The 144179-nt window shown below is 41.0% G+C and overlaps 7 protein-coding genes across 10 annotated transcripts in view; 4 read left to right on the top strand and 3 right to left on the bottom strand.

Moving 5' to 3' along the window:
- safb (scaffold attachment factor B) overlaps positions 1-7389 on the bottom strand; it is a 14176-nt gene extending 6787 nt beyond the window's left edge. Inside the window, exons 1-8 of the mRNA XM_080723549.1 lie at positions 7116-7389; positions 6458-6551; positions 6257-6321; positions 4801-5013; positions 3300-3353; positions 2260-2302; positions 1031-1454; positions 191-234 (exon numbers count right to left, since the gene is read on the bottom strand). Of these exons, the coding sequence (XP_080579675.1) occupies positions 191-234; positions 1031-1454; positions 2260-2302; positions 3300-3353; positions 4801-5013; positions 6257-6321; positions 6458-6551; positions 7116-7274 (1096 nt within the window). The 5' untranslated portion in view covers positions 7275-7389. The remainder of the gene's footprint in view (positions 1-190; positions 235-1030; positions 1455-2259; positions 2303-3299; positions 3354-4800; positions 5014-6256; positions 6322-6457; positions 6552-7115) is intronic.
- A 33971-nt stretch (positions 7390-41360) lies between these two features.
- malt2 (MALT paracaspase 2) lies at positions 41361-49944 on the bottom strand (the record flags this gene model as incomplete). The annotated part of the gene is made up of 17 exons (XM_080727728.1): positions 49893-49944; positions 49163-49348; positions 48385-48551; positions 47871-48001; positions 46762-46918; positions 46493-46680; positions 45875-45971; positions 45632-45682; positions 45381-45428; positions 45076-45279; positions 44615-44792; positions 44430-44504; positions 43941-44068; positions 43539-43688; positions 43206-43363; positions 42199-42336; positions 41361-41834 (listed from the first exon to the last, which is right to left on the bottom strand). Exons 2-17 carry the CDS (start codon positions 49297-49299, stop codon positions 41361-41363), a joined length of 2481 nt encoding a protein of 826 aa, XP_080583854.1. The 5' UTR covers positions 49300-49348; positions 49893-49944.
- Positions 49945-50496: 552 nt separating this feature from the next.
- On the bottom strand, positions 50497-53259 carry mrpl54 (mitochondrial ribosomal protein L54). The gene is made up of 3 exons (XM_080724019.1): positions 53087-53259; positions 51774-51927; positions 50497-50805 (listed from the first exon to the last, which is right to left on the bottom strand). The coding sequence occupies exons 1-3, from the start codon at positions 53184-53186 to the stop codon at positions 50673-50675; spliced, it is 387 nt and encodes a 128-aa protein (XP_080580145.1). The 5' UTR covers positions 53187-53259; the 3' UTR covers positions 50497-50672.
- A 623-nt stretch (positions 53260-53882) lies between these two features.
- fam32a (family with sequence similarity 32 member A) lies at positions 53883-58512 on the top strand. Its single transcript, XM_080724456.1, has 4 exons — positions 53883-53986; positions 54922-55075; positions 57481-57534; positions 58275-58512. Exons 1-4 carry the CDS (start codon positions 53913-53915, stop codon positions 58341-58343), a joined length of 351 nt encoding a protein of 116 aa, XP_080580582.1. The 5' UTR covers positions 53883-53912; the 3' UTR covers positions 58344-58512.
- An 838-nt stretch (positions 58513-59350) lies between these two features.
- hdgfl2 (HDGF like 2) lies at positions 59351-71569 on the top strand. 2 transcript variants are annotated; one of them, XM_080721950.1, is made up of 16 exons: positions 59351-59580; positions 60728-60804; positions 61868-62006; positions 62182-62379; positions 64348-64470; positions 64575-64646; positions 64790-64991; positions 65298-65382; positions 65625-65919; positions 66017-66150; positions 66256-66323; positions 67344-67414; positions 67533-67634; positions 68718-68874; positions 68991-69105; positions 70300-71569. In XM_080721950.1, the coding sequence occupies exons 1-16, from the start codon at positions 59509-59511 to the stop codon at positions 70394-70396; spliced, it is 2007 nt and encodes a 668-aa protein (XP_080578076.1). In that variant the 5' UTR covers positions 59351-59508; the 3' UTR covers positions 70397-71569. The 2 variants fall into 2 exon arrangements, with proteins under 2 accessions (XP_080578076.1, XP_080578075.1); XM_080721949.1 differs by having other exon boundaries at positions 61868-62009.
- Positions 71570-72188: 619 nt separating this feature from the next.
- On the top strand, positions 72189-116778 carry ap3d1 (adaptor related protein complex 3 subunit delta 1). 3 transcript variants are annotated; one of them, XM_080737799.1, is made up of 33 exons: positions 72189-72485; positions 77439-77534; positions 78316-78396; positions 78705-78785; positions 78893-79000; positions 79167-79296; positions 80803-80942; positions 82158-82231; positions 82738-82787; positions 83362-83411; positions 83760-83808; positions 85435-85580; positions 86667-86815; positions 87183-87413; positions 89368-89599; positions 90243-90388; positions 91294-91435; positions 92054-92125; positions 92498-92573; positions 93391-93587; positions 94111-94184; positions 96938-97115; positions 97752-97895; positions 100793-100846; positions 104464-104562; positions 105392-105553; positions 107690-107737; positions 109937-110126; positions 110590-110678; positions 110784-110869; positions 112386-112507; positions 113111-113190; positions 113650-116778. In XM_080737799.1, the coding sequence occupies exons 1-33, from the start codon at positions 72390-72392 to the stop codon at positions 113743-113745; spliced, it is 3768 nt and encodes a 1255-aa protein (XP_080593925.1). In that variant the 5' UTR covers positions 72189-72389; the 3' UTR covers positions 113746-116778. The 3 variants fall into 3 exon arrangements, with proteins under 3 accessions (XP_080593925.1, XP_080593924.1, XP_080593926.1); XM_080737798.1 differs by having other exon boundaries at positions 105389-105553; XM_080737800.1 differs by lacking the exon at positions 100793-100846 and having other exon boundaries at positions 105389-105553.
- Positions 116779-117463: 685 nt separating this feature from the next.
- Positions 117464-140837, top strand: cdc34a (cell division cycle 34 homolog a). The gene is made up of 5 exons (XM_080723524.1): positions 117464-118181; positions 132313-132399; positions 133254-133351; positions 136527-136661; positions 137415-140837. Exons 1-5 carry the CDS (start codon positions 117999-118001, stop codon positions 137635-137637), a joined length of 726 nt encoding a protein of 241 aa, XP_080579650.1. The 5' UTR covers positions 117464-117998; the 3' UTR covers positions 137638-140837.
- Positions 140838-144179: the final 3342 nt, after the last annotated feature.

The following is a 144179-nucleotide window of genomic DNA, read 5'->3' as shown; positions in this document are numbered from 1 at the left end:
ACATGTCCAAGGCTGCCAAAGATGAACACAAATAGATTGCACGTATAGCCTAGCTCTGTGATGGTTCATAGGAGCGGCTGTTATTTAATGACTTTGGTCATAAAGGCATGTGTGTGCGCACACACAGTGAGAAATAGTCTACCAAGCTGTTGGGAATAAAAAGGATAAGTCCACCATCCCCTACACTTACCTTTTTCTTCTTTTGAGTCGTCCTTGCCATCCTTCTCCTCAGAGCTAGAGAGAAACAAAAAACAAACAAATAAGTATGCAGCATTGAGGACAGCTCGGCTCTCTTCTCATCCAGGGACGTATACTTACCACGGCTTTTATAGTTCAAAACTAGGGCTGTCACAATTATTATCTTAATCGTCTAATCACAATTATTTGACATAATCGAGATTACTTTTCATAATTGCCATAATCGTTTCCATGTTGAAAAATGTTCATATATATTTTTTAAAGTAAAAAATAGTGGAAATGGCAGATCTACAAGCGATGTGACGCGTTGTGAGCTTGTAAATCGGCCATTTCCGCTATCAATATTATTTTTTAAGTATAAAGTTGTCCAATATTTCTTTGTATATTTGTGTCATATCTACCATGTACAACTTAAAAGCATAAAAGCCTAACAGAAATGTAATTGTCAATGATAAAAACATAATTAAATCGTTAATCGCAATTATTGGAGTGCAAATTAATAGTCATGTAAAATGTCATAATCGTGACAGCCCTAATCAAAAACTTTTTTTATGGCTTTTAGAGTACAAAGTGACAGAGCGATAAATCCATCATGTATCTTTGTAGAGTAATTTAACAGTGAATGGATGGACCTAAGCCCAAAGAGTATTCCATTGCATTACTCATTAAAGGGTGATATAGGGGGTTAGGGGGTGCGTAAACAATGACAAACTTTTCAGACAAAAGCACAGACCTTTTTTTGCCTCCAAAAGAGCAACCAAATTTTGCTAGTGCAAGGGAGCCAATGCAACAGATAACCATTTTGGTTTCTAGTAGACAGAAAACAACAAACCTCTTTTTCTGATCATCACCCTCAACAGAAGAGGACTCTTTCGCAGCCGAGGATGTATCTGCATCAGCTATGTCTTCTGTCTTCTTCTCTTCTTCCTCTGCCTTCTTAGAGTCATTTTCTGATTCGACCGTTTCGCCCGCGGGGCCCTGTTCGCTTACACTAACGGCTTGAATGCTCTCGCTTTCAACTGTCTCTTCTGGGACGTTTTGCGTGTCCCCAGACTCTTTCGTATCAGACTCCAGAGCGTCCTTATCAACCGCAATATCAGTGGCGGCATCGCCATCGCCTTTGTTGCCAATGTCACTCACAGTGTCTTCCCCTCCATCGGTGGTGGCAGCTTGATCTTCAACAGCCGTCTCCTGGATCTGCTGGCGATCTTCGTAAAGCGGCTCAGATATACAAGACCCGGCTACTTTGTCATTTTCTACGGATTTAACAGGAATAGAATGGCACAGTTTAATCACTTCTGAAACACAGCAATGGTTAACGAGGAACTTGGCAAGCCTGGATTAGGGAGGTCACAGACCCCTGGCCTGTGCTCTTAGCGCTAGCATCATAGGGATTGGGGCACATCCTAACGGGAGACTGGAAATGGAACCCAAAGGCTGAGATGGGGGTGGGGGCAAACAACCATGGGGATTAAGACATCCACTCACGTTTAAACACTCGACTCGACATTTCACCTGAAGAGAGTTTAGACAGACTGAAGAGTTCAGTCCAGAAGAGACCCACAAGATCAGCAGTGGAGGCGGCACATTGATGTAGTCTTGTCTTCTTTCAATCTTACTTGATTAGTGTCCACTCATGTTGAGAACATGAAAGTTTGATATCAAGTCCATCGTATCAAGTCCATAAGTTTCATTTCCAGTGTATTCAAAATTCAGTCTTTAAAAACGCTATTGTTCTTTGATGAGGCTTGACAGTTGTTCTTCATCTTGGTCTTCGTGGGGCAACCTGGAAACACTGCAATCACCTTCAACAACTAAAAACCTCCCTGACCTTGACAATTGATTGCTGCCCATGTGCATCAAATTGTTCACCACCATTTGATTATAGCAAATTATCTTTTTCAATAAAACATTTCTTACGTGTGGTTAACCAACTTTCAACACATGGCCAGCAATTCCCTTTGGGTTTCCAGTCTCCCTTCCTGGTTGAATTTATACTCAAGGATTGCATTTCAAGCACACCACTGTAAAAAGATAGGTCCAACCCGTTTTCAGTAGTACCTGTTTCTTCTTTGTCCTCGACATCTGGATCATTTTCTTGTACCTAAAACAAAAATAAAATGTTGTCATGTTATGGCTATGTTATGATTGCCAAGAGTTGTTCCGATACCTAGTACCACTATCGTAAAAGCTGTCGATACTCCCTAAAAGGCAGCTTTTTTCTTCCATGCAACAAAATTATGGAATACACACTCTCGGGAAATTAGAGACGCAAACTCCACAGAGAGCTTTAAACATCAATCTCCAGCATCTTTTAGGCTAGCCCCCTCCTAGCACCTTCAGCACTTTAAAACCCATTTAGGCCTAACCTATAGGCCTAAATCAGAAATTAACCTACAAAAACAAATATGTTGCTACATACTGTACATGTACTAAAAGCCCCTCCCATACACTAAAATGAATGGGTTAAATAACACGTTTCTTATCTATGGTCATAAGTTACTGAATGCCATTTCCAGTTTGGACACTGCTCCTACAGATTTGGCCCTAAAATCACGCAAAGCGGTACACATTACCTCTATTTATTTATTTTTTCTGTCCCATCTAGCGCCACCATCTGCCAGATTTTTTAAAAACACATTTTTGGACACTGCTCCTACAGATTTTGCCCCGAAATCACACAAAGTGTTACACAGTATCTCTAAAGTCATGTCAACAACATGGATCTGTCCCATTTCCCATATTCCCTCCTGATTGGCTACCTTTGCCTTCTAAATATTTTTTTTTACTCATTGTGTGGACTATTTTATTCCAGTCCTATTATGAGCAGGATGCCTACTTTATTAACATTTTATGTCTCAGTTATCTACTGTGAAGTATCTGAATTAAATCGCATGACTGTGTTTTTCTGGAGGGTCTAACAAACAAAGTATATTATTATTATTATTCAACTTTGAAAATCACTGTCATAGATTTGTTTTTAGTTACACACTGGTATCGGATAGCAAACGACACACAAGTTATTCATACTGGTATCAGGAAGGAGAAGAATGTATCGGTAAATCTCTACGCTTTACACGTAACATTTGTGAAAATTGTACCTCTTTGGTTGATAAACATGTCTGGCCTTCATCTTCGTCTATGGACTTGGTCATCTGTTTTAACATAAATCAAGAGGAATAATCAATTATACAACACTAATTATACAACAAGCGCAACAGGCACATACTGTAAGTGTAAAGTTTATGCTACTGAATTACTACCGCAAGTAAGCAAATAAATACAGTTCAGTTAGCCTGCAGAGTTCGAACCTCAGTTTTTGGGTCACGGTTACGAAGAATTTACCTTATGTCACTATGCCTCACACGTGTGCGGGTGTCGCTCTCCATTACAACATGTCGCCACTCCGAAATTGATTTCTTATTGTCTATTCTCTCTAGCTCTAGTGGCGACACTTCCATAGGGGTTACGTTTAGGGTAAGGGTTAGAGATAGGGTTAGTGTCGGAATGGAGACATGTCGGAAAGGAGACATGTCGGAGTGGCGGGGTGTAACCCACGTGTGCGGTGGAAGAGGGGGCGTAGTCGCAAAGAAAAAAGTTTAATTTACAGCAATTAATCAGCTTTTAACCTATACATAAAGATTCAAGAATGTTATGCATATAACGATTACAAGAACAGTCCCTATTTGCAGTCATGAATACTTTGTTGGAACTGGTCTGAAGGAAATAACCTTTAATGAGCTTCTACTACGAGTGGAGAGGCTATCACGTAGGCTAATCATTATGCTGCAGCTCATTTATTAATATGATGGTGTCACCCCATATACAATCTACGGACTCACATGCACAACAAATCTTGATGCTTGTGGATCAGCTGTTTTTGGTGAGCAAATTAGAGCAATACCATTCACTCTCAGGGATCTCAGCTGATTTTAATTACAGGGCTACTCTGTTTTGAGTATTCATTCAAGATGACGTCCAGAGACTTGGGGCTCTATTATGATCCAGGTCTTATGCCTTATGCCTTAACTTCTTTGCCTTTTTTTTACTATTTTGAAGAAAAAAAAATTAATACTTCAAATGCTGATCTACATCTGCACGTTGTGAGCTTGCAGATCAGCTATTTGAAATATATATATTTTTTGTATATATAGTAAAAAAAGGCAAAGAAGTTAAGGCATAAGGCATAAGACCTGGATCATAATAGAGCCCTTAATGTTTGATTTAATCAGTACACTAAAATATGTAGACTTTGATAAAAAAAAAATATGCAACGTAGTAACAACCATGCTTCACATGCATGAGCGAGAGGCTACAAACACTTAACAGAACCTTCTGATTGTTTGAAACAGTTTCTAAATAACTAAATTAAAATGACCAAAACAGCCTTGCACACATCGTAGCTGCTCAAGTTACATTATCTCATAGCACGAGGAAACAGGGCGGTCAGCTGAGACTGACCGGTTGGGGCACAACATGCCTCTGTTTCAGAGGTAATCTTCAAAATAAAGTGTGCAAAAAGCCATTTTGTGACTTCTTTAAAGAATAGTATAAACCAGTGTTGTATACGAGGCTAGGGCCTCATGTGGGCCAGTCTCTCACCTCTTCAACTTTGGATTCAGGCTCTGACTCCATGGTGCCATCCTGTACGGCCGCGTTTTCGCTTTCTTCGTTGCCATCAATGGTGAGCAACTTCTCCTCCTCTTCCTCATCTTTGACCGAAGGCGTTCCGTCATCATTCTCTGCGTCGTCGACAACGCTCATGTCAAGGATGTCCATCTCCTGTATGTTAGTCTGCTCATCTAGATGCTCTTCCTGTTGGGGGTGACATGTAGAGCTCAGGAGAAACAAAGGGAAGGTGTCTCAGGCGACATTCACACAGGCACGTTTTATGACGATTAAAACGAATCCTATAACGTATTGTTGGAAAATACACAACGGTTGGGCATGTGTGAAGACGCATCCGTATTCTTTTTCGAATAAAAGAAACGAATGCAAATCCACAAAAAAACGGTGGTTTCGATGCGCTACCGCAAACGCTTCCCTGTTGGTGTGAATCCATCCGTCTCAAATACATGCAATGGAACATTGTGGTAGGCTATATAGAGCCATGTGCGGGTTAAATCCATAGCTATTTATAAAAGGTTAAATCCCCCCGTCTGTTCTCATTAGATTTCTGACGATTCTGGCCGCCTCCTCCCCTCAGTTGATTTCTGATCACCGCTCCCTCGATCGCACATGGTGTATTATTTGTGAGGAGTTGTTGCTCACAGTTAAATAAAAGGAAAGTGCCACAGGAGTCACTTGTAGCTGTATATCATATAATATAGGCCGATGTGTGGGTCTTGCTCGCGCGCGCGGCTCTCTGTGCCAAATCGTGTCCAGATGGAGACGGCGAGACGCTTCATGCGCGGAGCGCAAAGAGGGAGCCAGCGGAGGGAAAGACGAGGGTCAGAGAGAGAGAGAGAGAGAGACTGAGAGAGAGACAGAGAGAGAGAGAGAGAGAGAGAGAGAGACGTTGACGCTCTACTCTTCATATCTTGCTAAAGTATTTTCTGTCTGGTTTATTGCTGGTAGATTTTGCGAGTCCCTCCCGCCGCCGCTGGTTTTATTTTGTGATCGCCCGTTTACGACCGTCGACCGCAGATAAATAGGCTAATGCGGCGCTTGCGGGGGTCCTGCGGTTACATTGTGAGTTGAACTTGAAGAATTAATAAACACAGGGAGATGGAGGAGGCATTATTATGCAGCTTGGATACATACATGTCCCTGGACAGACGTGGACGATTCCTTGTTTCGGATGACAAAGTGCTGTGCGAGCGCAAACGTATCAATTAAATATGCAAGAATGTGGCAACTTCACCCCTCCCATTCGCACGACTAAACCGAATTATATTATGAGAATGTGGCCTCAAGCTAAAAACGTGTGGTAGCCCCTAATCTAGTGTCCTACAATAGCTTCAAGGGAGCCAGCCAGGACGAGCTCAGTTCTTCTTGCACAAATATTGCAAATATATTATGTATTGCAATATTTATGTGAAAGATTTAATTAACTCACCTGTCCATCACCAGCATCCTCCTCAGCAGGGCTGTCTTCTGTTCCATCAGTGTCTGGCCTTGCATCTATAAGACATTTGAGTCTTTCATTGCGGTCTTGAAAAAGGCAAGGCATGCTTATAATACACATATTTCAATAAGCCAATGCAAAATAGTCTCCACACAGAATATGCCTCAGAAGTAACAATCTGTATGTATTTACCTTCTTTGGCTACCCGTTTCGGTGTGGCTTTCTTCGGAGTCTGCTCCTGAGCGATGACAACCTCATCCGGATTTCCACCCTCTTCCTCGATTGCCTGCACAGAGACATCCACAGGGTCAGCTATGGCAGCTTAAGACCGCAGCTATACGCATACACATCTAAAATAATAAGTACAATTATGAGGTATTTGTACTTCAATACTTAGGTATTTCCGGTTTTCAGTACTTTTACTTCTACTCCACTACATCTCGGATCCAAATAAAGATTATTTGAAAGATTTCAAATAATTGTAGGGGAGTAAAACTCCACTACATTTATTTGAAATCTTTAGTAACTAGTTACTTTGCAGATATAAAACATGTGTGTACTTTTTCCATCACTGATTGATTACATGTTGATGACATGTTCATAACCTATCTATTTTCATTCCAGGAACATCATGCATTTTTCTGAGCGGCCTCTTGCAACATTATTAGCTTAGCCTTAGCTTGTTATAAGGATGTATGGGCCTTGAGCTATAGCTAGTTAGCCTAGTTCACTTGTAATGGGTTCAGTAAGGAAACTGTCCAGTTCGAGCTTCAGTTGGACGGTCACGGGACCACATAGACAGAGCTCTAGGAACAGAACATGAACAGTGATGTTAATGCACTAATTAAACCTTTTTGAGTCGCTCTAGCAGCACGTTCTTGATGCCCGTCCCGTCCAGGTTGCGTTTCTTCAGCTCGGCCTTCAGATCGATGACTCTCAGCTCGGATAACTTGCGGACCTCCACGGCCTGTCCCTCTGGGACGTCTAGTTCTGCGCTAGAGTCGGCCATGCTTTTGACAGGATGCTTATATTTCTGACACTCAAATAAATAATAACCACAGTACACGTAGGGATGGGATTCGAAGCACGAAAGCGACCAGTTTAGCTTCTCTCTCTCTGCATACCACCAGTTTCTGCTGCAAAATGGCGATGGCGGTGTTCCGCGGTCCGGAGATAGCACTGCGCATGCGCACAATAGCCGCCCGGCAAAGTAACTAAGTACATTGACTTACTGTAAGTACTGTACTTGAGTACAATTTTGAGGTATTTGTATTTTACTGGAGTATTTCCAATTTCCAATACATCTCGGATCCTAATATTGTAGCCTACTCCTAGTAGTCCAGACCTGCTACATTTATTTGAAAACTTTAGAGCCTAGCCCTAGTTACTTTGATTGATTGATTGATTGATTGATTGATTGATTGATTGATTGATTGATTGAAGAATTTATTACAAGTTTGCAATAGAAAAAGGTTTCATGACAGTACAAATCACTGGTACAAGGTCAACTAAAAGGAGATCCTTAGAAAGCTCTACGGCTTATTTCCACATGAACCACACTTTAAGTATCTCATATAACATTGAAAGACAGAAAGATTATAGAACATAGTACTTTATCTAGGATAATATCAATTTCAAAAGCAGAAAAAGCATAACATCAAATACAAAGGCAGAAAAAAAGGGGGGGTGGGAGCATGGGGGCTTAGTCTTAATAGTCTATTTACAAGTCACGGGTAGCCTGAAGGTGACTTTTCATACCAATTTTGAAGGAGGCTAGGGATTTGCTCTCCTTTAAAAATTGCAGAAGGGCATTCCACATGTTGGTGGTATAGCAGGAGAACGAATTAGAGACTTTTTTTAGTGTTAAATCTACGCTGATGATGATTAGTGGAGCTGCCTCTGGTGTTCGTGAACATCCTTGACCTTAAGTAGTTTGTCAGGTACATGGGTATCTTGGAGGTGTAGTGTATCTTGTACACCAGGCCCCATTGCAAGATGCTGTACTCTGTCAGCTATTTTGAGCCACCCCACGCTTTTGTGGTGATGATCGGTAAGGTGGGCCCGAGGAGGAAGACCAAGCACGACCCTAATTAGTTTGTTCTGGGCTGTTTAGAGCTTTAACTTTGCAGCTGCATGGGGCATCGCGATACCAGACAAGGATTCCGTAATCAATGAGGGGCCCAATAAGAGCACCTCCTAGGGTCTTTCGAGATTTAATATTGATCAGCGGGATGTAAATTATATATTATATATTGCAGATGTAAATTATAATATTAAGTAATTTCTTGCTTTAATAAAACACAGATCAAGAGCAGACATCCTCAGATCTTTTATCATAAACTTTCTATATCATGCCAAAGTTAGTTGGAAAATAACACTCCAGAACTTTATCTCGTTATATCCACTTCAAAATGGCAAATGTTTTATTTTGTGCTAATATGCAGCCAATATGCTATGTCCGCCTAATTTAACTCAAAGCTACATTTCATACTGATCAAATATTTTGCATTTATTGCTGAATATAAGTAGTGTAACGACCCTGCAAGAGATCGGGCAGTAACTCGCCATGCCAAGCGAGCTAGCTCTCTTTGCTTGCCTTGTCTGCTGTGTGGGGGGTTAGGGTTCGCCTTCCGTAGGAGTCGAGCTGCCTCACTCAAGTCTGCTAAACGTTACAGTACTGTAGGCCTATACGAAGATGTTTTATTTAACAAAAAACTGCCTTCAGAAAACAAAATGTATAATCTATAAAAGTAAAGAATCAATTAAGTTGCAGGAAAACTGGATAAACTGCCACTGGCGTACAAGATACACTGCCCCCCCCCCCCACCACCACCAACTGGAGTGTTGTTCAAACTCTGACAGATGGATGCTCACAGGTAGACATTTATGCTAGTTTTACTGTTAAAGCTCAATGTGGGTCCACTAACTCTGACCATAATTACAAATCCCTATAGAGAAAAACTCTATAGCTAAACCTTTCCTTTTTTTTCCCCTGAGTCAGCCTGGAAGAAAAGTAAACGCTTTAGATGATAATAATTATAATAAACTTTATTTATATAGCACTTTTCAAAAGCAAGTTAACAAAGTGCTTCACATCACACACATCACAAACCCCGACAACAGATTGCAAAAACAAAAAACATCAATGAAAAACACAGGCAATTAGATTAAGACAATTCCTACAGAGAAAAATAAAGGCAATTAAAAAGAACAGCAAGAAAGATAAACACATAAGCAAAGAGTACCGTTGACCAGGACTAGTTAAAAGCCATTCTATAAAATGGATTTTTAGAAGAGTTTTAAAAGTAGTCAATGAGGTAGCCTGTCTGACTACCAGAGGAAGATTGTTCCACAGATGAGAGGAGACTTCCTGTTCTTGGTGGTGTACCTGAAATGAAACTACCGTGAGACATCACTCTCACACGCAGATATAGGCCTATGTCTGTGACTCTCACTGACATGATTTGAAACCAGAGGCGAGGTTTAGCTTTTGTGTTACAGGAAGCTGTGTCTTGTATGAATTGGGTACAAAGTGACCACAATGCAAACAACATCACTCTCATGCACAGATATATGTATGTGACTCTCACTGGCATGATTTGAAACCAGAGGCGAGGTTTAGAGTTTGTGCTACAGGAAGCTGTATCTTAAGCTTTTTCCTTGACAACTGAAAAAGATAAAGTGAATTATGATGATGACACAAAGAATAATGACATAATGCTAAAATAGCCTGTGTACTTTGTTTTTGAGCGGTGGTCACACCGTCTCCATAGCGTGGCCGTGTGTGTAGGTATGTATGTTTGTTTGTGGGTGGGTGGGTCTGTCTGTATGTAGCCTCAAGCCTGTGGTGTAGTACCTTTTATGACCACACATGTTAAGGGAGGGGCGCTGTTTTCAGGCCAGGACGGGCCAGGCACACACACACACGCACACACACACACACACACACACAGGGGGGGGGGGGGGGGGGTAAACCACCGCTCAGTTCACACGGGTGTGATTTTACATGCAGAGCAAGACACAGTATTATTGGGCTTTTCCAGTATCCGAGTATAGATGATCATGACGTTGGAGAACTCTGCAGCAAAACCCAGCTGAACCTTCACTCCACAGTCAAACTGTAGATTACGGCTCTCGGGTAGAACTAGTATGACTATGAAAACAAGGTGCATTTATTCAGTGCGGGCATTTCTGCCTAATAGACCCCATGGACAGTCATTTGGGATTATTAAAGTAGGAAAATTAGCCCAGATGTTATTTAGTGTGCAGTTGTCCTTTAAGGATAAATTCAGGAGAAATGACCATTCTTTTGTGCAGAGTTGTCCTTTAAGGAGAAATCCAGGTGAAATTACAATCCAGGAGTCCTCCAGGAGTCCTCCATCGGGCTGGAGAGGTTGACATATAGTTAGAGGTAGACAGAGTGATTTTGAGCAACTTTGGGGAACGTATCTGGGTGCCATGGAAACAGATGCCTAAGTGTGATGACAATGTGGATGGGAAGGGGAAGAAAGAAATGGAAGAAACATCTTTGTATTTAATTATTTACTTTTTTATTATCTTTGTTATTGTTTTCAACAGCGCAGGTGCAGGTGGTGTATGTGTGTGTGAATGTGAGTGAATGTATGTGATTATATGTACTGTATTGTATGTTTATTGTATGTGAAAAAATATATATATATTAAAATATATATATATATATATATATATATATATATATATATATATATATATATATATATATATATAAGGAGTCCTCCAGGAGATGTGGTCAAAATCCAGGAGACTCCTGCAGGATCCAGGAGGGTTGGCAGCCTGTAAGTTAACCCACAGTATGAAGTGTCGGTGCGCCATGCAAAGAGCAGAGGAAAGATTGCGTGCATCAGGATGTAGCATTTCACGAACACATGGGTGTGTTGCTTGCAATGCATTTTTATCTCATCTCCTGTGCTCAAAGCTGTGACTTAACTGAGATGGAGGTGAAAGGTGAGGTTTAGAGTTACATGGTACAGGAAGCTGTGTCGACCAACAAGGCCAGACAGGAAACGTTTGTAGCTTTAAAACCAAATGTAAAGTTTATACTCCATTTAGACTTACCGAGACTTCTCTCTTGGAGCTTTGTATCGTACCAAAAATATATACAGGTTTTGGATTGGTGGGTGACTGTCCCCTGTCGAACCCCACTTGCACGCATGGTGTCTTGGCGGTACAAATCCTAACTCCTGGACATGGCGGGACTCTACGGACTGAAGATCCTGCTGCTCCTGGCCGGGTTGATTAGTGAGTAACCAATTGGGTTGTTTTGGGTTTATCTACTCTAGAAGTACAGTACAGGGGACAGTGGAGCAGTCCCCATCATGTTAATTTAACTCTGCGAGTGTATAAATTGAACAAACTAGAATCGCAAGGATCGATTAAAAACTGAGGCTTTAACTGAGTTTAGTTAAAAATGTAGGTAACATTTTAAAAATTGTGAAGTGTTGAATTGATGAAGGTTGAAGAAAACCATAGGCTACCAAAAAGACAATGAGGCACTTTCTTTCAAAACAAAGATATTCACTATTCACTTGTTAAAATAGATCACAACATACATCTGACATATAGATTTAGATTTTTCTTTCTTTAAATTGATTGATTGAGTTTATTTGACAAATTAAAATACAAAAGAATTCTGCATGTATTTATTCCCTCGGGATTATGCAAAAGATGTGTGTCATGACCTAAAGGATACATGTTTTAGATTATAATTAGAGAACAGAAAAGAGTGTTAAAATGTTTTAATGTATTGCTTGCTATTATTTTAGCGATTTTAACAATTTTGGGTGGTGGCCTGCTTACAAGTGGCTAAATATGTCTTTTTAGAAACAATAAGCCCATTATCAAGATGCACCGCAATTTTAATGGGTAGATGTGACTTATGGGTAACACTCATCCTTTCTTTTCCCTAATTAATTACAATCTAAAATATGAACCCTTTTTGTAAAGTAAATATAAATAAATAAATAAGTTGTCCTTTAATTTCATTGTGGTGCCTTTTAATTTAGCTCCAGGTCAAAGTCACATGGAAATATTGCAAAAGTGGCATCTTTCGTCATGACAAGATGCACTATCGTGCGTGTGTATGTGTGCATGCATGTGTATGTGTGCGTATGTGTGTGTGAGTATGTGTTTGTGTGTGGCTGGTGCTAATATGTCGGTCTAGGAACAGGTCTTTCAGGGTGTGTCCTCACTATTTTCAAAATTAGAGTTTCGGGCCGCTATGCGTCCTTCACACCTATGTTGCACCGCCGATCATAGTCATAGTGTTGGGGGTTGTGTGTCAGAGTACCTGTTGTACCCGTCTGCCTGTGTCCCTTTTATGCTCATATGGAGATCACAGATGTCTTATGCCCAAATATTGGTATGGCCATATATGGGCATATCGATTGCCATATCGTCGCCCATTCTGGACAACCACATAGGCGAATGACCTCGCGGTGGGCACCGCACTTTCTCCATGCCGATGCGCTCGCCGAGTTTGAATTAGGTGGGTCCCGTCTACAGTACGTATGCACATGGCCATATATGGGCATACTTTAGCAGTCGGTTCTGTGGCTCTGGACAACCGGATCTCTCCATATTTGCCTATATATGGCCGTATCAGGTTGTTTACGGTTATGACTGAGTCATAGTGATGTGGCTGTGGTCCTGCCTATATAAGGGCATATCGGGTTTCTTTATGGTTTTCTTTATGGTTATGTCTGAGTCATAGTGACGTGGACAAGGTCCGCTCGACAGGTCTCCCATTAGACAATGTTAGGATAACACTGAGGATTTATCCTTGAGACTGGGAAGATGGGAAATCAAGCAACAGTAAAATTGTAGGAAAAACATTTCAGCAACACTAGAAAAAAACATGCTTATTTTGAAAACAAACTCGTTTCGGACTGTTGCGAAACGTGTCAGATTTCAAAATAAAAGCTACAGTGTGGCCTTCATCGAGTGCCGCGCTATTAGTCCGACCAGACCATTGGTCCAACGGCGCTCATTTATTATAAATGGATGTAGCCTGCGGAATGGGTTCAGCCAGCATAACCTTGAGTGGGTCAATGCGGTTGCATTCAGTTTGATACAATGCTACTACGCCAGTCTTGCGTCACAGGTGACGTGGCAGTCAGCTGATCATTGCCAACCTACTTAAAGCTGCTCAGTTGTCTCTTCCTCCTGCCTTGCTGATTGGCAGCTGGCACTTGCTTGCTGCTCTTGCCCGGACTGTTGCTTGTGTTTGCCATTCTTCATGTTCAGCTGTCAAAGCAGGTTGTGTGCGTTCGGTGTTGGAACAAATGGTTTTGGAGGTCAATGGTAATGTCTTTGCTTTAAGTTTTTAAGTTGACTGATATCCTCAAGCTGTGGTTGTTCTGCAAAGTTGCAGCATAGTCATTCAATGGAGTCTGATAGTCTCCAGGAATTAGCCTGCACCATCTTCTGTAGTGGGGAAGCTTTCATGTCTGCTCTTCCCTCTTCTGTGCATGATACAAGTATGGTTATGTAGGTCTTGCTCATGTGATTACTTTGTGGCTTTATAAACGTAGGCACCAGTAAACTTTTCTATGTGGTGGAAAGTTTGATAATGGAGGCTTCTTTGTAATCAGGAAGTCAAGTTAAATGGCCAAATGCATCATGGGTAGTGTAGTCTATGTACTGCTTCTATTATACACACATCCACTCTGTTCTCAGTCTGGCAGTGTTGCCAGGTCTGCTTATTAAAAGCAACTTTGGATTGTTTTCCTGTTAAGTTTCTAGTTGTGGGTTTCTTCTGTTTGGGCTTGTTCTGAAATGTAGTTATCTATATGGCCTTGCTTTCATCATTTTTTAAGAAAATGCTGCTATCATATTTAGAGCTCAAATGGTGAAACCTGTGGGCTTGTTTCATAGACCTGGTCCCTTTTTCACTCACAGGATCTGGCAACCGGAGAGTTTTCCTCTTGGTGTGGTGCAGTGTTTTTCTCTCCTCTGCACTATTACTAGCTTGCTTTGGAATCAATTAGTATAGGAATCGAGTCGAGATTGAGGATATGATATTTAGTTAAAATGTGTGATGGGGAAAATGTTAAGAGCTGCCTTAAGGGGTTACCAGGTTGAGGCCTGTTTGGCCAAAAGCCTAGTTTGAGTGTTTGGACCTTGTGGCATGATGTGTACAGCCCAGTAGCCTACTTGGTAAGAACTTTTGAACATATTTGAACAATTTCATCAGTGGCCATATGAGCATATATCCGATTGATCATCAGAGTTTTGTGAATTGTAGCATGTGGTATCGTGATTTCATCATTTCAATTGTTTGGTGGTGAGCTAATGCTAGCATCCAGGGTGTTTGTTCATGCTAAGCTAAAGTTAGCTTTCTTTTATTTCTGTGCTTGACATGTGATAGCTTCATTGCTTGGTTAGCATTAACTGTATGCCGCTCTAAGCATTCTAGCATTGTATAATTTGGCATTGTATCATTTCATTTATGAAGCAATTCATAGCTTGGATGCATTCATAACTTGGCAAGCATATGGTTGTTGGTTAATGTCTTGTCTACTATTGATCAGCATTTAAGGTGGCCCGGCCGGAGGCCTGTTTAGCCAAAGCTCACTTGAGTTTTGTTGTGCCTGGATATGAGGATGGCCTATCTTAATTCAAGAATCTGAGTTGTGCATTTTGTAGCCATGCACTTTATCATGATTTCCCCATCTCAATTGAGGTGGGGAACTTATAGTAGCATCGGATAGTCGGTTCATGCTAAGTTCATACTAAGCTAAAGCTAACTTGCATTCATCATGTGCATGGTCATGTGATAGCTTAACTGTCCTTTGGTTAGCTCTGTCTGATATTGATTCATTGATTGAAGAGTAGATGATGTTGCATAGGAAGGTTCAGGTTTATGATAGTTCACTTCACTATGTTGTCTGTGGCTTCATGTGCAGTTAATGTATGTTTGCAAGCAACATAGCCTACTGTGTTGCAGAGGACTCAGCAACAGGCAGTTGCCAGGTCTGATAAAGTAAGCCACGTTGGGCTAGGTTGGTGGATGACATGCAGCGTTGCCATGTCTGTCTATTATAAGCCATGTTGGACTGGCTTCTAAGTTTGGGTAGCTTATAATGCAGTACATTTATCTAAATAATATAATTAAATAACAATTGTAATAATCTGTTACTTAAATTAAAGAATCAATACATTTATTAATGGCTGTGGGCAGCAGATCATAGTTTCATTAATTGTGGCTTGAAGTTTCATGAAATGGTGTATGATTTATTTTCTCTAGTTGGTACTTGTTCCCTAGGAGTGTCATTTTTTGGCATAAAAGTTAGCTTATTCTCATTCTCATCTTATTGTCTCAGCCGATTCAACACTGTTCTATACTCGCACGGAAGCTAAACTCAGTCATGCACTAGGTTTATCCATGTCATTTTAAGGGATGTTCATTCAGCTTTATTGGCTTTTTATTGTTTTAATATGTAAAAGCCCTAAGTGTTAAATAAAGGCTTTTTAACTGCGTTCCTTGGCTCTGAGCGTGCGAGAAGAACTTCCCGATGGGATCCCTTGCTGATTTAATCCGATATTAACTTCTAGCACCTCAAACACGACAAGACTGGAGATGCCACACATGCTAAACTCTGAAGCACTCGGCTCATCTTGTTTAAATGTTCATTCATTGCTTGAACTCGTACTGCTGTTTCTCTCTCATGAGCCATGTCCCAGGGAGATCAACGCTGTCGGATGACCTAATGTTCATCATGGAGGCTGGAAGTTCCAGGAGTGCATGGGTGCTGCAGGTTCATCTCTATTCACAGCTGCAGTATGGTCATTGTCAAGAAGTAAACAAGCTCACCTGGTGTTTTGGGATCTTCTCCGGAAGCCATAAAAGGCACGTCATTTGTTAATCAAACTATATGTTAATCTAAATTCTTTCTGGTTCAAGTCTTATGTATGCCATGGTGGCCGCTATTGCTTGAAATGCGTATCCATTTACTCATGCATTTACATAAAACCACACTCTTTGAATCTTACGAACTGAAACCGTCAATCACACTGTCATGCAGCATTCATTCTCTTATCATAGTCTCTCTGTTTATATGCGCACTCACACATAGTCTTACACATAAACATACTCACACTCACTTACCTACTTGTTTTTGTCAGATATGTAGGAGTTTTTTACAAACGTATGACTGTCTGTGCCATTTATAAGTAGACTGACAAGTTAATTTGCTCCATTTGTGAGGTTGAAATATCAGATCATGCTATTCAGGTTTTGTTTTCGGAAAGCCATGGTTGGTGGCTCATGCTTCATCAAAAATCATTTATTGTTAAGAGCTGATGCCGCCTGTTTTCTGTCCATTCCTCTATGTCTCGCTACCTGCATGGTGTCTAATTCCGGGAGGGATGATCCTCATCTCCACGGAGCCGGGGAAGGCCATGTCAAGGGCTGTGTTTGGTGTGACGGAGACGTGGACTCCCATGCTGCACACTTAATCCTTTGGATCGGTGCTGCAAATCGCCAGCATCCCTGGTTCATCATCTTCTAAATCTGGGACGTTGACCCTCGACAAGATTCTGGTTCGCCGAAAGCAAAACACTTGCCAGTACTGCAAACTGCCTTCTGAACTCTACTGCTCATTCCCTACGCATTGGAGCATCCTTAATTTTATTCTTTTATCCAAACTGTCAGCGGAACTGATATGTTAACTATTATCTCAACTTATCAGAATGTAATGACTTCAAGTGTGTAATTTAGCTTGAGTGGTTCAAGCATTATTTCTTAAAGCTATGGTGGTAGCTGGGGGTAATCTGTGTGCATCAGAGTTTACGTTCACTTGAGTTTTAATGCTCCTCTATACTGGCATTAGAGGATGGCTGTTGGTGTGGGCAACTAAAGTTATGTCTTAGCAATCCCAGATGGTGTCGCTGTGTTGGGGGAGAAGTTGGGATCGGCTTAGTATTAGAGGGGAGCTTCACCCCACATTGAAGGCTCACATAAGCTTGCATTCGTCACTGTGTCTCCTAAGGAGCGGTGGGACGTCACTGTCTTCTTGGGAGCAGTGCCTGGCTTACATAGATTTCCTCATAATGTTAGTATATCCTAGCAGGATCCAGAAATGCTAGCGGCATTTCGGCACTGTGTCTCCACGCGGAGCAGTGGGATATCAGCTAGGGTGCCAAACGGCGTGGTGTGCCTGGCTCACATAGTTTTTCCACATATATGTTAGAATATCCTAGCAGGATCTAGAAATGCTAGCTGCATTTCGGCACTGTCTCCACGCGGAGCAGTGGGATATCAGCTAGGGTGCCAAACGGCGTGGTGTGCCTGGCTCACATAGTTTTTCCACATAATGTTAGTATATCCTAGCAGGATCCAGAAATGCTAGCTGCATTTCGGCACTGTGTCTCCACGCGGAGCAGTGGGATATCAGCTAGGGTGCCAAACGGCGTGGTGTGTCTGGCTCACCTAGTTTTTCCACATAATGTTAGAATATCCTAGCAGGATCTAGAAATGCTAGCTGCATTTTGGCACTGTCTCCACGCGGAGCAGTGGGATATCAGCTAGGGTGCCAAACGGCGTGGTGTGCCTGGCTCACATAGATTTCCACATTATGTTAGTATGTCCTAGCAGGATCCAGAAATGCTAGCTGCATTTCGTCACTGTGTCTCCGTCAAGGAGCAGTGGGACATCTGCTAGGATGAATCGGTAGAGTAATTTCCCGTAGGGCGTTCTTGGTTCTGCGTGTTGGGGGTGTTTATATATATTTATATCTCCCTGCTCCTAATGGTTATTGATGTTCTTCTGTGCTGCGCTGAGCAGGGAGAGCAGAGCCTGACGCCAAAATAAATGTGACATATACACACTTGCATTACTCATTCATAATAATAAACATTGTATCAATCCTTATCGTAAGTTATCTGACTGAAATGGATGTAGCCTGCGGAATGGGTTCAGCCAGCATAACCTTGAGTGGGTCAATGCGGTTGCATTCAGTTTGATACAATGCTACTACGCCAGTCTTGCGTCACAGGTGACGTGGCAGTCAGCTGATCATTGCCAACCTACTTAAAGCTGCTCAGTTGTCTCTTCCTCCTGCCTTGCTGATTGGCAGCTGGCACTTGCTTGCCCCCACCGCCTCCCCAGCACCACCAGTAGGCTCTGCTGCTAATTCTGTTCCCCATGGGGGGTGTTTATATATATTTATATCTCCCTGCTCCTAATGGTTATTGATGTTCTTCTGTGCTGCGCTGAGCAGGGAGAGCAGAGCCTGACGCCAAAATAAATGTGACATATACACACTTGCATTACTCATTCATAATAATAAACATTGTATCAATCCTTATCGTAAGTTATCTGACTGAACTAAGCTTAACCACACAAAAACGGCACCTAAAACTGACTACAACGCTAACCTTAGACTAAGATGACTTTTTCAATTATGACTTTTTGTGCATCTTGCTAGTGAACCACAATCCCTCTCACCCTCTCTCAATCAAGGGGCAGTAAATGTGTCGGCTGTCACTTTAAAATAAACATGGTCAGTACAGTAGCTGTTTCTCTGTCTGCAAGAAGGTGTAATCATCATGGCACAATGCCACACAAGAGAAACGCTGTCTCAATATTGTCCCGATGTTATCACTCTTCCATTATTTTTACATTAACTCTCCATAGTTGATTTATTTGTGTAAGTAACAGATGTTCTACATATTACAATGGAATATACTTATATTAGCATTTGATGGTGCTATAATACTACTGTCCAAACATACTGTATTTTTCCTGCACAAATCCCAAACTGAACATAGTCGAATCTAATATTTTCCATACATACCCTGAGTCTGTTTGAAAAACAAACCATTAAATAAATTACAAATGAGAATGACTGTATTAACAAAAGCTTGACTACGGTGTATGTTTAGAATAAGCAATAAATAAAGGCGTTTAAGAATGGGGGGGACAAAACGTTCTGAGTTCAGATGTCTGCATTCCTTGAAATAAGGCCTGTGAGATAATGTACTGTCTGACATATGTACATACTTTATACACTTCACATTCAGAGGCTGGAGGAAGCTATAAGCAGTGTAGTCACACATCTCTTTGACCACTTCCGTGTTCCGTGTGTGATTGTCTCCACCAGCCGAAGGCAGGGGGAGAGTATGTTTTCGCCCCTGTCCGTGCGTGCGTGCGTCCGTCCGTGCGTCCATCCTCCAAGTTTGTTACCAGCTAATCTCCGGCACCGTTGGCCCGGTCGCTGCCAAAATGAGCACACACACTCCTTGGATGCCAATTCAGAACCTCTGCCCCACATTTTTCTAATGGCCCTGTTCTAGCGCCACCTTGAGGCCGATGTTTGCAAAACACATTTCTGTACACTTCTACAGATTTTGACCAAAAATCATGCAACTCGGTAGACAATGTCTCTACAGTCATGTGATCGACACGGATCTGTCTGATTGTCCATATTCCATCCTGATTGGCTGAGACTGTCTTTCAAAGTTTGCAGGATTGATCCGTTTCGAACAAAATGCCTCAAATCAAACACAGCGTGCAATTGTAATGAAATTGTGCACGCACATTCACAAAAGGCCAAGGAAGAAATTACACTACAAAATGTTCAAATCAGCCTCATGGTGGCGCCATGAAAGGTCTAAGATTGATGAAGAACACATGCCACCCTTTTTACATTGGCCTATTATAGCACCACCAGGACGCGTGGCTGGTGGAGACCTGTGCTCGGAAGAGCACTTTTTCTAGTTAAAATGTTGGTCGTTCCGACCTACACAGCACACAGATTTGGGTGTCACTGCTGTTGTATCCTACTGCCCCCACTGGGAGGATGTAGAGTTTCCATCCTACTCCTCCCTGCTGACAGCTGCCGCCATATCACTGCCGTAGGAATACGTACAGTGATATCACCCTTTCCAGCCGGCTTCCCTCCCCCAAACACCAGTCAATTGTGTTCTTACTAGAGGGTCGCGGCCCTTCGGGCCGCTGACATCTAGTTAAAAAAAAAGTTTAAAAAAAGTAAAAAAAAAAAAGATAAAAAAAAAAAAAAGTAAAAAAAAAAAAAAAAAGGGATTTTTTTTTTTTTTTTTTAAATGTTTTCATGTGGATGGCGGCCATTTTGGCAGGCATCTTGAAGAAGGTGTGCAGAAAGCTGATTACATGAATTAATTTTTTATAATTTTTTTCAGCATCACAGGCTGGCCAGAGAGCAGTGAACACATTGCTGTCTCATATATTAGTGAACAGTGCCCACATTGCTGTCTCATATATTAGTGAACAGTGCCCCCCAGTGGCGACAGGGGGCGAATCAGGCTTCATGTCCGAGGCTTCATGTCCGTTTTGTGGAGGCTTTATGTCCGTTGTGTGGAGTGTGGGAGTGGCTCTTAAAGGAATGTATATATAAGATACCTCTTCTTGGTGTGGCCAGCTCAGGGTATAGTGGGGGTGATGACGAGTATTGGGGGTGTGCCCCTGGCGTCAGCGCGAATTTCAGCGCAACCAGAGGACAGAAACACTTCCGTGAGAGAGACTGCAGCAAGCATTTCCCCGAGTGGGATACACACGCCGAGAGAGACGTTATGCGCAGGGTTGACAAAGAACCCTGGCAGCCCGAGCAGTGAAAGGGGGAGACAGCGTGTGAGCTGTAAAACACAGCGTGCCGTGGTCCAGGTTGGCGTGTCGCACGCCGGGTGTTAATTCATTCATTGAAATTACACAGCACATGAAGTGTGAAGCCACATTGAGTTTCGAGTGTGAGTCAGTCAGCTGTTGTGTGTCTCGGTGGTGATCATCCGTGGTCACTGCTTTAAGTTTTGCTATTTAGTTAGAAACGGGTTTGTTAGGGTGAAGTTTGACTTATTGTAAAGTTCCATCTGTCTCGAGTCTTATTGTTTGTATTGGGACTTGTGATGACTGCACTGTAGCTGAGATTCTTATTATTGAAATACCATTACTTCTATATTTTTATATTGTGATATCATTAATAAAGCTTATATATTTTAATATAAAGTCGTTGTATTGCCTGATACATGCCCGAAGCCTCTTGTCACATTGGCTCTGTCAAATGTAACCTTAATGCATATGTGACTGATCAAGCACCTACATTAATTTTGAGAACCTCATGTTTGTCTTACCCTTCCCTCCCTTCAGTTGTGAACCCTGCTTTCAGTCCACGGCCATTTTACCAACAGAAAGACCTTACTGTCTGGTATTCAGATCACCGAAAACGGATTGTCTTTATGGGAAGTAGTTTCCATTCACCTTTTGCTGAAATTGGTGTGTTGCATATTATAAACCCTTAACCATACAGAAAATAAAGATACAGTATGTTTTAAAATGTATGAAATAGAAACAAGACAATGTAAATGTAATACTGTTTAGGGGTAAGGTTTTATCGGTTCTTTGGAGCATTCATGAGATCAAGTGATACATCCCAACCTATGACTGGAATAATTCCTTCTGTCCCTCATAAACCTAAACAGCCATCTACAGTACAGCATAGAGGGTTAGGGTTGTATGTGACATCATCATACCCGGAAGTTATGCGAGAACGCCTACTGAGTGGCAAAAAACTACTTTCTGGCCTTGACAGCCCATACATCCAAACAGAAAAAGTCCTATTTCATTGCATTAAACAACATTAAACTCACTTTGCCACTCGATTTGCCATTCACTTGCTCTGTATGCTTGTGTAGGAGTGTAGGAGGGCAATGCAATTTGCAGAGCGCATCTATCTTCCTATATGCAAGTGTAGCCCCCACAGTTAGTACCAGCCATGAACCAGCGACAACAGCCCTGCTAATCGGGCTCAGCCCTATTAGCACGACTGGCTGTGCGTTTGTCTGGAGAGTGGGAGTCCCACGTTCAATCCCCGCTTCCGCGCATCACTACAATCTGGCGTTGTCGGCAGGGTGAGGAGCGTGATATCCACGCGAGGGACAGGTCCACGTTGTGTGCAGCTCTCTGACTGCTCTTTACTCACACAAAGGGATCAACCACTTAAAACTGGTCCATACCTTAACACGGTGAAAATAGCTGATCTAAGGGGCTATCTTGATCTATCTTGTAGAACTGCTATTTTCAACTAGCTAGCTGTGAGAGTATACATTTCATAGGCCTAATTTTCGTCTATAGGCCTAATTTTCTTGTATAAAGGTGTGAGAATAGGGACACAATAGCATTAATGTGGTTAATTAAAGTTGTAAAGGGTTTAAGGTTTCAGGGGCTGGTTGGGTGTGGTTAAATCGTCATGGGGCTTCGGTCAGAAAGCAGGATTCCAGATATGATTTATAAAGTTGTTATGGTTTATTCTAGAAAACAGCATAATACAATGAGCAATACAACAAGGTAAATATTCTGTGATTTCAAGTCATAAGGATTATACATTCACAATCACAAATCAATAAAGGGGAAACTTAGGCAATGTTAACTGCACATTACACATCCTCCTTTCATAAGTCAGTCATATAGATAAAGTTTACATTTAACAACAATTCAGGCATCTTAAAACATTAGCATTCTGGAGGGGGACATTTAAACATTGGAGCACTACCAAATTTCCAATAAAGTGCAACATGAACTCACGCCAATTACGCACAGCATAACCACAGGTTTGAGGTTAGCTCAGACCTCAGGACAACTCTCCAGCTCTCATGTCTTCTTCTGCTGCTGCTAACTGTATGACTGAGGCATAAGGCAGTTTATATGGGGCTTTCAAACCGTGACATCATTTTGTAGTCAGACCTCCAAGCAGATTTATAGTGTGTGCCAGCGGCTACGTCATTGTAGTCCTTAGCGGCCATTTCTTGTGACAAAACACAGGTGTTTCAATTGTTTGATTGCATAGAACTAATGCTATAGTCTAATCAGAACACCTGTGTAAGGCTGTGTTGTCACAAGAAATGGCCGCTCTTAGAACTACATTTGGCACACCCTATTGTCAATATGTGTCCCTCGCTATCTCAACAGATCCGAGACAAAAATAATGACTAAAGTATAATTCTACCACTTTCCTGTCAACAAGAAAGAGAAGACAAATTAGTAAATAGTAAAAATAGTAAAAAAGATTCATGGGCGCTGGGGCCTTTTGGCCTCAAAAGTTCTCCTCTGCCTACAAAATGATGTCAGACTTAAGAGCCCCATAGAGACACACGGGCTCCTACAAATATGGCCGTCCTATTGTGATAGCGACCCGACTTCGGGTAAGGATGAGCGGTGAACTGCAGCTGCCAATGCAATCCCAATGAGAGGCATCGTGAAATATCATAATTTCAGTGGTTGACTACTGAGGCATTAGCGATTTTTTTTGTGTTCTAATAAAGTGTCCCATGAGTTTAATTTTGCCTTTTTAAAGTGGCATATCTGTCATCTTGATACACTACCTACAATATACTTTAATATACTTCATCTGTGAGTCAAAAGTGCTAGCATTGGAAATCTTAAATTTAGGTGGTCGCATGGTACACACGTCATGGACGCATCCCTTGAGGTTTTCTATACCCAGATACGCTCGTCTCTCATGTATAATTAGGCTGTTTATTTTTGGGAAATGATCGCATCTCGCCTTTTCCAAACGGAGTCTTGCAGGTTATTTTTGGATTAATACTAACCTGGAGAATCCACTCTGTAGTTGAAAAGGTCGGGATCTTCAAAGTCGGCGCTCATAAACGCACAGCAGTAAAGACAGTGATGTCACTGAAAAGCGACAGGTTCTGTGTCTGCCGTTTCCCCTCTTCTCTGTTAACATTATGGGTAATCCATTCAAGTGGCAAATTAAATGTGACACACATCATGTATTTAGAAAACAAGAAGATATGTTGTCAGGGTCAGGCCATACATCTGGAAACATATTTTTATTCAAATCAAGATAGTCTGCAGTTCGTGTAGGATTATTTTAATATTAGGCTAACCACAGCTGAATTGCAATGACTTTCTATGGGCTGGCTTGCAGTGCACCGTTCTCCCTTACCCGAAGTGGGGTCGCTATCACAATAGGACGGCCATATTTGTAGGCGCCCGTGTGTCTCGCAGGACTGATTGGGGTGAGTGAGAACAGGTGCAGGGTTGAGTGGAGCAGGTGAGGGGTGGAGCCAGACCATGGGGAGGGTTAGTGGCTTTTCTACAATAAATAAATACATAAAATCTTAGGTAATGTTTAACAGAATTGACGTGTGTTTTTCTCTTATAATTCTAGGTGTGGACGCCAATACGACGCCTGGTAAGTTACAGTTCTTTGTATAAAAAACAACCTACCTGTATAATATCACTGTACTGTAATTTTGTACACAGACCAGGAAGGGATATGCCTGGTCTGTCTGTGTTCCACATGCACCATGAAACTGAAAGGCTCTTTCTGCACTTACTTCCAACAACCTTTGTGAAATGACTATCCGTAGCGGCTGCGCTGCCGTTTGTACTGGTTTGCAAACATGCAATGAAATTGAGCCATTTAGACAGACGTAAGAGTCATGATACGTTAAAGCCAGATTTTTTAGCGTGTCACCAGTTGAGCCACTCAACGCATCACAGCCTGACACGTTGTGCACTTTTAGATCTGCTTTTTTTTACACTGTGCGCAATGAAGTATAACAAGCTCAAGTATCCGTCAGTCCCCTCACCACAAATGGCTTTTATTACATTTCTGAGAATGAGCATTACACTGTTTTTGTGTTCTAATTTTTTATCTTTACTCTATTTACTATATTATAGGTCCATCCCTGTGTGAGTATCAATTTCATTTTTCAATGTTTTAATTCACTTCTTTTCATGATGAGCCTATGAGCTTTGATGTTTCATACTGGTGGTATTATTATTATTACTGTGCACACTCCAAGTTCATATCACAAACTGCACATAATTCGGAGCACATATGTTTGGACGGGCAAGGACTAATTATTATTATTATATCCTATCATAATTCATGAATACAGAATCATTCTACACTAATCATTCTCACTGCTATGTATGCACTATTTTGTTGGCAGGTTCATACACACTTCGAGCAGAGACGTTTGGCTTTAGGATCAACATCAGTAGCAACATCTCTGGTGACTTCACTGTAACTGTGACTGAAGCTGCTGGCTCTAAGATCAGTCGTGACTACACCGTGACACTGACTGGAGCCACACTGACTGGAGCTGTCCCTACCCCTGCCAACAGTAATACCATCGCCACACCTGACCCCACACCACAGCCCCAATCTGACCGCCCGTTCAGTAACGATGCAAGTTTAAAATCCCTGAAGCCTTGCACTCTCTATAGTTCTAATGTGACCATTGTTCATGAAAACAGTACAGTCACGTGTGAGAACAAAGGAATCAATCCTGCAGCGACAAGTGATATGAGTAAGTTGAAAACACGCATGCATGCACGCACACACGCACACATACAAACACACGCACACACACACGCATGCACAGACACACAGTGTATATTGTATATATATATATATATATATATATATATATATATATATATATACAAAATGCAGTATATATATATACCGGTATCTCCATATTGTAACTTTTTAGTAATAGACCCTATTCACGGCCCACCCACACACGCACACAATTTTAAAGCAACTTCCTGGTGCTGACGTCAGCTTTGAAGGGTAAATTAATACAGAAATTGCTGGACTTAAAGCCAACAAATCATTATTTCGAATGGTAAAGTAAATTATAACGCTCTGTGCCTTTTACTATCTTGTGTTCTTGATCATGCTAGCCGTATTTTATACTGTACTATTCGGAAATTGCATTAAATTTGCGATTTCTGTGTTAACTGTGGCTTATAGTAGGGTTTTCCCCTTCAACCGTGACGTCAGCACCAGGAAGTTGCGTAACGTGAATTCGGTCTTGTGTGTGTGTGTGTGTGTGTGTGTGTGTGTGTGTGTGTGTGTGTGTGTGTGTGTGTGTGTGTAAGAAGAATGACATTTTATGTTTTTATTTTCAAGAATATTCCTCCAACATCTTTGTATTTCAGAACAAGTCGACATTGAACAAGTCAAATGCAGTGCCTCTGGACGTGTTTGCTATTGGAGTGATTGGGATTTGAGCAGCAGTGTGAAATACACAAATGATACTCCAGACCCACTCCCCCCGTCATGCACCGGAAGAAAGGGTTTTCAGGAAGTGCTCTGTATCAAGCCCAGTTTCAAAGATGACATTTGCTCAAATTTGTCTACAACCTTTAATTGTCCAAGATCTACCTTCAGCCTAATCCAAAATATCACTGCAGGTACAGTATTTATGCTTTAGTCAGTTTCTTATAATTATATGTGTGTGTGTGGGGGGGGGGGGGGATTTTCAATACATCTCCTTCCCAAATATCATCACATACGATAAAGTGTTCTAATCTTTTCAACAGAGTTCTTAGAGTCTCTTAAGGGAGAAATCAAACTGCCAACTCCAGATGAACTTCCTGCCAAAATAGAATGGACAAATAAACCACCAAAATGTACTGATAATCACACCATTGATTTCAATTGTCAGGGTAAGTGGTAGACTAGTTTTTTATTGTTCCATGTGTAGAATGTGACTGAAGGGAAACGTCTTTGAAGTGACTGAATGAGTACAGTATTGTCCTTGATCTTCCCGAATTGAAGTCGTTGTTCATATTTACACGTATTAAGTGGAGAACTTCTAAGTTATAACTGTGACATATGTCTTGTCCCTCAGATCAAGACAATGAAATCAAGACATTGCCCAAGCTGGAGCCCTACACAGATTACAATTGTAATGCTACAATCAAGTACAGCAACATTATCATCGTTAAGCCAGTTAAAATTGGCCCCATTGATTGCAGTGAGTTGATAAACATTATTTCCTTGTATAGTGAGTGATCGTATCCTCTCTTACCATGATGTCCCATTAATGAATAATAATGATTGTCAGCTCAGCTTGACATAATGTGTGATAATATTGTCTTCAACAGAGGTTGACGTGACAAGTAAGGAGGTGAAGACAACAAATGTCTCCATTGAGATCCGCTCCACAGCCATCAGCAAGAAATGTGGAAACTTCTCTGATAAGAATCTCACGTACAACTACCATCTCACTGTACTACTAGTACCACCAAGCAATGTACCAAGCAAACAAGCATGCACGCCCAGTATGTTAAAACTGTTGTTTTTCTTTTTCTTTTCTCCCACTCCTTGCCAATGATGTAATATTAAATGTAATATTTCATATATATATTATTTTTTTCTATTATGAAGTGAAAGACACAGATGGGGAGACATGTGAGTTTCTGAAATTGGATCCATACACTCTTTATAAGTGGGAAGTAAACGCAGACTACAAGAAAAAAAAGTTCTTTGATACCAAGACTGGCAAAACCAAAACACTTGAAGGAAGTAAGTAACCCCATTATTTATTTCCAAAAGAAAACGGTCCAAAGCAAATGTTTAAAACTTAAAGCCTTAACCTGGTGTCCCTAGGTTGGGACCCTGAAATTATTATTTTTGTATAAAACTATAAAATAGTGAATAAGTGGTTAAGATGAGTATTTCAATTCTTAAATATATAGACATTACTCTGCTGTCTGTTAAAACAGAACTTGTGCACACATTTTTAACTGTAAACAATTAACAAATATATTATTACTTGGTTTATAAAGCAACTATATTATTAATTATTATTATTATTATTATGTAGCACTACTAGTAGAATTAAATGGAATTTGTTAAAAGTGTTTGTTAAAAGTATACAATATTGAAAGCAAATATGTACAGTTGCAGCAGATACCCATGACAAATATATAGTATTATCTGTTAAAGCTGTTATTGTTACATTATAATCAAATGTGGTTATACACAGAGTAGCTATATAAAAAGGGAAAATCAAATGTGAAGAAACTTGTGGCTGACATTTTTTCATTTCTCATATCTCACAGTCCCCTCTGCTCCATATCCAGTGAATCTGATTTGTCAAGATAATAATAGAATTAAAGTAAGGTGTAATACTCCACAAAACATGAGTTGGAAAGGACCTGTAGGGACATTTACAGCAGAACTTTACATGGGAGGTGAGCTGTCGGCAAGTGCTAAAGAGAAAAAAACCATATGTGAATTCGATTTCAAGGATTTGAGCTACTCAACCGAATACAAAGTGAAGGTACACACTATTCCTGTTTTGTTTCACAATCTTTGATCAGCTTTAAAGGGCGATGAAACCCTAGGTTGATTTTGTAGTTTGTTTTCCAGTTCAGGTTAAAAGCTAGAACAGGGTCAAAACATGTGCATCATGATGACCTACAGCAGTACACCATGATCTAAGTCACATAATGATGACCTACAGTAGTACACCATGATGTAAGAAACATAATGATGACCTACAGTAGTACACCATGATGTAAGCAACATAATGATGACTTACAGTAGTACACCATGATGTAAGAAACATAATGATGACCTACAGTAGTACACCATGATGTAAGCAACATAATGATGACCTACAGTAGTACACCATGATGTAAGAAACATAATGATGACCTACAGTAGTACACCATGATGTAAGCAACATAATGATGACCTACAGTAGTACACCATGATGTAAGAAACATAATGATGACCTACAGTAGTACACCATGATGTAAGCAACATAATGATGACCTACAGTAGTACACCATGATGTAAGAAACATAATGATGACCTACAGTAGTACACCATGATGTAAGAAACATAATGATGACCTACAGCAGTACACCATGATCTAAGTCACATAATGATGACCTACAGTAGTACACCATGATGTAAGAAACATAATGATGACCTACAGTAGTACACCATGATGTAAGCAACATAATGATGACTTACAGTAGTACACCATGATGTAAGAAACATAATGATGACCTACAGTAGTACACCATGATGTAAGCAACATAATGATGACCTACAGTAGTACACCATGATGTAAGCAACATAATGATGACCTACAGTAGTACACCATGATGTAAGAAACATAATGATGACCTACAGTAGTACACCATGATGTAAGCAACATAATGATGACCTACAGTAGTACACCATGATGTAAGAAACATAATGATGACCTACAGTAGTACACCATGATGTAAGCAACATAATGATGACCTACAGTAGTACACCATGATGTAAGAAACATAATGATGACCTACAGTAGTACACCATGATGTAAGCAACATAATGATGACCTACAGTAGTACACCATGATGTAAGCAACATAATGATGACCTACAGTAGTACACCATGATGTAAGCAACATAATGATGACCTACAGTAGTACACCATGATGTAATTAACACAGCTGCAGCTACATTACAATTCATAAAAGGTGTGCTAGTGTGTCAACGTGCATTGACAATAATGTTGACTGCTGTCTGTAGACAATGGGTCTGGGCAAGCCTGAACTTGAAAACAAACTACAAAACCAACTGTTCCCATCTTACCTTTAAAGAAGAGGTGTGATGACTCCAGATAAATGATTTTGTCTTTTTCCAGGTGTTTGCTCAGAATAACAAATTTCCAAGCGATATCATAAGCAGCCCTATTTCCACTCGATGTAAGTGCTTTCACGTTCCAAATCCAAATATATTTCATATGCAATAATGGGCATTTTTTACAACATAATTCTGACTTAAGTGAGCCATAATTCTACATGCTTATAACTGTTCTTGTCTATTCCTTTGCCATGTTGTGTGAATTTATAGATAATGACAAAGCTTTGATTGGATTCCTGGTGTTACCATTCCTGGGTGTGACCTGCTGTATGATCCTGTTGCGTAGGTACACAACTTGTTTAGGTGAGAAACATTACATTGTGTGTGTGTGTGTGTGTGTGTGTGTGTGTGTGTGTGTGTGTGTGTGTGTGTGTGTGTGTGTGTGTGTGTGTGTGTGTGTGTGTGTGTGTGTGCGTGCGTGCGTGCGTGCGTGCGTGCGTGCGTGCGTGCGTGCGTGCGTGCGTGCGTGCGTGCGTGCGTGCGTGCGTGCATTTTCTGAAAAAAAGGTTGATTTTTGACGCAAATAAAATCACCACACATTTTCATATTGTTCATTTGTGTCGCTCCTGGTGTCAAAGTACATTTTGGGTGCGTTCGGAAATACAGCACTGACCGCACTGGCCAATGCAAAGTAATATATGAGTGCGCTCAGGGTGTGCCTTAGACTACCTTTAAAATCACTCAGCAACTCGCCTCGAAATACTAAATATTATGACACAGAAATTTAAAGGCTTAAATATTTATGGTACAACTTTCTTTCTTTTTTTTTACAGATCCATGTTGTGTCAGGTAAGTTTTACTCTGTCTATTCATCAATGTCATAGCAGTAGATTACATCTTGTTAAAGGGGAATATACTGTACCACTCATTTTCAACATTGAACTATGTCATTAATATACCTGTTTTCTTCATTTATGATATATTTTCTTTAATAACAGACCTCAGGGAACCAATCCAGGCCCAGCTGTAGCCCAGAGTGGGGATCAGGATAATATTTACTGCCCGCTGCAGCACGGTCAGTCTTTGAACCAATCAGATTGAAGTTTTTCTTCTTCTTTTTTCTTAATATATTTTTATTTGAATCTAAATTAATTAATAATTTCAAATTAAACAAATAAGCTCCTCCATTGATGATCAATCAATGAATGTTATTTTTGGAAGTGCTTGTTGTTCTTAATTAGCAGAATAATTACCTACATTGAAACCATGATTGAAATAAAGATTATAAGCATCACATTAATGCTTTGTTTATCTTTAGGCGACACACACCTGTATGGAGTCATAGGTCACCGTGATGACTATGAAAATGGTACAGTATATGCCTATTAAAAATCCAATCAAATGAAATTTTAATCTAGTTTCGGTGACGGGTCACCGGTCTTTATGGACAATTCGGTAACACTTTATATTAAGGATGCCTTTATAATGCATTATAATGCATTATAAGCTCATTTATAATGCATTATAACACGCTTATAAGGCATTATAACACTCGTTATAAATGTTTATAATCATGTATAACAGCTTATAACAGTTTATAATCACGTTTATAACGCATTATTAAGTGCTGGTTATAATGCGAAGTGTAACAGCACATTATAACTACCATAACTTACTTAGTTATAAAGGCACATAGTGAAGTGCTATAATGTGTCATAATGCATTATAACCAATGTGTTTATTAAATATAATAATCACCTATAATATGCTATAGCATGACTTTGAGACCTTTAAGTAAAGTGACGACATTTATTAACGGTTATTAGCAATTGTATCATACTATAATACCTTATAGCACAACATAGTGACCTTTAAGTAAAGTGACAACATTAATGAATGGTTATTAGCAATTGTATCCTACTATAATACCTTATAGCACAACATAGTGACCTTTAAGTAAAGTGACAACATGAATTAAAGGTTATTAGCAATTGTATCATACTATAATACCTTATAGCACAACATAGTGACCTTTAAGTAAAGTGACAGAATTATTTAATGGTTATTAGCAGTTGTATATAGTATAATACCCTATAGCATTACTTTTACTTTAAGTTAAGTGACAATAAATATTAAGACAAAGAAATTATCAAAGACATCTTTATTTCACGCATTGGCATATCTCAAATATGGCATGTGAGGTAAACAAAACTGTCCAAACTACACAACAAAGTGTGTATACTGGAAATAGAGGTAAACAGTTGCTTTTCCTAGCTTTACTCTGGAAAGTCTGCAACTCTAAAATTACAAAATGACAGAAACTCATGACATACATTATACAACATTAAAATAAAATGAAAATGATATGTTGTATCACTACACAATAACATACAAAAATAGTATGAGGCCTACAAAACATTTAACCAACACAAACATAAGAGGCCTAATTAGCTGTTATATACAAAGTCTAAAACTTCACATAAAAGACCATAAGTGTGACTACATGTCAGCATTACAACCGCTTTTAAACAACAAAATAAAAACAAACTCTAACTTAAATTAGCTTATGCCTAGTTAGCATGGCTAGTTGGCTACATAGCAGCTAGCATACAGTATTAACCAAACATACTGTACAGTTCACACTTGAGAATTATACACCTATGAACTATGAAACAAATGCACACTTCTATGCTAAAAAGCAGCTTACAGACAATGCCATGTGTAAACAAACCATGTGTAAACCATGAAGGACATCATATGAAGGACAACAGTAACATGCAGCAATATCTTGAGAATGAATGAGATCGCTTCCTGTTTGCGAGGTTATCAAAATAAGATACAAGTTTGCAAGTACACAGAAAAAAGGGGTGTCAAATATAATTAAAAAAAACAAGTTGGAAGGTTACATTAGACCTTTTTCAAGAGCTCAAACATTATGAATACACAAGTTTCATTGAAATGCCAGTTTCAAAATAAATGTGCACAAACTTGTTGAGACAATAAAAAAAATCTTCAATCTTACAATCTAATAACAATCTAAATAAAATAATACCACTAAAATGATCATTTAGTATGAAACTTTTGTCAATACATTACGCTTTTATTGACAAAAGCATTCTCTTTCCGAATTGTGTACGGTCAGTTTCATATTAAATGTGCATTTGAGTGGTATTTGTTTATTTAAGGTGTCATTAAAATGTAAGATTTAATTAATGAATACTCATAGATTAGATTTATTGTTTATTGTAACTTCCTGCCCATACAATTTGAAACTGCCATTTAAATCAAACTTGTGTATTCATAATGTTTGAGCACTTGAAAAACCTTCCGACTTGGTTTTAAAGCAGTAAGCATGAGGCGGTTCTAGGCCACATCTGTTTCTACAAGACAGATCAGTGTTAACTCATGTATACCTTAAAATTTGTACTATACGTTTACGTTTGACACCCCCTGGTGGTTGTTCTGTGTATTTGCACACGCATCTTATTTTGATAACCTCGCAAACAGCAAGTGCTTCTCATTCATTCTGAAGATATTGCTAGAGACAGCTGCATGTAGCTACTGTCCTTCATATGCTGTCCTTCATGGTTTACACATGGCATTGTCTGTAAGCTGCTTTTTAGCATAGAAGTGTGCAATTGTTTGATAGTTCATAGGTGCATAATTCTCATGTGTGAACTGTACAGTATGTTTGGTTAATATGCTAACTGCTATGTAGCCATGCTGCTATGTACTGTAGTAGCCATAAGGTATGTTAATTCATTTTACAATTCGTTTTTATTTTAGTTGTTTAGCATTTTTAAAAGCGGTTGTAATGCTGACATGTAGACACACTTATGGTCTTTTATGTGAAGTTTTAGACTTTGTATATAACAGCTAATTAGGCCTCTTATGTTTGTGTTGGTTAAATGTTTTGTGGGCCTCATACTATTTTTGTATGTTATTGTGTAGTGATACAACATGCATGGTATAATTTTCATTTGCATATTGTTGTATATCATTCTCATTTCTGAATTTCTGTCATTTTTTAATTTTTGAGTTTCACACTTTCCTGAGTAAAGCTAGTAAAAGCAAATATTTACATCTATTTCTAGTATTCACACTTTCTTGTGTAGTTTAGAAAGTGTTGTTTACCTCACATGCCATATTTGAGATATGCCAATCTCTGAATGAAATGAAATAAAGATGTCTTTGAGAATTTCTTTGTCTTATTTTAGTGTCAATATATGATAATATGATACAACTGCTAATAACCATTAAATCATGTTGTCACTTTACTTAAAGGTCACTATGTTGTGCTACAAGGTATTATAGTATGATACAATTGCTAATAACCGTTAATAAATGTTGTCACTTTACTTAAAGGTCACTATGTTGTGCTATATGGTATTATAGTAGGATACAATTGCTAATAACCATTCATTAATGTTGTAACTTTACTTAAAGGTCACTATGTTGTGCTCTAAGGTATTATAGTATGATACAATTGCTAATAACCTTTAATTCATGTTGTCACTTTACTTAAAGGTCACTATGTTGTGCTATAAGGTATTATAGTATGATACAATTGCTAATAACCGTTAATAAATGTCGTCACTTTACTTAAAGGTCTCAAAGTCATGCTATAGCATATTATAGGTGATTATTATATTTAATAAACACATTGGTTATAATGCATTATGACACATTATAGCACTTCACTATGTGCATTTATAACTAAGTAAGTTATGGTAGTTATAATGTGCTGTTCCACTTTGCATTATAACGCATTATAACCAGCACTTAATAATGCGTTATAAACGTGGTTATAAACTGTTATAAGCTGTTATACATGATTATAAACATTTATAACGAGTGTTATAATGCCTTATAAACGTGTTATAATGCATTATAAATGAGCTTATAATGCATTATAATGCATTATAAAGGCATCCTTAATATAAAGTGTTACCGAAAATTCCACCGTCACATAATGGAGGTACCATAATCACCCGTCAAAATTGTCAGGTTTATTACACGGCTAATATGCCTAATAAGTACAATTACTCAAGTACTGTAAGTAAAATTTTGAGGTATTTGTACTTTACTTGAGTAGCCTATTTTCAATTTCCAATACTTTTACTTCTACTCCACTACATCTCGGATCCAAATATTGTACTTTTACTCCACTACAATTATTTGAAAACTTTTGTTGCTAGTTACTTTGTAGATTTTGATTATTGTAACAAAACATACATTAACCACTTCAGCCCTATATACAGTAGGCCTATATAGCCTACATTTTGACCATATGAAAACAGCTGGTCTACAAGCTCACAACGAGCTTGTAGATATGCTTTCAAAGGATTTTGTATACATTTGAAAACCTGACATGGGATATTCTACATAATGAATACTTTTACCTTTTGTACTTTAAGTACATTTTCATGTCAATACTTTAGTATTTTTACTTAATTATTAATTAGAATAAAATGAGTATTTCTATGTTGCAGTATTGATACTTTAGTAAAAATCAAACCAAGCCACTTGGTCACCAGCAGTATTGCACCTCAGTGTGTGTGTGACGGTGGGACTGTGTGCGTGTGACACAACAGCGCCACTTGGCACCAGCAGTATTGCAGCTCATGATACAGACATAGACAGTAACATAGATAGACGGGAACTGACAAAGTCACTCTTAGGAGCAGTTGACCACCACTCAAAAATGTTAGTACTTTTTCCACCATGCACTGTCAAAAAGACTCTTAAGCCGCGGGGTTTGTTTTGTTTACTGTGTTGACATCATGTCGTTCACACACTTGAACATGAAGGAGAAACTGATATAAAATTATACTTGCATGTTTTTATTTGGTTCAAATTTCCAAGTTATCACTTATTGTTTTTAATTTACAGATCCAGCTCATGTCATGTAAGTACAATATTGATTTCATCAACATGAAAGATTACATCTTGTTTATACTTCATTTCTGATAAATATTTGTCTTTTAAATACAGACCCATTGACCCTGATGAATATGAAAATGGTACCGTATATACTTTTTAAACATCCAATCAAATGATTTTAATCTAGTTTAACATGAAGAATAAACTGATCGGCTATAAAACATAAATAATAAACTGATATAAAACATGAAAAAGGAACTGATATAAAATGATACTCAAATATTGAAGTTACCAATTATTGTTTTTAATTTACAGATCCAGCTTATGTCACGTAAGTACAATATTGATCTCTGTCTATTCATCAACATGACAGCAGTAGAATACACCTTGTTTAAGCTTTTTCTACATTTCTGATCAATATTTGCATTTTAATTACAGACCCATTGACCCTGATGAATATGAAAATGGTACGTATATAGTTTTTAAACATCCAATCGAATGATTTTAATCTAGTTTAACATGTAGAAGAAACTGATACAAAACACGAAGAAGGAACTGATATAAAATGATACTCAAATATTTAAGTTATGACTTATTGTTTTCCATTTACAGATCCAGTCACGTAAGTACAATATTAATTTCTGTCTTTTCATCGACACAGCAGTAGATTACACCTTGTTTATACTTTTTCTACATTTCTGATCAATATTTGCATTTTAATTTCAGACCCATCGACACTGATGAATATGTAAATGGTAGCGTATATACTTTTTATAAATGCAAATTCAATGGTTCATCTAGTTTCATTTTGTGTTATTGTGGAATATTAATGCAATGGAAGATTTATGCAAAACTAACTTTTGCCAGTACTCCTAGAGATTTCGTCCAGAAATCACGCAAATCGTTACACATTATCTCTACAGTCATGTGATCGGCATGGATCTGTCCGATTTTCCATATTCCATCCTGATTGGCTTAAGGGTCCATTTGGTTTCATTTGTATACTGTTCCAAAGTTTGCAGGATTGGTCCGTTTTGAATAAAATGTCTGAAATCATTTTCGATTTTAGTGAAATTGTGCATGCACATTCCCAATAGGCAGAGGAATACATGCCACTTAAAAATTCCAAATCAGCCTCATGGTGGCGCTATAACAGGCCGATTCGTGTTTTTACCTGTAACTCCACTGATCAGTGTACAACTTCATGTGCACTCTAGAAGCCAAGGAAAAACCTTTTCCCTGCTTCTTTCATATCTGCCTTTCATAGCGCCACCAGGAGGCAGACTTAAGTAAAACACATTTTTCCTATTATTCCTTGAGATGTTATCCAGAAATCATGCAAATTAGTACACAGTATCTCTATAGCCTACTCATGTGATCAAGACGGATCTGTCCGATATTTTATATTCGATCCTAATTGGCTAACATTGGCTTCCAAAGTTTGCAGGATTGGTACATTTTGAACAAGATGACTTGGCCCATGACATGGCACCCTTTTCACATTAAGCGCCACCAGGAGGCCACAATAACTACAGTATACCTGACCTGGTGGAGACCTGTGCTCAGAAGAGCACTGCTTCTAGTTTATGTTCTAGTTTCATTTGAGGTTATTAGCCTGTATTATGTATTTTAATCGCCAGAATATTGTAAAATCAGAGAGGGTAATTTTCACTGACATAATACATTGTTGATCTGGACTGGAATGTAAATCCTGCTCTTCCCTTCGAACGGTCCTCCACTTCTTAATCTTAGTAATCTCATCTTTGATAGCAGATACTGTAGGCTATACTGTAGATAGAGATGGAGCATCCACTCAAAATCAATGTCAACACAACAAGTGACGTTATTAAAAGGAAATTGTTTATCTGAAACAGTTGAATTATGTTTACAACTAGGGGGTAGTTTCTCAAGGGGCATTTGTCATGTTTTCACAAATGTGTAAATATACTGTAGATTGGATGAGATTTTCATTAGACTGTATCACTCCATACTATTTGTACAAACATTACAACATGTATTAGTAGCATCAATAAGTGTTTGTTGAGTGAATTACAACTGAACAGAGATATTAGTAATGCATTGAGATAAAAATGTAACTTAATGAATGATAAAACTGAATAAGATGTGAATCCACAGTTCATGAAATATAGACTATGTTTTATACTGCATGATTAATGACACAGTATCCTATTATTTTCTGTAACTGTTTCATTTCCTTAGATACAGCTGTGTAGATAAACCCAACATCACCCAATGTGGACGAAGACAAATGGATCTTCATCAATAAATGTACATCACATTTATGTGTGTAGCCAACTAGCCACACACAGACAGACACACACACACACACACACACACACACACACACACACACACACACACACACACACACACACACACACACACACACACACACACACACACACACACACACGTACAAATATCATATTGCTCCAGTTTTAAACAACAATGTATTGTGAAAGTATCAATCTGTATCTTAGATGTGGTGTCTGGTTGTGACTGCATGGTGACAGAGCCCACCCAATTTATGCATCCTGCCCACCCAATCAAAAGTTATGTGTTTTGGGGGAATTATATGGTATGAATAGAACTTGTTCCAACCATTTACACTTTACAGTTAGTGTTATGCAGGAGCCTGATGCAGGTGTAAGACCTGTTGTGTTTGTATTGTGTGTTATAGGATATGCATAGTTTTCTATGCATTTCGGGGGTTTGACTCCCTAAAATGTTTTCGCCGGGCAGCGTTGCCATGCTATGCGGCCAGGAAGGTTGCCCACCTTATGCCCACCCCCCGTAGTAGGCCTACTACAGGCTCCGGCCCTGGTTCAGCGTATGGCACAAAATGGCATGACCATGGTGAACCGTTAAACCTCTGTGTTTCACCGTCAAACAGGAAATGTAAATAGACGATCTAAAAGGTCATGTGTTTCCTTTTTTCTTATGTAACTTTTATTTTGTAACTTTGTCTTTGTTTCACATGATCTCTACTTTTTTGTTTATACAATAACCATTTTACCATATTTTTGATAGAGATCTTCTCTTATTTTCAGCTTGAATGTTAAGTAGCCTATTCCATATCCTGAATATTGTCCAAGATAGTCCGGAATATCAGTCTTGAGAGAGTTCCTGGTGATTAGCCCTATTCACGACCCGCCAACTCAGCAAATTTCTCAGCATCCCCCGGGTGCTGACATCAATTTAGAAGGGGAAACTATAACAGAAATAGCTGGACTTAAAGCCAACAAATCATTATTTTGAACGGTAAAGTAAATTATAATGCTGTGCCTTTTACTATCTTGTGTTCTTGATCATGATAGCCGTATTTTATACTTTAGTATTCGGAAATTGCATTAAATTTGCGATTTCTGTGTTAACTCTATAGGCTTTAGTAGGATGTTCCCCTTCAAAACGTGACTTCAGCACCCGGGGGAAGGATCTTGGCTAAACTTTGGTCTCCTGGGTGTATGGATCCTTCCATATGTCCCATGTATAGAACAAGACATGAATGTTTTTTTTTATATCATATAACCTCACATATAACTGATATCCCAGAAAGGCTGAATTTTACTCCAGAATATGTTTATGATTGGGGTGAATTTGGTTGCTTGGTATGCTTGCTGAGTCTTCATTTGTTTACTTTTAATTTGGGGTGTGATAAAATGTCGAATTTGGTTCTTCCATGTAAATTCCCTCCATCCTCTTGAGTTGTGGGATGTCCTCTGGGATATCCACACCCAGCTCTTTTTGAGCGGTGGTCACACCGTCTCCTATACGTGGCCGTGTGTGTGGGTATGTATGCGTCCGTCCGGCCGTGTATGTAGCCTCAAGCCTGCAGTACCTTTTCTGACCACACATGTTAAGGGAGGGGCGCTGTTGTTCTCACACACACACACACACACACACACACACACACACACACACACACACACACACACACACACACACACACACACACACAGGGGGGAAGGGTGGGTCAGCATGTGTGGTCAAGTATTATTATTATTATTAACAAACTGAATGTTTTAGGGTCAAATAAATTAGAGTGTGTGAAGAAACGACAGCATTGTAAAGCACACTAACCCCGCTGCACCCACCCAGTAGTGCTGTTGCACAGCCTCCACGACCACCGCTCAGTTCACACGGGTGTGATTTTTCCCATGTATTCTTAACATAGGCCTATGTTGAATCCTTTTGTGAGTCCATCAAACAGGAGAACAGATTAGACACAGCTCTGGGTATAACTTCACCATATGCCTGTATGAAGAGCTTTATTATAGGATGCATTTCATCCACTGCTTTTTAAATGTCCTTAACGTTTATCTCTCATCTGTAAATCTCTAAATAAATCTTGATTTGAAGATTTGTATGCCTATGTGTTTTTTAATTCTTCAAAACTCCTCATTTCACCCTTTTGAATCAATAAGCATAAACATGCATGCACAGTACATCATTATCAGACCTACATTTGTCCTTCAACTTCTTGTTTATGCCCACAATGGAAATACATGCAGGTTTTGTAGCAATTTGTGGAAGGTTTAGACCTTATTGGCAAATGTTCAATCATGTATTACTTTAGACCATTTTCCAAATATATATATTAAAATATATATATGTAATCCCATATCTGTTTGTTTGTTTGATTGATTGAAGAGTTTATTAGCAGTTTGCAATAGAAAAAAAGTTTCATGACAGCACAAATCACTGGTACTAGGCCAACTAAAAGGAGATCCTAGAGATCCTAGAAAGCACTACGGCTTATTTCCACAGGAACCACACTTTTTGTATCTCATAAAGACAGACGGATAGAACATAGTACTTTATCTAGGATAACATCGATTTCAAAAGCAGAAAAAGCACAACATCAAATACAAAGGCAGAAAAAAGGGGGGGGGGGGTGGGAGCATGGGGGCTTAGTCTATTTACAAGTTACGAGTAGCAGCCGCCTGAAGGTGACTTTTCATACCTGTAATTCAATTTGTCCAAGTCAAAATTAACATTTCTGATATCCATAATGACTTTCTTTATGGTCATGGACATCTGAAATGACAATTGTAGATAGGTAGAACGTTTCTTCCCATCTACAATTGTCATTTCAGATATCCATGGGTCATTCAGCATGTCACTTTGGTCATTCAATTTCAGATATCTACAAACAATGTATATCAGGTTATGGCTGTTTCAGTTGCCCACTTAACAGATGAAGGATAGGATGTCAATAGAATACGCAGACATTTTTTAGGTGTACCAATACACATTTTATTAGTTGTCAATACTCAAAACTGTAGCAATAGGCTAACATACATAATAAATATTTCTACAAACAAATAAATGGTTAAGAATGACCTTCTCCTTTCTGAAACTCCACAGACCCATCTTGTAAAACTATAACAAACTTTCACAATTACATTTTGAAAGTAAGGCGCTCTTAAAATGAACTTTACAACAAATTAATGATGCACAGACAAAACCAACAGCCAAATGGTTTAAAAGGTGAACTGCATGCTCATATGACAAATACTATTGTGTCAATATTTTTCCCTTTATTTTTCCTCATTTTCTATTTCGAGTTTTGTTCTTTTGATTTATTGACAAATTAACATTGTCATTGTGTTTAATTGATTTAGGTGTTTCTGATTCTGAGCAAAAGTACAAAATTAACTGTGAAGGAGCTGCCCATGCTGGCACACATCAGCTGTGTTTACCTGTTGAAATGTCTGCTGTGAAATGGTTGTATTGAGCGATAGCCACATTGTAGCATGGCCCGGCCCTCTAACAAGAATTAAAATTCAAAGCATTAGTAAACTTGTAGTTATTGTCATCTCCTTGGCTATATGGCAAGCTTTTGCTGGCCATAAGAGGTTGAGGAGCATCGGAGTCAAACAACTCAGGACTATCAGACTCCTCTGGGACGTTGAATTTCCTGGATGAAGTTGCGGAGGCAGTGGAGTCAGATTCTCTCACAGCCTGTGGATAATATGACCAGGTAGTTGAAGCCGAGCCAATAGATGACGTTTCAGAATTGGGCAGGCCTGTTCCAAAGCCATCAGTGAAGGAAGACGACTCGGGAAGGTTGAAGGAGTTTAGGTCACAGGAAGAGGCAGAAGAGGAGCGGGGCAATCTGGGTTCATGGAGGTTGAGTTTGGAAACCAGGGGTTTACCGACTGAGATGGTTTGTTGTTCCTGGACTTCCTCGTCCATGTTTGTGTACCAGTAGTGAAGACAAACAGTGAACGTGAGCTCTGTCTATAAAGAGAATAGGAAGCAACATGTTTTCCTTAGCAACTGAAAAAGATAAGTGATGTATGATGATGACGACACAAAGTGTACTTTGCGCCTCACAAGCTGCAAGGCGCTGGTTTGTGGGATGATTAGGCCTGCTAACCTATTGCTGTTGTAGGTGAAAAGGTCCTGGTTTATTTCAGTAAACCTGTAGGATTTTACAGTGTATACTCTACAATATGTGTACCTTCTGACTCCAGGATTGGGGGAAATTGTCACACATCTCAAGGAAATGCTCAAGTTGGTAGGAATAGGTCTCAGTTTCTGTGCCTATCCTTGATAAATAACCTATGGACACAGACCAGAAGGTCAGACATGGCTGACTAACCTTGAGTCTCTGCAGGCTGTGGAGGCGAGTGTAGAGGCTGGGGACCTCTGGTAATGGCAGGTTGACCAAGGAAAACAGTAAACTGCCTGCTTCAGCCAAGCTCTCCTGGTTGCTCTTCTTCAGATCAACAGCTGGACCCTGCCAAAGCATTTCATGTTATTAATAATCTGCCCGGGGTCTATGGAGAGTGAGAGTCCAAGGCATCCAGGGGGAAGAAAAATATTGTATGAGCCATGGTTAAGAGTTAAGAGTTATTGGCCAAAACTTTAAAAGTGGGCTGTAGTGCCACCAAGAGGCAGAGGGTGGAGGTTCTTTCTTGGCCTACTCAACTATGAGTGTGACTACAGAGATGCCCAATTGTGTGAGGTTTGGACACAATCTGTAGGAGTAATATATAAAAAAATCACACCCGTGTGAACTGAGCGGTGGTTCCCCCCCCCCCCCCCCCCTTCCCCCCTGTGTGTGTGTGTGTGTGTGTGTGCGTGTGTGTGTGTGTGTGGGTGTGTGTGTGTGTGTGTGTGCCTGGTCTGGCCTGGCCTGAACAACAGCGCCCCTCCCTTAACATGTGTGGTCAGAAAAGGTTACTGCAGGCTACAGACAGACAGACACGGAGACAGACATACCCACACACGGCCACGTATAGGAGCGTTGTGACCACCGCTCAAAAATGGTTTTGCAATAATTGGCCTCAAGGTGACGCTATAATGGGAAGAAATTGGTCTCCAGGGAGTGTGAGTGCAAAGTATCAGGCTGATCAGTCTGATCAGTCCAAGAGATTAGCTGCTCACAGACAAAGACACACACAGATGGACGGACGGACAGGGACGAAAATAGGCCTTCGGCCTGGTGGAGACGACAAATAACAATTCAATTTTTTTATGTTACAAAATGTTATAGAGCATTATATATTACAGGGGATAAACCTGTTTATAAAGGTAGAAAGGTATACCATATTCTATCATGGATGATGTCTTAAATATGTTGACATATTCAGATAACCAACATACATCAGAAAAGTCTGTTAGCTGAGCAGAGCAGGACACGATATTCTTGGGCTTCTCCAGTATCCGAGTGTAGATGATCATGACGTTGGAGAACTCAGCAGCAAAACCCAGCTGAACCTTCACTCCACAGTCAAACTGTAGATTACGGCTCTCGGGTAGAACTAGTATGAAGAAGGGTGCATTTATTCAGTGCGGCATCATAGACCTTAAACTAAATTCAAAGGACATATAGATGTGCTCAAACAATGCATGCTTAACTCTATGCAAATGAAATGCAACAAAAGACCAAGACAATAAGGTTATAGTATCTGAATATTTTGCATTGGTAAACAGTACCATGTGAAATGGCCCACTGTAGGTTTCGTGTTGATGTGGCTTCGGGACAGTCAGAGCTCCTTATCCGGTCAGTGAGTGTACGTCGCTCAGACAGATTACTGCGTAGCTCCAGAGCCTGCCTTCCTCGCATGATTTCACAGTGACCCATGTCTTGTAAAAGAGAAAAACAATGTATCAGCATATCAGTTAAGTTGACCAGACAGGTTAGCCAATCAGGGACTTATACTGGCTTAGTGGCACAAACGTGATGTGACTTTGTCCATCTGAATTGCAATCTGCACACCTCGAGACACACATGCCAAGTTGAAACCAACCGGTTGGACATTGAAGACACACATTGAAGACGCACAAAGATTATGTGAATTATAGTATAATATAAAAGATAGACATTGTAGAACATACCTTCAGCCACCCTGTCTAACATGACAGTGACCTTTTCATCCTCTCTGAGACGCTTTTTGAGGAACTTTATGAAGATACCATTGGACAGGTCATCTCTTTTCTCCTCAAATGCTTCTGCATCCACACACCTACATATTGATAGAGTAAACAAGACATTTCAACTGTCCAGTTGTTGTTGTTTTTTTGTAATGTGTTTTAGAGAAGTACTCTGTGTAATATAATTCTTTGTGTATGGTAAATGAGATGCCTGAAGGTCTATTGACCAAAACGTTGCTTAAATAAAGTTGTCCCTATTGTGCAAGGGTAGACAGTGTGCGGGTAATTTTATTCTATACATCTGATCCCTGCCTACACACCTGTCTCTGAGCTGATCAGGTGTGTATAAGACGTTGTTTTCTGGTATGGTAAATGATAAAGTATTTCACTGGCTCCCTACCATGCAGCACAGTACTGTATGTGGATTAATGTCTCAGAGGATCAATAACTTACGTGGCATATCCAAACACTATGTTGGCTGTCACTTTCAGTGGCCGTGATTGAGTAATGACGTCATCGTTTAGGTTCCTAATATAGAGAAAATGAACAGAATGCACAATTTCTAGTTCAACAAAGCCTTATTCAGTTGGGAATATGTAACTTCATTCACAACTTGCGAACATCATCATTCTCAGTACCTTTTGCGACACATATCCAACAGGAACACATTGAGTCCAGTTTCTTTTTCCTGCATTTGCTGAAGTACACTCTGTACACAGAGGCAGTGTTTAGATGTATAGGAGGCAGGCGCATCAATAGGTACCATGAAGCTGTTGCCATAGTTCTCATAACCATGGCCACCAAAGTACAGCAAGCCTGACAGGGACACCAAAGAGGAAGGAACATAAGGTTAGTTTGAGAATCAAATGTTATCAGAGTTATTCTAATCTAGTGTTAAATACAGCTGAATGAAATAGTAAAAAAATGCTTGGTCTAACGCTTCTTTCCAGATTTTGTATTTCAGTAAAGGCAAATGTCTGAATAGTAAAGGATTGTAATGCAACTATATTCCAGCATCAACGAAAAAGTGATTTGATGTTGGAATAAAATATACATTTCAACGAGTTGAGGATTTAATCAAAATGGTTTGGAGACCAACCATAAACTCCTTTGTCTAGCAGTAAGAGGAACTCTGTCACTGCACTGTGCATCTCCTGACAGTTCAGGTCCAACAGGGACACCACCTTGAAGTCCAGCTGTCTGAGGAGGTTGGTCAGCTCATGGACATCAGCCATGGGTGCACAAAGCGGTGTGTGATAACGATAGTTCATGTTGCCTATCAAGAGAGCCACTTTGTCTGTGGCTGGGGAGGGGAAGTAAGGACAGACTGATCAAGCAAACTGCTCACTGAATACTTAAACTTTATTTTGTTCTTCTTTTCTTTCTTTGCTATTGAAAACTCACCATCAAAAGTAGTTTCATGCCTGGCAGGGCTAGGGCTGGCTTGCCTGGCTGGGGTGACAAACAAAAAGCACACAACATTTTTATCGTTACAAAACCATGATATATTGTCATTATATCACAGCTAAGTTGTTCGTACACAATATACATATAGAAAATAAACAAACAAACAAACAAACAAACAAACAGAAAGAGGTCATATGTTACTGTATAGAAAGAGGAATTGGAGTGGGGAACAATGGTTCCAGGAATACCTGTGCAATGATTAACATCTGACCAGGAGGAATCACTGATAGAGCTGGGGCCTGAAAAGAAAAAGAAAGAAAGAAAGAAAGAAAGAAAGAAAGAAAGAAAACGACAACAGTACAGGAGTTTAATACATACATTGTACACAAGTATGGTACTGGTATGGTAGGAGCAAACAGATGACTAAAGTTAAATTAAGAGCATCATGCTACTTATACAGATACATTCTGTATGTATTAAATATATATTACCAATGTGGACTTGGACGGTATCACTCCATGTCTCATGGTATAGGTTGAACACCCTGCAGCTATACTGTCCTCTGGATGCCGTGGTCACACAAGGGATCTACGAGACATGAATCACATAAAACATCAATGAAGCATGGGCTACAAAAACACCAATCAATTGCTAGCTATAAATGTGTTTTGTAGTTTTAATATGAGCAAAGACATTTATTCTTTACGGTATATATTGGCCAAGTTTTCAGTTTCTTTCACAATGACAATAAATACATAATAATAATAAAAAATAAAAAATACACAATGACTGTTTAATCAAGCACTCTCAAAAAAGGAGTATACATAAAAGAGAAGCGACTGACACCCCTATTCCCGATAGGGAAATGTGGGCAATCTGACAGGCGGAAGCGGCAAACAATTCTGTGAAACTGTCATTCACACGCCTGCCTGCTGCCAAAGTTTAAATGTGTTAACCCTTTTTCTACCTGAACCAGATTCACATGAGGATTCACACAGTTTGATCTCATGGATCTAAGCAAGTACGTAGTGTTGCTCCCCGTGTGAAAAGCCCTTAAGGCTGGCCGCATTTATGCTGAGTTACTGTAAATGAACACTCAGAAGACATACCCTGAGTGTGCCCTCTTTGTGCTGTGACATGGGCTCCATGTTGTGGTACCACTGATACTGGGCAGGGGGGTTGGCGTCTACAGAACACTTCAGAAACAAAGTGTCCCCCTCACACAGTGTCTGGCTCTGAGGCTGACAGGAAACATGCAGACCACTCACTGATCCAGGGAACAGACTGCTGCTGCAACCTGGAACGAGACACAGCACTGAGACACCAAGTAGATGAAGAAGAGAACACCTTCAATCCTTCCCTCTACACAGAACAGTACCTGGACTGGTGTTAGAGTTGTGGAGGAAGCGAACTTGGGCCCATTGTGAGAAGATGCAGTGCTCTCCATAGTTGACCCTACAGATGTAGTGGCCCACGTGCAAAGGGGACAATGGGCAGAGGACCAATTCTGAAGCACTTCCAGTGCCACCCAATATCTACAAAAAACAAACAAAAACCATCTTTACATCCATCCTAACATCAATATGCATACATATTGACACAATATGTGTTGTATGTATTCATATAGGCCAAGACAACTAGGTTAGTTTGTGGCAAATAAAAGGTAAAATAAAATAAAATGTTGCCCTTCAAAATATAGACCATAACATTATACAAATTATGAAGAAGAGGAAGAAGTGGAGAGGAAGCTAATTAATAAAGGTAATTGTATTCCCCATAGGTGGGGACTGGGGAACATGTCTATACTTCTCTTTATTTCAAACTCACACAAAGAAGAGATAACTGCAATTTGCAACATAAGATTACAATAGTTGTCAGGTACAGGTAATATAATTACAGCATATACAATGTGTGTACCATTCTCCTACAAGCTAATCTGTGTATTCTGGGTTGATAATATGACAATATTGGATGTATTCCAAGTGTATGGTTGGTTGACCATGCATACTATTGTAAGGGTTGTGTGCTGTACATATTTTTATTCTTGTCCACAACATGAGTGATGGCACCTTGTGCCTTTCATCTGCCTCATTACCAATGGCTACCACTGTCAGGCAGGTTGTCTATTTAAAGCCAAGATAGCAAACATGTAATTAGTGTGGATGATGGACTGAGGAACAACATATCCATTATTTGTCACTGTCATTTTCACTGTACATAAATAACATATTTCTGCATTCAAAGAGTCTTAATATATGTATATTTTCTTTGTCAATGTGTGGGCCTTCTCTGTTTATACTGGATAAATGTATTAATACATGTCAAAATTGTCATGTCATGATAAGTTAATTTGCTATTTGACAAAGTCAATTCCTGTGTGGTATAGAAATTAGACCCACTATTTATTTGTTAATTTTAAGCTGACCTGATATTTGTGTGTGCTTCATTTCATTATGTTACATTTCAGCTTCATAAAATGTAACTGACCTCCTCCTTGCCTCGGAACCACTGGTAACTCAGCCCAAGTGGACCGCAAGCCTTACATGTCAACAACACCCTGCCTCCCTCTGAAACCTGCTGGGATTGGGGCTGTACAGTGATACGAATCTGCTCTGTCACTGTACAACACGCATGCACGTACACACGCACGCACGCACACACACACGCACGCACGCACGCACGCACGCACGCACGCACGCACACACACACACACACACACACACACACACACACACACACACACACACACACACACACAGAAAACATGAAGTACTAAATTTCCAACAGACAAGAGAATCATTGCTATAACTTCTGCTGACTGGAGCCACATTACATTTCATGAAAACATTGGTGACTAGTGTTTGAGTGATAGGTTTTAGGGCCCATTAGCCTTCTTTGAAAGCTGATTGAATCTGATGTTTCAGAATGAACATCAATTTATGTTATCGGTGTGGCACCACAGTTGTGTATGGTGGTGCTTACTACATAGTTACCAACCAACCTGTGGTAGTCAGGTATTGCACAGCCCCCTGGTGGTCGATCTTCTTCAAACAGTGGAGTAAGAAGCCCACAGAGCAGGAGCGGTCAGCTAACCTGGCCAGAAGGTAACGTCCTGGACTGCCACTAGGATTCAACACCTGGAGAGAGCAGCTGGTCAGCTCATTCTCACTGCAGGGGAAATGATCAATGGAGAAAATGTGATCAACATTTACTTCTTTTCCTTGTCCTTTCCGAATCCAGTGGGATAAAAGTAACTAAGTACATTACTTAAGTACTGTACTTAAGTAGCCAACAATTCTGAGGTATTTGTACTTTACTTGAGTATTTCCAACTTTACTTCTACTCCACTACATCTCAGAGGCAAATATTGAAATTTACTCGACTACGATTACTTGAAAACTTAGCCTACTAGTTTTAGATTTTAATTCTTATTGCAAAACATACATTAACCACTTCAACCCTGTATTTCGGCAAATTCGGCCATTTGTTATAAATTTGAATTTTTATACCAATACATTTTTCCTTTATTCTAATACATTTAAATTCCGGACTTTTGCCTGTAACAGAGTATTTCTACATTGCAGTATTGATAGGCCTACTTTTAGTTTTAAAACATTTGAGTAGGCTACTTTTTCCACCACTGTCTGAATTCTAAGAAATAACTCAAAAATACATTTTAACAAGCCTTATTTCAAGTAGACTATTATTACAGTTAATGTCAGTTTACACAATATGAAATTGTATTGACCTATGTTGGTTAATGGCATTGTTGTTCCCACCTGCAACGGAATCGAGGTTGTTCGGTCACCACATTGGCCAGCTGTCTCCATCCGCAGGTGGAGTTGTCCAGCATCTCTGCCACTCTGCCTAAAGCCCTGTCACCAAAACTCCCAATGCTCTGGTTCCAGTCCCCCATTTTCACTACAGCCTACAGGGTCGCTGACTTGTCCTGTCTCCTGTGTAGGCTACAGAGATGCAATTAGGATTACATTGAAATGGTTCACAGTCACACAGGCAATCCACAATTCCTGTCACGTCTCGAGTGTGAGTTCATCATTACTCAGTTGCTCTCGTCTCGGGTGCCAGTCACGACCAATGATTGACAGCGATGACACTTGACACAAAACAGTGGACACATTGTTGCACCAGTCACTTGTTGACTACCGGGACTGTCTGGTACAATAATTTCGTTCTCCAAGGTTTTCATTAGTCAACGTGTAGTGTGGAAGAGTAGGGGAGTAAATAGTTGCTGACAATAACTAAAAAAAATAACATAATAAAATAATAATAATAATAATAATAATAATAATAATAAAAATAAAAGAAAATAACTAAACAAAACAGATAGCCTAAAACATTTACAGCTAAAACTTTTCCATAGCAGTAATTGGTCTAACATTGCGATAATAGCTAGCCTATATAAATATGCTGTTGTAACGTTCTAGCAGGTTGTCGAATATTCGTAGCCTACTGCTCGCTATTCACCGCTTCCGGTATGAATTTAATCACCTTTATGACAATACCGATGAAACTCACCAACTCTTCACTGATAACTGTTTGCAGAACGATTGCGATAGGCTATAGTTGATTAAGCGTTACTGTGAGCAAAGTAACTAGATACTTTAGACATGCACATCTCACTTCATTCTTCATTAGGCTGTCAATCCAACATTTGTCAGACGTCGTTTCATTTTGGTTCCTCATTTCTGGCATCGAGGTCATTTGCATATGTTGCCCAACCTACTGTGCGGTTGATATTTACCTGCACCAACAGAATCTCACCAAACTCCACGTGCTAATCTCTCTCTGATAAAGTTTTATACAACAAAAATGTCCAGTTAAAGCCAGAGGATATTTATTTACTACAATAATAAAGACAACTTTAAATGTGGCATACTTTTTTCTACTTTTTGGAGGAAGATCAACAGTACATGCCTTTCTTGAAAATGAAGGAGAACAGAAAAATACAAAAACATGTTTTAATAATGTATTCTACACAGCCAGTTCTTTAATAAAAGAAAGCACAATGCAGAGATGTAGATAATTTCAGACTCAGAGACAAAAGCTTCCTTTCAGCCTTCAGTAGCCCCCGACCTGTGACTAAATATCCAATGCATGGAGGTACCATTGTGTATTTTCATTGCTTTAATTTATTGACCCACTCTACGAACCCAAGGTGGTCAGAGTCTGTAAATCTGAAACTTCACAGTGATTTACTATATAAACCGAGTCCGGAAATTCAGTCTGTGAAGTCACTGAGAGGTGTTCATTTTCTGGTCCAGTGAAGGCCTATATCTTCTTTCCTTTATGTAGCTTGTTGAAGCGCCACATGTTCTCCTTCCTCAGAACCTTCCAATATTGCCTGTCGTCTGGCTCCAGCTCATGCAGTTTCTTAGGAGGTCCCAAATGTATTTGGAAAAGCCTGGGGAGGAAGACCAAGAAGGGGGAAATCAAATAACATACAGTAAAACTATTCAAACAGGGGTGTATTTAGCCGTGACTGTGTCTATTGAATAACTTTCAATACCTGACTCACAGGAATTGAACGTGAATAAAGAAGTGTTTGAGATCAGTTAAGGATATATAAAAAAATAAGAAAAAGAGGTTGCTCATTAACAATGGGGTTTTTCGGTACTAGACCCAAAATCATATCAATGGAGGACAAAGTACTCACATTTCCACTTTTTTTATTGGCACACACCAATAAACAGCACTCGTTTATTGGATGTGCTACCCTTTTTTAATATGTAATAAGGATATATATTAGTTTACTGTCTCCGCCAGGCCGAGACTACGTTTTGTGTTTTCCGTCTGTCTGTGAGCAGCTAATCTCCGGCACCGTTGGACCGATCGGTGTGAAACTGTGCACACACACTCCCCTGGAGTGTGACAGCGCTACCATGAGACAGATTTTTGCAAAACACATTTTTTGTTACTACTCCTGAAGATTTTGTACAAACCTCATCATGAGATCAAGTAATGTTTTGCAGTTACAAAATACAGTATAGTCATAAGAATAGAAAGAAAAGAAAAAAAGTCAGATAATCCATTTAAATGTATTTCTTTCAAAAATATTTATTCATCTTGAAAGGCATCAATAAAACAAAGACATGAGGCAGATATTGAATTAAACAAAGGAGGAGAGTAAAAGTAGAGACAGTTAGTTCTCTAGCTTCCAAAGTATAACCTGGTTCCAGACTGGACACACACACACACACACACACACACACACACACACACACACACACACACACACACACACACACACACACACACACACACACACACACACACACACACACACACACACACACACACACACACACACACACACACTCTCTCTCTCTACTTAGTCTAGCATATGATTTGACAAAGATACCATACTCTTACCACTCTGGGTATTCCTCAGGGGGCTTCAACTGAGGGTCTTCTCCCTGCTTAAATATATTTACTCCTACAGCATAAGACGTGAGCTTCACAGGGTCTTTACACACCTCCGGGCCTTTCAGTTCTTCTTTGACCATGCCTTTCCCCTTTTTGGCCACTAGGAGAGAGACAGAGAGAGTGATGAGTGATGAGTTGTGACAATGGCACACTTCACATCAAACAGTGTATATGGAAAATAAATTGTGTGTTTATACAATATGCATTACAGTCACACACAGACAGAAATCATGCAAGTAAGACACTCAGGAGTCCAGGATCGAACTGGGAACCTTCCTCGCCACCACCCCACCCCTCTAACCCCTGAGCGGCTGAGCCACTGTCACCCCTGTATATCAGGTTTTTGAGAGGGGCTGACCCAATTTTCAATGTGCCCTTCAATTCATGGAATATGATCTAGCTAGCCGCAAGCAAATCTTTGATGCTACTAGAAGAATGCCATTTTGCATCAAGAGTTGCAAATGCAATACCAACCCTTGACAGTCCACTCAAACAGAAAAGTCCTGTCTGATTCTATTAAACAACGTTAAACTCACCAAGATTGCAGCTGTACAGAAAGCTTGGATTATTCTTTGTATCAGTCAAGTTTTTGTTTCATAGAAATCCACCGTAGACAATATGCTATGAACTACTGGTTTCTGTGTAGGTGATTATTTGTATCAAGAGTTTAAAACTGCTTGTTGGAAATCACTCAATGGTCCTGCATAGTGCATACCACCTGTTCCAAAATGGCACATAATGCAGGAGGCAGCAGGACGTTTCGTTAATGAAAACGAATGCTTCCAAACTCAAATACTTGATAAAGAATCACCTGCACAGAATGTATTGGCAGAAAGTAGCTCATAACATGATTTTTTATGAAACAAAAACTTTACAGTGAAGATAACCCAAGCTTTCCGTACAACTGCAGTCTAGGTGAGTTTACATTGTTCAATATATCATATAGAACGTCGCTTCAGGCTATGATCTAGCTATATTGTTTGTGATATGTAGGATGTGCAGTTAGTTGTGTGCCTTCCCCATGTAAATAATAATAATAATAATAATAATAATAATAATAATAATAATCACCTCAAGCCTGCTCAACAAGATTTGGTCAATAACCAGATTTGATTTGCCACCTATATCCAAAATGACCATGGTTAGGCTAAATGCACACCTATATGCACAAATATTGTCTATAGACTATTGTGTTTAAGGCAATAGTTTGAGTAAGCCATTTCCAGCTGTGAATCCATGAAAGAGGACAATGTCCTTACCAACTTTCTTCGCGTATCCACATGCTGGAATTCTGCACAATCCAGTTGCTGTGTTGGTTGTTTGCAAAGCTGTCCGAAATAAACGGTTATACGCCGACATACTATAGTTACTTTAATAGGCTACCTAATAAAATACATAAATGCATAGCATGCGTTCGTTTGTTTGACATTCAATTCATGTGTTTCACTTCCTGCCTGGTCACTTCCTTGTTGTTGCATGGATGCCGCTTGCTTGTCTGATATTGTATGCTGCTGCCCCCTCTGGGTGGGGGGCACACTACAACTTGACTAGAACATACCGTGGTTTAATTAATTAAAGTAACAAAAAGTACATACAGTAGCCTACTCCACTATACATCTTGGATCCAAATATTGTACTTGTACTCCTTTATATTTATTTGACAACTTAGCTAGTTACCTTGTAGATTTAAATGTTATTACTACTAAACCCCCTTCAGCCCTATCCCTATAGCCCTATGTGTTTTGGCCATTTGAAAATAGCCGATCTTGTAGATCTGCTATTTCAAATGATTTTTGAAAACTTGTGAAACAAGAATGAGTAATTTCTACTTTTGGTACTTTAACTAGTACATTTTGATACCAACACGTTTGTGCTTTCACTCAAGTACATTTTTAATTCCAGACTTTTAATTAAGTTGTAACAGAGACAGAGTATTTCCCAGTAAAACATTTGAGTAGACTTTTTCCACCACTGCTTTGCGCTGTGTTTTGGACCGTTCAAGCCGCAGGGTGGCAGTAGAGCCTCAGGAGAAGACAACTACAATAATAACAAAGGAGAAGAAGTGCTCTCTCGACACCACTAAAAATGTCTGAATATGATTCTGTCCAGAAAGGAGCGTTAAAATTAAAAGGAGCCGGAGACCTTTCGTCTGGGAAAAAGTAAGTTTTGTCGTGTTGGTGACACTGTATTGAAGAAGTCAATTTGTGAAATGATTATTGTTGTTGTTGTTAGGCGGTCTGAGACACGCCGATAGGAGCTAACATTAGCCATCGTGCTAAGAAAACAACACTGTCTTAAGCCCTTGCCAAGGGCCCCTTGGGTTAACAATTCAATTCAAAGGAGCTTTTTTGGCGTGAGAAAACATACGTTTACATTGCCAAAGCAAGTGTCAAAATAAAAACTGTTGAAAATGGGGAACGTATATGCAGGAGGGGGTACAGCAGCACTGTGTAACAAGTAACAGTTACAGAGCTATGTCACTAGTGATTGATTGATTGAAGAATGTATTAGAAGTTTGCAATAGAAAAAAGTACAGTTTCATGACAGTACAATCACTGCAGCCAGGTCAACTAAAAGGAGATCCTAGAAAGCCGAGGCTTATTTCCACAGGAACCACATTGTATGTTAATCAGTATAATATACAGGGCAGGGTAGCCAACATTTGGACTGTATTTTTTCAACAGAGTAGATGTATTTTCCTGTGTTCTGGTGAATTATTTGAGTTTGATACCAAATCCAGGAGAAATTCAGGAGAAATAACAATTCAGGAGCACCGCAGGAGATGTGGTAAAAATTCAGGATACTCCTGCCAGATTCAGGAGTGTTGGCAACCCTGACAAGGTATACGTGTATCATTGAAACTAACAAATAACAATAATACAAAGGAAAGTAGAGTCTTGCCAGAAAATGGAAAGGTCCTAAGTTAGTGCATAGATCATTATGCTACTTGAGCCCCAACTGGCTGAACTACCCAGGCACCTACCAGGACCAGAACAAGTCTCTTGATTCTACCCACTTTAGTGCAATAAAAATGTATTAGAGTTGATGCTACTCTCATTACTCATGAAATCACAACATGTTATTTTTGTTATAGGAAGAAAAAGAAGGATAAAGAGAGAAAGCAGCGCTTGGAGCAACAGGTCTCGACCAGCCAAAATGATGAAGAGGATAAGACCAATAAAACGACCGCAATAAAAGACAAAAGGACACCTGCTCAAATAGCTTTTGACAAGACGCAAGAAAAGAGAGTAAGTCAAAGTTAATTGCAATCATTTTGTTCTCGTTCCTCAGACATAGTTGTAGCAGCAATAGTAATAAAGCAACATACAACAGGAAAACACAAATACAATATTAATAAGATGGATAGCAGTAGCCTCAACTCTAGATTATTTTTTGAATGTGTTGAATCGAGAGTTGCAACACCAACCATTGGTAGCCCATACATTAAACAACATTAAACTCACCAACATTGCAGCTTTACGAAAAGCTTGAATTATCCTTTCTCTCTGCAAAATGTTTTGTTTGATAAAAATCTACCGTAGGTAGACATATTATGAGCTATTTTCTGTCAAGACATTCCGTGCAGGTAATTAAGTGTTGGAGTTTACAAGCGCTCGTGGGAAATCACTCAACGGTCCTGTGTACCACCCCTTTCTAAATTGCACATGGATTGATTATTTTATTAAACAAAAATGTAGAGCAAGTAGTTTAAAAAAACAGCACAATTACAATCAAAACACTCAGTCTAAAAGGAACACCCAAAAAAGCCCTTGCGGTCTTGTTTCCCTTGGTATTCAATTCATCAACATATAAAGTAGCATCAAAAAACATTCAATATCATCGCAAAAAAAACACAATGTACAGAGTAGGGGGTAAAATAGGGGGTGGTGGGGTGACCACTTTTTGCCTGTCTAAAGGAGAAGCGCCTCTGGCCTCCTGAAAGGTGAATTTTCAGGTCGTCATAATGCAGGAAGCAGCAGTACAAGGAGTACGTCACTTTATTAATACGTTATAATCACCTCCATGGAATTTCTTGACAGGAAGTACGTAGCTCATAACACGTCTACGGTGGATTTTTATCAAACAAACAGAGGATAATTCAAGCTTTTTGTACAGCTTCAATGTTGGTGAGTTTAAAGGAGTAGTTCACCCCCAAAATGACTTTTTTTCCCCCTATTGATTACTCACGCCATGGAGACTTGAGTTCGATAATATTTTTTGTGTTTTGTCGCAAACCATTTTATTTGTTTGCTGCTGCTGGGGGGAAACCCTTCAATAAACATGAAGAATTCATTCTAAAGTGAGTGCTGGTGTCCTTGTTCTAAGTAAGCAACTCTAGATACAACATAGATATATTTTTTTAATCTAGAGTTGCAATTTGCAGCATTTGGAAAAAGAACAGTTTCACCAAGGAACATAATTGTAAAAAGAAGCGTGACCATATTACCCCAATCCTAGCTTCGCTCCACTGGCTTCCTGTCTGCTACCGAATTGATTTTAAAATTTTAATGTATGCCTTTAAAATTAGGAATGGGATGGCACCCCCTTCACTTGCTGATCTCATCTCTAACTACTCCCCAGCCAGAGCTTTAAGGTCGGCCGACAAGCTGCTGTTGTCGGAGTTACCTACAAATAGAGTAACAAGGGGCGATCGGGCCTTCGCAGCGGTAGCTCCTAGGCTCTGGAACAAATTGCCCATATATATCAGAGCCACCCAATCAATAGCCATTTTTAAATCCCTGTTAAAACGTATTTTTTCTCCCTGGCTTTTAGTGACACTTGATTTCCTTTATTGCTGCTAAATGTCTGTTTGATTATAATTGTTCTACTGTATGCTATTGTCTTGTATGCTACTGCAATGTTGCTTTCTGTTTTTAACCTGTACAGCACTTTGGTTGACTTGTCATGTAAATGTGCTATATAAATAAAGTTGAGTTGAGTTGAGTAGTGCTAATGTTCCAATCATGGCTGTCTACTTTGTGTCTGAAATGTTACAGAAGTGCTAAAATGTTTGCCCTCGTGCAAAAGTGCAAACCACAGTGGAAATTATTAATGCTGCTGTGGGCTGTATGCTTTAACCACACTCAACCTGGTGTCCCTATTTTAGGCAACAGATTATATGCAAAAACGATTGGCAGGAAACCAAACCTCTTCTACCAAAGTGTAATTTTGCTTTAAGGCTGTATATCAGGGGTATTCAACAAAATTGTGCAGGGGGCCACATTGTCAGAAACCCAAGGGCCCGGGGGCCGGACTAGCGGTCCGATTTGTGTGGAATATCATGCCTTATAATATGCTAAATGGTTCTGAGCCAGACATGATGCAGGAAGTTTTTTCAGGCTATTATCAACTATTCAAAAGATGAGCTCATCAAATCATAAATGTATGGACAATTGCACATAGTGTTTAGTGACTAGCTTTGTCACATGCCGAAAGTAGCCTACAAGCTTAGCTCACAACGCGTCTTATTATGACATTGAGTATAAATCAAGCATTACAGTATCCAGATGCCGGAGCTGGTGGCTGTCATGGTTATGCGTCAAATCATATTTATTGACTAAATATAACATCCCCTCCTTTAATTGATATTGGTATCATTCCTTCTTTCATTGTGTCCTTATGTTTAATTACTTTTCTCTTCTATATCTTTCAGAAAATGGAGAGGATTTTGAACAAAGCATCAAAAACACACAAACGCAGAGTTGAGGTAAGAAAGACAATGTAAAATCAGTGTTAACTCAAAAATCAGACTGAAATGGCTCTTTCGGTCATTTATATTTTGAAGTATCAGTCTGAAACGGAAGCCTGTGTGTTTCTGAACCAATCAGAAGGTCCCAGCCCTTCAGGTGATGGTAAAATCGTATTGTTGGCCTCACTAGCCTGAGAGAGACGGCCAGTCGGCCACTTGTGCAAAATATTTGTTACCAAGTTGCTTATTATCCTAACTTTTTCAGATACATATTTTAGTGTACTGATTAAGTTTACAATGAGTAGACTAATAGACAGTCTGGACGTCATCTTGAATGAGATTCAAAAAAGGAGTAGCTTAGTAAATAAAATCAGCTGTGTTTGGAGGAATGTGCAGCAATGGGAATCAAACCGATGAATGTAATCAAGGTTCCTGTATATTAAGTAGTCTTGTGATGTCATCACTCATCACACAGCCCGTTTTGTTTTCGTTCACAGGAAGTCATTTAAAATGGCTTTTTATGGACTTTTGATATAAAAATACACAAATGTTTTTTCTAGTGTTGGATATGCCCATATGATGACCATGAATATGCTCTAAGTGTGAAAAACGTATTTTTTATTTCATAAGGACTTTCATAAGGAAATATTAAATAGCCTATGTTCTCAAACTCTAATAGTATAATTATTATACAATATGATAGTGTTTCAGCAATGGAATATCAGTAATAAGTAGTATGTATTATGTTTGCGTTGCAGGATTTCAATCGCCACCTGGACACTCTGACCGAGCATTATGATATCCCCAAGGTCAGCTGGACCAAATAAAAAGGATCAATGGCTGTTTGCTTTTGTTTTGAATATTTTAATACTGGTATTGCAGATGTTCATGTAACACCAGATTTTCTTGCTTTTATAATGTGGTTATTTGTGAAGTGACACTTTAACAGTGATTTCCCCAGTTCTTGGTGTGTCATTAAAGATTGAATTAATAGTTTTTCTTGTCTGTCTGTGTGTGTGTGTGTCTTCTGTATCACCATTCACAACCTCAATGTACACAAAGCACATGTGAGTATATCATGACATTGTGTTAAATTTGTATGTGAGGGTTATTAATCTCAATCTGTACCTAGGTACTTTATACAAATGTATTAAAAAAAGCACAATATTCATTAGACTATAGTGGTAAATCACAAATTCAAATGATATCGGAAACATGCACATGATATTTGAATATTAATATCTGTTAACAAATGTGTTGTTTACACTTTGTGATGTGTCACTGGTTAAACTAGCAGATCGATGGATTCCTAGACCAATAAAAACGTCCAGTGGAACCTGGAACACATTTCCGCTCTGCTAATTAAGTCAAGTTTCCTGCAATAATACTCAATATCCGGGTTTGCTGCCGAAAGCCATTTACTTGTCAAAGTAAAGGTTCATACTATAAACCGTTTAACCTTCATCATATCCTATAAAGTTTATACTGCCACTACTTATAAGTGTCATGCGTGGCTGTAAGTCCTATAATTACCTAAAATGTGTAGATATTCAAATGTAAAAATCGCATTCTCAAATATTTTACATTGTAATTCACCCTATGAAAGGCACATGTATAGTTTGCTTTCGCACTACATGCGAGAATATTTTATAGTACTGGCATACACAATATTCAGTGTTATAACTTTCAACTGGTCTGATTGTTTTACTTTTGATTAAAAATAAATGAATTAACCATCGGTTTAAGTAGAACCTTTATTTTGAAGGTTGACCATTATCATGTCTACCGGAAGAGTGTCCGCTCAGTTCACTCCACTCACTCATTCACTGCCGCCTGTTCTCGCGGTACCGTTGGTGTACCATTAGCTTGCATGCTAACCTCATCGTTTACAGGTTTCGTGTCGACCCGAAAACAGCAAACGGGCGAGACACGGGGGGAGAAAAAAACACGCAATTAAAGAATCTGGAATAGGCTGCAAAGAGGAGCAGCAGGATGCCACACAATTTCCAGGCCGGAGACTTGGTGTTCGCCAAAATGAAGGGATACCCCCACTGGCCAGCCAGGGTAAGCATTAAGTACAGCAACGCAGAGGGGAAGAGGGGGTGGGCGGGCGACCTGCTCCTATGCATGGGACGCTGGAGAGATAGAGAAGCTTCTCTGTATGGGTTTCCTTGGCGATGTCTGTGGAGTGTGGAGAGCCAGTCTCTCAGTAAGCAGTCAACGCTGCCATAACATGTTGAGGATGAAACGGTTCCGATAGCATGGTTTGGGTGCGATGCTGAGGGCCCTGTTGTTCTGCACGTAAACGTAAAAGCCACGACCCAATGTTGCTTTAGAAATGACGTTTTGGTTATTTGTTCGGTGGTGGGAAAAGTAGCCTACTCACATGTTTTACTTAAACGTAGTACCAATGCTGCAATATGATAAACTCTGTCTCTGTGTTACAGGTAAAAGTCTGGAATGTACCTGAGTAAAAGTACAAAAGTATTGGTATCAAAATGTACTTAAAGTACCAAAAGTAGAAAGTAGTCAAGTAAAATAGATCTACAAGCTCACAATGCGAGCTTGTAGATTGGCTAATTTCAAATGTCCAAAACAAATAAAGGGCTGAAGTGGCGAATGTATGTTTAGCAAAACAAATCTACAAAGTAAGTAACTAGTAAGCTGCCAAATAATTGTAGTAGAGTAATACAATATTTGGATCCGAGATGTAGTGGAGTAGAAGTAAAAATATTGGAAATTGCAAATAATAAAGTAAAGTACATATACCTCAAAATTGTACTTAAGTACAGTTACTTTACACCACTGTATTTGTTTATAATTTTTCATTGACCCCTTTGTCTGTTGAAAACGTGAACCTCAACGAATGTTGATGTGCCATTAGATGGCATGTTGTGTTACATCACTGAACCAATAGACTTAAATAACCATTAAACTTGCATTATCTTACTTGCTAGATATACGTTTTATAACTTGCTGAAGTTCCTGACATGATGTCTGATCATGCCCCAACTAATGTTGGTTGGTAGAGTGTGTAGGGTAGACCTAAACCATACATTAGCTCCTTTCGGAACCCCTCCACTGCTACGCAGCTCCGTAGCAGTGGAGTGAGGGATTCCGAAAGGAGCTAACCATACGTTATGTACTATTATTTGTTTGTTTTGATCTCTCTCCCGATGTAATTATCAATAATTAATTGTTTCGTTACTAGATTGAAGATGTGGCGGATGGGGCAGTGAAACCACCTCCGAATAAAATACCAATTTTCTTCTTTGGGACACATGAAACGTGAGTAGACTCAGTAAAGCACTATGCCTTTCGCGACCCAGTTTTCTTCAAAATACAAGAGGTAATTTAAGGGTCTCGAGAGGGGCTAGCTTCTATGTTGTGTATGGTTTCATATGTTTGCAGGATGTGATCTCTTTGAATCTTGCATCACACACCATTTGTAAATCATGATGGGAGATTCAATTCAAAGGAGCTTCATTGCCATGAGAAGACATGTGTTTACATTGCCAAAACAACTGTCAAAACATAAAACTGTTTAAGAAAGAAAAAGTCCTATAGTTATAGGGGGTAAAGCATTGTGTAAACGGAGCTTTGTCACATTGCAACGTTATAGGTATAAAGCCTGTTGAAACAAATGGAAGTAATGTTTCAGGATTTTGCAGTCACTTTTGGGACAATTGGCATTTTTTTAAAGGTACAAAAAGCCTCAGATTTCAAATGTGTTTAAAGGTAGTAGCTCTGTTTATAATATATGTGCAGTCAGTAGGTCAGAGGTCCACTCGGTACAGAGGGTTAGTTAGGGTGGCAGGAAACACATCATGGTAATATTAAAGGAGTGGTTCACCCAAAGACTTTACTTTCTATCAATTACACACCCTACCATGAAGCCTTGAATTTGTGGAGATTTGTTTTGTTTTTGTCTTATTCCCAAGCCAATAATTTGATGACCGGTGGAGTCTTCGGTAGGAGACTGATGACATTGTGATCAGTCAATTGGAGACTCAAATTATTGGATCAGGAATGTGACAGGAAAAAAATCTCCATGAATTCAAGGCTTCATGGGGTGTGTATTTTTTTGTGGGGGCGAACTAGAACTACTCCTTTTTAAGGTGGTTGTTTTCCAGATGCACTGTTCTGTGTCATTCACTAGATGGCACAGTCTCTTCTCTCTCTTGCACAAGGGTAAATAATGTTAGCCATGAATGTAAGCAAACTTATGTGCTTGGCTGTCAATTATGAAAAATCAGTATTTACTGTCTTGATCAGGCAGGGCTTGCCATTTACTTGGAATGGAAATGTTATTACCACAATTGCCCATTTTCTTTTTCTCTATATTTCACAGTGCATTCCTTGCACCAAAGGACCTTTTTGCCTATGAGAAGTACAGCGACCGTTATGGGAAACCTAACAAAAGGAAGGGATTCAATGAAGGCTTATGGGAGATTCAGAACAGTCCACATGCCTCCTACAGCGCCCCACCTGTAGTAAGTATTGTCAGTATGGGGGGGGGGGGGGGGGGGGGGGGCACATGATACAATACAGATTATGCCAGTATTTACATACTGATAGAAGCTTACCACAGGGTTCTGCAACAAGGTAGATTCATTGGTTTTCAATTAAATATGAAAATCCATATTCATTTTGTGACATCCACAGCCAGCCAGCTCATCCGACAGTGAAGGCAATGATGCCGGAGGTGGTGGTGGAGGAGGAGGAGGAAGTGATGAGGAGGAGGATGAAGAAGAAGCCGTAGTGCCTAGGAAAGCAAGTTCTGGGAGCGAAATAGATTCCGATTCCGGGAGTGAAGAAAAAGCAGTTGCGGTGAAGCGGAAGCCGCCGGCGCCTACCGCTAAGGTATTGTGAAGTGCAGTCACAGATTGTTTTGCCAGTATCACAATCCACGTTAATGGATCACAACGTTTTTTTTATGTTGCATTTTGTAAGTTGTTGAACAGTAGAAACACGTAATTACTTAAAACTAGTCCTGTGCCCGGGGGTGTGCGATGAGGGATTGAATGTAGGAGTAATGTTGGAGAACCCAGACCGGTGCCCATTGGGCAGAATAGTCACCATCGATGTCATCGATGTCCAATTGTGCAATACTTGTTGTATCCGTCTGTCTGGCTGGCACTCTTTATGCCCATATATGGTGTTCCGTAAGGACTGAAGGATACAGAGATCTCCATATAAGGACATATCAGCATTTCCATATATGGGCATATACTGATTAGAGCTGCCAAAGAATATTCCATATTTGAGTATTCCTTTCGAATATTAAAAATAAAGGAACATTCGACTATAAAAAATGAAGGTTCGATTATAAAAAAATACAAATCTGACGCAGTTCTCGCGAGACTGGGCACCTGTTTAACAGCGGCTGGTCTCGCGAGGCAGAAATCAACTCAAGGCTTTGACGGTGCCGTGTGCAAACGTGAGTCCAGAATGTATACATATCTGTGTTATGAAATCCTTTTTTGTGTTCCAAATTCCAATTCTGTTCATGTTTTCACAGAGTGATGCCATTTGTTTATTGGTGTGTTTTATTAGTGATTGCAACAAGCTGGGAAAAAATGGGAATTTGATTCAAAGGTTGGCCTGGGCAATCTCAGACACTTACTGTATTATAAGAAAGCCAAGTTTGGAATTGTGTGAGTGCAGTCAGCACTGATAGAATAGACAGTAGTAGCCTGTGGCACAATACATTAGGGTTGGGGGCGGTAACCGCCGTACCGCGCTATACCGAGGTCTACCGCGGTGTCAGTGTGCTTACCGTGGTAAAAAGACAAAAAAAGGTCTATTTTTTATTGGAAAACAAGCGAGTTTTAAAACGGGGGAGAAGCGAGGACCGCATGTGCTCCATGCTGCTCTGCTCTGGGCCGTGTAGGACATGTTTGGAAGCCACATACACTCAGACACAGACCTGCACACAGTGCATAGGGCAGGAGAGTACGGAGCACAATTAACTCTATGACGGAGCAGCATAAACTTTCTCTGTAATCCACTCGACACAAGGATGTTAATACATACCTTGTGTTGTGGCATATCTTTTTTTATTCATACGGATTACTGGCGGAGCGCGGGCCGCGTGGACTAAAACCGAAAATGAAACTATTTTACTTTTTCCACCGCGTCGCGCATTGTGCCCCGTCCGGCGGCGTGTCGGCGATTTTATAACCTTTTCTGTCAAGTCTTGTAACTAAAACCTGTATATAGCAGCACTCAATCACTGCGATTTGAGAGTTGAGACGTGACGTGAGTTCACAGAATCACTGTACACGATCTGACTACCCTTCCTCTTCTGGTTTGTTCACACAGCTGTTTGTGTCTGAAAAGCCCAAGTAGCTAGCCTACGTTACTATGGTAACCCGACAGTGCAGATCTATAAGCTCAGAACGCGTCGCGGATGCGATGTGTTGTGAGCTTGTAGATCTGCTCCTTTCAAAGCCATACCCGCTGTGCTGTACGGAAAAGTATAACTCGGGCAGTCAGGCTGTGGAGAGGCGACTTTTGGGAAGATGATTGCAATATTTTGGCTTATCGCCGAACCTTAATTAATAGATACGGGGGTGCGGTAATTACCGCAGTACCGGCGGTAAATGGGAAGACGGTAATCGCGGTAACAAAATGTCGATACCGGCCCAGGCCTACAATACATTCAATCTATCTGTAAAGGCAGATTGTGGAGATTTATTTTGTTATATCACACATGCCCCTTAGGATTATAGACAGGAACAAGTTGTTGTGCTTCATTTCACTGTAAAACTGCATCTTATGTGCAGTTGTCAATGATAATAATTTCAGCCACTGTCTCTTCCCCCTTAGCGGCCCCCTCCAGCTAAAAAAGCCCGGGCCTCATCCAGTGACAGGGATGGAGAGGAGAGTGGATCCCCCTCTGAACCAGAGCCCTCCGCTTCGGAGTCGGACTCTGGCAAGAACAGTGACAAGGTGAAAACATGCAAAAGTACACTAACCTACCCTCATGCAAGGTGAACGCTCACTTGATGCCAACATTGTAGTGTGTAGGAAACTAAATTATATGTTTTATAAAGGACTTCACTCCAGAGAAGAAATCTGTGGGACGGGGTGCTAAAAAACCTGGAGGAAGAGGAGGAAAGAAGAAGGTAAGGCTATGTTATATCTTCACTGTCAACCAGCCTTTAAGGCATTGAATGTAGCGCTGATGTGCTAGCAAAGTAGTTTGGGTACTTTTTGTCGTCATGGAGGTTTTTCTTCTTTCCTGCTCCATTTCTCTGGGGTGTTGCAGAAAGCTACATCTGACTCGGACTCAGACTCTGCCTCTGAAGAGAAGAAAGAAGCAGACAGTGACTCCGAGGACGAGAAGCCACGGCCAGCCCTGTCGGGTTCAGAATCCCAGTCTGGCTCCAAGTCTGGCTCCAAGTCTGGCTCCAAGTCTGACTCGGACTCGGACCCACCTCCACGGAAAGGCCCTCAGGCCCGCAAAAAAGGTCTGGGTTTGGGCATCCTGGTGGCTAATCCAGTTAGTGCATGTATCATATAGACCTAATCATGAATTCTTGGGTTTGAATCCAGGTCATGAACCATATCACCTTCTTGCTCTCCATCCCCACTTTCTATACTGTCTAATGAAGCAGAGGTACCTAAATTAAAAGAAACATAATAAATAGTCGGTCCCATAATTAATTTAAAAAAAGAATTGGCCCCCAAGGCCATAGGGTGCTTGCTGAAGGAAATATTCCTGCATACTCATGTCAGTAACAGTGTTTTGTGTCTTTATTTTTGCCCTCTCATAGAAAAGCCCCCACCAAAGCCTAGAGCACGGAAACCAAAACCTGCTCCAGCTAAACGAGCACCTTCATCTTCATCTGATAGCGACAGGTTGGGTTGCTACAGCTTACTCCCGTGTTACTTTGTGAATTGTGTTGATTTACCTCTTTCTATCATGTAATTATGATGTAGTTATTATTTCAGATCAGTCTTGCTTTGTCATGTAGAGATTCTTTTTTACTTTTTTCAGTTAGCAGTCATTAGTTTCCTAATTTTGCCTTTGTGTTTTATCATTGTACAAATGATGCTGTTGAATGGCAGCATAATGGCAGCCTGCTTTTCTTTCTTTAAAGTGACAGTGAGCCTGACCGCATCAGTGAGTGGAAGAAACGAGACGAAGAACGCAGAAAGGAGCTCGAAGAGCGTAGGAAGAAGGAGGAGGCGGAGGAGATCCGCAGGTTACGTGAAAGGGAGAAGGAGGAAGATGAGCAGAGGAAAAAGGAGAAGGAGAAAGGTAAAAAAGGAAGTGACAGTGACAGCAACAACAGTTCAGATGAGGCCGTGGATAGCCCACTGAAGAAGTCCAAGAAACCCCCTCCACCTCCAATCCCTGCACCCTCTGATTCCGATTCTGGACCCCAAGCTGAGGTACAGGACCTAGATGGGAAAACAACACTCTTTGGGTAGGCAATGCTAACACTCCAATTTGTAATCACTGCGAATATTGGTTTTTCTCTCCACATAGTCGAAAAAATCTTCCAAACGACCGGACAACCAGAAGAAGGGGAGAGTGAAGAAAGAGAAGGAGAGGAAAGACAGAAAGGAGAGAGATCTGAAGGAGAAGAGAGGCCAGCGGTCAGAGGAGAAATCCAGGGGGAGGTGAGTTGCACCCTCCTGGACCTACGGCTACAGCATTTAAACCTCATTAGGTTTAACATCATTAAAAATGTATGCACACGGATCACTGAGCGCCTGCTTCCACAGGTCCAAGCCTGAAAAACCTAGACGTAAACCAGAGAGGCCTCCGGAAAAGAAAGTGGAGAAGAAAAAGGGTCTGTCTTCAATGGCGTCACGCTCGCTCACACAAAACCAAATTTTCTATTCAGAAAGCTATCATCATTTGCATTGGCTTATCCTGTGCAACTGATATTTTGCATAGTTTAAAACAGAATAACAGTTACGTCTCTAACTTGAGGGCAGTAAACGTAAATGTTCATCAGTGCAATTGATGGGTTCAGACGTTTGAAACACAGTAGAGGAGCTGATACAGCTGGCACTAAGGGAATACATAGGTGGGCCTACTGAAAAGGGGGACAGCCTACCACAAGAACACTGGCTTTTATTGCATTTTATTTCGAAATGTATGTGTGCTCTATTTCAGGGGTTTTCAAAGTGGGTGACGGGGCACCCTGGGGTGCCGTGACGGCAGTCCAGGGGTGCCACGAGATAATTTGATATTATTTCGAATTTAATTGGACACTTAAAAAAACATTTAGTATCATTTTAAACTAAGTTATTTTCAGTCAGTTCTAACCAAAATGACTATTATCTCAACCTTTTCCTTACAACATAATCGTTAAAATTTGCTATAAATATAAGGTGCTGGGAGTGAAAAATATGAATATAATGTAGGGGTGCCTTGGATGAAAACAATATTTACAGGGGTGCCCTGAGCCAAAAAGGTTTGGGAACCCCTGCTCTATGTGATCACATAGTTTTCCATATAAATGGGAAGAGGGGCGTTATTCATTTATTCTTGTATTTCTTGCCAGTAATATGTCTGTAATCAGTGGAATATTGCTCACACAGAAACATTGGCCACATCAGGAATGGCACATCCAAATTCACAGCACATTTGAAAGATAATTGTTAGCGACTGCATGGAACTCACAATATGCCAAATTGTGCCAGTTTACCACCCTCAAACTAGACTAGAGGCCTTGAAGAGATTCTCTGTAGGTAGTAAAACATCTGTGATATTCTTCCCATTTCCAGTCCATGTATAATAGATATTTTTGTGTCATTTAAGTGGAAAGTATGTATTGAATGACTTTTGTTTGGTCCATGTATAGAGCCGTCAATAGAGGAAAAGTTACAGAAACTCCACACAGATATCAAGTTTGCACTGAAGGTGGACAACCCAGTAAGTGACACAATTTCTTGCATAAAGAAAAGCATGTCTTTCCATTGGATGTGTATAAACAATTATTTGTGTACCATATGTTTTACATTTTTACTGTTCTGTCCCATCCTTTTCATAGGACATAGAGCGGTGTCTACAGGCCTTAGCAGAACTCGAAGCTATACCGGTCACCAGCCAAATCCTGCATAAGAACGCTGATGTTATTGCCACTCTTAAAAAGGTATATTGTCAATAGACGCATTTCCAGACAACCTGGCACTGATAAGAAGTGTAAAAATGCATCCCATCAAACTTTGAAAAGCTGTTTTCCTCCCAGTGTGGAGGAAAGGTTTAGGATGGATGTTTACTGAGATCTCTCCCTCTTGAAATATATACCTTTGTTTATGTTGTGTAAACAATTATAGCGATTCTCGAAGCATTTGTCTTCCAAACCCCACCTTCATGGCACCAGAGCCTGCTTGATCCCACAGCTGATTTATGCTCCACTGTGCAAAGGTGTTGCGCACAGAAAACGACCAAGAACAGCAGACCTCCAAGCTCACAGCAGTCACATCCATGACACAATATGAGCTTGTATGTCAGCTGTTCTCGGTGCGCAACGCCGTTGCAGGGTGAAGTATATACGTCTTGCTAGGAGTATCTCACTAGCCAACACAGAAAAGGAGGTAGAATTAACTGAAACCAGCGCTCCCCAAAACAACAGGTTTGGGGATCTGTTGGGAACTGATTACATGATACGGGCACCTGCGTGTGCAGTCTCAATGTTGGTAAACAAGAAATCTATCTATACTGAAATGAGTCCTAACGGTGAACAGAACAATGTTCAATCAAGTCTTTTTTACAGCATGGCACCTAAAGGTCCAGCCGTCTAGAACTGTTGGTCTGTATGTTTTATGTATGTATGTTTGTAGGTATATGTACAGCATGTCTATAAAGTAGACCAATCACAGTGAATTTCACAGCTCGGCTGACACTGCTACGCCAATCACAGCTCAATTCACGCCGCTATGCTCAAGTTAGCACAGTAGCACACCATTGGTGCTTCATTCACAAACTGCGTACCTAGCAACAACTGTGTTGTTAATACAGGAATCTTGACCAGTGCTCTTGCCAACCCAAAACCTCCCAACGTGCATTCCTTGCTAACTAAATTATAAAGTCCAAGTGACTGAAATGAACTGTTGTCTTCATCGAGCCAGATCTGGGTACACTAAAAATACTAGTTAGTGGTCATATATTTGGATCCTCTTGGAATTCTCCTCTTCATTGTTAATTAAACTTGTATTCATTCATTATTTTACAGATTCGGCGGTACAAAGCTAGCAATGCTGTCATGGAAAAGGCCAGTGACGTCTACAACAAGTTAAAACTCAGATTTGTCGGCAAGATGGAGCCTCCATCCAAACCTAAAACAGAAGACATGGGTCCACAGGATAATGGAAAGGAGGAAGAAATCACAGGTTAGGTTTCCATCATGCTGCCAATGGGTTTCATACCCCTTAAATGTGCATGTTATGTGCCCTCCTTTGTTGGTTAATGAATCTACCACTGTGTCTGTCTGTGTGTTTATTTCTAGACTCTGTTCCTGTGAATGGAGAATCGGAGGAGAAAAAAGATATGGAAGCAGAGGAGAGGCCAAAGTCCCCTGCGATGGAAGAGAATAATGAGCACATGGGTTCAAGCCCAAGCAGGTAAAAATCCTGTTTTCACTGTGTGCATAACTGCTGGGATAGAAATACAAGGCCATGTACACACACACACACACACACACACACACAAACAGTAGGCCGTGGGCAAAAAAATAAAACTGCATATATTTATGTCTTAAAGGTACACTAGGTAACTTTAGGACAATTTTTAATTAGGGATGGGACGATATGAAAATTTCATATCGCGATTATTGTGACAAAAGAAATCACAATTTACGCTATCGCGATAATAAAAATTCATTATCCTGGGGCGGAACATTTGCCAAAAAATAGATCTACAAGTTGCGACGCGTTGTGAGCTTGTAGATCGGCTATTTTTTGGCAAAGACATTTGATAGAGTGAAAAAAGACTATCAAGTACGTATATTATAAGTACCTTTTACCAATTATAGAGGGTTTAAGTGGTACCAGATATGCAACTCGGCAAATATAAGGTGAATTGATTGCATGACGGAGGACGATATCACAATAAATTAAATCTCCACAATACAATTATCGTGAGTGTTTTTTATCACGATACACGTCCCATCCCTAGTGTTAATATATATGTATATACATATTTTAGTAGTCATTTCCCTTTATCAGCCACTATATTATTGTGCTGAGGTGTTTCCTTGCAGAACACTGTATTTTGGATTGTCGCACTGCTTATGTTGACATTCAAACCTTGGAGGGACTTCTTTGTCTGTGAGGGGAGGGGGGAGCTCGGCCAGAGCCCCTTTAAACTTCAAAGGGGTTGTGCACCGAGTTGATTGATCGAAGCTACCTGTTTGATGCCTGTCAGAGAGAGGGGGGGGGGGGGGCGATAATGGAATCCGTAGGATACAGGGTTGAATAAATTAGAATCTGAAAACAAGCGCTTCTTCCATAAGCGGCACATACGGATTCCAAAATAGCGGGAGGGGGCCCCCTCACAGACTCACAGGTTTGAATGTCAACATAAACAGTGCAACAGAACCTAAATACAGCCAGGGGAATGTGTCTTTCTGCAAGGAAACACCCCAGCACAATAATGCGCGTGCATTATGACCGCCGCCGTCGCACATGGGCGTCTGTAACGCTGAGAAGAAATGATCCAAATCCAAGCGAGTATATGGTATACTGGTATATACTGGTGTAAATCTGGCCCATTTAATACATGTTAAGTGTACAGTATGCCCTCTCTTTCTGTGGTAGACCCAGTCCAGGGAGCCCTGCGGAACAGACCCAGACCAATGAAGAGACAGACCACGGCTTCCTTGCCGAAATGGAACCGCCTTTAGTAGAGAGCTGAAGATCCCACAGAGAAGACTACAATTGACTTAGTGCTAAAGATGGTGGCCTCCTTGATTTCATGTCATTTTGTCCTCATGATCCAACTCGCGTTGTAATGAACATCCAGAGTTTCCTACCTGTTAAGCTAATATTGACGTTTGGACATTTTGTACTGTATGGATATCAGACCGGAAGGCCTCTGTGTTTAAACACTTTGGTCTGTTGTTTACCACAGAGAAAAAGGAAAGCTCACCTATTTGATAGTACATGGCGCTGTGCGTACTCTTGTTTCTGAAATGTATTTTTTTTTCTTTTATATGACACTGCCCGTCCTGGATCGACACCTCTATCCCATGCTCCTCCGCACTACCATGATCTTTCTTCCCATATGACCTCTATCTTTGGGCTTTCATAATGTATGTACTTTGAGAGATTCCATTTTTAGCACTTGTAAAGCCTGATTTATACTTGCGCACTGGTGTCGCACATCAAAAATGGCAAATATGCAGTACTCCAGACACGGTGAGCTTGTAGATCTGCTATTTTCCTTTAACGACACCCGCTCGCAACTAAATGTAAATCAGGCGTAACAAGAATTTAGGCTGGGGCAGAATGAAGCCATGCTGTGAATGTTTAGCTTTGAAGATTTTGCGCAGTCATACATCCGTTGGCTTTATCATTTTAATGAAGCCTACAGAACATCACTAAAGGCCTAATGTCTGTGTTTGGAACATTGAGAGAGTGGTACAATACTATTTGTGATTATTTTATGTTGTATAGCCTACTTGTTTTTTATCTGGTCTTGCTTCCTATTAATCCAGTCTAAAATATTAAGCCATGGATTTATGTCACTTCTACTGTTTTACAACTGAGGTCCACCTACTTTTTTATAACCCATGTTTTCAGATATTTGCATCTATTTTTGACGTAACTAATAGATGCTGTGGAGTTACACGCTTTGCCTCTTTGTCTTCCCTTAGTGTCTGCTTTCACGATGCATACTAAGTAGGAAAGTTGTACAGATTATAATGGTCCTCACTGCAGTTTGGGCTGTTCAGATCCGAAGTAGCCACAGCTCATTTTGACATTTGCCTCATGCATACAAACAGCAGTGTTTTTAGTGCTATGTAAATTGGTAAAACATTTGTATCGTTTAGTTGAGACTTGAATAAAAATCTCAGCATGAATTCAATTAAGCTGGTCATTTCTTATTATATTTCTGTGATGTAATGGGGCAATAAGTGTAATAGTGTAATAGGGCTGTAAGTGTAATGGTGTAATAAGTGTAATAGTGTAATAGCCATAGGGCAATAGGTAATAAGTGTAATAGTCCAATAAGTGTATTAGTGTCATAAGTGTAATAGTTTGTAATAAGTGTAATAAGGCAATAAGTGTAATAGCCCTTAGGGCGTCTTACTGGTATACGTTTTTCTCATGAGCAAACTTTTTTTTTCTTGCCTGCCAATTACAGGTTATTTGATGCTTGTGCAGCATCTTGTACTTATGTATATGATCTTTTTAATCTAACAATGCATGCGAATGAATAATTATAAAGTAAATATTGATGGTAAATATTAGACTGTTCATTTACTCAATTTATTTAGAACAATAATTTTATATTATGTCAGTGATATGTGGCCGCATTAATGGCCTTTGATTTAGAACACTTTCAATCACAGTAGCAGAAGAGACTACTTTAGCGTAGCCGTTAGACCTTTAATTTCGTCGATTTCCCATCTGAGAATCTCGCATAATAATACACACAAGTCAGCTGACTTTAGTCGCCATTTTGTCAGCCATTTCCTCCACAGATCCATTGCCAGTGTCTGCACAGCACAGGACGCCCCGTCTGGCCTCGCCTTCATCTGCCCCGGGATTAGTGAAGCAGCAACGGATCCTGCACACAGACAGGTCCCCGGGTGGATGAGAGTCCGTGTAGCGGGTCGGTTCAGCAGCCACCAGACCTCTGCCAGGCGCCTGCAGGGTCCAACAGGACAGGAGCGGTACCAGTCATGGCTCTGAAGATTGTCAAAGGGAGCATCGATCGCATGTTCGATAAAAACCTTCAAGATTTAGTACGTGGCATTAGGAATCACAAGGAAGATGAGGTAACCAAACAACCGATCCTCAAATATTCTCCATCTTTTAACATTTGCCATCATCACAATCAATGATATAATTGCGCACGACTATGCCTAATGCCTATGGCATGCACGTCGCTGATGTTATCCCCATCTCCCCGTTAACGTTGACAACCCAGCCGGCCCAGGTGGAGGGTTTAAGCTGGTCGGCTAACGTTAGCTTACGGCTACAGTTCGGCTCAGTCATTCGTTTCACTCCTAGTCAAACGTTAGCTTCTTCTACTATAGTCATGTTTCACTTTGTACAACCAAGTGGCCGTTCAGAGGGCGCGGTGGACAACTTGTCACGCTATAATCCGAGGTAGTGAATGACAGGTCAGCTCAGCTGTCAGTTTAGGGTTTTGTTTTTCTAAGCAAGTGAAGTCATATTGTGTGTTTATGTGAGGAGCTTGTGACAGCCAGCCAGACAGCTAGCAAACGTAGCATTAGCCAGTTAAAAAGACAGCCTAGACTAGAGTCCAGAGATGATCAACCTCCGGCAGGTTACTCATCCGGGCATAGGGAAGAGGTCACACAATCTCTGCTAGCGGTACCCACAGTGTTTACAGCCCTGTTACAGCCCTGTTTGACCATTCATTGTGGCAGTGGCAGGTAGACTGGTGGGATAGCAGTGGTGGACAAAGTACTAAAATGTTTTACTTCATTAAAAGTGTCAATTCATGCAATGTAGAAATACTATTGTTAGCTATTACAAGAAAAGGTCTGGAATTCAAAATGTACTTGAGTAAAAGTGTTTTACTCAATGAGGTTTTGAGTACAAGTATTTTACTCAAGTACTTGAGTAAAAAATTACTTAAAGTACTAAGATTATTCATTATGCAGAATATCCCGTTTCAATTTTCAAATGTACAAAAATCTTTTGAAAATGGCAGATCTACAAGCCCAGTGAGCTTGTAGATCGGCTATTTTCAAATGGCTGAAATGCATGTACTGTATGTTTTATAATAATAATCCAAATCTACAAAGTAGGCTAACTAAAGTCAAATAAATGTAGTGGAGTAAAAGTTAATTTGGATCTGAGATGTAGTGTAGTAGAAGTACAAGTATTGGAAATACTCAAGTATGTCAAAATTGTACTCAAGTAAATCTACTTGGTTACTTTACACCACTGTGGAATAGGAGGTCTGATTGAAACTGGGCATTCTGAGGTGGCGAGCGTCGAGCCCATCACTTATGATTCCATGACGTGATGCTCTCTCCTCCTAAACACACGAGAGCCTTTTGAACCTGTCACGGCATCACTAAGCTTGACTTCACATTCAGCATCAACAGCTGAATCAGACTCATCGGGATTAACACACTGTCACAGAATTGAGCCAGTGACTAAAATCAGAGATTCTAAAGGGATTATGTTGTGAAGCCATGTTTTCACGTAAATTATTCATAAGGTATTATGACTCACTCAGTATACAGCTCTTTTGAACATCTCATCTGTGGCTGAAGATGATGTAATTTCCACCAGTACTCTGTGTGTGATGTGTCAAAGCGTCTCATCTGATCATCTTGGTGGGTGGTGGTGGTGGTGGTGGGAGGGGCACACTAGCCTGCTTATTATCACATTTATTTTTTGAAGCGTTATCGTCATTATGTTGCAATATGTTTTTCTATGTAGAAGGATGGGGTGGGGGTGTCGAGCATCTGAGTGTCACTATTGACACACTGACACTGCATTTGTCTCAATCTGAAAGTCTGGGGGTCAAATGTAGCTATAGTAAAGTGGGTCTGACCCGAATGCCTTTATCTAGACCCTTTATCTGTATGTTTTGTTTTCTCTATGCCTTCATTTTGCTTTTGGCATCATGTCATGATGAAAACAATGAGCTATAAGTAACCTCACTTGCAGGACCAATCGTGTCTATACACAATTGGCCACAGTTTTGTGCCATTTGTGTACGTTCATTACATTGGCCATGAAAAATTAGCACCAGGGCTAGCTGTTTAGTCTCCACCCAGCCATCCATGTGCGATCTTTTGATTCAGCCTATAGACTGACCTGGCCTCCATCAATGGTAACACAACCCTACCTACCTAGATAAGGTGTTGGTTACCGGGCCGACAGTGGACAGTTTGCTGAAATATTAATCTGGTCTGTGTGTGCTTTTCCCGGGCCAGGCCACAGTTTTCTCATGCACTCTCTCTATTTGTTTTTCATGTGTGTGTGTGTGTGTGTGTGTGTGTGTGTGTGTGTGTGTGTGTGTGTGTGTGTGTGTGTGTGTGTGTGTGTGTGTGTGTGTGTGTGTGTGTGTGTGTGTGTGTGTGTGTGTGTGTGTGTGTGTGTGTGTGTGTGTTTTCTCAACCCTGGCCTGCACCCTCTCCTTCCCATATTTTGTGGAACAACGGGCATTTGAAAAAATGTGTGAAGATTCTTCAAGTCCTATTGAAATTAGCTATCAGATATCTGTAATGATTATTTCTTGAATGAAAAGACCTCAGGCCTGATAGCATTGACTGAGAGTTGACTTTATTTTGGACCGCTGTACAGTGTACAGGACCTCTTCTGCTTCCCTCTTATTCCAGGCTCGAGCTGCTGTGCTGGCAAAAGCCCTCTATGTTGGCCATGGGACAAGTATTTGGGTTATTTCAATGCGATGGCATCTGTGAGCATCAGTGGTGACACTGTCTCCCCCTGCCTGCCCTCTAGGCCTGCCAGCCTCAGGAACACCAGCAGAATGTGATCCCACCCCCTATACCTCCTCGTGTCACTGTGCTGTCTCATGACTGCAGACACATGACCAACACACTCTTAAACTCTATAGAGCTGAGCTGTCTCTTTGTGTGTGTGTGTGTGTGTGTGTGTGTTGAGTGGTAATGGTTAACTTATTTTACTTTTTTACTCATTTATGCAATTTTACAGACTTCGTGGCTAAAATAAATGATCAAGTAACTTTTACTTATCACCAGAAACTCCAAACTATATTTGGCATTTTTGTATTTGGAATGTTCTTTTTGCATGTTTCTAACTCTAGGGTCATAGCCAAACCAAACTAGCTCAGTGACCTTTGTAGTTGGAGTGTCACTCCACCCTGAGATTGGGATGTCGGGGTTCAAGCCCCGGCAGAGTCCTACCAAAGCCTATACAAATGGTACCCAATGCCTCCCTGCTTGGCACTAGCGTCATGTCCATAGGTTGTACATGTACATCATGGCTGGGGGATGTACTTGTACATCAAGCTGCCTCACGCTACAGAAACAGGAGATAGGCTTCTGACCTATGGGCCACATGGCTCAGGAACTGTTGGTTCCCAAAGGCTATGTGCTGTATGAACTAATCCAGTGCATTCAACAGTGACTGATCAATCCCAACTGTTTCACCTACATTAGTAAAGCTATCACCACAGTGTGCTGTTGATTAACCTTCCTAGTAAACCCCAGATAGTTTTTGTCTTGTAGGTATTTGTACTTGGGTCCAATTCCCAGTACTTTCCTTCTACTCCACTACATTTCGGATCCTATTGTATTTAATACCCAGCGAAAAACATTAGTCTTTTTGCAGTTATAAATGAACAATAAAACATACATAAACCATGCTTTTACCAGTAGACATTCGAGTACTTTTTCCAAGCAGCCACACAGACGAGAGACACGGAAAAGGAGAAACAGCGTTCCCCTCGGCCTCAATGCAAAGGGAAGGTCCTTCGACCATGCTCGCTCTCTCTTTAAGTAGGATAGAGTGAGCTTGATTTAATACAGAGAGAGAGAGGAGTTCACCAGTGAATGTTCGCTAAATTTGACACAATGGCGAAAGGGCACCTTTTCGCTTTTTCGAAATTCGCGTTTGGTGTGGACGCTTCCATTGACTTTATAAGGTTTTCTTTTTAAAAAGCGAATTATACGCTAATTCGCTATTCGCCGGCGGTGTGTACGGACCTTTACACTAGTAAAACGTATGCTATATGTGGTAGATCTTTCATTTGGCCTGTAACTTTCAGAAACCATCTGGCACTTTGGTGGGTGAAGTTTCTCGCAACAAAATATCGGGTTAGATGTTCATATCTTAACAAAATATCAGCCATGAATCAGGAGTGCCTTCTTTGCAACAAGATATCAGCATTGATGGCTCAGTGCTAGTACGATTTGTAAGAAAATATCAGCCTTGGTGGCTTATACAGCATATAAGTGAATGAACTTGGTAATGTCTTGTGCTCCATAATCAGTCACTTGTCCAATTTCATCGTTCTGGCATGTGTAGTTTATAACATAAAAAATGACCATGTTAACTCTTCACTTTGTGGTTGTCTTTTTTTTCACAGACGAAGAAGAAACATGATTTTGTTTTCAGAACTAGGACCATTGTGGGGTTAGAGTTTCAAGGAGGGGTGCAGCCACCCAGCTGGCAGAGATGGGGGGGGATATAGCAACCATTTGTTTATGTCTATTATTTGTGTTGGTCAATATTTATATTCAATATCTAAAATGAAATAAAAATATATACCTATACATAGAACTAGGACCATTGTGATCGTGACTCAATTTAGTTTTTCCTTTTTTAACAGCACAGTTATGTAACAGTCTGTTCAGACCACCATAATAGGTGTGTAATGTGTAGATTAGTGTATGATATGCAACACAAAAAGGCTGTGCTTACCGGTAATGTAAAGATATTGCCTTAAAAAGAAAGTTTAGCTGACAGGATCTTTCATCTACCAGACTTGGCTAGTGAGTTAAAAAGATAATGTTAGACCCTGCTTGGAGTGCTGGCTGGTATCTCTTAATATACACCAGCCACTGTCACTGTTTTGCCATCCAACTAGATTTGTAGTTGTGTAGTTGTATTTGAATTTTCTGTCAAAGGCGGGTAGAGTAGACAAACACCATTGGCAAATATTTCCTACATGATGTGACTGCTGCCAATGTCTCTCTGACTATCAAGAATCCATCCATTCTGACATGTTATCTGCCCTCTGTTCCATCTGTCTTCAGGCCAAGTACATCTCCACCTGCATCGATGAGATCAAGCAGGAGCTCAAGCAGGACAACATTGCTGTTAAAGCTAATGCCGTGTGCAAACTCACCTATGTAAGACTTCTCAGCACCTTGCAACAATCAGTTACTCTCACACATTCTATGTTACATTCTTGGCCCTGTCTGTTGACAGTAATATACTTGCAGTTTTCAGTTTAGGATTTAATTTAATGCATCCTGTGGACTGCAGAGTCAAGCACGTTGTGTAAATTACGTATAAATCAGCATGGCTTAAAGCTGCAATCTGGGATTTATAATATAACAAATTAAACATCAGTTAAACCAATCTGTATGGTAGAGTATGGTAATACTCTAAAACTAGCACACCTGCAGTGGTTGGAGGTGGTCTCCCTTCTCTTCCACTGAGAAAGTTCAACCCTGGTGTCAGGTAGGTCACTGACTGGCTAACAATGTCTGTGAAGTTATTTGAGCCAGACGGTGCACAGGATTGTCCACTAGATGTGCTGTCAGTTTTATTGTAGTTCAGGCATCATTGTACGGTAATTACCTCTCTCTGTCAGGAGAGGGAGACAACAGACATAAACAGATTATAGCTTTAAATCATGACAGGACTCAAATGTTTTAATATGCAATGGGGGAAAAAGTAGGTTTACATCTCTGTGTATCTAAATTTCCATCTGTGCCTCTGTATAGGCTTTTAGAGTTTAAAGCACTGTTTCTATTTATAGCTCAGTCCTACACTTAAGCTTGCGTTTGGTATCGGTGGTCAATTTCAAAGCTCTCTGCTCAATGCATTTGGCCTCTTAGTGTTCCACAGGGACAGTCCTTCTTTAAATCACCCTCTCCCCCTCTCTCATCCCTGTTACATTTACAGCTTCAGATGCTCGGCTATGATGTCAGCTGGGCCGCTTTCAACATTGTTGAAGTCATGAGCTCCTCCAAGTTCACTTACAAGGTGAGACTTATACATTTTCATACTACACTACATACCATAATAAAACGTAATATGCACTTGCTAAAACCAGTGTTCACTCATCAGTTCTTAACATAAAGTATGTTAATGTTTATTAGTGGGTTAGGCCAAAGCAAGCCTGTATGATCTCCTGCTTTGTGCAGGCTAAACCCCTTTTCACAGATTGCAATTTGTATTCCGTATACTACTGACATTCTGGGGTAGTGGAGTACAAATGTTGGTACACCAATGGAATGGCACACGTGGTTTCAGAACTTTGAAATGTGTTCTGCTGTCTGTTCTCCCTACAGAGGATTGGATACCTGGCTGCGTCACAGTGCTTTCATGAGAGCACTGATGTCATCATGCTTACAACCAATCAGATTCGAAAGGTCAGTGACATGATTTACCCTTTGTAAATAGTCTGCACATCACGAAGATTCTTCTACTGAGACATCATCTCCCTTCTCTCTCTATCTTTTACATTCTCTGCTCTCAGGATCTCAGCAGTCCCAACCAGTATGACACAGGTGTTGCTCTTACTGGCCTGTCCTGCTTTGTAACCCCTGACCTGGCCCGGGACCTGGCCAATGACATCATGACATTGGTGAGTCCTGATGAGGTCTACCACCTAATCGCATCTTTATTTTGCAGGATGAGACAATCATTTGTGCATCTGTACTGTCTTGCCTTTCTTCATTTGAATTCCACTTCAGTGTTGGTGATGTGTAACAGCACATCATCATGTGTCATCCATACTCTTTTCTGTTTAGATGTCTCATACAAAGCCCTACATCAGAAAGAAAGCCGTGCTGATCATGTACAAGGTGTTTCTGAAGTATCCAGAGTCCCTACGTCCTGCCTTCCCCAGACTAAAAGAGAAACTGGAGGACCCAGACCCAGGTATGGAAGAGACACAACATCTTATCTTATTATGTTATCGAGTGACATTTGCTGCTGTAACAGGGCAGTCAGGTCGGTGCTGTTATCATCAGGGGTCTTGGCTCTGTCTCTTGGGTATCATGTCCTCTTGGTTTGGGTCAGATGTGCTCATTCCAGCGTGAGGTTCGTAAATTATGGGCTGCTAGTGACTTGGGGACAGACTTTCTCTGTCACTGACCTCAGTCCTATGAATTATTCAATAGCTGCTGAAAATCTGAGAATAAAAAATGGCTCATTTGTGATGCTGCCACAGCTGTCTGGCAATATTCGACACTTCACAGGACTATGTCTGCTGTGCTGACAAAAAACACACCCAAGAGGAAATTGGTCCCTTTTTTATGGCATATTGCTTGGACCTAACTGTGCCAACTCCCTTCTGACAGCGAATGGTCTGCGATAGAAGGCCATTATCTGATACAAGCTACTCTAAGCTACTGCTGATAGAATGTTTTATTTCACCAAACAATTTTAAGCTACCAAATGGAGTAGTAAAAAAGAATATCACTAATTGCAGGATGCTGCCAAACAGAAGCATACCTGAGGCCAAAATAGACAATCGCTTGTTGTCTATTTTAAATAATTACCTAATGAAAACAGACTGTAGCTAGTTGTTGACAAGGTTTGATGCTTGATAGAATTTTGATCCCACCTTTTTATAGATTAATTTCATATTTCTCTATATATTGCTCTGTACATAGATTTATTAACAAGCCTTTTTTAACTAATTTGGGTAATGATGAACAAAATATGGTCTTCATATCTGTATCGGCTAATAATTACTTGAAAATGCGTTATAGACCTCTTTGATTAAAAGATTTACTTTCTTTTTTTTCTTTTTTTTAATACTTTATTGAGTCACCAGCATGTAACATATCCTTTAAATAATAATTTCATTGTCATTGTTCATAATATATATATGTTTTTTTACATGTCATGTCCCTGTGTAGACATTTTGACTTTTTTTTTTCTTCTTTTTTTTTACACGTGAAAAAACCATCACCTACATAAAGACAAAAAGAGAACCACGATACATAGACAACAAAAGACAAAAATAAAACTAAACTGGGTACACGCTCCCATTCATTACACCGTTCATGTTCACATATAACATAGACCCACACATTTACCTAGAAAATAAAACAAATAATAATTAAAAAAAGGGGTCTGGCTTTGTTATGTCATTTTTGTCGTTATGAAAATGAAAATACATAAAAATAAAGAGGCTTTTTTTATTTGATGTTTGTATCTGAAATACTTTTGGTTTGAACAAAAGGATAGGTAAAATAGGACAATACAAAGAAAAGGTTAAGAGGGCATGTTATCCTTATTTAAGAGATAAGAGGCCCACCTTTTTTCAAATACATTTTCCTTACCATTAATATAAAATATGTCATTTTTTAAGATTTACTTTCAGTCTGTAAATGTGTATGGTACAGCTATTTGCTTTATTTGATTTTCCTGGTGCAGGTGTTCAGTCGGCAGCAGTGAATGTGATCTGTGAGCTGGCCAGGAGGAATCCTAAGAACTACCTGTCTCTGGCACCATTGTTTTTTAAGCTCATGACTTCCTCCACCAACAACTGGGTCCTCATCAAGATCATTAAACTGGTGAGTCAGCATGGTGGGGAGTTCTGTGTATGCACATGCATATTATGTGCGCTGCATGTGTGATAATATCCTCCACATGTGTTGCAACACGATAAAGAAAGTATCACTAGTCAAGAAACAAAAATGGATCAGCCAAATGTCTTTTAAAACAAAAATGTGTAATTTATTTTACTGAATTGATAACCAAAGACTGCAGCCTCAAAACAAGGATAAGAAATCATCACTGCTACTGTATACCTTCCCAATCATCACTGCTACTGTATACATGAACAAGAGTTCAGCGGTTATTATCGTTTTCGAGAGACCAGCAAAATAAAGTGCCTTTCTTAAAAGACCATGATTGTTTATTCACAGCTTTGACCATATAGTATCCGCTGTCAACAATCTCTAGAAGCTAACGCTGTTAGCAGCATCAGCTACAGTAGCAATAGAGATGGGATTTATGGCTCTTTGAAGTGAGCCGGATCTCTGGGATCCGTTCCTTTCAAAGAGCCGTTCAAAAGACTGGCTCATTCTAGTTACTATAGCTACGTTCATTTCAAAGAGCCGTTCAAAAGACTTGATTCGTTCACGAACGTCCCATCTCTAAGTAGCAGACTGGCTGCTCTGCCTTGTGTAACTGTGACTGCAGCTGATGTACACACGCACGATGCACGCAGAAGGCAACTTTGATCGGGATCACGCAACGTTATACATTAGCGGTAATTACGAGACAATTTCACCAAAATTATTACAAAACAGTACCACAAGGAATACTGATGTGAAATTAGATAAACGTTTTTATTCGTTTTATTTTCAAGGCATTAATTCACTGGCCCAACGGGCAAGTCCCTGATGAGTTCTGGTGGCCCTGTCACTCTAAAAAGTACATACGGGCCAGCGGGCCATTTATAATGTCGAGTGCTGTCCATTAACATAGACCATGTGTGACATATTAATGAACAGCTTTATTTTTTTTACATTTTACCTTTACGCAAAAAAGGGGGTGGCTGTGGCTGGGTTGGTATAGAAGCCATCTGGGTATCAGAAGGTCGCCAGTTCGACCCTTAGCTCTCCCAGTCTACAGTACATGTTGAAGTAACCCTTAGCAAAACACTCAAACCCTAATAGCTCCCCAGCATCCATCTGCTGGGTGAATCCCCCCTCCCCTGGGGACCAGTAAATACAGCCTGTACCTTGTCTGTTGTAATGGTACTTGTTTGGTCTTCTTTTCAGTTTGGTGCGCTCACACCCCTCGAGCCACGGTTGGGAAAGAAGCTTATAGAGCCTCTTACAAACCTCATCCACAGGTGAGACAGTCATATGAAAGCTGCCACTGGTCTGTCCAAAATAAGACCTTTATTGAGACGGCAAGGGAAATTCCAAAGGCAGCGCAACAGTTAAGATACACATCACAGGGCAAGAAAAAGTAACGTAGATAACAATTGTACAAAGACATTGAACGCAACACCCTCAATAAATGGCAAAACATACTATGCTACTATACAATATGCAACTCAAATAGCAGAATATACAACATTATACACTCAACAGTGCAAATAAAGGAGAACACAGTAAGCATGTCAAATAGTATCCGAGCTATTGTTTTCCAAGCAATTAGTCTATCGAATGAGCCGAGCGACCATCGTGTGCCTCATTATACATCTTCATAGCTAGCGGCACAAAGGACTGTCTAAGTCTGTTGGTTGTCCCCTTGGGGAAGATGAATCTATCATTACCTGGGCCCTCCTGCTGAACCTTCCCACAATATCTGTAACAATCCTGTCTTCTCTCTGCTTACCTCCATCTCTAACAGTACCTCAGCAATGTCCCTGCTGTATGAATGTGTCAACACAGTCATTGCAGGTCAGTACTATGCTTTGGGCAGTACAACTGTCCTTCATGGATCCATGGATGAACTGTGGCACTAACACTGCTAGAATGACTAATATTAGAATGACCATGTCAGTCACCGAAAGATATTGTGTGTTTTTTGGCAACACAGTCATACTGCAGTATAAATTTGGCTTTAGGCAATCTTTGAGTCTATTTGTGCTCAAGCTATTGATGGGAATGTAAGGCAGCCACCATGTGGTACATATTTATGACATACATATTGATTTGTGTTCAGGTATAAAGCCACCTTTGCCTTCACTCACTAAGACATACATTGCAAAATATTTTCTCCTCTTTAAAACATCTTGTGCACATTGTCTTGCCATGTGCTCAAGATCAGGAACAAAGTTTGGAATGCATTCCCCACCTGGTTATGTGATACCTGTGAACCTGTCGTACGCATTTTCAGAGTAGAAGGATTGTGCTGCATCATTTTCTTTTGTAAGCGCTACTGTAAAACTCCTTGAAATAGACTCAAAGCTCCCTTTTTCTTTGACAAAATATGCAGCTTCAGATGTGATTTTTCTCTTTGCTTATGTTGCAGTGTTGATTTCCTTGTCTTCTGGGATGCCCAACCACAGTGCTAGCATACAGGTAAGGGTCTGAGGTCCACGCCACTGTCTGCCTGCTGCTGTGGCATGATATTAACTTATTCCACTGCATTGAAATCACTGTGCATGTTTCCATCTAACTTTCTGTTCGTAGGTCTGTCTGTCCTAACATCTATTTCAACATTAACGGGCTGGACATGCTTGCATGCCTCAAATGAGTCTCAGTCGTTATGATTGCTAATAATGCATGGTATAGACAAATCTTTCCTTCTCCTCTCTTTACTTTATTCTTTGATTCACTAAATTACATTAGACTAAAAAGACTGAAAAGGTCTACAAATGATGATAATGGTTTCACCTTCTCCCTCTCCTCTGTCTCTCTCTCCCTTAGCTCTGTGTGCAGAAACTGCGAATCCTGATCGAAGACTCGGACCAGAACTGTGAGCCCTCTGTCAATGCCTGCAGTGTGTCATTCTCTCATTGTCTGCGTGTTTCTGACTGGCAAACAGTCCACCCATTTAGATGACCACGTTGTAGCCCCCCTTGTTTCTGGATAACTCGAACATCATTTACCTTGTTGCTTTCAATTGGAGACAGCTGCTTGTAATGCCACTGCAATTAAGCAACCGATTGACATTCGTACACACATTGTCAGGCATAGTGTAACTTAGTGTTTTATGTACATTTTACACACTTATTCTTAGCACTAGGCAGACAGGCTGTTTAGCCTCCAGAGATGACTTTAATGTATTCAGCATTCGAGTTATCTAGATCCCACTGTGCGTAGATTGTATTGTGCACATAGAGTAGAAAATAGAATAGATTTGGACCTGGGCTCTGTTTGGTTTTTCATTTGAATGCACTTCCATGTGTCTGAGAAGAATGCCATTCAAGTTTAATACGGGAAATGGTTACAGTTAAATAGTTATTTACAGTTACAGATGTGCTGAAAATCTATAGGAGCAAAAGATATCCTTAAAAAAGGAAATTTTAATTGCATTAATTTAATTTCACATTTTCATTATGAAAATGAGACACATTTCTTATTTAAAAATCTCAGCAATGTTTAAGAGATGTTGGCAGTTTGTATCAGTATTTTAGAAAATATTTCTTGACTTATTTTTGACATCATCTCAATCTAGGTTCTGAAACACTGTTCAGAGTCTTGGCGGTGTGCCCATAGAGTATCCATATACTGTAGTGGATAGGATTACCTTGAGAGGAGGTGAGTGGCCGCTGCTGCTGTGCTTAAGGGACTGTCCTCGGTCAGATGTACAATGGGTACATGCTGCAGTGACCAGCTGCATATTACCCCCAAGGACACCCCCTTATTATACACGTATATTGATCCACCTAAGAGGGGATTGTCTCTACCAGAGGGCTCCAAAACAGGTGGCCTTGTAGTGAATACAAAGGTAGACATGATTGAGCGGATTTCATCTTGTCCCTGCCTTGGGTGAGAAAGAGAGGAAAGAAAAACTAAATGTCCATGTGTTCATTGTCTTGTGTGTTTTCTGTTCCCATCGTGCTGTGCTCGTTTGTGTATTTTTCCTTTGTGTGTGTACTGTGTATTAGAATTTTCATTAACGTGAAATCTTATCAGAATGTTAAATGTAAGTTTGTAGGATTATAAACTGTTTATGTATTAGTGTACACTAGAGTATGTATAGCAACCTATTGCTTTCATAGTAATGCTACTGTCAATAAGTATTAAAAGTGTCAGGTGAGATTAAGGTTGGAGAATGAAAGAAACTTTTAGTCAAAGACAACTTTCCTTTTTTTGGTTATTTGAATACACTTGGCTTAGCCTCGTGGTTGTCTGTCATCTGACTTTCAAAATACCTGTACTTTAAAATTGGAGATTCAAGGTTTATAGACTAGAGGACACCTGTCTAATGCACAGAGACCATATGAAAGGGTGCTCCATTTAGCTGTAAGTTTCAACTGTAATGTCCAAATACATCTACATTAACCGCCAACCTTAGTCAGCTGGGCACAGTGGGTTTAACATAGATAAGGTGATCCTAAGAGAAGGCCACTGAGAGCATTTTGTGTGGGTTCTCTAGTGAAGTACCTGGGGCTGCTGGCCATGTCCAAGATCCTGAAGACCCATCCCAAGTCGGTTCAGTCCCACAAGGACCTCATCCTCCAGTGTCTGGATGACAAAGATGAGTCCATCCGTCTGAGGGCCCTGGACCTGCTTTATGGCATGGTATGAACTATGAAGCGGCACTTGCCATCATACTGGATTTCTTAACAACCAAAGTGTAATCTTGGTGATGTGGCTTACCTATAACTATTTGGACCAGTGTCACACCCCGCATTCAAACTGCCAGCGAGCGAGTGATCTGAAGGCGAAAAACTGTCCTGATATGGAACGTTGGCCACAGCGTTGTGACATTGCCTGCCCTGAATCAATCATATTAAATTAATATATAATAGGAGCGGAATTGTGGAAAGGAATTAACCTACAGATGGCACACGCGCACACACAGTCATCCGACACACGCACACACACTCTCCGTCGGATATCTTCTTCAGTAAAAGCAACCACTATCTTGGTTGGTTTGAATATTTTATTTGACAGAAATGCAAACAGGACGAGTACAGTCATACACTTGGTCTAAAAACACCCAAAAATTAATTTGCCTTTGTTTCCATTGGAGTCCTATCCCACTATGGGGTCCATAGATGTATCAAGTGCTATGTTTTATTAAAAAGTAACTCTGTATGAAAAGACAAATTCAGGACAAACAATTCAACAAAAAAGCTCTGCCATGTATGCCATCTATTTCATCAGGAATTTTAAATCTTCATCAGGATGCATGACATGTATCACGTTTTCTGGGAAATATAATTGATCCAAACATTGACACTTGACAGCAATTAATACATGACTGAGCTTTTTCCCACTCACTTGTAGCCTGCTATTTAATGGTCGTTGAAATGGGCTACTAACTATGAAGTAACTAGGTCTCACTATACCGTGAACAATACTCCGCTATGAAGTGTATCAGAGTTAGAACATCCGTCTATCAAAATAGCTGTATTACAGGTACTAGTGCAAAGCAGTGTGCAGAGCTCAACCAATAAAAATCGTTAGAGGGAGGGACACCGCCACGAAACCTCAGATGGGTGGACGACGTTGCAGCACAACTCGTTGTCGCTCGCGTTACGTCAGGACCGCCTCATTGAAAAACATTCATCACTCGCATCGCTGGCAGTGCGGATGGAGTGTCGGGGTTCTTAGGAGTTAAGGAACTGAAATAAATCCATATATTGGACTTGCGTTCCCCAGGTGTCCAAGAAGAACCTGATGGAGATTGTGAAGAAACTGATGGTGCATGTGGACAAGGCAGAGGGAACCACTTACAGAGATGAACTACTCACCAAGATCATTGACATCTGTAGCCAGAGCAACTACCAATACATCACCAACTTTGAGTGGTAAGTCAACCACACTAGAGTCTTCCTGCATCCAGTTTGTCTGTATTTTTCCTTTGCCCTTTTTAGCTTGATTATTGTTTTTTTGTTGTTTTGACTATGTTTACTGCTCCCCTTCTTGGCCAGCTCTCTCTTGTGAAATACTTTCTATTCTCAGTGGGACTAGCCTGCTAAAAGTTAGCTTTTTCTAGCCATTCATATATATTTATGAATTATGTATATAAAAAAGTTAACAAAAAAAACACATGATGAATGCTGGCTGGTAGAATTTACATATTCACCAGGGAGAAACCGTGCTTAGCCTACATTTAGTTGGCATCTGGTATACATTATTTATCGTTAACTGTGCCTCTTCATATGCGTCTTGCAGGTACATCAGCATTTTGGTGGAGCTCACCCGATTGGAGGGCACGCGGCATGGGCATCTCATCGCCTCTCAGATGCTGGACGTGGCCATCAGGGTAAAGGCCATCCGGGGCTTCGCAGTGGCCCAGATGGCCACTCTGCTGGACAACGCCCACCTGCTCACCGGCAACACACAGCGCAATGGCATCTGTGAGGTGCTCTACGCTGCTGCATGGATCTGTGGAGAGTTCTCAGAGTAAGTTGATCATCTCCCTTTGGGAGATTGCATGCACTCGCACAAATACACATGTATACTAGAGGTAAGCAGACGCTAGGGCTGTAAGCAAACATTCGGAGGTTCGAACGTCCGTTCGTTACGTTGGCAATCAAAGTTCTAAATTAATGGGTTCAGGTTATTTTTTCAATTTCTTTACACGAAAGATAATTATCAGAATGTGACAGAATATCACAGTAGTAGCCAAGCCAATAAGAAATAAGAATACGTAATAGGTTACCGGTAAACACTAACGGTTAATGGTGACCGTTAATAGGTAGTTTTAAAATGCGCCAGAACGGCTTGGAGTGATCAAGGACCGTCCTCCGCTCCAATTCCGCTCCTGTTGGGTCCGCGAACCATTACAGCGCCTCGCTGACACACACTGCTGACAGTGAGAATGAGAGCAGGGCAGACTTTGTTTGTGCTCCGAACAGCGAACACCCATCCACCCACCCAAAGATGAAATAGCCTTTTCTCCTAAGTATGAGCAAAGATGGATTTCATTGCAAACCCCCAAAATAATGCAATTTCTGAATAAAGCTCAAACACAACTTGCGAGTGTTAGCCCACGTGTTAATGCGGTCATGCATCAATGCGTTTTTAATGGGTAAAATAGGGCTTTTTATAACACATTTCCTAAACTGTTTTTTAACTGGTTAAAGGTACAGTACGTTCGATGGTCCGATTGTTCGTTTTTTATTAAATTAATTAAAAATCGATGGTTCGATGGTCTGTTCGTGATGGTCGTAACTATCAATCAAACATCCGAGGTTTCACAAACCTCTCTGTATTGTACCTATAACCATAATTTAGCTCAAGGCTATCTGACTGGAGTTGTCCATAATTTGTGTGATGGGAATAAAATGATTGTCAGTTTGGCCCAAATGTGCCATATCCCTCTCCTGTCATCCCCACAGTACATCTGTTAATTGAGCTCTATTCCCCCATGCACCAACATGGTTGACAGCAAATACAGTGTTCCATATTTAATATTTGTATAGGCATCTCCATCTAAGGTCTGCTAAGCTTTAATGAAACACATGTTGCCTTTTAAGTGTTAACAGCTGTTGGTATATGAGGGATGGTGTCACTTAAAGGAAGGAGGAAATTGCCCTCCCACTGTGCTTTCATTTCCACTCTTAAGTAGGGCTCCACAATGAATACATAATTACAGTTTTTGGTGAAATATTGACGTATTATATGGCAGCACTGCTGATGTTAAATAGTCAGCTTGTTGCTACTGTATAAAATGTAAAAGGCATGATGTATTTTATTCCAATCATCAAGGCTATGATGTCATTAATATACCTTAGGAGTTGTGTGGAAATAGAAAAAATGTTCCCCCACTTTTGTGTTGCCTAGAACTGGAGGATTGATTTTGGGGTTTGTATTGTAAAGTACAATGTGTGATGTCATCAAGTTGTAATTTACAATACAAACCCCAAAATCAATCCTCCAGTTCTAGGCAACACAGAAGAGGGGGAACTTTTTTTTCTATTTCCACACAACTCCTCTAAGGTATATTAATGACATATTTCAATATTGAAAATGGGTGGTCTTCCCCTTTAGTACAATTTTGAGGTATTTCTATTTTACTTGAGTATTTCCAATTTCCTATAATTGTACTTCTTCTCCACTACATCTCGGATCCAATTTTTATACTTTTACTCCATTACATTTATTTAAAGACTTTAGTTACTAGTTACTTTGCAGATTCATTATTATTTAAAAAGAAAATGATGATGATGGGGGGGGGTCCCCACCCAGTTAAAATATGATTATTTTGGGGGTCGCGGCCAAATAAGGTTGAGAACCACTGCATTATGATACCAATGCTTTTGCTCAAGTAACATTTTGAATACCAAACTTTTGCTTGTAGTATTGCTACTTTAACAGAAGTAAAACATGTGAGCACTCCCCCCCCCTCCCTCAGACACCTGGAGAACCCCGCGCAGACGCTGGAGGCCATGCTGCGTCCCAAGGTGGCCACGCTGCCAGGTCACATCCAGGCTGTGTACGTGCAGAACGCCGCCAAGCTGTTCGCCACCGTGCTGAAGAGCCAGGAGGGGAACACGGACAGCACGGCCGCCCAGGAGACCAGCCAGCTGATGATAGACAGGCTGCCGCTCTTCGTCCAGAGCGCCAACCTGGAAGTGCAGGAGAGGGTAAGATGGGGGGGAAGAAGTATTCGGACCGATCTTAGCCAGAATGGATAAATTAACAATGAGCATTTTACTGTGTATTCATGTTCTGGTGTGGTTTACATTCTGTGCTAAACTACCCACAAAAAGTTCTGAAACTTAAGTTTGGTCGATTATATCTCCCCTTTATATAATACCAATTGGTATTGTTTCATATCGTTGATTAGTCATCTTTACAACGAGGTACAGCTTGTAAATATCGAGCATTCGTTGTAAAGGTAACTAATCAATGATAAAAATACCGACACAATACCAATTGGAATTATTAAAGGGGAGATATAATCGACCAAAGTCAACTTTTTGTGGGTAGTTTATAAATATAAAGTCTGCCTGGCATTGTACCAGCATGTATTGTGAAACTCTTCAGTTTGTCAATACAGTATGTTATCGGGGGAAAGAAATGCTTTTATTTACTTTGTATCCTTTTCTTGTGACCGTCCACGGCCCCGCCCTGCCAGCACTGACACCTTGTGATTTATAGCCGACAAGCACTGACCTTGTATCGCCGCAGTCAAAGCGATTAGGTTACATAACATGACACTAATTTGATCGATACCGTCGCTAAGCTTTCTGAACATGTCCGTCTCCCTTCCTGTCTGGTTGCCAGGCGTCCTGCATCCTGCAGCTGGTCAAGTACATCCAGAAGCTGCAGCTGAAGGACGTGGAGGTGTCCGAGGAGGTCACCGCTCTGTTTGCAGGAGAACTCAACCCTGTGGCCCCCAAGGCACAGAAGAAAGTGCCTGTTCCCGAAGGGTAAGAGTAATGCCCCTATCATAGTAGGCACCGCGGTGATAAGCTATCCACCGCGGTGTAGTCTTTTTTAAGTCATAAAACTACAACATTGCGTCATTACTCGCGGTGGATAGCTCTTCACCGTGAGTAATGACGATGTTTTTACTTTCAGACAGATTACCCCATCACCCCGTTCACTGATTGGTTGATCTAGACCAGTCAGTCACAGTGATAGGACTTCACCGTGACTGACTATGATGGCCTCCACTTGTTTTCCCATTTTAGGTGGATAGCTTATCACCTAAAATTTGCGGTGATAGGCTCTTCACCGCAGACTCTGATAAGGGCTAAGAATCCACCATGTCTTGCATATTTGTTTTTGTTATAGGGTATAGCAGTGGCGGCCATTTTGTGTGGAAAACCCATTTATTTGTCCCATACGAGATTTCAGAAAGATATTTATATAAATTATTTTAAGCCCTGAACCAAGCCATCCAGGCATCATGACTATAAAACGTTTGATTCTGTGTCAAAGACTATTTTTAAACCGCAAAAAAAGGGTAATTAAATATAGTATAGTATATAATATAATTAAATATTATTTTTGACACAGAATGAAATGTTTTATGGTCACTGGTCATGATTCACCAGGAGCCTGGATGGCTTGCTTCCAGGCTCAAAATTATTTATATAAATATTTTCAGAAGGGGGGGGGGGGGGGGAATCGGGGGCACCACAAAACGGTCACCACTGCTATGCCCTATAGCTGGCACAATAGCAGATTGGACATTATGATCGCATTACCTATAATTATATTATTATTACATATATGACCATGATGGTAATCCGCTGCCAAATGGAAAACAACAACAACAATTCAGTCTCACTCATTAGTGCTGAAATCCCTCTGGGTTTTGTCTGTGCAGCCTGGATCTTGATGCCTGGATCAACGAGCCTCCGTCTGAGAGCGAGTCTGAAGATGAGAGGCCCAAGGCTGTGTTTACCAGAGAAGAGACCAAACACTCCCGCCCACGACACACTGAGGTGGACGAGAAGGAGCTGGCCAGGGTATGCACGCACGGATGCACTAATGAGCTCTGTCTCAGACCTTTGATGTTTCTGGTTTAGTTTTGTTTTTAATGACTGGAGCGTATAGCTGGAATGTGGAATATATCGTCACTGTCGGGCAGAAACCTTGTATCTCCAAGTTTCAAATTTGTACATTTTTTTCGCGAAGTAGAGCCCTGCTTCATCAGACAAGGCTGTCGCGCAAAAGTAGTGAAAACAGCAGATCTACAAGCACGTTGTGTGCTTGTAGATCGGCTGTTTTCACTAGTTTAGTACATTTTATTTTTAAATGATAAAAACGAACTGTTTTGGACATAAAAGGTTTCCACCCAACAACGACGATATGCCTCTTGTTTACTCTGGATATTCTGACCATATTCATTAATCAGAGTTATACGTTTGGTTGGGATCAAAATGATTTCATGCACTTCTTTGATCTAATAGAAAAGGCCATTGAAAGGTAAAGCAAGAATACCAGATAAAATGTTTCGTTGTTGCTGTTCACTTTATTTATATAGTACATCATGTACATTGAAATGCAATACACAGCACTTAAGTTCACAGATAAAATGTAGGTAATGATAAAATAATGTGATATAATGTTGTTCTCACCACCAGAGGAGAGAAGCCAGGAAGCAGGAGCAGGCCAGCAACCCATTCTACATCAAGGCCTCACCATCCTCTCAGAAGGTACTGCCACCATAATACACTGACTCTCACCATCCTCTCAGAAGGTACTGCCACCATAATACACTGACTCTCAGTTTGGGGTCCTTGAGGAGGTCCCAGGCGGTCTAAATAATTGATAATTACCCACCAAATTGACCCTTTCCGGTCTTTAACTAAAAGAGAGTACAAATGAAGGGACTGTGGCCTAATACACATACATCTGTGAACCTTTGAGAATCTGGTGTAACACTAGGTGTACCAGGATGGTATTTGTAAAATGAAAGTACTTGATATAGATCTGCAGGTGTACTAGAGTGGTATTTGTTAAATGAATCTGTACGTGCAGGTGTATGAGGATGGTATTTGTTAAAGGAAGGTATTGTTGTTTTGCAGGTGTACCAGGATCTTCCCGGAGTTGAGCACATTCCAGTGGTGCAGATTGACCTCACTGTACCTCTCAAAGTCCCAGGTTGGTCTGAATGGCCTATCACTTACTGTGGAACCCCATTTACCTACTGTATTACATGGGGAAAATAGTATTTTATCAGCTTGACAAACACCATAGATGAGGACAATCACATTGCCGATGTTCTTAAATTCTGTTAAATCTCTCAATCTCATGCGATACAACTCTTTTATTTTTGTCCATTAACCCACTCAATCCAGGAGAGCATCCGTGTCATTTTAGATATTAGCTATATACAGTAGATGTAGGGTGACCAGACTTCCCGGTTTGGCCGGGACTGTCCCATTTTCAAGCTGCGTGTCCCGACTGTCCCGGTGTCCTGACAAATGTCTCTAAAACATTAATATGTCCCGGTTTTCAACATTCACTACAAAATTGTCCTGGTTTTCGCCAGAATTAAAATAATAGTAGCTGTTTTCAGTGGTTGCATAGACTTTTATCATGTTCTTTTCATGTACTATAAACATGCTCACCTAAACAATCAGAAAACATGAACAAATTCATTGCGTGTCTGAATTCAACACTGAGACTGTTTGTCAATCACTCACTGCCTGTATGCAACCCTGCGGTGTGTATGTGCACGTGCACGAACGTTAGAGAATGGGCACGCGCGGTAACGTGCACATTGCGTTGAGGGTCCCAGTTTTAGGCAACAGTGGTTCGCGTCCCGGTTTGAGCAGCTAAAAATATGGTCACCCTATAAGTAGATGGCAACATACGTTTTCAGAGAACTCTTAGTATTTAGAAAGCATTTGTAGAATCGGCCTCAAGTCTAAATGGATTAAATGAGAAATATTCCATATTTGATTTATTTTTTCAGGCATGCCTATGTCTGACCAGTATGTGAAGCTGGAGGAGGAGCGTCGGGAGAAGTACAAGGCAGACAAGAAGAAGAAGGACAAGAAGAAAAGGAAAGAGAAAGGAGGCAAACGAGGGAAGAGGCACGACTCGGAAGAGGAAGAGGAAGACATCGCACCAGCTCAAGTGGTGGACATCGTTACGGAGGAGATGCCAGACGTACGCTACAGCTTTTACACCAGAATAAATCACAACATTTAGCTTTCCAGGGTTGTCTTAAATCAGTGGTTCTCAAAGTGGATTCCAGGGACTCTGTGGGTTCCTTTAGGGGGTCTATGTGGGTTCCTTTAGGGGGTCTATCTTGACACATACAAGTCTGTAACTCTGGTTCCATTTGGTTACATTTTTTGTACACTGTCTTTGAGAAACACTGTCTTAAATAACCATATCTATGACGACATCAATTTGACCAGATTTTAATTAGTTTTTGTCGTTTTTTCTTTTTTGGCCATGCATTCATTGAGATCTTTTTGATGTGACTCTCCTCTTGTATCAGTTTACAGTTTACAGTTTAGGCATTTAGCAGACGCTTTTAATCCAAAGCGTCTTACAATAAGCAGATAACATCACAATAACAAACAAGATATCTATCTAGAAAAAACACAATATAATCAAAGTTCTAAAAACCTAAAAACAAAAACAAATGCTAACTAGCTTCATGTATGGTCATTGATTTTTTCAGAATGCCTTACCCAGCGATGATGACGACAAAGACCCCAATGACCCCCACAAAGCCCTGGACATCGACTTGGACAAGTGAGTTCACCCCACTCTGGTCTTTACTGCTCTGCTTCCAGGATCAGGCATTCAGGCCAATTTGGACTTCCTTGGTTTGACGTGTCAGGCTGACGTGACGAACTAATAGAACATCAAATGTTTCATTAAACTAAGATCTCTTGCCCTCAGAGTAAGGTTACAATCACTGATGCCGCTCTAGTGGCGTTCTCTACAAAGGGAAAAATAAAGACATGGATCCAATTGCATAACATTACTGTCCATAGTTATAAAAGCAGTCCACCAAAAAAAAGCTTTTCTGGAGATGGCACATATACCATCCTCTTCAAAATTATATAAATTCCAGTCTTTCCAGAAAGGCAAATAAGGTGTTTGGGGACTGATAACTGATGACGCAACGCCAACCTAACTTTCTACTGCTACGCTGGGAGATGGGACAATGTTCTTTTTTTTTTCATTCGATTTCTATTTTCTGGAATTCTTGAATGCACGATGAGTCAGCAATGACCCTGTCTTCATTCACTCATCATGGTGCTTTGCTTTCTGCTTCTCTCTCTCACGCCACACACACCCACCACTGCCCCTTCTGTCTGGGCAGCTTGGTGGCGAAGGCTGGGCGCAGGTGAGTAGCATCCCAGCCGCAGGATTCAGACTCCAACACTAGATGGATTGCTGTTCTGCTCGCTTGCCTGAGACTTTCCTCTCTGCCTCTCTCTCTCTAAACTTACATATATAGCTTTCTCCTTCCATAAACATAGTAAATGATAGTATTACTCTCCTTCTCCTTCCATAAACATAGTATTAGTCCTCTTCTCATCTGGTTGCAGTGCCTGGTTGCTGTTTTTGCTCGCCCTTTGCCTAACTTTTACACCATCCCAGGAAATTGTAATCTTTGATCTTCCGTATTTTTATACTGTATTATATTTAACATTTTGTTTACTTTACCCAACACTTCTTTTGACCCCTCTACCGTAACATTCATTTGACAATATCAGCAGTGAGATTGTGTTGTAATATTGGCACATTTTCTATTGATGACAAATAAATGAACAAAAAAAGAAAGACTAGATTGATATATATATATATTTTTAATGTAAATGTGTTGGACATTGATAAGTTGATCTCTCTCTGAGGATCTGATCACTGCTGATGTTCTCAAGGCCTCATGGGTAACAACTCCCACTCATAACTGGGTTGCCTAAAAGCATGTTAACCCCGATGTGTTTCTACTTTAGTCCTGAAATATATCCACGAGTTTCCAACGCCCCATAGTGCATTGCGCAGACGCTGTACCGAGCTTCCGGCGCCGCAGCCGAGTGTGATTTACAAGCTCACAACAGGCTGCATCTGCGACGCGACGTGAGCTTGTATGTCTGCTGTTAAACCGGAAGTGTGGTGCAAACAGGTCCAAATAATCTCCAGTAAACTCCTGCGGAAACAGGTGGATAGAATCCTATAGGATATAGAAATGTATAATCCTTGACAGTCAACAATATCTGAGGAGAAAGAAATGGTCTGTGCATTCAATGCTGAATAGAAGATGATGTACACTTGATGGCACACAGACCGGAGTCATTATAGAGGGTGGCCAGCAGGGGGCTCCATGGCACACGGTTACTTCCAGGACTAGGCTTCAGAGAAGGAACCAGCTCTTATGGGTTCACTGTGGAGGAATTTGGAAATGGAAGTCATAGTCTTGCCAGGGGTGTCGCACCAAATTCTGGGCCCTGGGTCCAAGGATTCACTGCGGGCCCCCCATGAACGTTCTTCATAGGGGGAACACATTATTTTGTACTTTAACTATTGAAAAATAGCAGATATACAAGCTCAGTGCCGCGCTGCAAGTTTGTAGATCTGCTATTTTTGAAAAATAGTGAAAGTATGTGCAAGACAGTATTTGGCCACGGACTCCCATCTCAAAATATTTAGTTCCATTGATCCCCCAGAAGATCTACAAGCTCGCAGTGCAGCACCCGGTGCCGCGCTGTGAGCTTGTATATTTGCTATTTTTCAATAGCTGAAGTATAAAATAATTAAGGCCTCTCCACCTTGGGCCCTAGTAACTCAGTCCCACAACCCCCCCCCCCCCCCCCCCCCCCCCCCCCTTGTGACGCCTCTGAGTCTTGCTGTCTGTGAGTGTCCCATGCCCTGAGAGCTGCCAAGAGAATGGCTTAAATCAACACGTTGAGAGTCTGCTGCTGCAGCACAATGCTGGGAATGCGCTTGAATAGAGTGGATGACCACATCATGATGGGTCACCCCTCCTTTGATACTTTCTGCCAGAGGAGAAAAGAAAGCGAGCCAGTAAAACGGTTTAGACACTGACTACGGTTTCCTCGCAGTAGGCCTTGGAGCTTTTTGGATTCGGGAGAGTATTTTTTGCAGGTCTTTCAGTCCGAGTGTATCAAAATAGCAACAGGTTAAGCACCATTGGTCCGACCAGTTTAACATTCACCAGGTTAACATTCACCAGCGTCGGCAGGTTAGCATTCACCAGGTTATCATTCACCAGTGTTAGTTTTACGGAGGTTAGGGTTAAGGTTAGGTTTAGGTCTTATCTCCGTCCCCCAGACTTTCGTCACTTCCACACACCAATCACAAGCTTCCACTGCCTTAACCCAGTTGCTTTTTTGATACACTCGGACTGAAAGACCTGCAAAAAACACTCTCCCTTTTGGATTTATGCAAAATATTGAATGAAGAATGAAGAAAGAATGTGTGTGGGTCCTCTGTGTTTTGAAGTGTGTTTTCATTGTGTGTGTGTGTATGCACAGGCCCCTGGAGGACAGCGACAAGTTACCGGTCAGGTCACACCGTCCGGACGCCCTGAAAATGAGCCCCAGCCCCGTGGAAGACGGAGGAGTCGTGGAGGTTGCTGCCCCAGTGGAGGCCAAGAAGAAGATCAGCAAGGAGAAGAAAGAGAAGAAAAAGGACAAAGAAAAGGATAGAAAGGTGCGCTGCACTACAAAGCAGTAACTGCATTTTTGGACACATTTACTTATTTATTTATTTCAAACCGATAACTAGGGGTGGGAAAATAAATAGATTAATATATTAATCGCGATATGGACATGGACGATTATTTTAAATTATCGATTTTTTTATGAAACCAGCTTGATGTTTGTTTTGTAGTGTAATAAAATAATGCAAGTAAATTAATCTGTTATGATTATGGATCATTAGAAAGCACTTATTAGTCACACATTGAGGGGGAAATAAACCTCGGATTGGAATCACGATAATTCAGAATTTAATCTAATCGTAGCCCCCTGAATCGGAATGGAATCGGCAGGTACCTAGCGATTTCCGCCACCCCTAGGATAACCCACTTGGCAGGCCAGTTGAAACACTTTAAAGTTCTATCAGTTTGATTCTTTGCATAGTTACTGCACTCTGGCTTTGTAGGTCGAGACATGCCTTTCCATTCTCGAAATGTGAGATAAGAGTGGCCTCATTCCTCCTATTCTGCTTGACTGAATAAAATGTATTATTAAATGGTTTTAAGCGGGAGAAAGGCTATTGGCTTGTCGATCATCATTACGTGTTTTCTGACAGCACATGACTTTTTTTTTTCTTATGTTTTCACAGAAGAGTAAAGAAGAGAAAAAGAAGAAGAAACATAAACAGGAGGAAGGTGAAGATCTCATGGGGGTTCAGCCAGATGTGCCCGTCGTCCAATCAGATGAGATCAACGAGGTGGCGCCGCCACCGCCCGCCTCCACCACCGCTGAGGTATTATGACATCACAGAGCATTTACTGCCTAGTCCAGGGTTCCCCAATAGGTGGCCCGCGGGCCACACTGTCTGGCCCCCACCAACCCCAGTAATAATGGTGGTATAAGAGCAGCAACAACACTAGTATATCGTCGTTGGGTGGAAATCTCGTATCTCCAAATGTGTACGTTCTTTCGCAAATCATACAAGGCCATCGCACAAAAGTAGTGAAAACAGCAGATCTACAAGCACACAACGCCTCGCAGTGTGAGGCGTTGTGTGCTTGTAGATCGGCTGTTTTCACTAGTTTAAATCATTTTTTAAATGATAAATGCAAAACGAACGGTTTTGCAAGGTTTTCACCCGACAACGACGATATCTGAACTGTCCAGGGGTTAAAGTTCTCCGTCCTGGGGATGGATTTCCGTCTTGAGGATTCCCTAGGGGCTATTTATGAGATCAGAGAAGATTCGGAAAAAAAGAAAAAAAGCTGAACCGTCTGCGCTAATTATAATAGCATCAGTTACTACTGTGGTGCGTAGACTTGCTGGTGTGTCATGTAGTTCTAATTTAGACCAACTACTTCCTGTAAGTATACTTAAAAATAAAACCAGTTGACGTGACTTGACTTGACTTGATCAGATTATGCTAGGCTCTTATTTTGAAATCCGCCCTACACTGAGAGGAAATGCCTCTAGCTACTTGTTGCTGCTGTAAGCTAACTGCGACGATGCATGCTGTAACTGTTGGATAAACAAAACATCACTTGGATTACCCGCAATAGTTTGGCTAAAGTTCATATTTATGATAGAAAACAGTGCTCCTGTGGCTTAAACGATGTACACCGTTTGGAAGTTTGTTAAACTTTTTGGACCTACGCTGAATTCCAATAGCTGGATGCTGCAAAGGAATGAGATGTCGCTCTCTCTGTAATGTATGGATGGCAGTGTCAAAAGATGAAGTCACTGGAGTTTTACATGTAAACAGCAGGTAGGCTATACTATCTAAATATGTGTTTACAGGGGGCAGCAGTAATTGACAATACGCGTTTGCTTTCTACAGTCTATATGGTTGGCTTACGTTCTCTGCATTATAAGCAACGGAACACTTGTTATGTTTGCAAATCAGAGATTCGAGGGGATTTATTTGTCACTCACAAAAGTGATCCAGATGCTAATGAAATACTTCGGGGTGGTGTTTCATTGGTACCGATTAGCAACGTATCATGAATGATTGGTGTTCACTGTTCATGGCAATAGGCGGAGATTTCTCCACTGCATCGCAGTGTTTCTCTCATAACATTACCCACGTGTGGCATAGGTTCAGTAAGCGACGCGTTATTTGGAATTGCACATGAGTTCTGGGCGGAGCCAGCGACAATAAGGCTCGGATGTGCTCAGTGCGGTCAAAAACAAATTGAGGTGGGCTTGGCTGGATGAAAAGGTTGACGGGAAAGCCATTCAGTTCCTGGTGTCACCGTGTCAAACGGTGAGAGAACCAGGAGCCTGTTTCTGTTGTATCTGTTATATGGCAGCATGGCAGCAACGATAAAAAAGACGCTTTTCAAGTGCGGGGGGGGGGGGGGGAATACATTTCCGTCTCGGGATTTTTTTTGCTTTAACCCCTGACTGTCACTCAGGGGTTAAAGTTCTCCGTCCTGGGGACGGATTTCCGTCCTGAGGAGTCCCTAGGGGCTATTTATGAGATCAATGGAGATTTGCAAAAAAAATAATAAAGAGAGTGGGGGGGTGTAGCCATGAACGAAATCGTCAAAATGCAGCATAATACTTGCTAGTCAAGTGATCTCCAAATTACAATGCATCCCTCCCCAGCGAATTATTTTAAAACATCTATGTGACTATGTATGAAGATGCGCTGCTCAGATGTGCAACAGGCTGGGCGCTGCCGCTGCCCAAGCAGCTGCTGTGACTTGACACCATTCACACCAAGTCAAGGTCCAAGCGTTAGCCATAGCCTCAGTTAGCTTAGTTTTTAGCCCTGGTGTGTGGCTGTGTTGTGTGCATGACGTGCAGATGTGCACGATCATAATGTGTCACTTCGTGACTCAAAGTACTTCGGATTTTAACGGTGAAGTTATGGAATTCCCTCTGTATGGATAGCAGTGTCCAAAAGATGAAATCACAGGAATAATGGAAGTCACAGGAGTTTTACACCATGTAAACAGCAGGTAGGCTATGGCTATCTAAATATGTGTTTACAGGGAAGGCAGCAGTAATTGACAATAAACGGTTGCTTACGTTCTCTTGCATTAAAATAAGCAACTGAAAATAAATTTCCGTCTTGGGATTTTTTTTTGCTTTAACCCCTGTGTCACTGGAGTAGTGGAAACGCCACCGTCGCCCCCTGCAATGTTGTGGCCCTCGGCTTGGTACCCTAGACATGGTTCGGCCCTTGGGGAAAACTAATTGGGGAACCTTGGCCTAGTCCATACAAAAGGAGGCTCTGATTTCACTTTACCTGGAATTCTGATGAGCATTAAAAGATTTGGTGATTTTTAAATATGTCTTCTTAAAAGTGTACCGGCTTACCATCAATCATTTCTATACAAGGGCTCAAATTTCTGACTGGAGTTTGCGGGGCAGACGCGCCGCTTCAGTCATTTTCATTTGACTTAACATTGCCATCGCTTCTTCTCCCTTACCCCCTACCTTTTTTCAATTGGTAATAGCGATCAAATCAAGTATCAGTTCCTTCCCTGCTAGCCGAAGCTCTCTGTAGGCTCTCGCCAAATACTTGATTTATTCATGAAACAGAACAGTGCAAGCTCTGTGTCCATTTTCATGAATAGTACTAAAACGGGAGAACCTGTTCACTCCTAACCCTTTCACCTGCTCCCCCCCCCCCCCCCCCTCCCCTCCCCTTCCCTCCCCTCCCCTCTTCCCTTCCTGCTCTAGGTTTCGGATCTGGATTTCTGGCTCTCAAACGCTCCAGTGCCCCCTAACCCCCAGGTTGAGTCTCTCTCTCTCTCTCTCTCTCTCCTTCTCTGCTCTCCACTCCTTTTCCCATGCACACACACACACATGGGCGGCGTCACACCAAATTCTGGGCCCTGGGTACAAGGATTCACTGTGGGCCCCCCATGAATGTTAACTATTGAAAAATAGCAGATATACAAGCTCACAGCGCGGCACCGAGCGACACAGAGTGCCGTGCTTAAAAAATACATAATATTCAAAGATTTGCACACATTTTCACGACTTTTCAAAAATAGCAGATCTACAAGCTCGCAGCGCGGCACCGAGCTTGTATATCTGCTATTTTTCAATAGCTAAAGTTACTAGGGCCCCTCCAACTTGGGCCCCAGTAACTCAGTCCCACTTTCCTACCCCTTGTGACGCCCCTGCACACACACACACACACTGCTCTTTCATAACACCAGGTGTTTTCTCTGTGATCTACCTCCTCTGTGTGCTAGCAGCAACCGTGACCATCCCTCTGCCGCCTTTCTTAGCTGTGTGTCACTAGCATTTAGCTTTGTTTTCTATTGTTTGTCTCACATTTTTTTTGCACGACTTCCTCTCTTTCACAGGTCACCTAACCCTCTCTCATTGTCCAGCATTCATTCTTTGTGTCTGGTGTGTGTCTGTGTGTGTCTCAGTATGTCAGTCATTCTCTTCCTCTTGCGTTTACATTGCTCATTGCGTGCTGTGTAGATGATAAGGTCGCAGTAGCTCTTGTGTGTTTTTCTTTTTTTGTTATTCTTGCGTTGCCGATGGTAATAACAGTTAAGCGGATGACGGCTGACATTCTCTGGAATCTAGCCTAGAGTCAGTTCCTGTCATTCCTGTACCGCCACACACACACACACACACACACACACACACACACACACACACACACACACACGTGTTGTTTGGCTGCCTGTTCCATGACCACTTATGGTATACCTGTGTATCCACTTGTTTTTTGGTAGTTGTTTTTTGTTCTTGTTTTTTATTGATCATTGTTTTGTTATCCTTTTTTAATTTTTTTTATCTGGTTTTCAGTTGACAAAACAGTTTTTTGATCATTTTTCATACGTTATATGTAATTGAAAATGACCTTTTTAAAAATGCATATCGTCGTTGTCGGGTGAAAATCTTGTATGTCCAAAACCGTTTGTTTTGCATTTATCATTTTAAAAATGATTTAAACTAGTGAAAACAGCCGATCTACAAGCACACGCTTGTAGATCTGCTGTTTTCACTACTTTTGTGCGACGGCCTTGTATGATGGAGCAGGGCTTTACTTTGCGAAAGAACATACAAATTTGAAACTTGGGAGATACAAGGTTTCCACCCGACAACGACGATATAGTGCATTCTGGGATGAGGCGCTGGGTTCTGTTCTGTACAGGCAGCAAACCCCCCTGACTCTTATTTATAGAGCAGCTGTTACAGCTGTTAACGGGACAGGTGGTGGTAGGACTGAGACGGACTGTACTCTCTGAACATAAATAGAGCAAAGGACCGCACGCGTTACGGGGCAAACTCCACTGTCTCCTAATCATAAACTCAATGAGCATGGCGTCACCCGTGTTGTCCGCACCAACCCCCCAAACCCGTTTTTTTACGGTGATAGATGATCTGCCAAAAATGCTTGTGTGATTGGCCGTAAAGCCCTCCTCCAGCACTGCAGTGTAGGGATGGGACGATAAGCAATATTATCGTTTATGGTGATAAAAAAACACTCACGATAATCGTATCCTGGAGATTTAATTTATCGTGAAATCGTCCTCCGTCATGCACTGGGATCAATTCACCTTTCATTTGCCGAGCTGCGTATCCGGTACCATTTAAACACTATTGGTAAAACGTACTTATAATATACGTACTTGATAGTCTTTTTTCACTCTCTATCAAATGCCTTTGCCAAAAAATAGCTGATCTACAAGCTCACAACGTGATGCGTTGTGAGCTTTATCATATTTTTTTGGCAAATGTTCCGCCCCAGGATACTGGATTTTGATTATTGCGATAATATTGTAAATCGCGTTTTTTTTAATTATTTTTTTGTCACAATAATCGTGAATTGGAATGTTCATATCGTCCCATCCCTGCTGCAGTGACCAGGGTTCAGGTCCCGGCGGCGGCGGCGCCGGCTTGGCCAGGCACTTCAAACGTACACAGTTGTGGTGCGAACCAGCGAGGAATCATGTCCTTGTTACTGACTTAGGGTGCCCTCACACCAAAATACCTGTGAGAGTGGAATCCGCGTTCCGCCAATGCATTTCAATGAGAGTGAAGCGTTTTTTGCAGAAATCCTCTGCTGGCATGAAACCGCTTCACTCTCATTGAAATGCATTGGCGGAACGCGGATTCCACTCTCATAGGTATTTTGGTGTGAGGGCACCCTTACTGCCAGTTGTGGGAAAAGTACTAACATCTTTTACTTAAGTAAAAGTACCAATACTGCAATGTGGTAATACTGTTAAAAGTAAAAGTCGGGAATTCAAAGTTTACATAAGGTACTGTATGTATATAAGGCTGAAGTGGTGTATTTATGTCTTTGTAGTAATAATAAGAATCTACAAAATAACTAGTAACTGAAGTTTTAAAATAATTGTAGCAGAGTAAAAGTACAATATTTGCCTCTGAGATGTAGTGGAATAGAAGTAAAAGTATTGTTAAATTGGATGTACTCAAGTAAAGTACAAATACCTCAAGATTGTACTATTGCCATTTGGTGGAGGTGCCTGGTCAGCAGGAAGGGCATCTTGTGGAGTGCATTGCACTATCCTAGTAACTCCTCATCTCTGTCAGGTGAAAAGATACAGCTGGTGACTCATGCGTATCGAAGGAGGCACATGGTAGTCTACACGCTCCCCAGACCAACAGTAGTGGGGGGTTGGCAATAACGGGCACTGCAGTAGTACACATGGGGAAATTGGCAATGATTAAATTGGGCTGAAAATGGGGCAATCTTGTGAGGTTTCCAAGAAATTCTGTTTCCAACACGTGAGCAGTCAGACCCCGAGGAAATGTACGTCCAACCTGCACGTGATAAATGCAGGATAGGCTTCGACATGCCTTTCATTCCCCCCCACCTGTTTTTGTGTGGCTTGTCATAACACAGAATTAGACATACATGGAGCCTAGGACTCCCATGTATATGAAGCTGAGAATGATCCAGTGAATTAGAACTGTCCTTGTGATTGAATGACTGGATGACCTCACTAACCTCACCTCACAAATAACCAAGAAGATCACATTATAGGGCTGGGCAATTAATCAAAAATATATGGATTTGAAACCGATACTTAGAACCAATAACCGACTTATAACTGAATAATCAAGAAGATGATTACTTATTTTCTTCTATCTATCTATGTATTGACACGAAGAAATAAATATATAATCAAATAAATCAGTCTGATTTACCACGTAGCCCTGTTGCGAGCTTGTAGGGCTGCTTTTCAGAAATGTATTTTTAAATCATTCCTCAATCGTAATCGAGGCAAAGGTTTCAAGTAACCGTGATATTGATTAGAAGTTATATTGCCCAGCCCTATCATCACATACGTTTTAATGCTCAAATTGTCCCTTTAACTCATGTAAACATGGTCTGTTTGTGTGTGTCTGAACAGGAAGCAGCAGAAGCAGTAGCAGCCCCCGTCCCCCAGGCAGCGTCTAGTGCTGTCGACTCTGAGCCTGATGAGTCCAAAGACACAGAGACGGAGGAGACTGTGAGTCACCGCTGATGATGCGATAATTGCGAGACGGAAATCTTACCAGCGTTGCTAGGGATTACAGTCTAGAGTGGCCTGACAGGATGTGGTTTATTGACATTTTTGGCACACGTGTGTTGCTTTGTACTGTACAACAGTGTTTTTCAAAGTGTTTCTACTCTCAATGTCCTGTTAGTGATACCGGCAAGGACGTGCATTTGCTGTGTGGCCAGTCCTGTGTGTTATGTTATCGTCCGGAAATCTTCATAAAAAATCACGCCGACCTCACTCTGTGACGGTCACACTTTGAACTAGGGCATTAACGGAAAAAGTCGACAAGTCGACTCAGTCGACTTCATTACACAAGTCGACTCCCACCAGAGAAAAAAAAATTATAATACTTTCTATTGTGAAAATAGCAGATCTACATGCTCCTGTGAGCATGTAGATCGGCTATATTCACAATTTCTGCCTCTATATATTTGACAATTTGGACAATGTTTAATTTGCCATTTTAGATATTAAAAAGTCCTTAAATTGGCACTTTAGAAATGTGCAGATACCCCCTATACACTTAAACTTTATCTTGATTTGTTTACAGTTGAGTGAGAAAACAATGTTTCACATTAAGTTAATCATCTGGGGAGTGGGGACCCCCCAAAATAATTGGGGGGTCGTGTGTGATGTGATGACGTCATCAAACGATAAAGTCGACTTCAACTCAACTTTTTACTGAGTCGAGTCGACTTGCAAAAATCACAAGTCGTTAATCCTGCTTGAGTTACTGACGGGCCCCCTGTCTCCCTTTTCACCTCCATTCCTCTCTCCGCTTGTGGGTCACCAGAAGTCCTCCAAGCACAAGAAGAAGAAGCAGAAAAAGGAGAAGGAGGAGAAGGAGAAGAAAAAGAAGAAGAAGAAGCACCACCACCATCACCACCACAGTGACGGAGGAGGAGAGGAGTCTGTTCAGAATGGCACGGTGGAGGAGGAGGAGGAGGAGCCTCTGCCGGTCAGTGGTGTGTGTGTGTGTGTGTGTGTGTGTGTGTGTATGTTTGACTTGAGATGCTTGAGGGTTAAGAAAGTATTGTTGAATAGTAACCATAGCTACTATTGTGAATAAGCTACAAATGTAGATACTGTAGAACTAGACTACACTCTGTCGAATTGTTGAATAGTAACCATAGCTACTATTGTGAATAAGCTACAAATGTAGATAATGTAGAACTAGACTACACTCTGTCGAGGTGCCAACTTGCGTCTTGTGCATGTATGGCCTACTGGTGCGCCAGCAGAGCGTGCCTTGTTGTTTATATCAGGTCGCACTTGTTGATGGTGACATCACCAAGAATGCTGGTCCCTCGTTGGCTGTTGATGGTGACGTCACCAGGAATGATGGTCCCTCATTGGCTGTTGATGGTGACGTCACCAGGAATTCTGGTCCCTCATTGGCTGTTGATGGTGACGTCACCAGGAATGCTGGTCCCTCATTGGTTGTTGATGGTGAAGTGACCAGGAATGCTGGTCCCTGTTTGGCTACAGGTGTAAACACAGACAGATCCGCCACCGAACGCAGTACTTGCGCACTCTGCTGGCGCAAGTACAGGGGCTCTCAATATAAACCAAGATACACCGAAATCTGATTTGATGACACTTAAAATATGTCACTCAATCAGCTCTGTTAGTCACAGGTGTAGCACATTCCTCCACATGTATCCTGCTACACTGGGCACCACCATCACAGGCAGCCGACAATAAACCACACCCACAATCACCCATGTATAATGAATCATAGGGCTAAAGTTGGACCGGCCACTGTGATCTTGACCTTTTTTTTGAGTGATTTGAAAGAAAATCAATTGTACAAGTCCCGACGCTGCCCCCAAATTGGATTACATCTGTCTGAGTTGGACAAAGGGACAGAGATGATTACAATACACCTACAGTACATTACGTTCGGCACAGATGTTAACTGGTTTGCAAACATAGCATACAAAGAAGATTTTAAAATAAAAGGAAATGTTTACAGTTTACAGTTTACAGTTTAGGCATTTAGCAGACGCTTTTAATCCAAAGCGACTTACAATCAGCAGATAACATCACAATAATAAACAAGATAATATGTCAGTACATCATCAACAATATAACAAATGCAAAAGGATATCTATCTAGAAAAACACCATATAATCAAAGTTCTAAAAAACATAAAAAACAAAACAAATGCTAACTAGCTTCATGTATTCATTGATTTTTCTGTAGTGCTAAGGGTTTAGGTGGAGTCTGAAAAGGTGAGTCTTCAGTCCATGGCGAAAGCTAGCGAGTGAGTCCGTTGTTCTAAGTGCGACAGGGAGTTTATTCCACAACTTGGGGGCCAGGAGGGCAAACTGTCTCGGACGAGTGGATTTTTGCCCTGGAGTTTTTAGCGAGGGTTCTGTCAGCATCCCTGTGTTGGCTGATCTAAGTGACCGGGTGGGGTTGTAGGGGTTGATCAGTTTCTGGAGGTATGGATGAGCCATACCTTTGGCTGCTTTGAAGGTCAGCATCAGTGTTTTGTATTCAGTGCGGGCCGCAACCGGGAGCCAGTGGAGGCTGCGGAGAAGGGGAGAGACATGTGAGAACTTAGGCTGGTTGAAGACCAGTCGTGCCGCGGCATTTTGGATCAGTTGGAGAGGTTTAAGTTTGTTTGTTAGTGTTTTTGGAGATTGATCTTCTCTGGCTTTAATTCTGCTTCAAGTGTCACAACATTGTGCCTACACTGAAATACTGTAGTTATCAAACTGGATCACTGCAGAGTTTTCCTACTCAACTCGGTTAAGGAAGTGACAGTAGGACTAACTATTTTGGGCACATTTGAGGTTCTTTAAGCTTCTGTAACGTTACTGGGTCATCAAATTCCTGTGTATTTCCTAACTTAATATTAATGTTTTGGGGTCACTGACCTCTGTATCACCAAATGATTGTTGGTGTTTCAAGACACTGCATCGTTAACCTTATGACCTGACGTGTGAACTCCTCTGTAATCTTTGACTGATAGTTTCAGACACACTGCTTGGTTCAATCTACTGCATCAGCAAAGAGGAGCAGGCTCCGGTTGCCTAGTTAGCACAGTGAATGACCAAACCTGACCCGAGCTCTTCTCTCATTTCAGCCCATGTCCAATTACTGCCTGCTGGCTGAGAACTCCTACATCAAGATGGTGAGTTGTGTGGATCTGAGTGACATTGAGACATAATATTGTATGGGTGTGCCAGGGCAGGCTTGCATACAAAATGCATCATGGGAATTGTACAAGCACAAAAAAGGCTGAAACTGACTGACAGGGGAATGTTCTGTCAATATGATTTGTTTGAGTAAATATGTTTCTATAGACCAGGGTCGGGCAAGCTTTTCTGGCACAAGATCACTTGGATCAATGTGCTGGTCAGACCAACATTCTCATCAGAAAACATTCAAAGTACCTAATGCCCACTTCAGAAAAAATGTAAAGTACTGACGTACATATGTTATGTTTTATTATGTACAGTAGCAGTTAAAGGATGTGATTTGTGCCCACGGCAAGCGGTGGGATGGCCGCTGTCAATGCATCACTGTCAGACTTGCATACCGATAGGGTGGGAATCAGTAATTATCTACTCTCAGTCATCCAAACGTTCATACTGCTAAAGATATGCGAGCACCCGTCAACATTTAGTTCACTTAAATCAAAAGATCACCAGCACTCACTTTGAGTCCTTGATTCTCAGGCATGTGAGCGTTCCTCAGAGTGCATTCAAACATTCATGCCCTGCATTGTTAATCTGCTTCCGGAAGTCTGAAAGCAAGATCTTTAATATCTTGTTTCCCTGAAATTATTATTATTTAAAATGTAGCACACATGATAGGAGGCTGCGGCGTTGCAGCCCATTAACTTTACTAACTGGATTTCTGAAAACAGACTGCTCAGTGTCTTCTGTCTCTTGGGGTAACTTCCCAAACTCGTTCTCATGACTGTTGTCTTGTCTCTTTAGCAGGGGTTTAAAAGTAGTCTAGTAGTATTTAACAGGTTATGTACTGGCCGACTGATTTACAGCCAGGGCCATTGCTGTGTTCATTTGTGCTGTCCCATTTGGCAGCTTTTGCCAGATGGTGTGAATGGTGTTTTTTGATTGATTGATTGATTGAAGACTTTATTAGCAGTTTGCATAGGAAAAGGTACAGTTTCATGACGGTACAGTTCACTGGTACAAGGTCTACTAAAAGGAGATCCATGAAAAGACTAAGCTTATTTTCACAGGAAACCATTAAAGTATCTCATATAACATTGAATGACAGACGAATAGAACACAGTACTATGCAGTAGATATGTAAAGGAAAAAAAATGAGAGAACAAATGAAAAATGAGAGATCAACTCAATAGCCCATCAAAATATCTGAACGATCAAAAAGACAAGGTTGCCCAACCCTGCTATGAACTATGATAATCATCCACAATTAACTGTAATACACATAAACAGTGTGTATGATAGTGTCCCTTTGAAGGTAGCTCTCTACCAAACGGACTACTAAAGATTACTGGCAGTCGAATGACGTCGGGAGATCAGTTGAGGTGTGAAAAGTTGCTGAATGCACCTGAGAGCAGACACCGACAGATGGCTACTATGGTGCTAAAATAGCCTATGGCTTATTCAACAACAACTGCTATCCGACGCTTCCTTACAACAGCAACTTGTACCCACCGCCCATTCAACAAAAGATTTTTCGCATCGGACGCTTTCTAACACTTACCGTTGCCAGCGTCGGTGCGGTGGAGAGCTACCTTAACACACATTATAATTAACTGCAATATTTAAAGAACCACCTATTGTTTTATGTGGTTCACTGGTTCCTTGAATTTGATCAGAGAAAGCTGATGTTTATTCTAATAAAGAAATGAATCCAGCAGCAGATGTAGGTGAATAACACACAATATGTTGCCCGTTCTCTCTCTCCCTCTGTTTTTAAAGATGATGGAGGATGGTGATCAACTTCTGGCTGAGGTTTTTCTCATGACTATATGAGTGATTCATTCATTGGCTGCTGTGTTCCCTCTCTCTCTTTTCAGAGAATAGCCTTGGACTATCCAACTAATTGTTTTGCGAAATGTACATTTGTTTGCTGTGGCACAATAATGCTGTATTGCTTTCTGAGATTGAATTCCTCTTGTGTGTTGTCCAACAAGTGCTCATACTATTTTCTTTAACCAAGTGCATGGTTGGATGTGGGTGAGTTGGTGATTAGGAATAGGGAGTGCGTTTGCGGTGTTTTTGCATGGATTCTGAAATCAAATCAAACGTTTTCTGGACCTCTGAGTTAGAAGGAGAGAAAAGCAAAAACAATCAAGAGAAATTAACTTCTCAATGTTTTTCCTTCTCTCCAGGTGTGTGACATCCAGGGGAACTTACAGGATGGCAGTCAGGTTGTTGTGTCGGTCATATTTGAAAACAAATGTGACAGCTTCCTCAAATCCATGGAATTCAATGTCCTGGATTCGCTTAACTCCAAACTGCAGAGGCCAGAAGGGGCAGGCCCACATGATGGCCTCACTGTGCCCTTCCAACTACCCCCAGGTCAGTTTGCGCTTGCAGGACTTCTTATATTTTAAACTTAAGGTTTTTTAATAGGGCTGAGCAATTAACCAAAAATATATTTAATTTGATATTTAGAATCAATAACCGACTTAAAACCAAATAATTCAGAAGCAATTAATTGACACAACAAAATTGGTATAGATTTATTTTATAATGGACTAAATCGATTAGTCTGACCACTTAACCCTGTTTTATACTTTGTTGTACAATGGTGGCGTACTCACAGATGCGTTGTGAGCTTGTAGATCTACTGTTTTCACTTTTTTTCATAATCCTTCAATAATTATCATTGAGGCAAATGAAATAATCGCAATATTTAAGCCCTAATGTAGAAGCATTTATATGAAAGCGTGTCATATCTTTCGTGAGATAAATGACCAGTGACCGGCATGTTGTATCAAATCGTAAGTGTTGACGCTGATCCTTTCCTCTCATGCCTCAGGTGTGTCGAACGAGGCACGTTTCGTCTTCTCTGTGCAGAGCATCGTAATGCCTCAGAAGCTGAAGGGAACCCTCACATTCATTGTCAAGGTTTGTGGGAACTCAGATATGCTAGATACTGACATGTAAATGTAGGATTATTTGTACTGGACTGAAAATGTAATAATCTTGTCTTTCCTTGTTGTGTTTTTACAGACTGATGACTCCTCCACTCACGAGAAACTGGACTTCAAACTGCACTTTACCTGCACCTCATACCTGATCACTACTCCCTGTTACAGGTGAGTCCGGTAGCATACACCCACCACCAGCTACTTCCATGGTCAACACATTGCTCTCAGAAAAATAGAATCTCCTCACTGGATTATGCCTCTGCTCTGTGGATATTTATTTAAAAAAAACTACCACCCTAGCTGACATTTTGAGTATAGTGACCCACCACTGATTTAAATCGGACGATTTTCACTCCAAATAATCGATTTGTCGTTGCCAAATGACCAGATCCAGTAAAATGATATTTTTATAACCCCCACGACCCCCGGTTTTGACTCTTATCGCTATAGCCCCTCAACAGCTGGACCAAAGTACTCCATTACACCAGAAAGGGAATCTTCTTGTAAGCATAAGGGTAACCGTTTTAAATCCTTTTAAATGATAATGTTTAACATTAAAACGGTTTCTCAGCTTTGCACATGTCCAGACATGCCCCCCACAGGGCCACACACACACACACACACACACACACACACACACACACACACACACACACACCAATGTGCAGTTTTCACCTAAGATTCTTTTTACCCTTGAACATTATGAAGATGAATTGCAGGCAGTGGTGTTAACTAAACAATAATTATTGTGTTTATGGAAATATGACACCAGTCGTATACTGGAATGTGTCTGAATGGAAAAGCTTTTGGCTAATAAGCAAACATAATAATAATAATAATCAAACTAATTAGAAAGATACAATTGGAAATTGTAAGTGTGGTTGCCTTGAGGCAAGTCACACATGCAAATAAGAATTTCTGTTTCTGTCAGTTCATGTCCCTGTTAGAGCAGTGCTAACCATTCCATCCTTGTCCCTTTTATGCCCATATATGGAGATCCATGATGTCATCAATATTAAGCCCATATCTTGGAATGCCCATATATGGACATAGTATGCAGTAATGTGGTCTATGACATCAGACATCTATGCTGTCAGTCATCTCCATATTTGGGAAAAGTAAAAATTTGAATTAAAGTCAATGGAGAAAATGAATTCACAAATACATTTATATATAAATTAAACTATATTTAACATATCTCTTAGCAAAATGCAAGGAATCAATTCTTGATGAAGCCGGTCGTCTGACATATGGCCCAAGTGCGTGCCACCAAAACTGTGGGAGAAGCAGCGCTGCAAAATAAAGTTTATCTAGGAGGGGAAAGAAAGAAAGATGGGAAGTACTATGGTCACACTAATTAATTAAAATAAAATAACTATCCTGAGGGGAAAATCAGGGATTGGGATCAATGTATTTCCCCTTGTGATAGTTCATATAATTTCAGTCAGTGATGCAATATGCATTTTGCATTACTAATGTAAAGTTGTCATCAACAATTGAGCTTGTGAGTTAGAAGTGTGGGGTTCAGGAATATGATTTTCTTTCGTTTTGTTTTTTCGCTCCCATCAAGTTAATTGAAAGTTGATGAATTCTGTGTTTACATCACTGTTTGCTCAAGGTGAAACTGTGTAAAATCATTAAATATTATATAATGTGAAACTGTATTTCTTTGTTGTTTGACCAGCGACGCGTTTGCAAAGCTGCTGGAATCGGGGGACCTGAAGGGCAGTTGTGTTCGACTGGAGGGAGTTAACATGCCCTTCCACCATCTACTGGCCAGGATCTGCTTCCACCACCACTTCTCTGGTACACGCACACTTGAAATCTAATTTTTCTTGCTTACTCTAAAGCAGGGTTTTTCAATAAATTTCAATAAAATAAGATCTGGTTGTCCCAGAGGTGAGGTGGTCCTTTAATAAACTTGACCTTTCAGTCTGTACTTAGTCTGCTCTTTTTCCCCTCTACACCACACCTCTTTACCAAAAATAGCCGATCTACAAAGCTGCGAGGCGTTGTTTTTTCTTTCAGAATATGGACGCTAGGGTTCAAGTGGTTAATATAAAAAGGGGGAAAAAACAAGTTCCTATCACACAAAGATTTGGAGGACCCCCGGTAGTAACTCTGAGGACCCCCTAGGGGTCCCGGACCCCCTAGAGGTCCGGACCCCCTGTTGAAGACCCCTACTCTAAAGAAAAAGAAATGGTTGGCGTTGTCACATAAGGCTGTTATGCTTTTGTGATTTCACTTCTCAAAATGTGTTGATTGCTGCTCATATCCATCTGCTACCCAAGTCTCATATGCACACACGTGCCGAAGCACACGATACATCCAGTGTGAACTATGTGAGTTCTAGGAATGTTTCTCTCGTCGTAACCATGCTCACACTTGCCTTTTCTCTCGTTCAATTAGTTGTGGAGAGGATCGACACCTGTGCCTCCATGTACAGCAGGTCAATCCAGGGTCACCACGTCTGTCTGCTGGTCAAATTTGTAAGTGACTTCCTCTCGTCTGTTCATCAGTGTTCCATGTGTAGTTTTACTTATTGTTTGCCAAAACCCCAACACACACACACACATTTATGAAGGTGTCTATGACTTTAACCTAGGATGACTACATTTAAAAAAGAAAAATGTGAGCTTGTAGATTTTCACTATTTTTGACAATTTCTTTGATATTTTTTGGTATTTGGTGTTTTCATCAGGATAAGCAACAATTATTTTCGCACAAGTTGCCATACTTTTCAACAGAACAGAGCATGATGGACATCTATGTAACCACTCAAAACTAGCGTTAATATTTTCACTGTGGCAAAAAACGGGACGATTTGCTAGTGAAGGTTAAAAACCTGGACATTTTAATTTTGTACTTGTCAGGACTCTGGACACCCAGCTTGAAACCCGGACCTCTGGTCACCGTCCTCTAACCCTGTCTCTCTCCCTCACTCTCAGGCTGATCAGACCGTGTCCATCGACGCTAAATGTGACGAGCCGTCGCTGCTTGGGAATGTGCTGGATGAGATCAAGCAGACCTTCTCTCAGTGCTGATTGTGTCTGACAGCCCCAGGGTGCCCCTACCCACCCTCCTGTCCACCCTCCACTCCACCCACTCACTACAGTCCACTGAAACTCCCCTACCCGCCCCCCCCCCCCCCCCAAGCTGAAACACATAATCATATGAAACAATGCGGCTTTCACCTTCCCAGTATTGCCCCGTTTATGAGTCCACAGATTCGCAAGAAGTTTTCCTTCATCAAACCTCGTCTTCACTCAGTGTCTTTTTTTTCTCTCTCCCCCCCCCCCTTCTGCGCTCTTAAGCTCGTTACCCAACACTTGATGTTGTTTTACAGACTAGTTGCACATACTCACTCCCTCCTGGTGCACTTTCGTTTTTGCTTCCTACCTTCCTGGTTTTCAAAAACTCTTCCTGCTCAACTGCCACGGCACCTGTCTGTCTCCATCTCTATACTGAGCCTGTCACTGTTCCCTGTTCTGTCCCATATATCCTCCACTCTATTGGCCTTTAGAGTCTGTGGCGGTCATGTAATGTAATCTGACAACTGGACTTTTTTGTTGTTGATGGTTGAATTGTGTTTTTATTGTTTTGAGATTATTTTGTTGTTTGATGCTTGATTTGTTTTTGTTTTTTTGTCTGAAGCCTGTCTGCGCCTTTCGTTCTCCTGACCTTTGCATTTGTCACTAAATGCTCATGTTATGTCCTGGAAATCGTGTGACTGACTTCCTCAGACTGGTCCTAGCTGGAAAAAAATAATATGGACTCTTAACATGGTCACCTATCACTGATCTGGTAGCTGAAGGGGAAATTGCACTGTGAAATGTTGCGCAGAGGCAGAAGTTTAGACTTGCAGCAGTGCCTTGGCCCTGCTGTTTGTGACCGGATCAGACTGGGCAAGGCCCACATCAGACCTGCTAATGTTTATTTAAAAGGACCCAGGTTAGAGAGGCTACTTAATGGTACTACGGGTGTTTTTTTTGTTTAGTTTTTTGGTTCTTTTTTGTAGATGGGTGGTTTTGCTCTGTGCCTTGACCATGCAGGCGGACCGACCCCACACTCTGTGTCTCGTTGAACCCTGCGTCCCCGCCTCCCCCAGTGTTTCTGCTCTGTGTTCCAACTGTGCTAAGCTGCAGTTTGACCCCCCAACACCCCTCTTCCCACGTTCTTGCTACATATCAATCGCTCCAGGAATTCAAAAGCCTGAGCTAGCACTTTGCCCCATCCAGAGTTAAGAATGATGAGGATAAAGAGTTGTGTTCATCGGAACGTTGTACATATGGAAGTAGCATCAGAGTAGCTCTGTGAGCTTGAATCCAATATTCGTACAGTATACACTTTCACCCAATAAAAAGTCAGCTGTCAAGCTGATGACAGTGAGCCCCCCACCGCTTGCTGCCTGGTTATACATTCATGGATGGTAGTGTAGTATAATGTTATGTTGTGATTTAGTGCAGTGATTACACTGAAGGATAATATTCTCACTGCTAAGCTGTTGAGTTGTTGTAGGCCTGTCGCCTCGAGGTCCAAGTGAGTGACTGAAAAGTCTGGAAGAGAACAACTTGCCCATGTAGAGACATTTCCCTGCTTCTCTTTTAGCTTTACTAGCTTACATCAAATGAAGGCCAGTTGTTGTTTACTTAAGCTAGCGACTGACCCAGTTAAACTTGGTGTCATTTCTCTGTTTAACCGTCTAGTCGTTGAAGAAGATGTAAACATAAGGTTACTTTGGGATAGACTTTGGGGATGAAAGAATAATTATATCAAAGTGTGGTCACTCTTACCGTGCTCATTTTGATCAGTATTAAGAGTGGCTCCCACCATGAGAAAGCAACTACTCTTTTAGCAACATAATATAATTGTCCTGTCTCATAGGTTCTCGAAACCTTTTGCGCTTGTGCCACTTAGAATTAACATCACAAATAGCTCCTGCACGTCACATAGCAGAGGTGTCGTTCCTCAGAACTGCCTTGCCACTCCTTTGTGAATTGACAAAATGAGTGTGAATGACCATTAAAAATGGTGTCCTTTTATGAGTTGCTCAGAGTTATTTTATTCATCATCTTGGTTTCTGTAATCATTATCTCAAGTCACTGCCTGGTCCAGCTTGACTTATTAGTAGCAAGACTTATAACTGACCCTTTTTTGTATATTCTGGTTAGCCCTTTGTCAACAACTGTAGATGATGATGTCAGACCAGCCATTCCACACGCATCTTCTGTTGAGTAGAGTTTGAATACAGAGTTGATCAACTGTTGTTCAGGAATGTCAATAGTTACTAAGGACACACACACTATTTTGGCTGATATAAACGGTTAAATGACTCCTAATCAAACATTGTACTGATTAACCTTTTTTTCTGTGCAAAATATTTAATTAAAATTTGTATCTTGCATGATTAGGAATGTATACTTTTTTTTTTTTTTTTTTTTTTTACTTTTTATTGTTTTTTTTTTTCAACCGAGGACATTCTCTAGTAGTACTCCTTTTGACATTCCTTTCTGTCCTTTGTTTTGTTTTTGTTTTTTTGTTTTTTAATGAAGTTCACTTAACCATTCTACAGTTGATGGTATTGTATTTTTATCTATTCTAATTTCAAGACAATTATATATATATAAAAAAGAGATATCTGAATGTTTTAAATTATCAAACTTGGGGAAGGAAAGGGCTGGGGGTTTATCAGGTGTCGGGTCGGAGGATGGGGCTCTGAATGAGTAAAGTAGGTCACATGGTAGGTCAAAGGTCACATGACATGGTTCTGAGAAGCAACCCACTTTGTCTTAATTCTGTTCATTGTAGTGATTTATCTTATGGAGTTTGGCTTGTGACATTGACATATACTCTCATATGGCTCTGTTGTTTTATTTTAATTTGTTGAAGGTCCTGTCTAATTCCTTCATACTCTATTCTCCAGCTGTAAGATATAATATAATGTTTTAAAGGGGATTACTGACTAAGACAACATACGTTGTTTATCAACATTCCCTTTGAAGAAAGAGAAGTCTACCCAAAATAAAATAAAAGGCTGTAAGAAGCTGCTGTAGTCTTTGTGTTACAGTGAAATAATAAACTCCCACATTATGAGAAATGCTATAGTGCTGTATTCACATTTTGTGTCCATGAGAATGGTTGAAGAATGCAGAGACATTGGAAGATTATTAAACATTTAGGTATCCATGTGTAACCCTGAGAATGTTCAAATGAAACTAAACAGACCATTATTTGTCCATTAATTTATGATGGGATATGCAAACTTGAGTTACTAGTTACTTTGTAGATTGTTATATTCCAAAACACTCTCACCACTAAAGCCCTATATAGAGATGTCGGCTATTTTCAAAAGATTTTACATACATTTTGAACTTGTTAAGAGCACTTTTACTTTTGGTACTTTAAGTATATTTTGATGCAGATACTTTCGTACTTTCACTCAAGTACATTTAGAAAAAAATGACTTACTTGTAACAGAGTATTTTGTACATTGCAGTATTGATACTTTTACTTAAGTAAAAACATTTAGTAAAGTAAAGACATTTAGTACTTTTTTCCAACACTGTACAAAAGTTTGAGAATCTCTGGTCTAGTTCCATCTTTTTGGCACAGCTGACAATTATGCATTGGTACTCCAATTCCCAGAAAGCCTTGCTTGGCAAGCTGGAGGACTCAAGAGACCTCTCTGGCTCTCTCTTTCAGTTCACTGTTTGTCTGACTGAGAGCAGCAGCAGTGGAGTTGAGGAGTAGACGGGAGGGAGAGAGGATATCAAACCACCTCGCTGCAATTGACAAAAAGAGGCCACGTTTTGATCACAGCCAGGGAACTGCTCGCTCCCCACACAGAGTTTGTTCCAACGCAGAGGTCTGTGCTGCTCTGTTGACGGCACTGAGCAGAGGACACGCGACACGCGTTTAATCCGTTATGAGGGGAGTTGTTGAATAGCAATACATCCGTGAGAGGAGGCTAGCGATAGCAGGCTAGCTATCTTCAGCTAAAAGGGGTTCGTATTCAGTGGGTCGTTATTGTTTTGTTTTAACGGGAGATCAACCGAACCACAATAGAAGAGAGCAACAACAAACTCTGGCCCCCCAGAAAGTCCACCAGCCCCGAGAATTCTAGAGCGTTTTTTTTGTTTGTGGAAGGAATCCATTGTTGGGTCCTGATTCTGAACCAAAGGCAAAGGGGGGCTTCTTTTTCTTTGTTGTTATAATTTGAAGGGGGAGAAAAAACACCGAAGCTAGCTTTTGTATAGCTGAAGATCGGTGGGTTTATCTCTACGGATTGTGGTGGAATATGGCTCAGCATGGACACCATGTAGCCAGTTCACAGAAAGCACTGATGCTGGAGATGAAGAGTCTCCAGGACGAGCCGGTGGAAGGCTTCAAGATAACTCTGGTGGACGAGTCTGACATGTACAACTGGGAAGTGGCGATATTCGGACCCCCAAACACACACTACGAGGGTGGTTATTTTAAGGTGAGTTATTGCAGCCCAATGTTGGCTAAACACAGTCGTGCTATTGTTTAATTTAGCTAGTCAACATGGAAGTGATTTGCTTTTGAATGTGTATTAAAGAAAACGTTACAGTTGACTGATACTCCCCGGATGACTTGTGTGTGTGGTTGTTTGTTCCTCATTTTCAGGTTGTGGCGTTTGTTGCAGTTTTTACAATTGTCTTATAGTAAAGTACATTTACTTGAGTAAAATCTTGAGGTATTTGTACTTTACTTGAGTATTTCTAATACTTTCCACTACACCTCAAGAGGCGAATATTATTTACTCCACTGTAAAATAATTATTTGACAACAAGATACTTTGTAGATTTTTACATTGACGGGACCGTACCTATGTTCCCCAGGTTCTATGTTCCCCACTTGCCACCTAAACCTAACAACCCTAACCTCACTAAAACTAATGCTGTGAGGTGGGGAACATAGAACCTGGGGAACATAGAGAGGACCCCCTTTTGGAATGCCTCTTTGTTCAACGTTTCCTTATCCTTAATCGACTCCACTACGTCAGTGATCTCAGCTTAACATTTGTTAACTTCCTCCTTGTCTTTTTGCCAAGGAGTCGTCTTTGTTGATCAGGCTGTTTATAGCGAGGGCCTGTTGGGAACGACACCCAGCAGAGCTATTATTAGCCATCAGCCACATGGTCCCATTTGACACTGTGATACTTTTGGTGCCTTCATCAAACATTTCCTTGTTTCCATAATAACAGCTCTGTGTTAGGCCAAGCCCATCTAGCTCACCTTTCCTTTCTGTTTAAGTTGGCTGGTGATTGAATCAAGCCAAGCCTCTAGGGCCCCTGAGTATTTGTATATTCAAATAGGCCTATACTCTGTGTGTGTGTGTGTGTGTGTGTGTGTGTGTGTGTGTGTGTGTGTGTGTGTGTGTGTGTGTGTGTGTGTGTGTGTGTGTGTGTGTGTGTGTGTGTGTGTGATCAAATGCACGTTTTTATTTGTCAGGGTTTTTATTTGTATACAGCAGTTTTCAAAGATAATTTGTTTACCATTAGTGATTATTGGTCCTTTTTCTTTTACCATCACTCACTCTGACGTTTAGCATAGACTGTGTTGCCACAGCCCATGCTTGATTCTTTTAAATACTGTGGTTCAAGGTTGTACTTTATTGTTACATCTTGTGTACAGGTACATAAGAGTAAAACTTATTTTGCTTTGGCTTCCTTCGGACAATGCAGCAGGCAGCAGCATATAACAGCAGAACACAAATATCGTACAAAGTTTTGAGGGGAAAAAAAGAGCAAAGAGGGAATAAAAGTAAAATCAAGATGACAAGTCGCAAGAGGTTGTACAGGTTCAGGCCCTAAACTTGCACGATTATTTGTCCTATTAGGAAGTCCATGTGTTGACTTCACTTAACCCAGCAACCGAAGAGAAGACAAACATTAACCATTTCATTACATTGCATATAGTTGAAAATAAGGACCTTCTTCATGATTCGATTTAGTAATATTCCTCTCTTACAGGACAACACATAAGCAGTATATGAGTCGCATTGTGATTTATTCTCACATTGAACATGGTTTAAAACTCCTTTCTAGATATTGTTCGAGTTGATTAACTGTGCCCTTGCCCTATTTTATCCGAGGGGTTTTATGAGGGCTTTCCATCCATATAACAGGATAATGTGATCTTATGAAAAGGCGACTGTGGTTGGGTTAGCCAGCTTATCATAACCGCACAGTTCTTTGAGCCATGCCTCTGTTCAGCCACTCTGTGCTTTAAGATTGCTGTCCTTGAGGAGCCTGTTTGGTTGGGTTGTCGTTTTCTCTCTGTGATTCTGAGCACAAGGTTAAGGCCCCGGCCAGGGCAGCATAGTTGCTGCACACTGTTTGTGTGGGAGCCCTGTACCAGATTCCATTGTTGGTCCAGGAATGCGCAGCTTGGCTGTGAAATGCACCGCTTCGTTGTGAGTCATTGTTCCCTGCTCACTCTCCAACCAACCAGTTTACCATGTCATGACTGTTTTTTTTTTTTTTTAAATCAACCTGTTGAGAACAGGGAGGATCTTTCAAACGGTTGGACTCGCCGCTGCCTTGTTCGTCACAATTGGGCTGTCAGTCAGTGACGTCACATGTAACTTGGCTGAGTCAGGTTGTGTTTTCATAAAATGGGCGTTAGTCATAAAGTTTGTTACACAAGAGCAGATGAATTGGTTAACTGTAGACCAAACAACCATTAGTCACCTGTCTTTGGGGTAAAGTTTAGTAGTAGCAACAACAATACAACAAAATACCCTACCATACTGTGTTGTATCACCTTGCACTTTAGCAGTTCACATTATAAGAAAAGTAACCTTAAGGCCTCTCCATACTTCGACCGAAATGTTCGGTGAGTTGTGTTTTCCGACGTGCAAATTTCGGAACTCTCGTTCGGTCCAATGCTTTTCAGAAGTCCCGAGGGATATAATTTTATGGTAGAAAAGGACCTTTTGACCGAAAACGGCGGTTTCGGTCGAAGTATGGAGAGGCCTTTAGTTTGTATCCTTACGTGGGTCGTATCCACGGTGTACCTGAAGTCACAATAGAGATGGTGACATCATTACATTCAAAATCAAACTGTTAAGCTTAATTTATACTCTCAGCACACTAGGCGTACCTTGCCAAAAAAGTACAGATCTACAAGCTTACCAAGGCGCTGCAATGCGACACATTGTTGGCTTGGCATCTTGTACCAAATATTAGACCTCACAGAGTTGTGTCTGAAAAACAGGGTCCTGGTCGCCCACATCTTCCACCTTTGATTTGATGGTGCTCTCTGTGGTAGTGTTAATAGTCATTGTTTATGTTTACCTCACAGCGTTCTCGTATGACGTGAATGACGGGCTTCTTATTAATGAGTCCGTCTTCCAGGGCAGGTTTTAAATTCGAAAGTAGAATTGACTGCAAAGCTTAATGTTATATTCGAACCAGTGCCAGATTCATGTTACATTTAGATTGACACAAGGGTCCTCGCATTGATGTAGACAGTAGTCACATTGTGTATGAATGTTAATGTAAAAGATTTCTTATCAGTTAATCTTGAAGGCCTATCCACACCAATGCAACTCCTTGCAACATGCAACTATTTGCGACTATTATCTCCAATGACAGTTGCAAGGAGTTGCATTGGTGTGGAGTGGCCTTAAAAAACTATGTTGCAAGGAGTTGAAACAAAACTGTTGCAACAATGTGTTTGTATGCCCAAGAGCATCGTCTGGTGAATGGCTCAGTAAAGGCCCATGGTGTCGTCACTGGTGCTCAACAGAACACCTTGGCATTGATGAAAGGCTCTTGGCACTCTGGCAAAGTACTCTACCAAGCAAGGGCTTTGGGATGGAGATGGAATATGGCAGTTGTGTCAACATATCTCCACAGACACCTGACTGGAGGAAGGGTCTTCCTGTTGCCTTCATCATTCTCCACATCCCACCGACATCATCCGCCTCCAAGCACACTGGTTTCCGTTTGGAATACAATACTCCCACTACAAACAGACCAGTGCATGTGTTGAAAAAACTGCCACCTGTGTAGATGAGGCATCTCAGTCTGACCTTTTTTGAGTGGGTGCATACATTTTTGGGCAGCACTCCTGGAAGGAGCTAAGCTCCAACATCTGAATTTGTCTAGGCCCCCAAAAAATTCCCGGGCTCTGAAGTGTAGCCTACACCTGGCCTACATCCTGGCACAAAGTGCTCAAAGTTTGTTGTCCGGGCTCTGAAGCGTCCCTACATCACATCTGGCCAACGGTATACCTTGGCACAAAGTGTGTTGTACGCCCAGAGTCACATTGGCCAAGCTTCGCTTGATGCTTAATGAAATTAACTCATAAATAGCACTGCTCACTTCAAACTAGGTGTGATTATCCCCCCCCCCCCCCTTCCCTTTCCCAATGATCATTGCAATGAGTAGACTCCTCATATATACTACTTTCTCTCATAGAAAAGTAAAACTCGACTTATTCTTTCCTTAGAATTGTTTACTTATTTGTGCTTATTATATTGTAAAACTTTGTTTCCATCTGCATATGACACAGTAAGTTATGCAGCCTGTCTGTGTAGCTGTTCATTTGTTTCTCTCCCTCCACCTCAAGGGAGTTTCACCAAATCTGAAAAAGTTGTTTTGTGTCTGTTGCATCATTTCACTCTATTTTGTTCGTTCCATTTTTCTCAGAGTCTCAGGGGTCTTGTTTCATTAATACACCAGCAGTCCAATTAGCCCCCAGCCAGCCTTTTAAAGTTCCTACTTTTCAACACTGAGTTCATCTAGCATGGCAAACCATGTTTTAGAACTTCTATTGTTTTGGCATTATTATCTTGTGTTTATGCAGGATGTGTTGTAGGAATTGTTCAGTTTGTTTCATGTCACCGTCCGTTTCACTGTGTTTTCAGGGTTATCATGGTTTGGTTCAGTTTGTTCTTTGGCCGTGCCACTGTTTTGCCACTAGCATACAGTACACACCACTGTGTCAAGCCATCGTGTTCACAGCCGACTTAAATGACACCGGCCCTTCTAAGCTAATCTTGTCCACTTGCAATTTCCAACTGTTTCGTGTTGCCAAGTTTGCCAACCATGATGTCATCGGAAGGTACTAAGAGTTCAACCAGTAGTTGATCACTGTCCAAGGGGATTGAGAGCCACGTGCGGCCACAGGGTTGGTAAATCCTCAAAGGCAATGATAGTAGTGAATGACACCTGGATGGTGTAATGAGTTCATGAGAACGGTTTCACCCCTAATATATTATGGTTTCTAAATATATTTTATGCATACTGAGGACCCATACGTTTTTGTTATTGATCCAGTTGCTTACACAGTAGATGTATATAAGTATCTGTTATTGTGCTTGGTTTACTGCCGCATGCAATAATAATAAAACTAGGCATAAATTATAAAGCTTTGTGTGTATATAGTAGATAGATATCTCTGGTTGGACAACCTTTAGGGAACCCTGGATGTCCCTAAATTAATATTGTATAACCGATTACTTGGCCTACTTGCTAAGTGGTACTTTGCCGTGACACAGCAGAGCCCTCTATGGTTTTCCATTGGTTTCAGAGGCTCACGAGGGACAGCTGGCAGAAATAGCTTCATCCTGCCCCTCAATTTTCATGACACCTTGCACCAGAACAGCAAAAGAAACCTACACCGCAGTGCACATACACTACAGTGAGGTCATCTGGCTCTTGTGCGGACAGATTTCTGGTGTGGGTGACGTAAGGCAGAAACTACGCTGTGTGTGGTGGTGTAAGGGCTCTGTTGTGACAGAAAGCCTGGGTTCTGTGGAATCATCATGGCAGAGACTCGAGTAGGTTTTGTTGTATTTGTGATGGGGCCGTGTCAGCAGCGCACTGAGCGCAGCTGTGTCACACAATGTCATGAGGGTATGCATGGAGCCGGCACAAGGAAAGGGGTCACTTTATCAGTTGTACTTCCAAAAGGGATGGAGTCTGCTAACATCGCATGCGAGCTCGGCGGTATTTATTAACGGGCGAACAGAACTATAAGCTGGCCTTTACTTGTAGTAATCATTCATGTCAGTGTTCCATATAATTGACATAACGGGCATTGCTGAAACTGAAACTCCAATAAACCGGATGACATCCAGCTCTTTTAATATCTCAGCTCTGCAGTCTGCATGTTTTGCATTTTAAGCCAGTAGATTCACCAGTATCCTGTTTAAAGATGGATTGGCTTTGGGCCCAGGCCTGTGCAGCCAACATATGGCTGTTTAGCTTCTCTGACTTAGGCTAGTTGACAAGACACTAGCTCTAAGAGAGAGCTTGTATTTGAGGGCCAGGGGGCATGTAGGAGGGCTGCAGTGTAAAAGAGGCCCCAGCCCTGCTGCACAGCAGGGCAGAGCTGGTTTGGTCCTGGCTGGCCTGCTGGAGTCATGTTTCCCCTCCTGGCTGTGTCACGAAGAAACCAGAGCTAGGTGAAGGAAGAGGGCGAGGAGTTGATACAGAAAGAAAGGGGGACCAAGAGCGGCTGTGCCTCCCTGGCTGGCAGGTCTGTTCTGTGAAAGGAGAGCCTGCTGTGAGCATAGGTGACCAGCGGGCCTCTAGAAGCACAGAGATGGAAGAAGTCTTTCTTAATGGGTCCCAGTCATGTACCCTTGTGTGTATTTTTCCCATGTATGGGTGACTAATGTGGTAGTCACCTCACCAAAAGCTACAGTTAAGTCATTTAGCTGCTGGCAGCAGGTACTGTAGCCTCGAACAGCCATGTGGCACATAGGCGCGCCTGCTGCGCGAGGCACATTACTACAGGTACATCTCGTTTTCTATTTATCATCTATAAAATGTACTAAACTAGTGAAAACAGCAGATGTACAAGCACACAAGATCGGCTGTTTTCACTAGTTTTGTGCGAGAGTCTTGTATGATGAAGCAGGGCCTTAAGACGTACACTTTTGAAACTTGGAGATACAAGGTTTCTGCCCGACAGTGACGATATTTTAGTGATTATGTTTCGAGGAAAATGTTGAGATAATAGCCATTTTGGTTAGAACTGACTAAAATGACTTTGTACTTCAAGTTTACAATGTTAATACTAAATATTTTTTCAAATGTCCAAATAAATTCCAAATATTATCAAATTAACTCGCGGCACCCCTGGACTCCCTTCGCGGCACCCCAGGGTGCCCCGTCACCCACTTTGAAAACCCCTGATGTACATGACACTACTAGTACATGCCACTACTAGTACATGCTACTCACCTGCTATGCAGGTGAGTACTTACTTATGGCTGAATGGTTCGACCTGTCTGGGTAGGAGAAGCCCGTGGTTTGTTTCCCGGTCTATGTGTCAAAGTGTCCCTGAGCAAAACAATTGCTCAATGCTCCCGGGACTCTGTCCCCCTAGTGCCCACTGCTCCTAAATGGCTACAATGGGTTTAATGCAGAGGACACATTTCCCATTTGTGCTAATAAACAGTGACCAAAGAATTGAAATTCTTTCATGAATAACGCCTTGAGATGAGCCATCTCGTTGTCAAGGGGGTCTGCACATTATTTACAAAATGTACATGATACATTTAAGACAAAACATTTTACAGATAATTCAAGCAACTTCAGACAAAACAAACTAAACAGAAAACAAAACATACCGTGATGAGCACAACTACAACGATAACAGTACACAAAGCACATATATGAATCATTGCGTCATAGATCTGTCATAATGATTATTGGTCAAAACATGATTTCGTCGAAACATGAACAGGTGATCTCAAATTTTAAACAATTGAAAAGATGTTATTGAACGAATATGAGCAGGTAAATTGAGTCAGAAGGAGCTTTAAACAAAGGATTTCTTTGCAACTGATGTAGACACAGTTGGAACTTCAAAGTAAACCTGTGAACAATGTCTTAGTGGATGTATGGAAGTGAAAGGTTCCAAATACTGTTTTAGATACTGTGGATAATGAAAATGAAGACATTTAAAAATGAACTGCCTCCAGTGCTGCTTTCTTTTTGATGTGGGAGATGGTAGATTCCAAATTGTTATTATTATTACGACTGAAGTTGGCTGCTGTTTGTTTGTGGAATTATGAGATGTATAATGTAATAATTTAGTAAATTAATTTACTCAATTATATATTAATTGTATTTATGATAAAAGAAATTGCACTGACAATTTGACTGTTAGAGCCGCAAGCTGCTGTGCACGTCTGCACGATCACGGTCTCATGAACTTGAAAGTCCTCCCCAATTTAACATAGCATTTTCCCAAGGACGCAAGGCTATTCTTTTGCGTTCTTGGTACTTTGAGAAGCTGATGCTTTGTACCTCCACTCTGCTACATATGCTGTGATTCAGATTACTGCCACCTCCTGGTTCCTATCATGCAGGTGCAGAACATGTGTGCATGTGCAAGTCGGTTTTAGTGGTGTGTAACTTTTACCTGCCTCAAAGACGTGAGGCAAAGCGATTCTGATCAGTCACTGTGTTGAAGCAAGTAGGGCTGTCACGATATGACATTTTACATGACGATTAATTGTCACTCAAATAATTGGCGATTAACGATTTAATTGTGTTTTTGTCGTTAATTACATTTCTGTTTGGCTTTTAGGCTTTGAAGTTGTACATGGTAGATATGACACATAACCTAAATATACAAAGAAATTACTGACATATTTGACAACTTACTACTTAAAAAATTACTTTGATAGTGATAGTGGAAATAGCCGATCTACAAGCTCACAACGCGTCGCGATGCGAGATCATGCGACGTGTAGTGAGCTTGTAGATCTGCTATTTCCACTATTTCGGAATTTTTTCAACATGACGATTATGACAAAATAATTGCGATAATGTCAAATAATCACGATTAGACGATTATGTAATAATTGTGACAGCCCTAGAAGCAAGTCAGCTTGGTGTGGCTCTGGCAGGGCCTTCACGGCAATAGATCTAAGCCAGGTCTTGTCCCGTCATTCAAACAAACTCTTTACATCTGATCTTTAGTCGTGCAGCCGAAACACTTTGACATTTTGTGTTTACCTTCTTGGAGAGGAGAGGGCGTTATCTGCAGCCTGGCTTTGCAGCGAGGCATCTCCCTCATGGTGTCAGTACGGCTCTTTGGTGTGGAATTGGATGTCAGTGTGACTCATTGGCTCATAGTTTGCAATGCTTCTGAGTTTTCTTTAAACTCCTGCCCGCCTTTGGAGAGCTCAGTTAATGATGCAGGGGCCTGTTGGTTGTGACAGTGAACAGGATCGTCTCTGGGACCCACTAGGGGTGTGTGTATGCATGTACAGGCGAATAAAACACTGCAGTTCTTGAGGTCTTACACTCCTAGAATTTGCACAGGACCAGAGAGGAGGAGATTGATGAGATGGAAAGGGATAATTGAGCAATCGGGGACAAGAAGAGGTCATGATTTATTCTGCCAGGGTTTCTTTGCTGCCTGTGACCCAGTTTGCTTTTCCTTCCCATCAATCTCCACTTTTGTTTCTCGTCACTCACTGTCTTTTACCCTCTCTAACTCGCTGTGAGACTGTATAAAGGCTGTTCACATGCCTCTGAAATTTAATTTGAATATTGGTCTTAAAGATCAGATTAAAAAGGTCATTAAACTGTCACTTAATGGCATCTATGTCCCCTGATAAGCTGTTAGAGATGAAACGTTTGGGCCATGGACGCTGTTAATTCCACATTCAATCCAATTAGGATCCATGGAACACCAGCAGTGGGATAGCATGTTGGAACAAACATGCTGAGGCTAGCACATTCTGACAGGCATGGCCTGATCCTGTTTTTCCTGCACCAGCTTGAGAGACCTGAACTACACAGAGTCAGACACATGCACACAAACACTGACTCATACATATACAGTATACGGTTGATGTTTCTGAAGCAACTGTGGTTCCCTCCCACTCTCTGTATCTGTTGCTGCTTGATATCAGTGTGTTGTTGCCGTTTAATTTCCTCAGGGCTCACAAGAGAAAACTGTGTGCGTGTGTCACACACATGCATGAGCAGCACATGCTTGGCTTTGATGATACGTTACCTTGCATATTGGCTTCATAGAGTGGTGTTGAGACTGGGGAGCTTCATGGCAGAGGTAGATATTTATACTTACTTTTTTGAAGTGTACCTCATGTTCAGTATCGGCCCTAGGGAGTTAGTGAGTTCTCCTCCTCTTCCACTGACCGACTCATACTCTCTGCATGCAGGCCAGCGTGGTCACTCGTCACTGCCTCTCTTCCCTTCTCCCTCCCTCCCTTCCATCGATTTGAGTGGAACTGAGCCTAGGGCTCGGTGTCAGTTGGGAGGGTAGGCCAGGGGTTCAGCCCTCCTCCTGCAGCCATGGAAAGTTTCTCCCAGCCTGCATTGCCTCGCCTGCCCTTCCTGCCTGCCATGTGAGCTGTGTGATATGGTTTTCCAGCCTCGCCGGACAATAACCTTGTATTCTGTTCTATGAGTGACTGCCCTGCCAGGCCGTTCTTCTGTCTCCTGCCTAGACATGGAAATTTATAGGATTTTAGTTGTACACCCTTAGCAATTCTGCTTTTAGCAGTCGATTTGTTATTGTGTGTGTGTGTGTGTGTGTGTGTGTGTGTGTGTGTGTGTGTGTGTGTGTGTGTGTGTGTGTGTGTGTGTGTGTGTGTGTGTGTGTGTGTGTGTGTGTGTGTGTGTGTGTGTGTGTGTGTGTGTGTGTGTGTGTGTGTGTGTGTGTGTGTGTGTGTGTGTGTGTGTGTGTGTGTGTGTGTGTGTGTGTGTGTGTGTGTGTGTGTGCAATTTGATTATTGCTGAGTCTGAACACAGTCATGGAAACGGTAGAAAAATGCCTAATGACATTTTGAACATTTTAAAATAAATTGCAAATGGTCCTTTATCTTTTCGTTTTCAGCAGCCTAATCACAATGATGTCATTATTCTGCAATGAACTGTCAGAAATCATGCTGACATTAATTAAATGTAGATTGTCTGAGTTTTTAATATACCGTGCTGAAACTGTGCCATATTTGAGCTATACCCCATATTGACGTAGTTAAATCACTGATGGGGATCTATAGCTGGTCCTGTTAGCCTTTCTGTTTCTCCATCCACCATCTCTTTCCTGCTTCCGTTATCTTCCCCTCAGAAACTGGATAATTTGTCTTTGGGGAGGGGAGGGGGCGACATGACACTACAAACTAGTGTTGCATATTTAGCAAATATGATTATTTATGAACATAATGGGTGTATTTATTCCTACTCACTCAGAAATCAACACACCAATGACCTACAACCACTCCTTGTGTACAACTGCTAGTACTTCTTGTGTGTCCATCCAGTGTGTACCATTGTGTCTCCAACCTCTGGCTCAAGTGTTGCCTGGTCCTTCATTAAGCTGCATGGTGAAAACTAATACTGTTGGCTTCTAACAGGGATCCATGGTGGCACTGTAATAAGGCACTTGCTTTAAAAAAGCATTCGCTGCTCACCTTTCAAGGCATGGATATCCCAGTGGCTGCTGTCTGGGTGTTTCCACTGGCCTTTGTGATCACTCCCTGGTTGCATTCAACAGTGGTGGTGGGTGACCCACCAGGAACTATAAGAGGACTGAAGATGGGCAACACTCCAGCCCACTGCTTCCCAAGCACTGGGTCGGGACCCATTTGTGGGTCACAGACACATTTTTATGGGTCCCTGAATTTGTTTCCTACATTTAGTTTTTAATATTTCAAAACATTTTCAAAAAAGGCGATTTCTTTATTTTTTTATATGATAAAAAAAAAGTTAAAGTAATTTCATGATTAAATCAAATACATCTTAGAAATTCCATAAATTAGAAAACAAATGTCTAAGTAGTATTGAAAATTACCGATCTACAAGATCACTGTGAGCTTGAAGATATGCTATTTTAAATAGTTTGGGCAAAAAGGTATAATTTTTCCTTTGGGTCACGGGCAAAAAAAGGAAAAAATAAAAATAAACAACGTTTCAGAACCACTGCTCCAGCCCATGCAAAAGTGAGATTGGAGGGTCAAAAATGCATTTCAAAGGTGTTTCCTGGCAACAAGATGTTCTTCAGTGATTAAATGGAACATAATTCATTGGGCCCAAAATGCTGTGTGACAGTCAGTCTTGGTTTGCTCCTTCACTGGTTTGTTGCCAGCCACTGGTTGTTTTCACTGGCACCATTTCAACCCCCTGCTGAATTAAACACAATTATTAGGATGGAAAATGGTTACATGATGGAACTTGTTTATTTGTTACCATCAGATCCCCATTAGCTGATTCCATGGCAGTCCGTCTAGTCTTGCATTAGGTCCACAATATGCACACTGTAGTAGAAAATGAAAACACAAAAAAGTAGGGATGCACCGATATATCGGCCACACATCGGTATCGGCCGATGTTTGCCGTCATCGGTCAATATCGGTATCGGCAAATAAAGCTGACATCAACCGATGGCAGTAGCCGATATTTATCTGTTGTTGATAAGCATGCATTTTGCGCTGGCTATGTTGGTGTGTTGGTTATTTTCATGCCTATCAAGAGAGTAGATTCTGAACAGTTATTTCTTATAATGATTTATTCGTTTCCCAGGCCCAAAAGGGGAAATAATAACACCAAAAAGGAAATAAACAAATATCGCTATCGGCTAAATTGTTATTCTAAACATCAGTATCGGTATCTGCCAAGAACTTCCATATCGTTGCATCCCTACAAAAAAGTGAAACCCAGAGACTGTTGGTGACAATGCATTTCACAACACTTGTTCTGTTCACAACTTCTTGACGGTACCATTTCAGTGCTTATTTAGATTTCGGACAAAGGGGTTCAGGTCTGAGTTGTTGCTGCTGCAGGGCCCTCTCTTTAGCTTGGCTGCTATGTGTTCCATCTGTGCCAATCTGTAATTTGTACTATGTTGGCTTGAACCCTAGGAACTCTAAAGGACGCCAGCTCGCTGCAATGACCAGCCAGCCTCTGGTTTTCTTTCTACAAACAGCATTGCATTCTATTAGGGATCTGTCACTGTTTCCACCATGCCCATCAAGCCTGGCCTGCACACTGGGGACCATGTGGTTATCATTCCACTCTCAGAATGAATGCCAAAGTACGATACATGAATTCACATTCAGTGACAATAACGCAGAGACTGAGTGACAATGTACAAATTCACATTATATACCGTACGTACATACACATGACTACTGTCTGCGATGTCAAAAGGAGATGATTAAAGGCTCATAATGCACTAGCTTTACAATATGGCATCATAACATACTGTATGCCTCTAGATTAAAAGCTCCAATGCGGCGGCACATGGATACATGTGATGTATGTTGATCACAACCCCTCTTAGTGGAAATCCTCTCTCTAAACTCCACTCCCACCTCCAGTCCACTCCACTCCCCTTTCCCCTTCTCCCACACACCAGTCACCCTCCCCCCAGACATTTGGCACAGTGTTGGGCGTACCAGCTGACCGTGCCAAATCAGCAACTCTGTGTGTGTGGTTGGGAGGAGGGGTTATCAGCAGGGGGGCTGCATGTGACTGACGTGTATATGTGAGTAAATATGTGTGTAGTCAGTCTAGTTTCTATAAAGGCTACACGCCACCCCCTCCTCACTGGTTTGGCCTGTGGAATGGGAGGAGTGTCTTTCTGTGCACGCTCTCTTCTGACAATAGGATTTATAAACCTCGCTTGTGTGCATGTGTGTGTGTCAGTGCACAAAGATTCAACTGAGTGTGTGTGTGTATGTAGTAGATTGTCTTGTGTTGCAGTGACAGCTGGAGCACACAAGCCCTAGTCCCCTACAATGTCTTTACCCAGTCCTCTAGGCTGCTGGTTTCACTATAAGCTCCATACTGCAAAGCAGCTGAAAAACCCAGCAGGCCTGCGCGAGAGCGCACCCTCCTGACAGTATTACATTACACTGTCATTACCTCAGTATCCCCCCCTCCCCTCCCCCATTAATCCACAAACACTATTACTAGGTTTCTTTACAATCAGCTTTTAAACCCCAAATCGGCAGGATAGCGTAGGCCTTTCATTCAGTAGATGCTCGTCAGTCACCACAGTGCTGTAATATGTAGGCCTTTGTTAAGAAGTGCATTCATGGGGACTCCTCTGCTAGGCAGCTGCTCTCTCTATCTCCTATCTCTTTGCTCGTAGTAGTGCACTGTACTGGATTCAATTACCCTGGGACTCTGTTTGTCCGTGCCTGCAAGCAGGGTACATTTACCATGGTGGATTTAATACACACACACACACACACACACACACACACACACACACACACACACACACACACACACACACACCGCAAGACTTCAATGAGAAAGTTACTGGGAAAAAAGCTTCTTTTTTTGTTTTTGTTACTCAGGCCATCCTATGTAGAACAGCCCAATTAAAACTAGACCTTGACAAGATTGAGTTATTTTATCGTTATGAACTCAAGGATTACTGATTTTAGAAAAAAGTGAATCGGTTAGAAACTAGGCAGTTTGAGTCAGTAGTTACTATTCGGCAGAACGTGGGATAGGAGGATACAGTCACAGCAGACCTTGTTCCAGTGCCCTGTCTCTGCCTCTTGCATCACTAATGGGCATTTCCCCTATTTTCTCTCTCTCTCATTCTATCTGCCTCTATCTCTCTTTCTTATAGGCTCGGATGAAATTCCCCATTGACTATCCTTACTCCCCTCCCGCCTTCCGCTTCCTCACCAAAATGTGGCACCCCAACATCTATGAGGTAATTGATTTTAAATGTGTTTAATTTTTGCTCAGATGCCCCTCTCGTGGCCTGATAAATCTACCTTAACTCACTGCTTAGAGTTAGATTAATAGGGGGATGGATCCAATACACACAGCAAGATGTCTGTAAAGGCCTGATTATACTATGTGTCCATAGTTCTGTTTATATTACAATTGGTGTTTGCAGGCATTTTCCACATGTGCACACTACTTTACACTAGTAGTGTTGCAAGACAGGTTCCACTTCTGCATGCACAACTCTTCTGACAGTAACAGCTATACAAAGCACATGTCGTCCTTGGTTTTAACGAGTCATAATGTGACAGATCGCCTCACACACAGTTTCCTCAAAAAGGAATTTGGGCATCAGAAAGTCACTGGGGAGATTTATGGGACATGTTTGTTGATCAGCATTTGTATATAGGCCTGTCACTATTATTATTACATAATTGCCTAATCACAATTATTTGAGAATTTCCTTGTTGAAAATGATTTTCAAACATTTTCCGAAAGTAGTGGAAATAGTCGATCTACAAGCTCTCAAAGCGACCAGCTATTGCCACTATTTCTTTTACATTTTGAAAGTATGATAAAGTTATTAAATATGTCAAGTATGAAAGTTATTTGTCACGTCGGCCCTTTGGTATCTCTTGATAAAGCCAAACAGAAATCTGATTATTTGTTTAAATTCATGTTCCCAATGTTCAATGCCAAATACACGATTAAATCACAATTATTTGTGTGACAATTAATCATCAAGTAAAAGGACATGATGGTGACAGTTCCGTATTGTTGTGGAGCAGCCTACTTGGTATGGTGGTGTACTGACAGAGCCTGTGTGTTGTCTAACAGAACGGGGATGTGTGCATCTCCATCCTACACCCCCCAGTGGACGACCCACAGAGTGGAGAGCTACCTTCGGAGAGATGGAACCCCACACAGAATGTCAGGTACATGGAGCCTATAGATTCAATAGAATAATGTTCTCTCTGCTTCCTGTTCTGGGACACGTGCCTTGGATAGGAGAAGCTTAAAGGACAACTCCAGACTAAATAACATCTAGGCTCATTTTCCTACTTATTTTGATCCCAAATGACTGTCCGTGAGGTTTAGTAGGCAGAAATGCCCCCTGTCGTCCAGTTTCCCCAGCAGCCCTCATAAGCCTATCGCTTTTACACTATTTGTTGCGGTCAAAAAAAATGTTTTGTACATTTTACAGCTAGTAACACACAAAAAATATAACTTTTCACCGCAACAAATAGTGTAAAAACCATAGGCTTATTGGCTCCACTCTATGCTATGAGGTCTGCTGTGGAAACTGGACGACAGGGGCATTTCTGCCTAATAGACCCCATGGACAGTCATTTGGGTTCAGTATAAGTTGGAAAATGAGCCTAGCTGTTATTTAGTCCGGAGTTGTCCTTCAAGCTTGTTGGCTCACACTTGTCACAGCCAAGCATTTGCTGGTCTTTTGGAGATCCATGTATGAAGTTCCCAGTTAGCTTGTGACCCTAAAGCAGATGGGGTCAGCTCCCGGATTATCTGAACTATTTCTTTAAAATGTGCTCTGGTCAATTATATGAAGTTGACCTTGATGGCCTGTGATATATTTGATTATTATTAACTTGATGATATCCACATTACGGCCCATGGGATTTGTTAATTGATCACATACGTGATTAATTGACTGACTGACCTTTCTGTCAAACTGGCTTCTTCTGTTCGCATTTACCATCTCATGAATTACTGCTCAAGTGCTGCAGTGTAAATGCAGCAAGCGGCCAAACATGTTGTATTATTCATTTGCCTTATTTCAAACACTTGCTTGTGTGCACTGCAGACATACATTTATTTAAACCCTTAAGCGCTCCCGATGTCTCTCTCTATCTCAACAGCTTCTGTTAATGCTTTACATATGAACACAGTTGCACGCACACACACAATAGTACATTCTCACCCCTTACAGCCGGATATAATTGCATCCATAATAATGGACTGACTGTAACGCGTCAACAAAAAAAGAAAATGTATACCTAATTTTGGGGCCTACAGTAGATCTTAAATGAAAGTTGGTGCCCGGCCGCACTCCATTGGCTAGATGTACCACCCACATTTCTCATATTCAGTTGCATATTGAATCAGTAGATTGGTCATGGCCACACACACCATGGTGATTTCCTTCACTTGTATTTGGTCATAACACGTAACTACTCTACCTGCAAAGTCTTCATAACGGGCTGGGTTAGGTGGTCCTGAGGAGACTCCTGGCCCAGCAGAGCTGTTATGTAGTGTTTACCTGGTACCATGAAGATTTGAATCTAATTCTACGTAGATCTGAATCTGCTGCATAGATAACCTGTTTGACTTTGCATTACGTAATACTGTAGTTTAAGCTAGTGGTTCCCAAACCTTTTTTAGCTAGTGACCCAAAAGAAAAAAAAATCGTTTGGCCGGGACCCAAATTATTGAAAAAACGCGTTGCAGTTGTATATCGGTTATTTTCACAACTTTTTAATTATTGTTATATTTTATTTATGGAAATTCTTAAAAGTTTGTTTCTTTGTTTAAAATGTATAAAATTCTCCCTTTCTTTTCTTTCTTTTTGAAAAAAAAACTACTTTTTGAGAAGGGAAGATTGTTGAAATATATATTTTATTTTGTCATGGGAAAAGAAAATGGGATTTTTTTTTGTTTTTACTCGAGTCGTGACCCAGTGGTTTAAGCTGTCTATGGTGTGTTCAATCATTAGATGTTTTCGGTGAGGCGATTTTGTAGCACAAATGGTAGTTAAATATACCAGTACAGCGGTGCCGGCCGGGTGGTTAAGGCTCATCTCTCGCGTAGGCTTTGATGCCTGACGTGAGTCCCTGGTTTGATTCCTTGGGCCCGGCGAACATTTGCTACATGTCACTATCCCTATACCACTCTCTCCCTCTTTTCTTTCTCTTTACACTTTAAATAAATACACCAGTATAGAACACAACGCGACAGCATCAAATATTCATAGTAGAAAGTACAGTATAAACAATAGGCACTGGTGGCCTGTTGAATTGTCCTCAACAAGCGGCTCTTGGAGCAGAGTCCAAATCAATAAGACACATTAGAGACAAAACAACGTGTCTGGGGCTTAAGGGCCTGGCTCTCCTCACCTACTGTAACCCACATCTGTCTTTGTTTTCCTTCCTTCCTGTCTGCTTTTCTCTCTCTTTCCGCCGATGTCTCTCTCCCACTGTCACTCCCATCTCGTCAAACTATGAATGTGCAGCTGTTCCCCTTGCTTGTTTTCCCCACTCTTCCTTTGCTTTCTCGTAAGCTGTCGACACACCAAACGTTGTTGTCCAGACTACTACAGTGAGTCTGTAAGTCGAATGAAGTCGGGAGATCAGTCACTCGTCAAAACGTTGCTGAATGCACGTCTCTCCGCGCTGCATCGGCAGACGGCTATTATGGTGCTTAAAATAGCCTATGGCTTGATGTTTTATAACAAACATACACATGAACATGTGCATGCTTAAATCATTTGAGAGATTATAAAGATAACCACTGCACAGCAGGGTGCTTAGGACATGGGCACAAGGTTATCTGTATTTATGACTATTTTGGTTTATCATCTTTCATATTTATATTTGTGACTGCAGCAGTGCAATGTTCACACAGTCATATCCTTTTGCTTCAACTAATGCTCGATATATTATAATAAATGGCTTGAAGGATTAGAAAAATGTGTCACAGCCTGTCATTTCTGTTGGACTACTCTAGAATAACGCAACGCACAAGCCTTGCGCATCTACAACGTAATCAACGTTTCTTCATCATTAGAATGGGCAATCTGTATATCCATGTCCTATGAAATAGTTGGAGACAACAGATTTTCAGCCACGGACCCTTTCCAACACCTATCGCAGACATGCGGTCGGTGTCTTGGGGGCTTTAAACACATCATCTTCCCCTGTCACCTTCTTAAGTTGCTCACATTCTACTCTCCCCCTGCCTCTTTCCTCAAAACGAAATATCTTCATGGGAAATGCTGGCTGTTTACTCTGAATGTTTGTCCCGTAATTAGGGATGCTAGTTGTTCACGTGTTTAATCCGTCTTTCATTTGCCCTCTTTGTCCCCCCAACCAGGACCATCCTGCTGAGTGTTATCTCCCTGCTCAACGAGCCCAACACCTTCTCTCCAGCCAACGTGGACGCCTCCGTCATGTACCGCAAGTGGAGGGACAGCAAGGGCAAGGACAGAGAATACGCTGAGATCATTAGGTACAAACACTTTCCTTTTTCATAAACCCTACTTCAGTGGTTCTCAAACCTTTTCAAGTTAAGGACCCTGAAATTGACACTTATTAGCCTGCAGAACCCCATTTGAAAAGTATATGGTTAAGAGAAGATTTTTATGGCTCTAGCTGTGATTTTCAACCATTTTAATTTCAAGGACCCCCAGTCTCTGGCTGAGACCCCAATTTATATTGTAAAATCAATGTTAATTTGACTCTGAGAAATTGAACAAATGGACCGAACGAGTCCATTTGTACACTCTGATTTACAGACCCATAAGGGTCCACTTGGTTCCTCACATCATTTAGCTCCGGACCCCCTGGAACTCCGTCAAGGACCCCTTTGAGAACCAATACCCTACTTTGTCGTACACAAGTGTTGCGTAAAGGTAGTGATAATAGCCAATCTACAAGCTCACAATGCTGCGCATGTTTGTGAGATCGACTATTCTTGAAAGAATTTGAAAGTGAAAGTGTGTCAGTGGGTTTTATAAATATTCAACCAAAGAAAAGTATTAACAAGAGTCTATGGCTAAATAACTTAATTGGAACCATTGGAACACAGGTTATGTTTTGGACATGCGTTACTTTGTGCCGGCCCAGACAGTGACAATGTGTTTTTCAGACCAGCAGGCACACATTGTGCTGCTACTGAAGGCCTCTCATCTCATTCGTCCGTGACCGTGGGTAGAACTCTCTCTATCCTCCGTTTCATTCTCTGTCCTGTCCATCCGTCCAGGAAACAAGTGCTGGCCACCAAGGCTGACGCGGAGCGGGACGGCGTCAAGGTCCCCACCACGCTGGCCGAGTACTGTGTGCGCACGCGCGCGCCGCCCACCGACGACGGCTCCAACCTCTTCTATGACGACTACTATGACGACGAGGACCTGGATGAGGACGCGGACGACAACGACGAGGACTGTTGCTACGACGACGATGACTCGGGCACCGAGGACTCCTGACCTCGTCCCCGCCGCCCCCTTCCTGCCCCCAGTTCCCCCCCACCGCCCCCTTCCCTTTACCGTCGTCACAAACTGAACTTTTAATCTCTCGCTTTGCCCTCGACCTCTTCCAGAACCCCTGTCGTCGCCTCTACCTACCCTGGTCCTCCTCCTAGCACAGGTTCCAACTCCATCCCTGGTGCAGCGTACACCTGCACGTTAAAACAGACACAACACAGAACATCCAGATGCATTTGAGAACAGGAAGCTGCAAAAGGCTTTTGCTCTTAATTTGCTTTTCATGTGTTTTTTTTTGTTTTAGTTTTTTTGTCATCAGGGTAGAGGTTACACACACAATCACTGCCCAGCACACTAGGGTTTTCTTTTAACATAACGTAATGGTTAGTCATGCAGAGTTTTTTTTTTTTCTGCTTTTTTGTTTGCGCCACTGTTGAAGAACTGGATTGAATCTAAAGCAGTTTAGTTCTTTAAGACCATCTCATTATCAAGACTCTCATTGCTGACTTCCTTTAGGAAACTCAGACTTTCCTTGATAACGTCAACATGGAGGTATAAGTAATGAATGGAATTCCGATCAAGAGCTAACAAGCAGTGTGAAAGGAAGGTATTTTAGAATAATGAGAAGAAAGCTTTTATTAAGAGGGTATACACAGTAAAATATTTTGTGTTAATGTATCCTTTTGTAACTCAGAGAATATACCAAATGGACCCTTGCATTGGTTACGTGTGTACACTCTGAGTTGAACTCACACTGAGGATTTTACTGTGCATGTGTTGGGAGGGCTTGAATCACCTGTATGTGCTTCGATCACAGCCTGAGCCGTATATGTGACCTGTGAACGCCATTTGATGCCCTGCTGTCTTTCACCTTTGACCTTCCCGAGCCCCTTGGCTGGTGCTGCTGTGAACAGGGAAGTGTTCCACGTCAAAAACTAAACAAATCGGTTCACTCCCTTGTGCCTTCCCTCGCTTCCTTTCCTAGATCCAAATTGCTATGTAACAAACCACATTCATGTCTGGGTACTTCACCTAGCAAACCAAACGGGCACAGTACATTCTTAATTTAAACCTGAGACTTAACAGATGCAAATGGATGAATTATCACTGATGATTTTACCGGGTACCAGCCAGGCTGAGGGAAATATTTAGGCTTAATAAGGTCGCTGTGGAGAAACTCTTAACTGCTCCCTCCAGGATTGAGAACAGACTATCTTTTAAAGTGTTTTGATCAACTCCTGTCATATCTGTGAATGATGTAAACATGGTTGATAAGATAAAATGGCTTTTGCTAGAGAAAAAGAATAGTCATATCGCTTGAAACGGGGATTCCCGTCCTGTCCTTACTGCCACTCTGCCTTGTCCACAAAGCCTAATTTATAGTTTGTCGTACAGCCTTGTCGCTAGCAAAAAAATCACGGATTCTCATGTCGATAGCGCAGTGCATCATGCCACATTTTTTCACTTTAACATTGGTTATTTTTGGCAAGGCACACTGTTGTAAAGTTTGAACTATAAATGAGGCTTTAGAGCCCATACTTGCAGTGGCCTGAATTCATTTAGAAGTTAGTGTATGACTTTGAGGCTCCTACTTGTGAACTCCGATGTACTGTATTTGAGACCTATGCAGTCAGTTGTTGAGTGTATTTAATGTTTAATATGCAGTGCTTTGGCAGTGGCCTTAAGCCTTCACTACTGGCATTGAATAGCACAAGCCAGTCCCAACTCAACGTCTAGCATGGGTTTCACTGCCTAATGCACCCAATTCTAAAAATGGAACCAAATGAACCTGCACAGGTCCATTAGGTTCCACTCGGGAGTTAAGGGGGACCTTGAAATTAAAAAGGTTTGAGAACAACTGTTCTTGGCCACAGAAGAGCTTCCTCTTCTGAGGAGGGATTTCACCAGCCTTCTCAGTGATAAGATGCCCCCTACTGTTAGGTCTGTTGACATGTGTTCTGTCAGCAGCCATCTTGAATTATCTGAATCTGTGAGCACTCCCTTGATGCCTCACAAGAGTTTGGGTAGCAGTGTGAATCATTATGGAGGGTGCTGTTGACCTAATGGGGTTTTGTCATCAATATAGACTCGTTTGAGGCCTACAAGTCTTGGCAACGCCCTTGGGGTATTGCCCTCACCCAGGCCACCCAGTTGCACACATACACAAATACAGCCATTCAACAGTATTTCAAGAAAAGTTCTCCACATTTTTGTATTTTTTTTTCTTCTTGTTTTTCAGTAGCGTGTGAATATTCACTGAGTAAAACATGCCCACTTAAGTAGACGAGTGTGGAGAAATGTGAAAGCGGGGAGGATGGGGTTGGCCTTCAGCATGGACAGCAGTTCTTTACTAGCATGCTATAATGACATAATATGCTTATGGTTTTAGATCTGGTGAAAAGGTTTGTGATGGTGTCCAGAGATGATTCTACCTCTGGATATATACTCGTGTTTTCGAAAACCGTTGTGAATGGGCTCTGGGTGTGCCCCCCTTTTGGTTTCTTTAAATATTTTTGATGTAATGCTTTTATCTTTCTGGGGCATGAACCACAATGTTTATTTTTTATTTTTTATTCTATTATGTATTAAATTCTATGATTTAATTTTTATTTTTTTTACCCGTTAATTAAATTAACAGGTTATTCATTGTTATGGAAGAATGTCAATATAAACTGTTGTGACTGATTTTAGCAAACATCAAAGATAGGAATAGTTGTACAGAACCAAATTGACACCTCATCCCCATCCCACATGTAACTTAACCATTCACCTGCTCTTGAATGTTCTTTGACAAGTATTCAATTGTTAGGAGTTGACTGATGTACAGCAACTCCTCCATGAATGACCCTCCCCATGCATCACTGTCCAGGTGAATGGGATTTCGTTTTTGTCAAACTACTGATTTTAAACATGCACACCCTTCCACCCGCCCCGTTTGATGAGCTCTCATTGGCAAGCCATCACTGGAGGGAGTCCCCAGCTTTAACTAGAGAAAACAGATAACGCCTCAGGAATAACCAAGCGAGACAAAGCGCAACCTTTTCCAACCGAGTGACCCTGACCGACCTGATACCGTACCCCATCTCCACCCCATGGTGAACTAATGGTCCCCTGATCAGCTTGTCCCCTCCAAATGCTCACCACCTGGCTTCAAAAGACTGTTTACAATCTCTACCTTGATATGCACATGTCGATATTTTGACGATCACTTGATGTTTTATTTTTTTTCTTTGTATTTTCTTTTTTTCTTATGGTTTGTAAATCTATTTAAAACCTACAAAAATAAAGATCTTTATTAGATGTTGAGTGTTTTTTATTCCAGTGGCAGGTGAGAAAATGTGAAAACGTGGGCATGAATGACAGGTCTTCAGTTTAGAGTAAGCTCATGCTCATTAATCTGTAAATTCATTTATTTTTAACTTCTCTGAGCAAAATGTAAAGGTGCTGTAAGTGATTATTGTGGGCTCACCTGAAAGGCGAGACCAGTATGTTATCTTCATTATTAATAGAGTGAGTTGCATCGCAGACAGTACAAAGGCAGGGCCCTTAGCCAAGGTGTGGAAAATCTGGGAGTGGTGTTAGCTGGAGTATTGTTTGAGCTTCACATGACAGTTAGCACGCTGTAGAATATAGTCACGAGCGAGCCCACACTCTTTCGTAGGAACAGTATCTCTAGTTTGTTATAGTATTAAGATGAGTTGACTAGCTCCACATTCCTACATTGAATAGCTCTACAATGGTAATTGCTACAGAGGGGTCTTCCCATCTCTCCAACTCTTTAGTTAACAGTTTGTGAACAAAGTGATGTAGCAACAAAGTAAGTTCGATATGGAGATTCGTTTTTTCAAGATGCTACCATAACTCCTTTAAAGAATGTTAAAAGAATGGCTGTTCTAAAATGGACGCTGCTTATCTTTTTGGTTTTCTATTCTCCAGAGCCGCACTTGGTTCACTAAGTGGGGTCCCAGCGAAATTGGTTCATGTAGTATCGAACTCAGTTTAACCACTTTTTATACTTAATCTTTTTGAAAAATCTGGAATAATTGTAAAACATTGTAATTTGCAACTAAATAAATCTTGTCTGACTCCCTGGCATAAAATCATTTCAGGTGAGGGTAAGGCAAATGCTGTCACGTGTTGAAAGTGGCAGATCTACAAGCTCACAAGGTGCCACAACCGATATGTGTTGTGAGCTTATACAGTGAAGTGAGTGAAGTGAGTCTCACTTTAGAGGCATATTCACATTTTGTCATAATTGAACAAGACGAGTGAACCAAATAAGATTTGAACTAAAATGGTAGCTCCTTCCTATTCTTTTCACTAAGCTGTAAAATGATAAATCCTGTCTCTGTGAATGTACAGATGTAACTTGAATGCAGTGTCTTATGTTGAAAGAAATGCCCTCTCTGTGTAGAAATCCATGCTATACGCCACATCTCCAGTATCGACTTGATTATGTTTAGTTCAGTGTGGTATCACACACTAAAAATAGCCGACCTCCAAGCTCACAGCGCGTCGCGCTGAGCTTGGAGGTCTGCTATTTTAGATATTTTCACCAAAAGGCCCCTTTATCTCCAAAATCTAAACACATCTAACATTATGTCTATGTGCAGCTTTTTTGCTTTAGCTCTTGGCATGCAGTATATGTTATTCAGTATTCTAAAGTGGGAACAATTTTCAGAATTTTCAAGTTAAAAAAGAACTGCATTTGCATATTTATGTAATATAGATAAATAAAATATACAATTAAAACCAAACTGTCTGCATTAAAACAGACTCAAAAACAGTTACAGTGAGTAAATAAAGAGATTGGTAAAGCCACACCAATACAAGTATAAGCGTATATAAATAAAACCAAAATCTGCCTGTGTTAAAATAGACTAAAATAGGTTCACACATACAGATAGGTAAAGCCAACAATACAATATAAAATTGTAAATGAATAAATAAAACCAAACTCTGCTGTGTTAAAACAGACTAAAATAACAGTTACTCCCCTTGTGAATCTAATAATATCATACTGATGATGTCAGTATTTTTGACCAAATATGAAGAGATGGTGAAACAGTGGATGAGAGATTATGAATTCACCAAATGTGAAAGGTATTACCATGACTTGTAGTGTTTCTCTCATACCATGCTTTTGTTTTCTTTCTGCATCTATGTTTCTGCACTTTGAGACATTGTGTAGTAGTAAGCAAAACTATCTTTATAGTCACACCAGAATCTATAATCTATATCTATATTGCCCAGAATCTCTGAATGAGTCTGTGTCTGCCTCTGCCTGTGATTTATAAATGTCTATAAATCCACAAATCCCCATATATGGAGATCCCTACACAAAATAGCTATGCCAATATGGACACACTGAGACATGACAGCGGGGCCAGAAAGTGCTAAATTCTAGAAAGGTCAGAGGTGGCGGTGTCGACTGTAAGAACAGAGTTGATCTTTACAATGTGCTTCGTATCACAATGGCTTCCATCGACGACATGGACACGCTGTGTCCTGACAGCAGACCACCTGTTTATTGGGTTTGAACATTTCCTGTTCATAAGCTTTGTCCTGTTCATAGGCTTCAATGGCCTCCCGTTCAACCCGTTCAATGGCCTCCCTTTCCATCCTCTCCTGTTCAATGGCCGCCATCCTTTCTTGTTCTTTGACATCGATCACTTTAGGAGCCTTGATTTTTTCGTCTTCGACATATGGCCCATCCTGGGCCTTGTCCGCTTTAGCTTTGGACTTTGCCTTTTTGGTCTTGGATTTGTCCTGCTTGGACTTGGACTTATCATGTTCATCGGCCTCTGCCACGTCCCCTTTAGCAGCCTTGGGATGTGCCTGTTTTTTGATCTTAGACTTGTCCTGGTCACTGGCCTCAGTCGTGTGTTTCTCAGGCTTGGGCTTACCCTTATCTGCCTTTGACTTGTCAGTCTTGTCTTGTTTTTTAGCCTCTGACTTGTCCTGTTTATCAGCCTTGGGCTTTTCCTGGTCAGCCTTGGATGGGTCCTGTTTACTGGACTTGGACTTGCCTTGTTTATCACCCTTCAACTTGTCAGTCTTGTCCTGTTTTTTGGCCTCTGACTTGTCCTGTTTATCTTCAACCTCAGTCTTTTCAGCCTCACCCTGGTCCTGTTTATCTGCCTCAACAGCATTGTCCTGTTCATCTACATCTTCCTGATTGTCGGCCTCCAATTTGTCCGGTTCATCGGCCTCAGACATGTCCAGTTCCCTGTGAATACCTAAAGCCGAAGAAAACCAAGCAGAAAAGCTATATCCTCCTCACATACACGTCTCAAATGATGTCTAAGTAGTAAGACAACGTACCTTTTATTGCCACCAGGCCATGCTTTGTGACGCAAGTTGGAACTTGTGTTCGTGGCTCCATATATGGCAAAAGGTCAAATCAAATTGTAAACCTGTCAAAACCGTAAAGCTTGTCTAAGGTAGCAACAGTAACCATAGGAGGCAGAGGTTATAGCGACCATTCTATAGGTCCTCACTACTGCTAATTATAAGATAGCACAATATCCATCTACTCACTCTGC

This window comes from Nannobrachium achirus (assembly GCF_963921795.1).
Source record: "Nannobrachium achirus genome assembly, chromosome: 1".
Taxonomy (NCBI): Eukaryota; Metazoa; Chordata; class Actinopteri; order Myctophiformes; family Myctophidae; genus Nannobrachium; species Nannobrachium achirus.
The sequence above is the reverse complement of the archived record's forward strand: the minus strand, read 5'-3'. Positions and strand labels throughout refer to the sequence as shown.

Coding starts and splice junctions, on each gene's coding strand:
- mrpl54 (XM_080724019.1), bottom strand. CDS start 53,186: ATGTCGGCGTATAACCGTTTATTTCGGACAGCTTTGCAAACAACCAAC. Junction 51,928..53,086: donor TGGATACGCGAAGAAAGTTG/GTAAGGACATTG, acceptor TCTCTCTCCTAG/TGGCCAAAAAGGGGAAAGGC. Junction 50,806..51,773: donor CCTGAGGAATACCCAGAGTG/GTAAGAGTATGG, acceptor CTTCCTCCCCAG/GCTTTTCCAAATACATTTGG.
- fam32a (XM_080724456.1), top strand. CDS start 53,913: ATGTCTGAATATGATTCTGTCCAGAAAGGAGCGTTAAAATTAAAAGGA. Junction 53,987..54,921: donor GACCTTTCGTCTGGGAAAAA/GTAAGTTTTGTC, acceptor TTTTTGTTATAG/GAAGAAAAAGAAGGATAAAG. Junction 57,535..58,274: donor CACACAAACGCAGAGTTGAG/GTAAGAAAGACA, acceptor TTTGCGTTGCAG/GATTTCAATCGCCACCTGGA.
- hdgfl2 (XM_080721949.1), top strand. CDS start 59,509: ATGCCACACAATTTCCAGGCCGGAGACTTGGTGTTCGCCAAAATGAAG. Junction 60,805..61,867: donor TTCTTTGGGACACATGAAAC/GTGAGTAGACTC, acceptor TATATTTCACAG/TGCATTCCTTGCACCAAAGG. Junction 64,647..64,789: donor GAAGAGGAGGAAAGAAGAAG/GTAAGGCTATGT, acceptor GGGGTGTTGCAG/AAAGCTACATCTGACTCGGA.
- ap3d1 (XM_080737798.1), top strand. CDS start 72,390: ATGGCTCTGAAGATTGTCAAAGGGAGCATCGATCGCATGTTCGATAAA. Junction 94,185..96,937: donor CTGGACATCGACTTGGACAA/GTGAGTTCACCC, acceptor GTGTATGCACAG/GCCCCTGGAGGACAGCGACA. Junction 100,847..104,463: donor CAGTGCCCCCTAACCCCCAG/GTTGAGTCTCTC, acceptor GTGTCTGAACAG/GAAGCAGCAGAAGCAGTAGC.
- cdc34a (XM_080723524.1), top strand. CDS start 117,999: ATGGCTCAGCATGGACACCATGTAGCCAGTTCACAGAAAGCACTGATG. Junction 118,182..132,312: donor ACGAGGGTGGTTATTTTAAG/GTGAGTTATTGC, acceptor TCTTTCTTATAG/GCTCGGATGAAATTCCCCAT. Junction 136,662..137,414: donor GAATACGCTGAGATCATTAG/GTACAAACACTT, acceptor CCATCCGTCCAG/GAAACAAGTGCTGGCCACCA.